Here is a 132,247-nt window from a genome sequence, read left to right on the forward strand (position 1 = left end):
GAATATATTTTGACAGGAAAGAACTTCCCTTTTGAGAAGGTGTGGACCTTCCTCTTACAATTTGACCTGTCTAGTGATGGAAGGGACATTCTGTAGTCGGGCTTCTGGCTCCATCTGTTACAGACCTTGTCTTCATCTTCTGGATGCTTCAGTGCTGGGTATCCCAGGATGTCTTGTTCCAAATACACCCAGTACCTGACTTTCTTTCCACCCACTACTAGTGCCCCTGTCCAAGCTATCACTTTTCACTTGTGTCACTACAAAAGCCTCCTAAATGGTCTCCGATGTGCCCCTTGTTACCACTGAAGGTCCATTTTTCACACAGTAGGTAGAATGAGTTTTCTAAAACAGGCCAGTTGTGTCCCTTCTCTGTCAAAACCCCTACCTCACCTGCAGTAAAATTCGTACCTCCTGCCCACCCTGGCTGCTGGGGTCTCACCTCTTCCTTTTAGCTCTTGCACAGGCCGCTCCAGCCACCCCACCCTAACTGTTCTTTGAACACACCAAGCACATCCCCACCTCTGGGACTCTGTACCCCCCGTCCCCTTTGCTGGAACTGTTCTTCCTCCAAACGGTGCACTTGAACTGCTGTTCCTCCAAACAGTGCCCGGCCTCCTCCTTCACCTCCTGGCCTCTGCACCTGCGCACCTTAGCCCGCTTCTGCACATCCCCTTTCTCCATGGTACCTATGCTGTCTGCTGACTAGAGGTGACTTGGCTTGTTGCCTGTCTCCCCCATTGGAACACGAGCTCCATGAGGAGAGATGTCAGGGATGTTATCCTCACTGCTGTATCCCTGGCGTCTGGAAGAGTGCCAAGCACGCAGTAAGCCTTCAATAAATATTTGTTGAATGAGTGAAGCTTATAGTAGCTCATTCGCTTATTCAAGAGGCATTTGGCACATCACAGGGGCTCGTGAACTTGGATGGGTAAAATGAATGAATGAGTGAACGGAGCCTGATCCCACAGTTGAAAGCTTCTACTGGTATTCCTGGTATATCCCGAAGTAGATCTCCTGTAGCTTTCTCATTATTTTCTGTGAGCAATCTCCTAGCAGGTCTCCAGGGGCTTCTGTTAGCTGGGGTTACCAAAGTTTTATACTGACTGCACATTGTCCCAGGCTTAGTTTTCAGATGTCTCGACACACTGCTCTTTGGCTGGTATTATCTACTTTTCTTTACACCCCTCCCATACTCTGCTTATACAACTGCATTCGTCATTTATTTTTTTTACTATACCTCTTTCACATTCCTGATTAGAAGGCTTCTGTCTGCCGGAAGAGCCAGCTCCAATCTTACCTTGACTAAGAAGTCTTCCCAGCTTCCTGCAAATAAAGTGAATCTCTTCCTTTTCACAGCATATATCAAAATATCCAGAGTGAAGCGTGTCGAGAAAACAAAGTTAGAAAACACAGAGAAGAGAGGAGACAGAGACGATGTTATCAAAAGGTCTAGCATGTGAGTGATTGGAGTCCCGGAAGGAGAGAAGAGAGAATGTTAGAGAAATGTTTGCTGTTGATGAAAGGGATCAGTTGCTGTGAACTCTAAGAAGGGTAAACAGTGGAACTTCAAAGAGCCAAGAAAGGTCATCCTAGAAAGTATCGCAACTTATTATAAAGTGATAGTAATGCAAACAGGGTTGTATTGGCTCAAGGATACTCAAATGCATCTGTCAATCAGGTTGAAGTCAATTTAATTCAGTAAAGAACCACTTGATAGGCAGTGTGGAAGCAGAGGAGAAGAGATTTAATACTTCATAAGAAAATACGAAAAAGCAGCTATCTTTGGGTTAAACATTGGTTTTGTTTTTAATTGAAGTAGAGTTGATTTACAATGTTGTGTTAGTTTCAGGTGTACAGCAGAGTGTTTCAGCCGTAAATATGTGTGTGTGTGCATACATATGTACATATATACATATGTGTGTATATTTACATACAGGGTTTTATATGTATATATATGTGTGTGTGTATATACACACACATATAGATGCGTATATATATATATATATATATATATATATATACACACACATACACACGCACACACACAGCCATGACAAAGCAGTGGGTTGGCAGCACGAACATGTGTCTGCCCTGCTGGTAGCCTCGTTTGACTTAAGCTGAACTTGCCAACCACTAAAACCCAGTCTTTTTCATCTTGACTCAGTTATAGCTCTTTCTCTTTCCTCCAACTCTCTCTCTTTCTCTGTCTGCCTCTTTTCCCACCACCCCCTGCCCCCCACTTGAAGGCAGGGGTTTATATTTGCCCCTCTTCTATTTCCTCTCAAATCTGTTCTTAACGCTGTCCGGTAGTGTGTTCCTCTTCTTTCTGGCGCCATCCCAGTGTTGAGGAAATGTCCTTGCACCTGTTTTTATGTAGCAGGAACATGTGGGTTAAATGGGTCAGGGAGGAGATTGGCGAAGCTGTCAAGAGAAATGACAGCAGCAACCATCACTTGTCAAGGCAAAAAAATGACATCTCAGGAACGTCCCCATTACCCCTCCTCTTTTTAATAAGAAAAGTTAAAAATAATGACTTTTGTCTATAAAGTGCTTTTTTCAAATCTCTGTTTAAGAAGTCAGGGAACTCTGAATAGTAAATTATGGGAGATCTCTCTTCTTCAAACGTTTCTGTATTTTCCAAATACTTTATAATGAACACATATCCCTTTTAGAGTCAGGGAAAAGCATTTTTTAAAGCAAGATGGTGTGTGAAACTGCTTACGATTTTTGTGGCAAATCTGATATACAATGAAATGGAAACCACGTAGAGACTGGACTGCTGAAATCATCACCCCAAGATGCTGATGCTGTTGACAAAGATGAAAGTGTGATTAAAATTACAGTTTTGATGGGAAGAGCGGCGAGGCGTGGAAAGATAGCTCATATTTTTCCTTCTCCATAAAACCACATGACAAGTAGAAAAGCCAGACTCTTGAGGTGATTTGAGTGATTTTGCTGAAGCAAAGAAACCCTTAGGTTGCCTCTGCCAGAAAGATCTAGGCAAAGACCAATGAAAGGGGAGAGAGTGATACATTTGAAACAAAACTGAGGAGAAAGCATTTCAGTTCTATTTTACAACAGTCATATCATTGCAAGATGAGGGTTTGAGTCCATAAATATGAAAGGAGTCAACAGCATTTGGCAGAAGTTAGAAAATATTATTATCACAATAGATATAATTTACTAAATGTAACCATTATGTAGATAGAGAAGAATGGGCTACAGTGAGTTTAAAAAGCAACTTTAAACAACAAGGTCCTAGTGTGTAGCACAGAGAAATGTATTCAGTATCCTATGATAAACCATCATGGAAAACAATATTAAAAAAAGAATGTATATATAAATGTATAACTGAATCACTTTGCTGTACAACAGAAATTAACACAACATTGTAAATCAACAATATTTCAATAAAAAAAGGGAATAAAAAAAGAGAAAAACTTTATTTTTCCTTAGGCCAGCTCCTGTAAACGCTCTCTATCTACTTCTTATCTCCCAGACAAAATTTCTAGTAGGTCTCATAATTTTCATAATTTCTTTCTCATCACTCTTGGATCATCGAAGATCACCTAGTCACATCGGCCATTAAAAATTCTCATTTTAGTAATGAAAGGCCTAGCCTGGACTACTGATAAAATACCCGAAGGTAAGCTTTCTCCCTTCCCCAGTTCAGACCTGCAGTGGTCGGGGGACCCTAGTCAATAACTCTATTCCCCGCTCCAGTGCTTCTCCCCTTTCCTGCCACCCTTGAACCCGACCTGCCTCCCATCCTCCATTCAAATGTTTGCCAAAGGAAAGCCTGTTTCCAGTAGCTGCTTTCCAGGCTGTCATCTGGACTGCTTTTAACATGTTCCTTTTAGGACAACTTGTACACTGAGTATCTTTAGGAATTTTATCTGGGGGGATGAAGTGGGAAGGGGGTTCACGTAGTGTGGGTGATTGTCTTAGTGTCTGGGACTCAGTGTCCCACTTCTAGACCAGGATTTGCAAAGCTCTTGACTGAGAACCCCCCAGCTGTGGTGCAGCGGTGCTTGGGAGCATCTAAGCGGGAGAACCACTGCTTCCGACCCCACCCTGCCCTCCCTTGCTTTCGGTTGTATGCCAATGGTCCCCAAGAGAGGCGTTCTGGTTGTGCTGGTTCACTGCTGCTCAGTGTGGCTCACACCTGGTGGGCATGAGCTGGCCTAAAGCCAGCCTCCTGGGCTCATCATAGAGCAGCCAGTTCACCAACCAGGCAGTGCTGCTGGAGTTAGAGAAATTATGGGGTGAAGAGGCTGAGGGTGGTGGTGGTGAGGTGGGCTGGAAAGGCGAGGACCGTCATGGGGGCAGCTCTTCTCAAAATGCTGTTTCACAGGGGAAGCACTTAGGGACTCAAGAACCCCGTCTCCCTGAGTCATCACTTCATAGCCGACACACCTCAGTGAGATCTGCCAGTGCCCAATCTCTGATACGTCATCCACCTTTACCCTTTGTGTCCACAAACTCATCCAGAAAGCCCGTCGACCTCCCAAGGGAAGAGCACATCTATGCTCAAGAGTAGCTCAGAAGGTCAAGAAACTCAAAGACAAGGTTTAATGCACAGACAACTTTCTTAGAAGAACAGCAACCCAGATTTTCCCAGCACTAGGAATCCTGGAAGCAAATTTAACCATCGTGGGATGAGAGTGCAGCTTTTTCACACATGGTATCCCAGAAGGTGTCAGGAAGTCTAGGACGTCTCATCTCATTTTTAGTATTTTTGCCCAGGGACTCTTCACCATTTTTGTGTTATAGTCCTTTTTGGCAGACAGGTAAGACCTATGACTGCCTTCTCAGTATGTGTTTAGAGCAAAGACTGCCACCATGTCCTGCCCGCTGTCCACCGCACGTGGTGGGGTGTCTCTCCAGGACCCTGCTTCAGACGTGTAAGCTCCCCCATCCATTAAAACATCAACGTCTCTAAAAAAAAAGGAATTTGTTTAAATTGATTAAAAAAATAGGATTACAAAAGACACCAATAATATTAAAATGCACTCATTAAAATATCAAAAAAAATAAAAATAAGAAAAGAAAAGAAAGCCTGTCAAATGCCTTGCTGACTATTCAGATGGTTCATTGTGATTAAAGCACTGGCTCCCATGCTGGGGCCATAGATCCCTGGAAACCACAGATTCCAATTCTCATGTTGCTTTCACAATCCGTGGATACTAAAAGGCCACCTGGTATTCTGTGTAGGTCCTCAAAAAATTGACATTGAAAAGGGATATTCATATTTGAAGTCACTGATTTGGATACAATGGAACAAAAACCACATCTGAGAATGGTGTTTTGTTGGAATCAGCTGGGGAGGTACTTTAAAAATCTCCAACAAGAGTCAAGTTTTGATTTCTAAAAAGATCTACAGCTGATTCTGATGTGCCAAGTTTGGGCACCTTTGAAAAGCATCTCCCAATGGATCACTCTCACAACTCATGGAAAAAGCCAACAAGGAGCGAACATCCGACTCCATCACATGCTGGTATGGCACTCATGGGACGATGAGAGGGCACTCCAAAGTGTGTGATGAAGTTGTGAATGGTGCCCTTTCTTCCTTAAAGGCTTTCCAAGGCCACACACTGCTCTAAACAGGGTGAGGGAAGCTGGTGTGGAATAAGAATGGAGTGAACCTTATAGTGGGGGGAGAGACAAGGAAACGTTAAATATGCTTTAACACATACTTTCTGAGTACCTCCTGTGCCCCGGGACTATGGAGTAAGAAGGTGAATACAGAGGATGGATTGTGAACTCTGCTTGAGGTCACATGGAAAGCTACATAAGAGGGGACCACTTAGGCTGCCTCGTAGAAGACAAACAGAATTCATCTGTTGGACTCAGTTGGACAAGAGGCAAGGAAAGAATATCCAGGGGAGAGGAAGCAACGCTTTGGAAACAAAATGGAGATGAGCAAGAGCATGGCCCAGTGCTCCAGGAATTGAACTTGCCAGCCAGGGGGTGGGGGCGGATGGCAGGAGAGGGGGGGGCAGCACAGTGGCAAGCGGTCTGGCAGAGGTCAGCTCCACAGGAGGCCTGCGTGCTAAGTGCTGCTTGGGAATTTGTTCTATGGAAATGGAAGGCTGCTGAGGAGTTTAATCAAGGAAGTGACATGATCCCCAGCCTCCTGGGGAGATGGTGACTGGGGCACCGGCAGAGGCAGGGAGGGTAGCTGGGGGCTTTTGATGTTGTCCTGGTGGGGAGCTTCTGAAGACTTTAAGCGGCTCAGGGGTGATGAAAGTGGCTGCCATCAGCAGTGGGCTGACTGGATGACATCAGGGAGAGGCGGAGGAGGAGGTGTATGACGTCCCAATTCCTGTCTTGGATGGAGCAGGAGACAGGTCCCGGGACAGTGTCGGTGCGGGAGGATCACACCAGGTGGGGAGCGTGATGCGTCCAGCTTTGAGGTGAACTCTGGAAGCATCGACCAATTTAAGGGAGGCGAAATCTGAGAGGAGCAGCTAGAGAAACGGGAGGAACATCAGGAGAATCAGAGTCACAGAAGCCCAGGGAGGGGAACACTTGCAGGAGGGAGTCGCGAAGGAAACTGTGAGTGGAAAAGCTGCGACTCGCACGTGGCCGCAGGCAGGGCAGAGGCCCCCTCTGCAGAGACCCGGGGGAGGCGGGACTGCAGGGCTGCAGAGGGGGGAGCGAGGAGGCGGGGGAGGCTCTCTGGGCCAGGAGTACAGGTCCTACGGGTGTTCCGGGTTCAGGAGGAAGGGGTCCCAGCTGGCCTCCACTTGCCTGTGTTCGCAGGGTCCTTTGAAGTTATCATTGGGGTTTATTTCTCCGCATAAGCTCTGATGTTAGTGGCGAACAGGGGCGATAAACTGGCCGTAATGTGAAGAGTGCCATAGACAGAGAAGAAGATATCGCCGGGGGCGCTGGCCGAAACTCACCTATTAGGAGGCCAGGGAGAGAAGGTGCGGAGGGGGCGGGGCGGGGGGGACTCGCTTCCCGGGCACCTGCCGGCCTGGCTCCTGCCCCCGCCCCGCCTCCTTCGGGCTCCCCGGGGCCGGAGGGGGCGTGGCCAGCCCCCGCCCCGCCCCGCCGGCCGGGGCCACGTGACCTGTCAGTTCGGGGAGATGGAGGAAAATGGCCGCCGGGTGTGGTGAGGGCGACGCGCCGAAAGCCGGGGTCTCTCCCTTTGCCGTCTGCTGACAGCGCCTGCGACGAAGCGGGCCCTTTCCGCCCGAGCTGTGGGCGCCGTCCCGGGGCCAGGCCGCGAGGCGGTGAGTGCGGCGGTCGGCCGGGAGGGGCCGTGGCGGGGTGTGCGGGGGGCGAGGCCGGTGGGGAACGGGTGCGTGGGGGGCCGGGGCCCGGCGAGCAGGGACTGCGGCCGCGCGGGGCGGCGGCGAAGGCCCGGCGAGGAAGCGTGAGGCCGGGAGGGGCGGAGCGGCCGTGGCCGGCGGAGGAGGGGGCGAGGCCGAGCGCGCGTGGAGGGGTCCGGGCGGCGGCGCGGGTCTGGGACGGGCGGTCGCGGGCGGGCAGCCTCCCTGCGGGCTGGGGCGGGGGGTGTGGGGGAGCAGGTGTTCTCTGGCTGCTGTTGGGAGCGGCCGCAGGCGCACCCGCCGCCTCGAGGCCCCCCCCTTCGCCGGCACCGCTGGCGCGGGCGTCCGGGGGTCGTCTCCCCGGGCTTCCGCGGGCGCGGCGGTGGGATTTCCTGGCCGTGCGGCCGCAGCGGCCTCCAGGACTCCATTGTCCCTGTGACGGGCTCCTGTGTCAGCGCGACACCAGCCGGCCGTCGATCGCGGCGCCTGCGTGATTTATTTCTGGGGGAGCGCTTTCCTTCGCAGCCGGCGACGTTGTGTTGTTTCTGTCTCAGGCTGTTCTGGCGTGTGGAAAGGGTGAGGCCGGTGAAGGATACCTTCTCCTCAGCGCCTGCCTGCGGGGCCATCTTTGCTGGCCGCTGGGGGCACTGGGTGACAGACGTAGCCTGCCCGGCCTCGCCCGCCCGGCGCCCGCTCGCCGGGCCTGGGGTGTGGCTCCGGGCTCGCCCCTTCGCACGGGCGACCCTCATCCGTTTCGTCACCGTCCCCACTTTGACAGCGACCGTGAGGATCAGACATCCACACTTTTTTTTAAAAGCACCTCAGGCGATCTGGTGCAGAGCCGGGGGTGAGAAACGCAGACGAAAAGGCTGTGTTCTTTGTTCTCCGGCTTTGCTAGCGTGGAGACTTTCACCAGAATCCTTTAGGGGTGGTTGCTGACACGTTCCTTTCTGGGCCCCGGACCTGCTGAGTAGGAGTCTCTGGAGGAGAAGCCCAGGGAATCTGTGTATTGACAAGCTTCCTGAGTAGCTTTGATGCACCCACGTTTGAGAATCTTTGTTTTACACTCTGCGTGAGTGATTTCCAGATCTTTTTTTCCAAATGCTGGATGGACTCTCCAACTCGGGTTTTTTGGAGCGCCCCAAATTCAGCCTGGCCTTGTTCACCCAGCAGGCGTGGTGGGGTGGGAGGGGGCAGTAACCAAACAGGAAAGTCCTTCCTCCTGACTTCACCAGTTTGTTTGTTTGTTTGTCTGTTTTTGGGTAATGACACCATCATCTTCCCGTCAACTATGCTTGGTATCTAGTCATCTTTGACCTGTGCTTTCATTTCCCATCACGTCATTTTGAAAGTTTCTGCATCCAGAATCTGGTGGGTCAGAGGGTCCAATATGGGGGATTTTATTCTGTTCAGGCTCGTAGCTCTCATTTCTTCTCCATCCCTAGCGCCTGTCCCCTCTCCGGGGCTGATTTGGTGGTTCCCCGCCTGGCCTCCAGGGTTCTGATTCTGGGCTGAATACACTGCTGGGGGCAGTTTTTCCCGGGATCATGTGAGTGTGCCGTCCCCCTCTTCCTGCCTTTGCTCAAGAACTGTCCGTTTCTTTGCAACTGTGTTAGTCGGGGCTGTTTAGAAGGCAAGGAACAGAGATTTATTTATTCTTTTACCTCAGGGAAAAAGCGATTTACAGGACTGCTGAGACTCAGCAAGAAATCGGGATCTAAGGCAGCTCTACCTTCTGTAGCTTTCTCAGGCGCCACATTTGTTTTCTCACTTATGAGGAGTCCTTTTCTCTGTTCATATCTCTTGGGTCCTCTCTCTGCGGAGTGGCTGTCTCAAAACTGTTATCATTTTGCACCCGTAATGACTGGGTCTCTGGTTTCTCATTTCCAGTTCTAGGGAGAGGACTCTGGCCCAGCTTATCTTTCTGAGCAGTCTGCTCATCGCTGCTTATGGCTGATGGTAGAGAACATGGCTGTTGAGGGTAGCGGGAGCTACGGGCACGTGGAGTAGGGGCAGGCACAGAAGAGGCATCTTTAGGATACCTATGCAGTGATTCAGTTTGACAGTGTCTATGATGTTTCTACTTGCTCTGGACCTGTAATAGGTTCTGGAGACATAAGAACAAAAGAGAGACAGCCCTGATCTTGCAGAGATTACAGATCTAAGCACCCTCCCTTTCCAGTCTTAGCTCTAACCTTTTACTTACATGCCCCATCCATGTGTTCAGTGTTTCCTGGACATACACTACATAGTCAACGCTCTCTCTGTCTGTTTTCATTCTGTTCCTTTTGCCTGGTATGTCCTTCCTTTCCCACCGATGGGCCCATTCCTCAAGGATCCACACAAAGTCATACTTCCATGATATACCAGTGTGTGTAGGAACTTCTCTTCAGAACTCTCAGAGTACTTTGGGTTTCTCCAGCACTGTTCTACCTTAAATTATGACTTGGATTTATCTGGGTGCGACAACATTCGCTTTTTGAATTATGTTGGGCAAGTTACTTGTGTATGAAACCTGTTTTCTCATCTGTAAAATGAGAGATAATACTTAAGATTATTGGAAAGTCAAATGGTCATAGATGTAAAAACATCTCATAGACTATAAGGTAATATGTAAATGCTTTTTTGTGATGCAGATCTCTTAATGTCTCCTGGTGAACAGTAAGCTTATCAAAGGTGTGATAGGAATCCGCTAAAGGCTATCAGGGGCCTTGCACCTGATGGTGCCCAGAAAATATTTTCAGAGATGAGATCTTGCCCCCTGGGCTGCCTTTGTTTGCCTGATGACTGTTGAGCCTGTCCTGTGTTCCTGGAAATGCGTCAGGCATTGGGGAGACAGTGGTGACCAAGCCAGACATGCTCTCTGCCTGGGAACACAGTCACTGCAATTAAGTGCAGTTTATCTTTAAGGAAGACTGCGCTGGAAGAGCAAAGGGGGGTGGGGAGGAAGAGAAAGGAGGGGGGAGAGAGGAGGCCCTAAGCTGGTCTGGGAGGGGAGTGGGCTTCAGGGAAGGCTCACTGGGGGAAGTGACTTTTAAATGGAGACCTCTAGGCTGTCTGTCTGTGGGTTGGGCAGACGCTTCTGAAGGGATGAGGGAGAGAAGATCCTGGTCCTTGTGAGGGAGAAGGGGAGGATGGCTTGAAGCGGACAGGGGATTTCTGAGAGTGATGAGAGCCGAGGTTGGGATTTGGGGGTAAGGGTATTTGTGTTAAGATAGGTGAGACTAGAACCTGTTTAAAGGATTCGTTTAAGAGGGAGAGCAGGGCTAACTGAAAGGGAAGCCTCTGAGGGAGGGGTTGGGAGACCTGGCCTTCGAAAAAGGTAATCTGATTTACTGGGCGCACTTGAGCTCAGACTCTTCATTTATTAGAAGCCTGGCTGATGAGAATACAGTCAGCAGTGGCAGACTGTCTTCTCCTGTTAAATTAATAAATGTGATGTGACTTGATTAAATTCAGTTCAGGAAATATTTATCAGTTCTTTAATATGCACAAGAAACTGTTTTAGGTGCTTCTGAATTTGTGAAGGTAAGGCTTGTGAAGTTCCTCCCACTAAGAAACTTAACAGTAAAGAAAGGATGGGTGGATGAATGCAGAGATTACCAGAATTCCAGGCATGTAATGCTGAACAATCAAAGCCTGCTCTAGTATTTCCCTCCTAAATACACAGAGCAGAGAATCAGCTAATGAACCCTCATGTACCCATCCCCAAGTCCAGCCAACAGTTATCAATATTTTACCAATTTTATTTCAGCCGTTTCTTCCCCTAATCACCCCTTTTCTCCGCCCATATTTTAAAGAGCCCTGAGCCTCTGTAGGGCAGGAATAGTGTGTTATTTAACTTGTCAGGGATAACCCGAAGCACAGTGCGTTGCAAATTACAGACTTCCAACAAACTACTGTTAGAGCAAACTGTTACTCAGTTATAGCTGCGTAGAATTGCATGCATTTTCTCAGAATTATATGAGAGAGATAGATCACCTTTCCTTAATAGATTAAAGAATATCTTTCGGTAATTTTTTTTTTTTTTTTTTACTATTTTGTTACCATTGTAAGTTTTGTGTATCCCAAGGTGTTACACATACAATCCACATAACAGATTGGGGGAGGGAGGTCACAGGATTTGAAAATCTAAGGTTTTCAATTTTTGTTTTTTTTTAAACAACTGAAGTCAATGTGTATAGCTACTTTTCTTTACTATGCACGTTCCAGTCTTGTGTGATACTGTAGTGAGGAAAAATATTTGATCCAAATAAGGGCTTTGCCAGACATTTGGGTGTGTGTTTAAAATTTTTATATTAAAGTAATTGCAAACTTACAAAAGACTTGTAAGAATAGTACAAAGAACTCTCTTTTACGCCTTACCTAACCAGATTCACCGAGTGTAAAATTAAAATTTAGGGTGCACCACAGCCTCTAATTATATTCCTGTTAATTCCATAACAATTTATTGACGGTGTACAAAGCTTTTCCTTAGTGGCTGAGGATGAAGGGTAAGACGTGATCTTGTTTTCAAGGATTTCAAAGTAAGTTAATAATCATGATACGTTATTATAAGCATAATACTGCAGGTATGCATGACATATAGGTGTACTGGGTGAAACTGACCGGGGTGGGGGCAGGACAGAATGAGGGGAAGAAAGCAGGAGGAGGGCCCAGAGGAGGAGCCCCTGAGCTGGATTTTGAAGGAGGGTTTCAGTTTGTTAGGAAGTTAAAGCTGGGTCAGGGATCCCAGGTGGCTCCTGGTAGGCGTGCTCACGCATTCTTAGAGGTTGGGGGTCTGCTGTGTGCCAGGCACTGTCCTGCGTGCTGGAGATTCGGCATCAGACAGAACAGGACTTCTGGTCTCATTGAGCTGCAGTTTTGAGGTGGGGTGGAGAGCGAGGAGGCAGACAAAAACAAAACCCAAAACCCCCAAAATCAAAGGTTTCTTGAGTGGTGCTAAGTGCTGTATGGAAGAGTAAAGCTGGATTACGAAATGGGAATGTTAGTGGGGGTGATGGCTGTTTCATACACAGTGGTCACTGAAGCTCCCATCAGGTGACATTTGAATGGAAACCCTGTGCAGCCTGAACAAAATGAAGGAGAAAGAGAGTGGTGGATAAACTCAGGGACAAGGAGAGGGGGTGGAGTATGTCAAGCAGGGCCTTTTAGGCTACAGTAAGGCTTTGGGATTTTATTTTGAGTGAGAGGACAGCTGTTGGGGAGTTCTAAGCACAGGATGGCCAAGGTGAGACTTCGTGATTTAGGAGGATGACTCTGGCTTCTTTGTAGAGAAGAGACTGTGGGGGTGGCAGGGGCTGCCTCCAGGCCCAGGGGTGTGAACACCAGCGAAGATTCTAGGAGCTGCATGTTGGACCAGTGCTGCTAGAGTTTCAGTGAGAAGTGCAGAGGAGGCTGGAGCTAGGAGGACCATGGGAGAGGCCACATCCTGGAATTTATTGTTTATCTGGAGGATACAGAAATGAGTGCTGGGCAGCACAGTTGCTGTTGTTGCTTTGGTGTAGTTTGTCATGGGAGAAAAGTCCTAGAGTGTATCTATTAACCACTTAGCCTGTTTGTGAAAGCATTTTGAATATATCAAAATTGTGTTAGCCTATTAAATTTGTTTGCAGGTTCTAAAAATGAGCTTACTGCAACACAAAGATTTTTTTTTTCCTAGCCTTGATATTGGCTGTATCTGCCTTTTCCAAAAATAGTGTCAAAACATTTGTTTTCTTATTAATTGTGTGAAAGAATGTACAACCTTATATTCCCATTAGACAAAAAATGCTATGGACAATAGATTGAAATCATACATGTTCGTTCAAGAAATATACTGTCTTCTGTGGGCCAGGAACTATGCTAGGAATTGAGTATTTGGTATAAAACAAAAGACAGTAGTCCTTTCTCTTATAAAACTTATATCCTAGTGGGACAACTATTAAATAGATAAATATGTAAATTATAAGTTTGGAAAAGTACTGTGAAGGAAATAAAAAGGATCCTACGATAGAAAATAATCCAAGTTAGGGGAATCCACTAAAAAGGTGTAGTTATGAAATGTTAATATTGTCGTCTTATGTAAAATAGCTAATAGTTGTTGACTTTGTATGTATTAGGCACTGTCTTAAACCCTTTGCATATAACTATGCAGTTATTTAAAGTGGTGAAACTTAGACTCTGAGTTCAAGAAACTAGGTCAAGGTGATAAAATATTAAGTGGTAAAGTCAGGAGGCAGACCTAGGCAGTCTGGTTCTAGGTCCATCCTTTTAACCACTATACTAAGCTGCACTTTAAGAAGGCCTTTTTGAAGAGATGGCGTTGAAACCGAAAGCTCAGCAATGTTCATGTTTCTGTCTGTATTCAGATATTATTCCCAGTTGGTCGTGTTTTTTCTTGACATCGTGGTCACGGAGTGACATTATCTGATGGTGCTGTTTTGTGCATTTGTTTTATGTTCACGTGAGAACTCCAAGGTCTAGCCATGTGTGCCAGACCAGTTCCTGACAGTCAGGGGCTGCTTTTCTCTTTCTCCGTCCTTATTATGTAGGCATTGTGTTAGAGATAATGTGGGTGCTGCCTCTGTAACGTATAGTTTAGGGGAGATGTGGACAGGGGTAAGGAAGACGGACAGTTGCATGTGGTGTGAAGGGTCCACGTTGAGATGTGTCCACAGGGTGTGGAGGAGTCCCTGGGCAGGGACACTGGCCCCGCTTGGGGTAAGCAGCCAATTAGTGCAGGCTTCCGGGAGGAGATAATGTTAGAGATGTGGCCTCAAGGATGAGTGCCAGCTGTCTAGACGTGTATGTGGAGGATGGGCTTTCTAAGCTGAGGGGCCAGTAAGTGCAAAGGCCTAGAAAGAAGACAGCCTGGGGCAGCCAAGGATCTGCAGGTGGATTAGTCTGGCTGGAGCTGGACGTGTGGATGTGAGTGCGGAAGTGGGTTTGGGTGGAGGATAGGAGAGTCGGGAAGGGAGAAAGAGATGAGGCTGGAGTGGTAAGATGGGGCCAGGTTGTGACGGACCTGCCTGCTCTCACCATCATGATTAAGGGTCGCGTTCATGACTGCTCATCGCTCTGCACAGCGCAAAGCGTTTTGTAGGAATTATAGAATTGAATCTTTACACTGGCTTTAAAAGACTTAAGGGCTTCAGTTCCTTGAATAACTTGTGAGTAATAAAGCCATCATCTTCTGTTCTCCCAGCGAGAATTTTTTGGGAACTAACGGAAGGATTTTAAGAGGAGTGTATTTAAGATCACTTTTGCTTCAGTGTGGCAGCCGTATTGGATGGAAGAAAGGCAGGAGGGAGGAGATACGAGTTGGGACGCTATCACACTGACCCATGGTGTGGGGACAGGTATCTAGACAGCAGTTTCCTTTTTTCTGGAAACAGTGCCAATACTCTGTAACCTTGTGGCCCCATCCCAGTGCTTTGACTATGTATTCCAGGTTGGCACCTGACAGTCTGGGCCGTCAGAACCCGGTACTGGGACTTTTGGATTTGGTAACAAAGAAGAGTCTGCTTTCTCTCATTTTGGAAACTCTCTGATTTGGGGCTAGAGAGCTGGGGGCAACCATAGTCCCAGTTGTGTAGAAGAAGTTGGTCTCTGATGAAAGGAAACTAAGTCCACAGCCTATGAGAATTCTACTGGCGTGTGAGGTCCATTGGCACCCACCTTTCCCACAGTGTGGTTTTGGGAAATAAACTAGTATCCTTAAATTTTGTTTTTAGTTTTTCATAAGCCAATTTAAATTTGTCTCTTGCACCCTTAGGAATCTTGATTAGTATAGATGGTGAAGGCCTGAAACAAAGGCACTGTGAGTGGGGTTGGCTGATCGCAGACATCAGGAGACACACTGGGCAGAAAATGGCAACTGCTGTGCTCCGGGGAGAGCAGTGGCTGCCATGGTGGAGTGGATGTGAGAGTGGTGCTCCAGATGGAGGGAGCAAGGCGGAGCAAAGGCAGGTGTGTGGAGCAGCACAGCAGGTAGGGGCAGCTTTGAGTGATTCAGCTTGGCTGAGCTGTGGGATGGGTGGAGCTGGTAACAGAGAGGAGAGGGGAGGTAAAGCCAGCTCCCGATGCCTTGCTGAGGTAGTATGCTCGATCCTGTAAGAAGTGGGAACAAATTAAGGTGCTGGATGTTGGTGATGACTCTTAATAAGAATCTCTTACTGGTTTCTTTTTTTTTTAGGACTTTATTGAGATATAATTGACATACAATAAACTGCATATATTTAAAGTATACAATTCGATGTTTTTTTTCTTATTAGTAATGTATATATGGCAATCCCAATCTCCCAGTTTATCCCACCCCAACCCCTACCCCCTCGTTTTCCCCCCGTGGTGTCCATATGTTTGTTCTCTACATCTCTGTCTCTATTTCTGCCTTGCAAATCGTTGATCTGTACCATTTTTCTAGATTCCGCATATATGTGTTAATGTATGATATTTCTTTTTCTCTTTCTGACTTATATCACTCTGTGTGACAGTCTCTAGGCTCTTACTGGTTTCTGATGATGAAAGTATCATAGTCTAGAAAATTAGGAAATAAAGGTTCTAAAGAAAATAAAAATTACATCAATACCATACCCATTAGATCTGCTTCATTTCAGTATTTACAAATGTGTATATTTTAAATAGAGACACTTTTTTAAAGTTATTTTTTCCTTTTAGTTCGTTTATTTTTTTGTAATACTATATCACAAGCATTTTTCTGTTGGTTCATTTTTTGGAAACATTTTGATGACTGTGTATTATTCCACTGTGTGAAAATATCCCCTGTTGCCAAATTTTTTGTTCTTCTGAATAAAATTGTGTTGAATTTAAAATCTTTGGCCATGTTTCTTGTGTTTTTAGAATTTTGATTCTAATGTGAAGTTACTGGACCAAATAACATAACTTTTTTGAGGATTTTTAAAAAGCAGAGTATTATTGAGGAACAAAGTACGTATAATGAAATTCACCCTTTTTAGTGTCCAGTTTTGAATTTTGACAAAGGCACGTCAGGGTGTAACTACCATCACAGTCACGGTGTGGAACGGTCCATGAACTCCCAAATTCTCTTGCATCCCAAAGTAGTCACTTCATTGCCCCACCTTAGACTCAGACAGCCTCTGATCTGTTTCCTGTTCATATAGTTTTCCTTTTCTAGAATGTCATATAAATGGAATCATACAGTCTTTTGGTTCCTAAAGATAGGCTTCCATCCCACATGCAAAACACATTCACTCCATCCCAGTGCTTCTCCGCCAATCTCAGTTTATTACATCATCAACTTAAAGTACAAAATCTCATTTGTATCTTGTTAGCTCAAAAGTTCTTAAATCTCATCATCTAAATCAGGTATAAGTGAAACTCTGGGTATAGTACATCCTGAGCCATGATTCCTGTCCATCTGTGAATGTATGAAACTCATGAAAAAAGTTATGTACTATGTGAGGGGACAGGCATGGGATAGCAGTTGTAGACATTCCTGTTCAAGAGTGGGGAGAATGGAAGGGAAAAAAGAGTCACCAATCTCAAGAAATTTTATTCTCTTAACGGAGCAAAAGCTTTAAATTTTAGTGAACTCTTATTTTTTTTTTAAGGACCACATATTTAGTGTTATATCAAAGGAATCTTCGCTTAATCCAAAACAGTCTATATATTTTCTTCAAGGAGTTTTGTGCTTTTGGATAATACGTTTAGGTCAGTTTTGGGTTATGTATGTATTTGGTGCAAGGTATGAGTTGAGCTTTGTTTGCTTATTAATTTGCATTTGGATGTCCAGTTGATTAAAACAAAGTCCCTCTTTTTTGGAACTTACATTCTGGTTGTGTTAGACGGACAATAAACACAATATATTGTATTTTTGACGTTGATAAGTACACAGGAGAACATAAGCAGGACAAGGGGGCGGGAGTGTTGGGACGCTGTGGAGTCTGGGTGAGGTTGTTACTGTTTACATGACATGGTCAGGTTAGACTTTCCTAGTAAGTGAAGGAAGTGAGGGAGAGAGCCATGTGCATGGCTGGTGGAGGAGAAGTTTAGGCGGACAGAAAAGCTAGCCAGAGGCCCGGAGATGGCGCAGTGCTTGGCGTGTTCAAGCAGTGACATGGGTGAGGGAGAGGGGTAGGAGATGAGGTCCGAGCTGTAACGTCATGTCATGTAGAGTCATTTAGGCTTTTGATTTTACCTTGATCGCTTTGGGAAGCCTCTGGAGGACTTTGAGCAAGGAAAGATGAAGTCTGACTCAGTTAGTACTCAAGGTATGCTTCTTTAGTCAGCAGCTGTGGCAGCAGCATCACCTGGGAGCTTGTTAAAGATGCAGATTCAGGGGCTGCACCGGGACCCACTTGAGAATCTCTGAGGGAAGGGGCCAGGCATCTGTGTTCTACAAGCTCTCCAGGTGATTCTGGTGTATGTTATGATTTAAGAAGCTCTGGTCCACCTTAGGTTTTTCAAAAGATCTCCGTGGTTGCCTTGTGGAGGGTAGACTGTGGGGAAGGCAGAATGGAAGTAAGAGAGAGCAGTGGGATCTAGGTGAGAGGTCATGGTGGCTGGACCAGGGTGGTTGTGATGGAGGTAGTGAACAGTAATTAGATGTGAAATACATTTTATAGGTAGAACCACAGGATTCGCTAATAGATTGAATGTAGATGCAAGAGGATGAGATAATTCCAAGGTTTGGGCCTTGAAAGAATGGGGCTGTAGTGGCCATTTACTGAGATGGAGGATGTAGCAGGAGGAGCGATGGAGCATTTTCTTTTGTTTGTGGGTGCTGATGAGGAGGATGGTTTGGCGGATGGATCAGGAGTTTGGGGTTTGGATGAGTTAAGAGTGAGATGAGCTCAATATCAAAGAAAACAACCCAATCAAAAAATGGGCAGAAGACCCAAATAGGCATTTCTCCATAGAAGACATACAGATGGCTAAGAGGCACATGAAAAGCTGCTCAACATCATTAATTATTAGAGAAATGCAAATCGGAACTACAATGAGGTATCACCTCACACCGGTTAGAATGGGCATCATCAGAAAATCTGCAAAGTGTGAATGCTGGAGAGGATGTGGAGAAAAGGGAATGCTCTTGCACTGCTGGTGGGAATGTAAATTGATGCAGCCGCTATGGAGAACAGTATGGAGGTTCCTTGCAAAACTAAAAATAAAACTACCACATGACCCAGCGATCCCACTCCTGGGCATATACCCAGAGAACACCATCATTCAAAAAGACACATGCACTGCAGTGTTCATTGCAGCACTATTTACAATAGCCAGGACATGGAAGCAACCTAAATGTCCATCAGCAGATGAATGGATAAAAAAGATAAGGTGCATATATACAATGGAATATCACTCAGCTGTAAAAAGCAATGAAACTGGGACATTTGTAGAGACATGGATGGACCTAGAGACTGTCCTACAGAGTGAAGTGAGTCAGAAAGAGAAAAACAAATATCGTATATTAACACATATATGTGGACTATAGAAAAATGGTACAAATCAACTGGTTTGCAAGGTGGAAACAGAGACACAGATGTAGAGAACAAACATATGGACACCAAGTGGGGAAAGTGGGGAGGGTGGGGGGGGAGAATGAATTGGGAGATTGGGATACCAAACTGTACACTCTAAATATATGCAGTTTATTGTCTGTTAACTGTATCTCAATAAAAGTTCTTAAAAAGAAAGAGTGAGATGAGTGTGAGTCTTGGAAAGAGAGCATTGGGCATTTGACAGCTGAACTGTGGGGCTTTGTTTTCACTCCTGCCAGTGGAGGTGTATTTGTACCTGCGTACAGTTAAGAAAGATAATATAGTTAGTAGTCACTTTTTTTCCCTAATCCCAAATTATTAATCTGCTTTAACAGGTATTGGAATAAAGATAACTATAGCTTTCTGTGAAAATGTCAGTCCTGATATCACAGAGTGTAATAAATTATGTAGAAGAAGAAAACATTCCTGCTTTGAAAGCTCTTCTTGAAAAATGCAAAGATGTAGATGAGAGAAATGAGGTAAGACCAAGCTTCTAAAGTTTAATTCTTTTGCAAATATGTTAAATATTTTAATTATTGCAAATATTGTAAATATTTTGCAAATGCTTGTTGACTACCCACTGTGTACAGGGCACTGTGCTGAGGATAAAGGTGGTAAGTAAGAAGTACGTAGTTCTCACCGTTAGTGATATTGGTATAATATCTTACAGTTAAAAGTGCTTTGAATTCTGTATTTTTGGAACACATCTGAATTTACGTAAATGATTGAATGTTGAGTTAATGATTTATTATTTAGATTTATGATTTAGATTTATGATTGAGACTTATGATTGACTTTTTTTTCCAGATGATAGAATAATCACTATTCAAGAATTTTAATTACTGAAATCAAAAGTGTTTCTAGGAAGCTTCAGAAGCTTCTAGACCCAATCTTCTTATAAATAGATTAACCAGAAAAAATAGATTAACCAGACACAACTAGAACTTTTGGAAATACTGTCTTTCCTGGAGCCTTGGCTCTCTTCCTGAGTTGTTCATTCTACACACCTTGGGATTTTTGGGACCCTACATCTTTAAGAGATAGTTAGCTAGGTCGTTTGTTCTGTTTACTGAGATGGGGAAGTATATATTTATCATTTTCATTGACTTGTATTAGATATTTCTATTCAACAGTACAAGCAAATAAAATGTTGATGATTTTATCACGAACAGCCAAGCTGCAACATTTTAGGGACTAATAAAATTTCTGTATCAATTTTTTAAGTGGCAAAGTATGTGTGTTTTATAAAAGTTAAAAAAAAATAATGCTTTTTATTAGAACTATATCTTGACTTACAGATAAATGACTTAATCTCTCAGTCTCCTATCCAAGATATTACCTGGTAAAATCCTCTTCTGTGTAACTTCAAACAGGCTATGCTTTGTTTATGCTCTTTTGTCTTTGAGTCTTCAGAATAAATTCGTCTAATGATAATGTCTGCATTTTCAGTGTTTCTATATTGAACAAACTATGTTTTGGTTAGTTGACATCCTTATTCCCTTCTATGATTATGAGTAGTGAACAATTATTATACATAAATGAGATAAAATTTATAATTGGAGATTGTGCATTGTTATAAAGGAGCTGTTTATGGAAGTAGTCATTTTATTAGCATGTTTGGAATAATAAAATGATAGTTTAAAAAGATTAACTTCATAGACTTTTTTTGGGCATATTGAGAAAATAGCTTCACTTGGAAGGAGAAAAACAGCACATAATAAGCATAAAATTATATTAATCTTATTTACATAAAGAATGAAGTGTATTTGGTATAGAGCTTAACTTGGCATCATGCATGCAGTAACATTCAATGGGAATTAATGACATTTGTATCTAGTTTAGTATTATACATCTATACATCTAGTTTAGTATTATACCAATTAAAATTGATGAAATACTTTGAAGCAAGCTGGGATTGTTAAATTATAACTCGATGTGAAGGTTGTAGAGAAAGTAGTTTTCTCAAGGTCTATTTTAACATTTTGCTTCTGCAACTTCTGATACGGTTTAATTTTTATAGAAGTCTAAAAAGTTGCTTAGACTTCCGTCCCTTCTTTCTTGCCTTTAAAAAGTGAAGTACTTAGTTATCTCATTTAATGTGTTTGGTTATCAGTTTTCAGAAGGTTTCTTAAATGTTACATCAATAAAATAAAATAATGTAGGGGAAATTGCCTGATGCTATGCTTAGCGAATAATTGGCTGCAGTTAGTAAATGCTAATTTCTCTTCCTACTTTATTTGTAAACTAGATAAATCTCTTGGCCTTTGAATGTTCTCAATGATGGCAAGTCTTTGCCCTTTGAAGGGCTTTAATTTAATTTGTTTTTGAAAAAAGCAAAAAGTCACTCTCAGCTCTCCTTGGTACAGGGGTATAGTGTTGAGGTTGGACATTATTCTCCTGTCTAAGAAAATGAAACAAGGCTCTATAAATTCAAGAGATGAATTTTGTTATGTGCTTATAAATATAGACCCTGAAGGAAACTTCAAAGGAGAATTTTAAAATGTTCTAGTTTCACTACAATTATTGAAAGAAGTACATATCTTCTGAAGGTGACTGCTTTAAAGGGCAATGGTTATTTAGGTCCAGTACACCTGAATAAATAGAAGTGGGACTACCTAGGAACTTGGAAGAGCAAAAAGATGCTAACTAGGAGATTTTTTGCATTGTAGCTTCTGGGGAGCTGAGATAAAGTATGGTACCTGTTGTGGGGAACCTCAGCTGGTGTGCAGCGTTCTGTTTTGGTGTGTTTTGGTTTGAGGTCATTGTCCGTAGAGTAGGGGTTATGTGAGTTATGTGATGCTGTGTTTTTTGAAAAGAAATGGGCTTGGGCTTTACTGGGATGTGTGTGTGGGGTTAGGTAGGGAATGGGCCTTTAGTGATTCATGTTGAAGTGAAAGAATAAAGTTGTCATAACTTTCTAAGTCACTCTGTATCTCCACAGCTGTAGTTAGTAGGTTGGTTAAGCAAGAACTAGTAAAATATGTTTTGTGATAAGGCACAACTTATAAGGTAATATCCTTCTATCTTTTGGGATTTAATAAAACTTAATGGCAACCTTTCCTGAAAATCACTTATCTGTTTGCATAGTGTAGCTACAGAAGGTTAAGGATTGCTTTGGACTGCATATAACAGCTCCCAAAATAGTGGCCTAATCAAATTAAGGTCTTGTTTTTCTCGTGTAATGGCAAGCTGGAGGAGCAGCCCTTCCCAGGCTGGGATGATGGTGTCAGGATATCTTCCCAGGCTCCTTCTTCCCTTCTGGCTACCCCTCTGTGTGTGCTGGTTGCTTCACACCAGCTGTTTCCATACGACTGCAGCACTGTGTCCACATACCAGGCAAGGAGGAGAAGGGCACAGGCAGCCGAGCTGGTCTAATTACTGAGCCTCCTTGGGAGACCACGCCAGAGCCGTGCGGTGGATTATTTCCCGCTGCAAGTGAGGCTGAACAGTGCAGGTGTTTTTAGCTGAACTTACTGCCACCCCCAGCAAAATCCTGTCACTCTAGGTACTGGGTAGACAACTAAAAATTCCTGCAAGAGAAAGTTATGACTGTTCGAGTCTCTCATTTGGCTTGTTTCTAGTTAATCACATTTATACCTTCTTTCTTATTTGTATTATAGTTTTTAATATATATCTAACTTATTTTTTTCCCTGATACTCTAAAAACACGTCTTTGTGAACTATCTGAAATGTGACTGTGACCCCAGAAAGTAAACAGAAATCTCTTGAGTATTACAGTTTTGCAAACTGATGTATAATTCATATATCCCTAGGGCCATAGATTCAATTAATTGGCTTTAATTTGTGTGTTACACCAATGACTTTGATATTTCATTTTTTATCCTGGTTGATTAGAAGGAATAAACATGCTGTAGAAAGCAAGTCAAAGACAGTAGAGCTGACAGAGGCAAGTCTGGTGTAATAATTGATGCCTGTAGTTATGATTCAGAATCATAAACATATGTTTAAGTTAATCTGTTTAACAAGTAGCAGTGTGTGCATTACTTTTTAGAAAAATGGTTATCATAAAAGTTGTAATCAAAATTAATATTTAAAGGATAAACTTTTTCACCTGGAAAATCTATTTATGCATAATACCTCATTCCCCAATGACCCTGGTTGAATGACATGTGACTACCACATATAATTTAGTATCCATCATTATATGGGTGTCTGTATTTAATTTGACGTACTTTTGTACTTTAACTCAGTATTTATGTTTCTCTTTACTTGTATTATGATAGTAGCATCTGTTGTATTTTGCCTGTTACTATAATTATTTGCTAGTTTGTATGTTGCCATTAGGAGATTTTTAAATTCTTTCAGACTTTGCTCGTTCATTTATCCAACAAATATTTGAGTACCTGTCTGGCAGTCACTGTCCCTCACACTGGGTATACATTGTTAAACAAATGAAACAGACATGTTTCCCACCCTAGGGGCGTTTAGGGCCTTTAGAAGAAACATAATGATCTGTTGTTAAGTACACAAATAAAAGTGTGTAATTACAAACAAGGATTAGTATAATAAATGAAATTAGAGGGGGGGTTAGCAAGGCTTCCCTGAGGGGTTGAAGTTTGACCCAAGAACTGGTTGGTAGTTAATTGGATGGGGTAGAGGGAAGACTCTGCCTGAGGGTCCACAGGTGGGAAAGAGCTTGAGGGCACATTGGTGAGGAGGGAATGGCCTGGCACAGGTTTCAAGGTAGGCCTGCGGTGGTCTCTCCATCATTAGACTGCAGGCCATGTAAGGATTTGCTATCAAAAAAGGCGTAGGAAGCCACTGAGGGTTTTAAGCAGTGGAATGTTGTCAAATTAGCATTTTTAAAAAAATCACTGATGTTTTCCCCGACGCTGATATATACATTCAGTAAGTAGGTGCTTAAATAAATGTTTATCTAATTGAACTTAATTTTGGTGTAATTTTCATATACCTTGGTATGTTTTAGCACCTTTAACCCAGTACTTCTAACCGGTTTGCGATCATGGCATGTACAGAAAATGATAAGTGTGTACTGCACTTGCAATAGATGAGGCTTGCTGGCGGCGGAACCCGCCCCAGGATCCAGCTGCCCAGGTTGTGCCTTGCTGTCACAGGGCTGGGGAGCACTGTGTCTTATGCTGGGAATCATTCTAGGCACAGGCTGGGCAACGCTGATGGAGCTAGAAGGGGCTTTAGTTTAATGAATTAAGGTTATAAGGGAAGGCTTAAAAAAACTACATAATATATACAGTACCTGTATTGTTCTTATTTATTGTTTTACTTTTCTCCCTCTAGATGATAAAACATCTTATACATACAATAAAACTATATTCTACATCACATTCTAACTGTACTGGTAGAGAATTTCGTTACCATAGATATGCAAAGATTTTTATGTACATTGTGGTAATTACTTTCCAGTGCCTAGTATTATTCATGCTTACTTATTTTGAATAAAATTGCAGTGCCAAAAACAGATTGCTAATGCTATCATAAAAAGTCTCATTTTCTCTTTAACTTTTACGTTATTAGTACACTGAAAACTTAAGAGTTCAAAGGTGTTTCTAAACTAATGAAATACTGTACGTAGTGCTTAACATAACATCATGAAAACGTAAGTGTGGTATAATTAACTGGTATTTCAGCTAAAGTCCAGCATCCTGACAAGTTCTCTGTGTCTTTTATATTTCCAGTGTGGCCAGACTCCATTGATGATAGCTGCTGAACAAGGCAATCTGGAAATAGTGAAAGAATTAATTAAGAATGGCGCTAATTGCAATCTGGAAGATTTGGTATATATTGAAATAATTTACTCATTTGTCTTTTCCTTAACTTTGCTGTTTGTTTTTAAGAAGTGATTCAAAAGTAATAGATTACATATTGCACTTCTTCTGTATCTCAACTTTGCCTAGTAATACGCTAACTCAATTTTGTAAAAGGGGTGATACAGGAGAGAAAGTTGTACTTTCAGTGAAAGGTCTCAGCTCTTCGTGTTTTTATGTATAGACAGCTCTGGCGGAATAGGTAGCCCAGATACTTAAAATTAAAAGCCTGCCTAGGAGGTATCCGTGGATGAGTGATAAAGTAACTCCCCATAATGGTGTCTTATTATTGTAAATATCATCACATATGATAAGCTAGAAAGATGTGGTCCCCTCTGATATCATTTGTGAGGGATAAATCACTCTTCCAAAGGCTTACTTTCTCTGTTTCCCAGAAATTAATTTTCAGGGTCACATAGCTACATCTGTTTTTCTGTTTTTTTTTTTTTAAATAAATAAATTTATTTATTTATTGGTTGCATTGGGTCTTCGTTGCTGTGCATGGGCTTTCTCTAGTTACAGAGAGCGGGGGCTACTCCTCCTTGCGATGCATGAGCTTCTCATTGCAGTGGCTTCTCTTGTTGCGGAGCACAGGCTCCAGGAGAGTGGGCTCCAGTAGTTGCAGCACACAGGCTCAGTAGTTGTGGCTCATGGGCTCTAGAGCACAGGCTTAGTAGTTGTGGGGCACAGGCTTTGTTGCTCTGTGGCATGTGGGATCCTTCTGGAACAGGGCTTGAGCCCGTGTCCCCTGCATTGGCAGGCAGATTCTTAACCACTGCGCCACCAGGGAAGCCCTGTCTGTTTGTTTTTATGATTCAAATAGATGATAGTAAGTTGATGATTTTAATGAATGATCATTTGAATTAAATTACACTCATGAATAAAAGGATAGGATACTTGTAGCCTTTATTTAAAAAATAAAGGAGAATAGTTCTTTATCATATAGTTTCTAAACTCATCCTATGGGATTACTTTAGTTTAATAGTTTCGTGAATGTGCTTTTAAATCTGATTGCAGGCCCTTTAATTTCAGCTTGCAGTCACGGTTGCCAACCCCAGGGTTAGCTTTGAGGTTTTGATAGTTATCTTTCCTCCTTTTTAAAAAGCAGAGTATGTGATTAGAAGTCCAGTGAAAAGACTGAACAAGCAGTTGTGAAACCATTTCTCACCGTTGTAGTCATACAGGTAGACAGATAAATTCTTAACAGAGCTTATGCTTCATTGTTATGTGAGAGTAGTTTAGAGTGGGTCAAATCATGTCAATTTGGTATGATCATCTGGTATGTAAATTCAAATTTATTTTCCCTCATTTTGGAATGTTATTTTTGGTTTTGAAATGATAACATTTATGTCTTTGTGTTCAAGGATAACTGGACAGCACTTATATCAGCATCAAAAGAAGGGCACCTGCACATTGTGGAGGAACTGCTTAAATGTGGGGCTAACTTGGAGCACCGCGATATGGTATGGGCATTCTTTATGTGTTGTTAATCAGCTGGCATCTTACTAACAGCAATGGATATGTGTGAGGTGATACTATAATAATGTTTTTAGGATTTGGCATTGGGCATTGAAATGACCCTCAAGAGTGTTTTAAAACCCAGGCGATGTAATGCGCCTCCTTTTAGAGTATTCCTAGTCATCGTCTTCTACTTATTTCAGAATTAAAATTCTGAAATACTGTTAAAACAACTTATTACCCTTTATAATGTATCAGTTTTAGAACTCATGAGAGAACTGTTCCCTTAAGAAGAACTTTAAGAGGGACATAGTACAGCTTTAAAAGTATTTTCAGTTGTTTAAAGTTATAATTTTCAGAATAATTCTTATAAATTTAGTTTCAAAATGTAATTGTGTTCATAATGCCATCTGTACACATTACAAGTTTAACAAGATATGATTCTTAATCATCTTAGCTCTTACTTGATCTTGGCATCTGCTTAAAGCGTAAAGGTGAAGAAAGGGATCATTTCTGGCTTCTTTTTTCTATAGAATGTTCAGCCTTTTCACAGTTAATTTTAACAGAGGAAAAAAAGAAGGAATTGAACTGCCTTGATATATAAAACATGTATTACTTTGCTGATGATGGTTTATGAAGTACAGGTGGTCTGAATTTTTAAGAAACTGCAGCACTCCACCATCTTGCACTTAATATTATACCATACAATGTAATTTACACAGTGTTCTTACTTCTACAGTGTTATATTTAGTCTCAGAATTTAGTGATGTGGTTGGTATACTTATTTTTATAGAAAGATACAGAACCATTTTTATCCTATTTCTGAAAAGAAGTTGAAGTACATTGCTATAAAAGTTTAGGAAGAGAAGGTAGTGATGTCAGTAACCTAGGCGAAGGATTGGTGTGGCAACTGGGAGTGAAATATAGTGTTCTTATCTTACTGGTATATAAAGTAGAAGAGAAATTCATGGTATTACCTAATTCTCGATATTTTATTAAAAACACTATAGCAGCTTATCAGATGAACTAATATTAGGTACCTGTTGTATGCCTGATCTCTTTAGGTTCTTTTCAGCCTCTCTATGATTAATTGACTTCTCAGAAGAATCCTATGGACTAAGGGTTAATTTTGTTCTCAGTGTATATAGTTCAGGAAATCGAGACTGGAAGAAGTACTCTTTGCCCAAAGTCACTCAGCTCGTAAGCAATCAGGCTGAGTTTTGAACCCAGGACCGCTTACTCCAAAGGCTTTCTCCTTTATCATTCTTCCATGTATATCAGCAAGGGAGATAGGAATTATAAAGTATTCATTATGAATATGTACAGACTTGGTAAGATATGTAAAAAGTGGTCTCTTAAACTCTCTTAGTTCTCCATGTTTCTCATTTCCCTAAAGTACTTATCACATCACAACATTTAACATTTAAAGGGTTTCTGTGTTTGGCTTTTAAACACCCCAAATTAAGGAAACTGAGGATTGTGTCTCCCTTAGTTGTAAGTATTGAGAGACCCTAACCTCAAAGAATTGGGCGGGTAGTAGTGGCCACTGAACTGTGAGGGAAAGCAGAGTCCCTGGGACTTGTGTGAGGAGAGGAGAGTGACTACGATTCAGGAATAATTCCAGGATATAATGTCAGCAAGTCTAGTTAGGATCCTTCCTTGAGAGGACCTTTAATGGACACCAAACTACAGCATTGCTATAGCCAGTCAGTTCCAGTCTTTTCATTTTGCAAATTTGGGCATAGGCGTCTCAAGATTAAATTTTTATCTCAGAGATTCTTGCAGCGGGTGATATTATACAAATTAAAATGAGGGAATGATATTAAAACAGTTCTGGGAAAGAATTTTACAGATTAAAGTATTGGTGTCTGTAAGACTTGACTAAATGCCCAGCTCTATAATTTGACCTAAATAAATTATGTTAGCCTTTCTTGGTCTTTGATGACATTGACACTTTTGAAGACTGCTTGTTTGGCATTCTTAGAATGTCTCTCAGTTTGGATTTGTCTGATGTTTCTCATGATTAGGTTGAGGTTGTACTTTATCGGGAAGGAGGTGCTATGCCCTTCTTAGTGTACAACATCTAGGTACATGATATCAGAATGTATCACTGATGTATCTTGGCTCAGGTAGTGTCTGTCAGATTTATCCACTGTGAGACTACTATTTTTTCCTTTGTAATTACTAAGTATTTGGGGGAAGATACTTTGAGACTATACAAATATCTTGTTCTTGATTAAACTTTTCGTTCATTTATTTTAGCATCCATCAATGCAACTTGCATGCACAGTTGTTACTGTGGTGTTATAATGGTGATTTTTCTATTTTCATCATTCCATCTACATTTATTAATTGGGATTCTTCTGTAATGAAGAGTTCTCTCTCTCTGACTCTGTCTTTCTAAATATATATCTATGTATAGATATACGTAGATATATATTTTAGGACTTCCTTACTTCCTGACATTACAGAATGCTTCAGGCTCAGGTTCATCTTATGTTTTCCCTGCCTTATTTCCCTGATTATCAGCCCTGAAATCAACCAGTTTTTCCAAGGAACTCTAGTTCCTGTTTTTCGAAAATGGTATTTAGAAACAAATAATCTAGGTGTTAGGTGTGCTTATTGCTGCTGGGATGTCACTGCTTGTAGTCTTTCTCAGTGGATAGATGTAGGAGATGCATATCTGTATATTAACTCTTGCATCCACATACATCTATTCTATATCTATCTCTGTGCGTGTGTGTGTATATATTTTTTTTAATAAAGAGACTAGCTTGATAACCATAAATGCAATCTACTGTAGCCTTCTCCCTTTTTTTTTATTGGAATATAATTGCTTTACACTCTTGTACCAGTTTTTGAGGTACACCAAAGTCAGTCAGCTGTATTTATACACACATCCCCATATTCCCTCCCTCCCTCGACTCCCCCCCCCCCACGCCGTCCTGAAAAATATGGAATGCTTCATGAATTTGCGTGTCATCCTTGCGCAGGGGACATGCTAATCTTCTCTGTATTGTTCCAATTTTAGTATATGTGCTATTGAAGCGAGCACTCCCTTTTCTTAATTTGTAACTCTCCTCTGTGAGAAATCTGGCTCTCACTGTCTACGCAACTTACTTATTTACTTATTTGTTCAACTCTAGTATACAAATGAAGTAGTTTCAGAATTTCTAATCCATACCCTGGGAGAAACAGATTTGCTGCTAAATACAGTGCTTGTGTACAGTTCTTTTTGTCTTTGGCATTACAAAATTCAGTCAAAATATTGCTTTCCAAAGTTACCTAGATCAGCTTCTGAGTAATTATGTGATTCATTTATAATATAATTAATTCATCCCAGTCTGTATTCTGTCTTTCTTGCCCATATTCTAGTTGACTTTTTAAAATTTTACATACAGTAAAATTCACTGTCTGTGGTGTTCAGGTGTGTGGGTTTTGACAAGTGCATGATGTCGTATGTCCTCCACCACAGTTCTGTACAGAGCATTTCCATCACTTTAGCATATCCACATGCTGCTCCTTTATAATCGGCCCCTCCACCACTGCTGACCTGTGGCTACCAGTGATCTGTTTTTCCTTTCTGTAGTTTTGCCTGTTTCAGATTAGGGCAAGTATTTTTTTTTTAATCTCTTTTTTAGTGATGATGAAACAGAATCAGAAGGATTAAGTGATTTATATTGTTATTTATTTATTTTATTGGCTGCATTGGGTCTTCATTGCTGCACACGAGCTTTCACTAGTTGTGGAGAGCGGGCGCTACTCTTTGTTGTGGTGTGTGGGCTCCTCATTGCCATGGCTTCTCTTGTTGCAGAGCACGGGCTCCAGGTGCGTGGGCTTCCATAGTTGGTGGCACATGGGCTCAGTAGTTGTGGCTCGTGGGCTCTAGAGCACAGGCTCAGTAGTTGTGGCGCACGGGCTTAGTTGCTCCGAGGCATGTGGAATCTTCCTGGGCCAGGGATCGAACCCGTGTCCCCTGCATTGGCAGGCAGATTCTTAACCACAGCGCCACCAGGGAAGTCCCAGTGATTTATATTCTTGAAAGCAAATTTGGATTGGTCCAAATACTGATTTAAAAAAAAAATTCAAACAAAACATTCACTTCTTAGTATAATTTGATTACATTTGTCTCTTTCATTGAATTGCATTATAGCTAAAGAGAACATCGCTAAAACAAGCAAAGAACATTGCTCCTGTAGCTTAGAAAATACAAAGTCTCATGCAGTTCATTCACACATAATGACTTTGCTCACCCCTGGAAATCGTGGTCTGCAGAGCATTGCCTTTGCATCCTCTCTCTTTTAGCAAGAGGTATGATAATGATCTGGAATTTATAGGATGGGTTTAGATGCAGGAGTTGAATAGGATTGCTGGAATTCCTCTCTGGAAAAAGTCTAGACTCATACTAGGAGGAGAATGTCTATGGACATAGAATGTTTACTGAAGGAAAATATTTTAACAGCCAAAATAAATCTTGGAAATTTGGAAAGTGTCCAACATGAATGTTCCCTGTGTCAGTTTCCAAAATATAATACAAACTTTGGAGTAATCATTATGGACTTGACATTTGACTTTTTTCAGATACTGTTGTGTACTTCACTAGGGCACTTGGGTTTTTAAAACTACATAGTAATGATTTCTTAAAACAACAGTTTTATAAAGAATATTCACAAAAGAACTTCATTAATGACATTTTTGTGTGTGGAGACAACCCAGTGTTTTATTTCCTCCCCCCGCCCTTTTCTTTTTCCTTTAGGGTGGGTGGACAGCTCTCATGTGGGCATGTTACAAAGGCCGTGCTGAAGTGGTTGAGCTGCTGCTTTCTCAGGGTGCCAATCCGAGTGTTACTGGTCTGGTAAGCGCTAACAAAAATTGCTCTGATAGGGAAGCAGTCAGTGCTTTTAGGGTATACTTAAGACTGGTTATACTTTGGACTTCATAGTGGATGAGAATGATCTAGATCTTACTAAAGATAATAATGCAGAATGTGATTTCAAAACACAATGAGAATTTTTTTCAAGCTAAGCTTATTTCTCAATTTTTATCAGCAAAAAGACAACCCTTAGTGTTTAAACGTTAATTATAAGTACATAACATTTCAAAAGGAGATTTTGAAATCCTTAAGTCATCTTGCCTGTTTTCTGTGGGTATGCATTCTTAATCTGAACTCTTTTAAAAAAAAAGAGAGATTTATCAAATATCCATACCACTTTTCTGTACATTCTTACAGGTGGTAATACATGTCTTACTACTTTGCCTGAGACTTATTCTCAGATTGCAGGTTAGGAAATTGTTTTGTTGATGAGGGGATTTCTTTCACGATGTATATATATGTCAAATCATCACGTATACTTTAAATATCTTATAATTTTATTTGTCTATTATACCTCAGTAACACTGAAAAAAAAGAAATGGTTTTATTCAAGTTAATGGAAGAATTATAAAGAAAGGTTTTACATTCTTCTTATTAGTCTTACCTGTTGGCTGGATAATTACATTAGTGTGTTCAATCTGTAGAAATAAATGTCTTCATGATATATGTTTATTTAAGGTTGAGTGCATCTCAGCAAGTTGAGTTCCCAGTTACGTATTATGAGTGTGTTTTAAGGTGGAGAATGGTCTGTAACTTGATTTTTTAAAATATTACTTTATATCGCTCCCTTTGTTATTGACTTAGCAAATGTGTGCTGTAAATCTCAACCTGAAAGACTTTTTCTTTCCCTCCCTCCCTCCCTGTCTGCCTACTCCCCCACCTGCCTGTCTCCCAGCAGTACAGTGTTTACCCAATCATTTGGGCAGCAGGGAGAGGCCATGCAGATATAGTGCAGCTCTTACTGCAAAATGGTGCTAAAGTCAACTGCTCCGATAAGGTAGGTCAGCAGGATCTTTCCAGGTTCCAGTTCATATTATGTCCACTCAGCGTGTCTGACTTACAAGTGTTTTCATATGATCTCATGAGGCTGCTCTGATGTATCTTATGTTTGTATTTATTAATATATTTTGGAAAGACATACATCTCATAGATGGATTCCTTATAGGTATTAAATATATACTGAGTGTCCCTTCATTGTCTGTTATGTCACATTCATCATTCTCAGGAAAAAAGATAGGGTTGATTCCCTGCCTTCATTGTTTTCTGTTGTAGCTCTTCTTTCTACCTTGGGTCCTATCTGCCTTCTCTGTGTTGTTGCCAGATGATCTTTTAAAATTCAACTTTTGTTCTCTCTCTCTCATACTTAAAATCCTAAAGACATCAACTCCTGTTATGATGTATAAAGATAGTCCTTGCCTCCCTTCCTACGCTTTCTCCTGCTGTCTATGCCCCAAACTATCTTTGCTTGACTATCAAGTCATGCAGGTTTCTGAGTCTGTCTGTTCTTAACCCTCCACATCTTGTAGGCGCCCCTTCACAGTGTGGGGTGCCCTCTCCTCCTCGTCTGCTTCAGCTTCTGTTCTTCTGCACACTCAACTCATGTGCCATCAGCTACAGAAAGGATCTTGTTCTGTTCATTTTTTAAAATCTTTAATTAGTACCCAAATATTTGATTAGTGTTTGTTTAATTATGTCATTCTTTCTTGCTTTTGGAGAACTTTGATAGCTTCTGTGGTTTCAGGACAAAGCCCAGACTTTTCAGTTTGACCTGTCTTTCTTCCCAGGTTCACTTCTTGCCATTCCTCTCCATGTACACTGAGCTTTTGGATACAGAAAATTGTCTACCATTCTGTGAACTTCTGTGAATTTCTATGAAGTGTGTCTTTGTTTATTCTTTTCCCTCTGCTAGGAATGTTATTACCTCCTCTCTCTGATGAACTCTGATTTATTTTTCAAGGCTCAGTTGAGCTGTTATCTTCTCTGTTAAGTCTCCTTAACTTACCCAGTCAACTCAGATGCCCCTTCTTCTGTACTGTCAGTATTCACTGTCCGTACCTCCATTAGTGCACAAAAGTTCTGTTGGTCAAGGCTGTTATAAAAAGTAGGCATTCATTAAGCGTTCATTTCAATCTGCAGTCTCCCATGTTGTTAAATGTCACTGTGAGTATTCCTATGTCTCTTGATTACCACATGAATCTACCCCAAGATAAAGCATTGCTTTTATGCTTGATTTACATTCTCTGTTGTCTGTTGAACCATGGTCCAGCAGAAGGTGCTTTTGAGCGCAGTTTCTAGGCGGACGTTTGTTTTGTCAAGTACAGAGGCCGATCTGGGGTGGTGTTAAGAGCACAGTCTGAAGCTAGGCTTGTTGGGCTCAAGGGTCTTGCTGTACCTCTTAGTAACTTTGTGACATTGAGCCTGCAGTTAACCTCTCAGGGCCTTGTTTGCTCATCTGTTAAAATGAGATATTGTGATTTGTACTTATTCTACTGATAAGGATTACACGACTTAACCCATGTAAACTAGTTAGAACTCTGCTTGGCACTTGATTGTTACTATTTTTGACTATAGTCACACTGTTGGACTTTAAATTGTATTTCACAACATATGGGAAGCAAAGAAAGCTTGTTGGAAATTAGAGGCTCTATGACTTTATGGTGGAAAAATTGTCACTGATCGTAAAAGTTAAAGTTGGTTAAAATACATTTCATGTAGTGGTTAATCATCTATTCAGGAGAAAAAAATGGGGAAAATATGATTTACTAGGATTAAAATTATGATTGGTGTAAACCATAATGTAAAAAATACGTATGATTTTTATCAAAATTCATGGTGGGAGCTAGTTTCTTTTAATAAATGCCTTCAATAATAATTTTCAGTTTATTGTTTCTTTTAATAGTATGGAACCACCCCTTTGGTTTGGGCTGCGCGGAAGGGCCATTTGGAGTGTGTAAAACATTTACTGGCCGTGGGAGCTGATGTCGATCAAGAAGGAGCTGTAAGTGTCTTTTCTGTTTTAACTGCTGGTAGTAGAGGGATGTTTTTAGTTTTAAGAGAGAGAATGTTTTTTCCTTAGTATATACCTAGAAAAATTTATCTGCAGTTCCTAAACGATAACTTAAGAAAACAGTCTTCCAGTATACTGGTAAATATATTGTATTAATAGATACTGTGTGTTATAGATATGTGCTTTTAAGGATTTATTACTAAACATTTTGGGAGGCTAGAACTCTAAGGAATATCTTTTAGTAATCTTAGTATAAATTAAAGTACTCCCCAAATCAAATAGTTCGAATTACTATTGTGGAAAGAATTTTTGTTCTGTTAAAATACCTTTTCTTTAAAATTTTAAAATTATGTCCTAATTTTTTGATATTTAAAAAAAAACTAATTTATCTATTTATTGGCTGCATTGGGTCTTTGTGGCTGCGCGTGGGCTTTCTCTAGTTGTGGCGAGTGGGGGCTACTCTTCATTGTGGTGCATGGGGCTTCTCATTGCAGTGGCTTCTCTTGTTGTGGAGCACGGGCTCTAGCCAGGTGAGCTTCCATAGTTGAAGCATGTGGGCTCAGTAGTTTTGACTTGCGGGCTCTAGAGCACAGGTTCAATAGTTGTGGTGCACAGGCTTCGTTGCTCCAGGGCATGTGGTATCTTCCCGAACCAGGGATCGAACCCATGTACCCTGCATTGGCAGGCGAATTCTTAACCGTTGTGCCACCAGGGAAGTCCCAATTCTTTTGATGTTTTAAGCTGTGACATATTTTCCTTCTCTAAGAGACAGATTTAAAGATATCAAAAAAAACAGTAGTCAAAACCTAGATAGCTTAAAAATTGGTTCGGTATATCTTGCCAACTGGCGGTTATGAATTCCTTATTGAGTACCTGCTGTGCACCTAGCCCTGTGTCAGCCATGCTGGGGATACTGGAGAAGCCTATCAAATTGCTTTCCTCTTGAGCTTGTAAGAGTATAGTTAAAGGAGATGACATTTTCACACAAGAAACAATACAGCTTCTGTTAGCATAATTATTAGACTATGTGAGATGGATTGTAAAGGATTCTGAGAAGAGTTGCTACCAAATCTCTGGCTGCAGTGTAAGAAAAGTGAATTCTAGATGGGTATGAAACGTAGTCCATAAACCCCTATCTGAAAAAAAAAAAGGTGAATTCTAAATCATTAAAAGTAACTTCTTGGCATAATACCAACCAGCTCCTCCTATTTTCCATGTTAACAGAAGCTACTCATTGCTGACCTTTAAGGGGTGTATAATATTTTAGTGTTGTGTGAGATAGAGCATGATTCTTACCCAGCCATGGAAGTCAGACATTTCACTTGCCTCCTTTCTGGGCATTTTATCAAGTGGATGAGTGGCTTGTCTCTATGATTATTGACTGCTGAAGAATCTGAAAAGGCTATGTTATTTTAATATTGATAGAATTATGACTTAGTTTTGGGGGCTGATGTAATAACTGAAGTATTTCTATAAGGAAATTGCATGGTATCTCAAACTAGATCAAAATCTCAAGAATAGGGCTTCCTAGGTGGCGCAGTGGTTAAGAATCCGCCTGCCAGTGCAGAGGTCACGGGTTCAATCCCAGCTCCAGGAAGATCCCACATGCCACGGAGCAACTAAGCCCGTGTGCCAAAAAAAAAAAAAAAAAAAAAAAAAAAATCTCAAGAATAAATTTTAATATTTCTTTTGCAGTGAGTCAGATTCTTCTTTTAGGTGATTTGTTGTTATAAATTAAATGTTCAGTTTTTAAAAGAATGCTAAAAATAAGAGTTTTGAAAATGTGGTTTCTAGGTCACTGTGAAAGAGAAGAATATGTTATACTTTTATTGAAATATTCTATAGCTTGTTAATTCATTGTTTTACTTCAGTTTTTCGTATAGATTTTATTATAGACAGTTCTTTGAAGTCTGATCAACCTTAATTTGAATTATTTAATTTAGGATGTGTTTAACTTTGAATCATCCTGTGAGCTATTTTGTACGTCAGTGAGAGGGTTTGTTCATTGTAAATGAGTCCAGTTTCAGATTATCATTTAAATAATTGAATGTCGTGACAGTCCTATTGACTGAAGAGAATTAATGTATCTTCAAAAATGGAAAATGTGTTTCCTGGCCACTTTTGGTACGTTTCTGGTTATTTATATTGGCATTTTATTATCAGAAATAACAGTTAATAATTGGCCACCTCTTCGAAAACATCAGTTTTTTGACTATGGCATAAATTATATGTTTTCTAAAATTATTAATTTCTTGGGTTTTTTGTTTTTTAGAATTCAATGACTGCACTTATTGTGGCAGTAAAAGGAGGCTACACGCAGTCAGTAAAAGAAATTTTGAAGAGGAATCCAAATGTAAATTTAACAGATAAGGATGGAAATACAGCTTTGATGATTGCATCAAAGGAGGGACATACAGAAATTGTACAGGATCTACTTGATGCTGGAACATATGTGAACATACCTGATAGGGTAAGTTACCTGTTTAGAATTTGTCTTCAGTGCTGACGTTGATGGAAGGTTATCTTAACTTCTCACCATCTTTCAAGATTCTTCCTGCATGATATACATTTAAAATGTTTTATTTCTACCTCTAGAACTAATAAGTTAAAACCTATTCAATCTTTGTTTTTTTGGAGTTCTTTTAAATTTTTTAAAAATAATATTGTTTTGAAAATGTGATGTTGAATGTGTCCTTACTGTAGGTGTTGTTCATGGCTGGTGTTATCCATTGTTCCAAGGCTTCAAGTACCACCCTTACACTTAGAATTTTCAAATTTGTATGTCTTGCTCTAATCTCTTCTCAGAAGTCTGCACTTGTATGTCCAGCTCCACTTGAACTCTCCCCTTGAATGTCTAATGGGCTTCTTAACTTACAGCAAAGCAGGTGTCTTGTTTGTTTCATCCCAGACCTGCTTCCCCCTCTGTCTTCTCCATCTCAGTAAGTGGTACCACCATCTGTGCTGTTGTTAAAGCCCCAAGTCCTACATGTTAGTCTTGATTTCTCAAGACTACCCAATCCAAAGTAGCTACCCAGTCACTTTCTATCACATCACTGTATTTCATGTACATTACATTTATCTGATTTTTTATTTGTGTTTATTGTATGTTGTCTGTTAGTCTCCACCAGGCTATAAATTCCCAGAGCTGGGACCTTGTCTGTCTTATTTCCTAGTGCCTTAGCACAGTGCATGGCACATAGTAAGCAATGAAATGTTTATAACCTTTTATTAATTTACTAGTCTGAACCCACATTTATGCTAATATTCAACTAAAATGTGTCCGCCATGGGTTTATTTACACTTTTAACATAGTAGTTAAGATACTGCATCGTAGTGCTAGACTTAATAATCCTCAAGGACCTGCATCTTGATGTATAGTCCACTGGGGCCCACTTAGTATTGAGATGACCTGTAGCTCATGGAATCACCCAACCCAAACCTGTGCAACTGATTTGTAATTTAGCAGTTTAAATAAAAGGCCGTTTACAGTATTTGAAGTAGGGGAAGATATAATTAATAATGATTATTACTTGGTGAATATAATTTCAGGGCAGGGATGTCCTTATGAGGTAATGAACTTCATCTAAGCCTTGAATTGGGGAATGAGTCAGTGTTGTGCACTGTTGGCCTGTAATGCCAAATTGATAGAATAGTGATGCTGTTCTGGGAACCAACCTTCTCCCTTAATTAAATGTGGTTATAAACCCGCAGATGGCTCTAGCTTTACAACTCCCTTTTTTAGAATCTGTGGCTTTTGTCATATAGCATTATTCCAAGGGATTTGCATTATATAATTTCCAAATGTTCATCTGGTTCATTGACAGCCATGGTGTCATTTTATTTAATTTACATTTGTAATAGGATGTTACCATCAAATATCAATAGAATGGCTTATTGTTCTGGGGGACTTATCTTTCTAAACTTTTGTCCTGGAATTTCAGGTGTAAATGTCCTCCTTTTGATGTATAAAGTCTTCTGTCCCTTTTACTGAAGGCAGTTAATATCAGATATTAATATTAGTTAACTAAAAACTTTTCTGTTGCTTGCAGAAAGTATCTGAGATACTTTTTTTCGAAGAAATTTTCGGAAAAAATCTATTATATTAATACATGATTAATCTTAACTTCAAAATAGTGTTTTTTGTTCCCATCATCAATTCACCTTGTTTTTTTGTCTTTTTAGAGTGGAGATACTGTGTTAATTGGCGCTGTCAGAGGAGGTCATGTGGAAATTGTCCGAGCACTTCTCCAAAAATATGCTGATATAGACATTAGAGGACAGGTGTGTGTGATTTCAGGGCTGTTAGTATCTTTGAATGTAATTGGTCGTGTATGTTGGCTGATCATAATGTCATTCTTCTAGTTTTCCTATGGAGACAAGTGTATAAACCCTAATATATTTAATGGATGCCTGTGTTATTAAGTTTCACTGCCATTATTATGAAATTTCTATATTAATGTCAAGTTAGATTTAGATAGAAGTAAACCATGAAGAAGCTCATGTTTTTCAAGTGCACCTCCCTTATTAATGTCTAAATATATTCAGTCCTGAAATGAGTAATTTATGATACTGAGACAGTTGATGGCACTTTAAGTGTATGTGACTTATTTTCTTTAGTATGCTCCCTCTGTTTTGCCTTCTTCATCCCTGTATTGTTCTTCTGCTCCTGTTTTATCTTTCTTCTCCTTTCCCCCATTTGCTTGCCTTTCCAAGGACCACTTGGTAGTGTCCGTGGACTGTGTTGGAAGCCATCAAAGGATACAGAACTGAGGCACTGATGACTTCCAACACAGTGCAGGGTTCTGAAACATCGCATTCCAAAAGCGTAGTTTACCTAATCAACTATGTGGGTTTGCTGCTTTCTAAGTCAAGAAATATTGTTTTCCTAGATTTCTTTTGTAAAGAATTTCTCACAAGTTAATGCAAGATACAATAAGGATTAATGCTATTTTCCAGCATGCTGCTTCTTGGTAAGATGTATTAATGCTTTCTGACAGAAATGTTAATAATGATGTCTTATATTTACAAATAGCAGTTTTTACTATTCTGTCTTATATGAAGTGATTGTTGATTTTTTTTTATTATATAGGACAATAAAACTGCTTTGTACTGGGCTGTTGAGAAAGGAAATGCAACAATGGTGAGAGATATCTTACAGTGCAATCCTGACACTGAAATATGCACAAAGGTATAAACAACATTTCTATTCTGTTAGCAATACCTGGTGCTGAATGTTAGTACTACTTTTTTTTTTCTTTCAATTTTTACAGTTGTTTGATATTAGAATTACACTGATTTTACTGGTAATGTTCTGTATTAAATTGAGGAGTAACTTTATATCCTTTCAGGAGTGGTGTATTCACAGCAAAATACAGTATGTAATTTGATATTTTAATTAAATGCTTTCAGAAAGTTCAGTATCAGCTCTTTATAAATTGTGGACAGATTGTTTCCCCAGAATTGTTGTATGCCCCTATTGTATGGAATGTAGAACATGTTTCATTTGAAAAGATCATCGTGTGTGATTATTGGTTCCCCAGACCAACCACTTTAGTCTGTTTTACTCAAATCATGTGAAAAATATAAAACTGTATAAAACTTTAGTGATTATTTGGCCTTATGTAATAATTGTCCATGGGGAAAATATATTTGGATTTCTGGATTGAAATGGCGGGAATTCTTAATGAATAAAGCAAACTTATGGAATCACCCATAAGACAATCCTATTCATCTGTTAGAGATTTGGAGCAGCATTTCCTAAACCAGCGATGGTAACCTCATTGCCCTGGGGCAGAGCTTTTCCTGGGATACCTACTGGTTTGCAGGTGGTGGCTCCTTGGAATCTCTTTTCTTTTTCTTTTGGACCTACGTGTCAGCTACTGTGACTACATATGGCTTCTGACCAAATTTTACTTTTTCCTAATTCAGTGCTGAACTGTGATTGCTTCTTCTTTTTCTTAATTTGATTTTGAAAGCAGTTATAAACTCCTCTGAGGTTTTCCAAAGGCATATTGCTTGTATCAAATTATTTCCCGGTTATACACAGGTTCTTAGGTGCACAGAGGCACTGGTAAAAAACATCTGACAGATCTAGATGCTGGCTTGTTTGGACATTGACAGGCTGGGTGGTGGGTTGCTTGAGGGGAGATGGTTAGAAGGGGAAGCAGCCCCTGGAGGAGCTGCCAGGGATGGCAGTGGTGGTACCTGGGGAAAGGCAGCGGTGAGGGGCAGCAACAGCTGATAAATAGCGGGGCACATCTCTTGCTGAGCTGAGTGATGTAAAGGTATTTTGACACAAGTGATTGGTTGTGAAAGGAAAAGCAGTTTCTTGTTAGTTTTTACAACTATGTTTTCTTGAGAACATTTTCAGTATAGACTGGTCAGATATTTAAATTCTTGACATGTGTTTATGTGACTTTAAACATTTGGGAGTAAAGGTATTAATCTGGCAACCTTTGTTATCTGTGCCCACAGGATGGTGAAACACCTCTTATAAAGGCTACCAAGATGAGAAATATAGAAGTAGTAGAGCTGCTGCTGGATAAAGGGGCTAAAGTATCCGCCATAGATAAGGTAATAAAACATCTGTGCAGAGAGCATTTCTTTAGAGGTCTGTGGGGAGACTGACTGCATATCTGGTGGACTTCATGGGGTCTGATTTTACCTTGTGGAGGGAGAGATGACTTGCTGGGGCTCTCTGTGTGGGGTTTGGGTGCTGTAGGATCTCCTTGGCTGTTCAGAGAGCATGCTGAGGAGTGGGTGGGCTCAGTATGCAGCAAAGCAGCTGCCTCCGAGGCTCCCCCGTGGCACATGTCAGTCGCGGCGAGCTGAGCTGCACTGAGCACCATGCAGGGAGGATGTCATCAGGTGTGGAGCTTGTTGCAGAGAAACAGGAGGAAAGAAGCCAAAGGGGCTGGAGAAGAGACTCTGAAAGGAGACTGGCACTCGTGTTCACCAGCAGGAGGAAGGTGTTTTGCTGTGTGTCCTGGCCTTAATCCTTTTAGAGAAATGTTTGCATTTTCCATATAAGTTTAACTCTAAATTAATTCCTGGTTTTAGTTTGCCTGCATTTTAAGCAGTATTCTTTCTCTACTTCAAATTGATTTCCTCCCAGAAAAGAAGTGAATTGATTTATGTATGAACTAAGAAATATAAATTTTTCCCTCTGAATATATAATAGGATTTGGGCTTTCCTAATCCATAATAGACTGAAGCTTATCTTTTTATTATTCATGAGGCAATTAAACAAAAAACACAGAATTAATATATATTTGCCTTTTATTTGATCAAGATACAGCATTAATTAAAAAACACAGAAATCCCTCCCACCTGTATTTGCAATATTAATATAGTTATGTATGGTATTAATATATAATTAATACCATATTAATGTAGAAGAGAAAATATAAAGAAAAATTTTAATATTAAATATCAGAAAGGGCAAAGTCAAAGAGAAGTTTTTTTGAAATTGAATATATTTAACTTTCTAGAAAACTTCTATATTGCCTGTTTTTCTCATTCTGCTGTTGCCTAATTTCTGGCACTGGTTCCCTAATTTGCAAAAGGGAACCACTGGACTACGTGCCCTTTAAGTTTCCAATGGCCTCCTTAATTCTGTAACATTTATAAATAACTTGTTTCATACTCATTAAGGTTCCTGAAGGAACCCTGTCTTGGAATCCTGCTGTGTGTACTTTGTCCTGAGTCAGCACATACTTGTTGATAAGCACACAGGATACCCGGGATGTTCTTGGGATGAATGTGTGTTCATTCACACATACTTACTAAGGATGCGTGAGGTGCTGTCCTGCTCGAATTTGGAATACAAATTTGTAAAAGTCTTGAACCTGGCTCTTCAGAGAGGATTTCATTTAAAAAAAATTTAAGAATAAAGATTAATATTATTTTTACCTAGCTCATCATGGATCTCTGTTTATCTTCAGCATTTTGTCAGGGTTTATTAATGTCTTCTCTGCATTTTCAGAAACTTTGTGTCTGGCCGAAATGACACCGATGATATTTCTCCCTTCTCACATGTTTGGGGATAAGAAATGGGGTTCAGGTGAAGAAATAAGATGATGAGATTCAGTTTAGATCTGTTTAGTTTGAAGGCTGATAAGACATTCAGGAGGCTGTGACCAACAGGGCTTGAATTTGGGCAAGAAATCAAGGCTGGTGATAGGAATTTTGCAGTTAGTTACCAGGAGATGAGAGCTGCATGGGAGTGACTAAGGTCATCAGTTTGGAAGAAAGGTGAAAGCTGAGGTCAAGCTTCCCTTACTGCTTGTGTCACACTCTAGTGTGTTTTATGCTTGCACATTCATCCAGTCTCCTCCTTGTAACCTACTTGAGGTCATGGACTGTTTTGTCTTTCACCTTCATATCCCCCAAAGCATCCAGCACAATGCCTTCCAAACAGTGAGCTCAGTACACAGCTTTTGTGCTGTATTTAGGTTGTAGGAAGGGAATCTAGAAAAGAAAGAAGCAGGCCTGAGGCAGGAGAGGAAAGTCAAAATCAAGATAAGGTTGTGCCATGGAAGCCACAGGAAGAACATTGTGCGTGGTTTTCATTTAGTGTCTAGAGAGATCAGAGTGGGTGAGGACTGGGAGTTTCACTTGTTAACTTTTGGGTTGTTGTCTTTAAGAGGGATGTTTGTGAAGTAAAAAGTGGAGAGCACTTTGCAGACTGATTTTTTTTTTTTTTTTTAAGTATTAGTTTTCCTGAGTGTCGGGTATGAATACTGACATGACGGAGGTTCTCGTAAGGGCAGGAGGCAGGTGGATGTTAGGAAGAGGTGAAAGCTAAGGAGAGTGGAAGGGGTTGTGGGAGCTGGAGAAGGGCGGCTGCAACAGAGGGGACCCGAGGGAGAGAACGTAGGGGCAAGCACAGTGGTGTCAGAGGGCGCGCAGAAAGGCGAGGTTGCTCGTGGTCGTGGGGTTTCAGCGTGGACCGGGGAGCTTTCTAGACCGAAGGAGACGACGTTGTGAAACAGAGTATAAATTAGTTGAGGGAGGTGGTTGACATTGGTGGACAGTAAGTATCTGGATGATAGATGGTTACTAACCTGTGTTGGAAGTGGACCCAGGGCCTGGGAGGAGCCACAAGGAAGAGCCTGTTGCTTGTCCTCTTTCATTCTAGAGGGCTGCGGGAGAAATAATACCCGAGGAAAGCTAGGGAAGGAACTGGAGAAGGAAATGGCCGGGAAGATAGAGACAAAAATTCATATTATTTATACATTCCATAGGAAAACTATGAAAAGTTCGGATTTTCTGTTACTTTATAGAAACAGGAAAATTGTTACTGTATATACTGTATGTAAGAAATGTGAAAGTTTAAGTTTCATGCCATATTTTACAGAAAGGAGACACTCCTTTGCATATTGCTATTCGTGGGAGGAGTCGGAAACTGGCAGAGCTTCTTTTAAGAAATCCCAAAGATGGACGGTTACTTTATAGGCCCAACAAAGCAGGCGAGACTCCCTACAACATTGACTGTAGCCATCAGAAAAGCATCTTAACTCAGATCTTTGGAGCTAGTAAGTATTGGGTTTTGTACCTGACTGAGCTTTTAAGAAATGAATGTCTGTGAAAAAATTAAGAGACTGATAGCAGTCTGCATTTATCACTTAACTGGAGATTATAAAAGTTGAGAAAGTTATTACTTTACTGTAGAAAAAGAACTCCCTTTCTAAAGCTCTTTTGCATTATATTGTAGCATTCTGAATTAAGTACATGCAGAGTCAGCAATAGCTTTGAAGACCTTTAAAAATCTAACCTACTTTTGTAAAACTCTTTTCCCCATTATTCTCTCAGGTATACTTTGTGCTTTTATCAAAATGTGCTCTGTTTTCAGACTGTGGCTCTTGACCTTTGCTTGCGCTGTGCCCTCTCCACCCCCTTGAATGTTCTTGTTAAAATCATCCCTCTTCAAGGCTGGAGTCTCTTGTCTCCTTATCAGTGACGTTTTAACTGGTCTGACTAACCAGATAAAATTTTTGCCTCATTTGATACTTAAGCACTTGTGTTTATATTTCCTTTTTTTTTTTTTAAATACTTATTGTACATGGCCTTTCATTTTGTATCTTTTAGAATTTTCTCCCTTCCACATTCCAAATTATTTGTGGCAGGGATTGTTTCTTCTTATCTTGTATCCTCCATAACATCTAGCATAATGCCTTGAATGTTGTACTAAAATAGTTTTTGATGAAAAAGGATGCACGTTAGAATGTAATCATTCACGTGGTCTTTTGAAATGGGAACTGTTTTCTACTAGAATTAGAAAAGAGACGTGTTAGTCTCAGAAACCAACAGGAGATAGTAAAATCCTGCCACCTTCCAGTTTAGCTATTTATATATCTTGTTAAGTTTGATTGTATTATGAGTTTCTGTATTCTAAAATATTTTTTCTGATGATAATAATAATGTACACATTAAATTTTAAGGGTGAAAACATGAATATGGTAGAAAGTGCAAATTTCCCATTGTCCCTTATCTGCTAATTTGTAATCGTTTGAATGACTTGCCAGGATTTTTTTATATTTCTAAAAATATTTTATACTATGTAAATAGCCTTAAAAAAAAACTTGAGATACCATAATATAAAAGTTTTAAATAATGAACTATACCACATTTTAATTGTTGCATAATCTTTCATTCTAAGCTCTAATAGTACATTCAGTTCTTTATTGATGGATATTTGGTTTGTTTTGTTGTTAAAAGCTAGTGCTGCAGTGAACAGCTCTGTACATATATCCTTTACCTCATATTTTTAGGATTATTTTCCTGGAATAAACTCCCAGAAATAGAACTGGCAAGTCAGTGGATATTCAGTTTTGACAGACTTTCCAAAATGGTTGTAACAATTTCTCCTTCCTTATGCCGTGCGTCATAGTGTACTTCCCAGCAGCCTCCCTAACACTGGATAGTTCCAGCTTCCTTATTAACCTTTGCTAATCAGATTAATAAGAAAAAAGTTTCATTTAATTTGCATTGTGAAATTATTAGTGAGATTGAGATCTCTTTATATATTCACAGGCTGTTTGCATTTTTGCTATTTTCCTCTTTGTATCCTTTGCCCTCTTCTTTCTGGAGTTTTTAAAATTATTTAAAAATTGACTTTTGTGTCTTTAAGGATATTGATCCTGGATCCAGCCCATATATTGTCTCTCTCTCCCCAGCGTATTCTTTGTTTATGGTGTTGGGTTTTTCTTATTCCCTGTCCAAAAAATTATATAAATTTGTAGTTTATTTGTTGGTCTTTTCCAGCAGTTCTGGCTTAACATTATATTGAGAAAGAAAGGCCTTTTATACACAAGATTTTTTAAGTTTTTTTCTTATATGTTCTTCTAGTACTTTTATAGCTTCACTCTTTACATTTAATTTTTTAATGTTTCAGAAAGTTATCTTTGTTAAAGTTTGAGATGTAGAGTTTTAATTTTATTTAAAAAATGGATGGCTTACTTCTCCCAGCACTACTTACTAATTCATCATTTCCCCACTGATTTGAAATGCCACTTATGTTAATATCCTGTGTGAGTTCTATGATGATGTAATTATTGTAGCTTTAGAATGTATTTTGATTCTTCTCTGAAGACAGCTACTTTTTGGTAGTCTTTACATTTTTTTTCAGAGCTATTCTTACAATGTTCTTCTTGCTTTTTAATTTTTCAAAATATTCTCATGGATTTTTATTGGAATTGCCTTAAAGTGATAGATTAATTTGGGGAGAATTGCTGTTTTTTAATCATTGAACCTTTCTGCCTGGAACTGTAGAATGTCTCTTTTTCTCTGGTTATCTATTATGTTTTTGACTAACATTTTATAGCCTTCTTTATATAGGTATTTCACATATTAAAATGATTCTTATGGACTAGTTACTGTTTTAATCATTTTATTGATTCTAAAATGTACTTTACTCCACGTTTTAGCATCCCTGAAGTTGGAATATGTCTTATAATTGATGGATAAGAAAGCGTTGTGTTGTAATTTGGCAGCATTCTTTCTTTCTTAGTTGTGCATAATAGTGATACATCTTGTAATTAGGGGGAATCTAGAGTTCTGTGAAATGTGGTATTAGTGTAAGCAGCTCTGAACCTATTTTTACATAGGTCTGTTTAAAATAAGTTTTTTTTTCCTCTAAGTAAGCAAACAATAAATGAGAATAGATGCTCCTTTTTAATAGTAATGTCTGTTTTTAATGTAAGGATATGGTGTGTTTATAATTGCAGGACACTTGTCTCCTACTGAAACAGATGGTGACATGCTTGGCTATGACCTGTATAGCAGTGCCCTGGCAGATATTCTCAGTGAGCCTACCATGCAGCCACCCATTTGTGTGGGGCTGTATGCACAGTGGGGAAGTGGGAAATCCTTCTTACTCAAGAAACTAGAAGGTATAAGACATGTTTGGAAAACTGTGTTTGTATATAACAAGAGTTTCTCTTGTGTATTTTTTTTTTAAGTAAGGAAAAGTAGAACTGTATGTATGGGCATGTGGCTGATCCTCCACACAGTCATGTGAGTTGTCTTTCTAAAGCAGAGAGCCAGTTGTGTTACAGCACACTTAAAACCCCTTGGTAGTACCCCCCAAAAAATAATAAATAAATAAATAAAATTAAAAAAAAAAAAAAAAAGAATTGAGGAAGAAGAAAACAAACAAAAAAAACCCCTTGGTAGCAGGTTTCCTGCATGTGCTGTTTATAATCATCATACCCCGGGCCCTTCACAGACTTGTCAGTCTGCGTGATCACACCTGCCAGTTCTGCCTCTTGTGTGTGCTCAGTGCTGTAGTTGCAGAAGGCTGTTTGCTCTTGTAGGGGCAGGCTAGACGCTTTCTGAGTGGCTCCCTCTACTAGGAGCTTCCTGGACAGCTCCCCGCACCTCCCATCTAATACCCACTTCTTTTGTTTGGCAAGATCTTACTCATTCTTCAAGGATTGGTTTCAGTATTGCCTGTAAGACTTTTGCTAAGTTTTGCAGTAGGAATGACTTGTTTAAGGCTCATTTGGACTCAGCACACACCTTTAAGAGCAGTGAGCCTCGAGTACAATTGGTGGGAGAAGGGGTGAGGAGGAGCAGAGAGGAATGGTGGTGCTAGCTATAATAGTTTGAAGACACATGACAAAGTAATACTTTTTAGTCTTATATATGGAAACAATACCTTGTCAGTTGTATAATACAAACCACAAGAATAAATGTCAACAAAATCCTGACAGATGGGGGTGTATGAAAGAGGATTTTGTGCATCTTCAATAGGAAGCAAGAGAGTGGGTAGGACAAGGGTTGAGGGTAGATATGCCCTTAGGGAATGAGATTCTTATAAACAGAGAACATTGGTTAAGATGGTTAAGTAGCAACATTCTATCTAGGGATTTGGTAAGTGTCCAGTAAATGTTTATATTGAAAATGTGACATTTTCAAAATGTTTGAAATTGTATTTTTAAATAAAACAATGTTTTCATATTAATTTCTCTTTCAGATGAAATGAAAACTTTTGCAGGACAACAGATTGAACCTCTTTTTCAGTTTTCATGGCTTATAGTATTTCTGACCCTGCTCCTTTGTGGAGGGCTTGGTTTATTGTTTGCTTTTACAGTTGACCCAAATCTTGGAATAGCAGTGTCATTGAGCTTCTTGGCTGTCTTATATATATTTTTTAGTAAGTCTTCACCTTTTATCTTTTTGAGAAACGTAGAGAATGTCAAAACTCATTGTTTTACTTAAAATTATATCTATATCTATTTCCTAAAGTCTGTAAGTGGTTTGCATAATTAGGTGAGAAATTTTATTTTTTATTATTTTGTAGATTGGCCTAGGGGGACATTGTCCCCAGCGTGGCAGGCATAGCTTTAAAAACTAGTGCACTTCTTGTTAATATTGAAGCAGAACTTTATTATACTTTCCCCTTTATATGTTAATTAATGATTTACATTTTAGTCTGTTTTTGAAAATAAGTCTTGATAGCCGTCATGGCATACTCTTGAGCATTTTGATCATGACTAATTTTTATTTTATTTAAAAGCAATGTAATAAATATATATAATGCCTGTTCTTGGGAGTGTCTTCAGTTGCAAGAAAGGGGATAGACTTACTATTGGAGGAACTGGTAACTTCAACAGTTGCAAGTAGTGATAAAACCAGTCTTTTATGTTTGGCTCTGAACTAAGGGATGTGTTTCCGTTTAAGGCATCATCCTTCTGATTGTGTTTCTTCTATCATGTTTTAGTCAGTTTACATCCCATTTTTCACACACCTGATGTATGCTGAGAGAGGTTAAATAATTGAGGAATTCTTCTGGGAGTAGTTAGGAAATAGCATGGGGCCATGAAAATTACATAAGTCTGCCTGTCACTACTTGATACTCGACTATTTGGAGAAAAGAGACTGCTTGACTAATGATTGTTCCAGATAATTTTTTTTTAAACTGTGCATTTCAGTTGTCATTTACTTTGGTGGACGAAGAGAAGGAGAGAGTTGGAATTGGGCCTGGATCCTCAGTACTAGATTGGCAAGACACATCGGGTATTTGGAGCTCCTCCTCAAATTGATGTTTGTGAATCCACCTGAATTGCCAGAGCAAACCACTAAAGCTTTACCTGTGAGGTGAGTTGGTCCCTTTGATGGAAGTAACTTTTAATAAGGTGAAGCAAATGAAAGTTTATAACACATCATTTCTTGGTGTATATTCAAAAAAACATTAGTCCCTTAAACTTTTTAATGTGGGGAAGAAAACAAACATGTCCTGGTCAGATACGTTTGGGATATTCTGTCTCCCTCTTGGTATATTAAAGGATCAGACATCTTTTCATAAATAAATCAATTTAACTTTGATTTACCAAATTTTATTTGAGCATAAGCCCATGTTTCCCTCTTATGACACCTGTTACCATCCTTGAACAAATTTTGAAGAGTGCTGATCTACTTCAAAAGAGTGAAAGGAGTCCTGACACCTCTTTACATCAGGGTGTAACTTTGGCAACTCAGCTTGTGCTCTGAGCTGCTCTTTCTTCGGCTGTGGAAATATATTTACCCACTCCTCTAAAATTATTATTAACATCACGTAGGAAATGTATGAGAAAACAGTTCAGAAAAGATGAGAAACTTGTAAGTCAAAGAATAAAGGAAAGCTAGAGGGCTGCAGAAGAGAGTAAAATGAAAAAAAAAAAAAAAGAACTGAAAGCAAAAGGAATTTAATAGAAATTAGTAAAATAATTGTGTGCACTAAAAGATTAAGAATTTAAAAATTATTATAAGATAAAGTATGTGTAAGTTAAGCTGAAAGTAAATAGGCCAAACCACACAAGACAAAAAAACAATAATATAAGAGAGGAAGATAAAAATAAAAGCTTACAAGTAATTGGCATATAGGATTAAGTATTAAGAAAAGGATTTAAAATGAGAAGTTAAAATGAAAACTGTAAAAAGAAAACATACAGAGTATAATTAAAGAGTTGGGGAAGATATTTTTATATAAAGTAAAAACATTTAAAATTAATGAGATGGTATTTTTGAAAAAGTTAGAACAATGAAAATGGCATTAATCAAGACATACTACAGTGTGATCCTAGATTGTATTTTGAAAGCAGTGCCTATCTATAGGATTCAGATGAGAGTTTAGTTCAAGGGTAGAAGGGAAGAAAGGAACTGATGCAGAAATAATACCCATTCAGAGACTCAAAATACAAATAATTCACTTATTTCTCAGAACAACTGTGAAGTGAATATTTTATAACTTCTCTCTAAATCCCTGGTAGATGTTTAAGCTATAAATAAAACATTCTAAAGCTTGAGTTTCTAAGAATGGCATTCAATTCTTAATTACTGTAATATTTTCTCAAGGTTCTAATCTTCATTTGGTGCTGAGAAAACTTTCTTTGTGCAGCTCTTTTTGGGGTGTCACCTTTTAACCGGTGTATCATGAGATCTGCTGAGATGTCTGATTCCTTGTCTGAGCTGTCATAATCATCTTCCTTTTCTGCCTTTAGTCAGAATTACTTGGTATAACTCTACTACATTGAACTTTTGTTACTATCTTTTACTAAGAAAAGTATATAAGATGTTAGAAATGGAACATACCTAATTACAAGCTGTTTTCCCTCCTTAGAATTTTGAAAACAATATTTTGAAAGAGACGTGAAGAAAATACAGGCTAAATGATAGAGAGAATGTATGTTGAAATTGTTTCTTTAGAAAGCTAACCTTCTCTTTGCCCTTTTCCCAAGGTTTTTGTTTACAGATTATAGTAGGCTGTCCAGTGTAGGTGGAGAAACATCAATGGCTGAAATGATTGCCACCCTCTCCGATGCTTGTGAAAGAGAGTTTGGCTTTTTGGCAACCAGGCTTTTCCGAGTATTCAAGACTGAAGAGTCACAGGGTAGGACCTCCTTCTCCTTTTCGTGTGTACGTAGGGTTGAGGATGGGATGGATGAAGTGCATGAAGACGTGAGTTGAGCATCAGATCCGTTGTATGCTGTCACCCTAATGAGTGGGGTTTGCTTGACATGTTAAAACCATTTGTTGTATTACAGGTAAAAAGAAATGGAAAAAAACGTGTTGTCTCCCATCTTTTGTCATCTTCCTTTTTATCTTTGGCTGCATCATTGCTGGAATTACTCTTCTGGCTATATTCAGAGTTGACCCAAAGCATCTGACAGTGAATGCTGTCCTCATAGCAATTGCATCCATAGTGGGGTTGGCCTTTGTGCTGAACTGTCGTACGTGGTGGCAGGTGCTGGACTCTCTTCTGAATTCTCAAAGGAAACGCCTCCATAATGCTGCCTCCAAACTGCACAAATTGAAAAGTGAAGGATTCATGAAAGTAAGCATTGTTTATTAGAAAATAGTCCTGGGATTTCCTTGGTGGTCCAGTGACTAGGACTCTTGCACTTTCATTGCCTAGGGCTGGGGTTTAGTCCCTGGTGGGGGAATTAACATCCTATAAGCTGTGCAGTGCGGCCAGGAAGAAAAAAAAGAAAATAAAAGAAAAAGAAAATAATCCTAGTGTGAATATGCTCCCCATGACCATGGGGCTTCAGGGAGTGTATTCTCTCAGTGCTACAGCGTTGCATTTGTTTTTAGTTTTATTCCAGTTTTTTCCTATGAAGATCCATATGTGAAGTGGAAAAAGTTATAACAATAACATATTTTTATAAAATAGACTTTTATAAGATACTCAAAGAGTTAGCAGATTATTCCACAGGTGGTAATTACTACCTAATAACATAGGTTGCTCTAGAGCCTGGTAGAGTAAGCAGATTGAACCACCGAAACATATAAGATAGGAACATACTTTTAGAACAAAAAAGGGCTTTACACAGTTACTTGCAGCCCCTTCCTTTAATCAAGGCCACATGCTACCAGGGAGCCAAATGTAGTGTGTTATCTAGATCATTTGGATTTGCATTCAAATATGACATTCAGAGCACATGATCTTGGCAAGTAAGTCACTCAGCCAAGCTTGTCCTTTTAAAATGGATATGACAGTATCTAGCTCATTTTGATAAATGCTCTAATTTAGGTGTAGTCTAAATTGTGAAGCATGGACTACAGTTTTAAGTGGAAACACAACAGGCAGCGAGGGCTTTGGATTTCTTTTCTTCCATTAGATGACTTTCTATCAGGAATTTTAAGAAATGTGTGCAACTCTCTCATTTCTTTAGTGCTGTGTATCCTTTCTTTTGCACAGGTTCTTAAGTGTGAAGTGGAATTGATGGCTAGGATGGCAAAAACCATTGACAGCTTCACTCAGAATCAGACAAGGCTGGCGGTTATCATCGATGGGTTAGATGCCTGTGAGCAGGACAAAGTACTCCAGATGCTGGACACTGTATGTCTTAACCATCTTGAAACTTGGCATTGTCGCATATGTGGCAGCTGAGAAGAATAACTTCATGAATATCTCAAGTGGAATTTGAATGATACTTCTTTTGTAAAAAAAATCATATTTTATGCAGAAACATAGCAAGAGTAAAAGTTTCATACCAAGCAGATTTAAATAATTCCAGCTTAAAGGCAGTGAGGAAAAAAGTGAAAAGAGGGTCTCCAGAGTCTGTAGTGTGACTCCAGCTTTTCTTTGCAGATAGTTATGGTTAGAATAGAGATAAAAGGTGAGGAAACCACAGAATTTGTAGAGTTTTTGTTACGGTAGGGCACATCAGTGGCTCTCTGTAAGGTATGTTATAAGCAATAGTGTATAACTGTGGTCAGAGAGCAGTGTGTTCAGTGCATCATATATATTCATGAATATTTCTCATGTGTGTTGATCTTACCTCTTATGTAGACCATAAGTGTCTTAAAATAGGACAGGATTAATTGTTTTCTTTGGAGATTTTATCACTGTCAAGTGTTGAAAAGTGGTCAGATGGTGACAGACCAGATTGAGACTTCAGTAAAATTTGTTTTCATATAGAATAATATTTGAATGGAAAGGAAATGTTATTTTAAAAACATAGTCACCAAAGGAGAACACAGATTTTGAAGAGGTGTTTTATTACTTTGGATAATTTAAAATTTTTATCTTATAAATACACATTTCTGCTACCACAGGTCCGAGTTCTTTTTTCAAAAGGCCCATTCATTGCCATTTTTGCAAGTGATCCACATATTATTATAAAGGCAATTAACCAGAACCTCAATAGTGTGCTTCGTGACTCAAACATCAATGGACATGACTACATGCGCAACATAGTTCATCTGCCTGTTTTCCTCAATAGTCGTGGCCTAAGCAGTGCAAGAAAATTTCTTGTAACTTCAGCAACTAATGGGGATATTCCATGCTCAGATAATACAGGTAAAGATCAAGTTCCTCAGGTACTTTGGGTTTGAAGTAGTTTTTTTTTTTTTTTTTAATTCTGTAGTTTTTTATGGTGCATCTCCTTTTACCTTGAAAAATAGTTTGTATTTCACTACTCTTTAAATATCATAGACAACAGAGTTTTAATACAAATGGTGCTTTCTTGATAAATAAGGGATGCAGGAAGATGCTGACAGAAGAGTTTCACAAAACAGCCTTGGAGAGATGACAAAACTCGGTAGCAAGACGGCCCTTAATAGACGGGTAAGATACCCTGTGTTTTGAGCCATTTGTTTGTACTGCTGTTATTTAAGTAAAACCAAGGTGATGCCATGTAATATTTTATAAATATTGCATTGAGCTCATCAAGTAAATTTTATCATTGGATTTCCTTTCAGCTTCAGGTGGTTTTTCAGGGAGTGTCTGAACCTAGAGCGGTAATAACTGTAAATTATATAGAAGTGCCTGTCCTCTCCTATCCTGCTCTCAGCCCAGGTGCTACTCCAGACTCCAGACCAGTGGAATCAGAACCTCTGAGAGTGAGATTTTAAAGCTCCCCAGATGATTTCATCGAGGGGTAGAGAACCACTGGATTCATCCCAGGTCAAGTTGTGTTCATTCCAGGGACCCATTGTCACCACAGCTGTAAGGGAGGGAGAGGTGCATAGTGTGAGAACAGTTCCTTGCTGTTTTCCTATTGGCCTTATGCCTTCCCTCATGTTTGTGAGATGTAGACTCTTTTTTTCTATCCCCACATAGTGATTTTGTGCCCTTCCTAGTCCGTGGTTTTGTCCCGGAGGCACCGTAGTTTCCCTTTCCTACCCTATTTTTAGGAACCTTCTTTTGTAAAGAACCAGGGAGTATTACAAGACAGGAAGATGTCCACTTGCAGGTAAGTTATGGTGATGTGCTGCTGAAGGATGGCTAGGTTGGGCTAGTATTAGTGCCACTTATTTTCCCCTCTAGTTTGCTAACATTAAATTGGGGCATCTTACATTTTAAAAAGTGTGTCTTCAGTGATATGTTGACTTTATGCGTCTACCATGTACAAGTATGGATGTGAAAATAGTATTATGGATGACAACTGACAGCTCTGAATTAAGAGCAGGGTATGATGTACAGTTCTGAATTTCTCTCCTGGAAGTCTGGACTCTCGGTTTCCTGTGATTGTATCCACATTCCCCTCTCATGACCTTAGATGAGAACGCACCTTCGTTGTGCCTGTTCTTCCTCTGATTAGGTGGGATTCCCCACACCGCCCCTCTCAGGAGAGAGCCTTTAATTCTCATGCAGATGTGAGGATAGTTGGAGCAGCTGTGTCACATATTTAAAAATAACCTGAAAAATCGAAATGCTGAATCCTTAAATCTAGACAAGGGGTTATTTGCTTTATTACTTGAGGGTTCCTATAAATAGTGAGCTCCCATAAGAGTTTGAGTTGAATTTTCTGTACACAATTCTGCTATTTATAATCTTCAGCACTCAGCTTTCTCTGACTGTGCAACTATAAATCAAAATGCATCTGAAGCTGAACCATGGCATTTGAAACAGTTGCTGCTTATGTTACTTTATAACTGTTCTGTAAACATTCTGCCTCAGGGAGAATAATAATACTTTTTATTACTATATAATCTTCCTCTTTGACTAAAATTTTGGATTGTTTTTGTTGTTGACATAAACATACATTAACTTCTCAAAAAGCCTTCAGTTCTCACGTTGGAAGTATGGATTCCTTCTCACAGATTATACGCTGTGTTTCAGGACACTTACCGAAGGAGGCAGATGCAGCGCACGATTACGCGGCAGATGTCCTTTGATCTTACAAAACTGCTGGTTACAGAGGACTGGTTCAGTGACATAAGTCCTCAAACCATGAGGAGATTACTTAATATTGTCTCTGTGACAGGTGAATTTTGTTTTCTTACTGTTGTATGGTAGATAATAAGGTTTAACATTAACAGAACAGTTCAGTTTCAGAAACAAAAGGATGTACTAGGTTTATATGTTTACACTGCTAAATACCAGTTTTATTTGCATTAAGTATGTCTAGTAAAACCAATATTAGCTTTGACAGTGAAAATCAACTATCAGTTGTCTACTGTTATTTTAAAACTTGATGATTTAAAAAGTTTTTCACTTCATCTCAGCTGTAATTTTTCTCTTTGTATAAAAATAATTTTATGCTAATTTGTATAACTGAATATAATTAATTTATAATTTAAAATGCTGAAATTCAGATTTTACATGCTGCTATTTTTGTTTTCAAATGATATATATTTTTTCTTTGTTTATTGTGTTAAACGAAATACACATAAAAATTTACCATCGTAACCATTTTTAAGGGTACAGTTCAGTGGTATTAAATACTTTCACATAGTTGTGTAGCCATCACCACTATTCATCTCCATAACTCTTTTCATCTTGTAAAACTGAAACTCTGTACTCCCCACCCCAGCCCCAGCCCCTGGCAACCACCATTATACTTTGTCTCTATGATTTTGGCTGCTGTAAATACCTCATATAGGTGGAATCATACAATATTTGTTTTTTTGTGACTGGCTTATTTCATTTAGCATAATATTATCAAGATTCATCCATGTTGTAGCATATTTCAGAATTTTCTTCCTTTTCAAGGCTAATATTCCACTGTTTCTACATACCAAATTTTGCTTATCCATTCATCTGTCAGTGGACATGTGGGTTGCTTCCATGTTTTTAGCTGTTGTAAATAATGCTTCTATGAACATGGATGTTCAAGTATGTTTTGGAGACAGTGCTTTCAATTCTTTTTTGGTATATACCCAGAAGTGGAATTGCTGGGTGACACAATATTTCTATTTTAAATTTTTGGTGGAACCTCCGTACTGTTTTCCATAGTGGCTTACCATTTTACATTTCCACCAACAGTAAACAAACATTCCAACACTTGTTGTTTTCTGGTTTTTTGATAGTAGCTATCCCAGTGGGTGTGAGGTGGTATCTCATTGTAGTTTTGACTTACATTTCCCTGATGGTTAGTGATGTCGAGCATCTTTTCATGTGCATGTTGGCCATTAATATATCTTCTTTGGAGAAATGTCTGTCCAAGTCATCTGCCAATTTTTGAGTTGGATTTTTTTTTTTATTGTTGAGTTTTAGGAGTTCTTTGTATATTCTGGATATTAATCCCTTTTTGGATACATGATTTTCAAATCTTTTCTCCCATTCCATGGGTTTTCTTTTTATTCTACAGATAATGTCTTTTGATATACAAAATCTCATTTTTTATTAATTTCAGTTTGTCTTTTTTTTTTCTTTTGTTACCTGTGCTTTTGGTGTTATATCAAGAAATCATTGCTAAATCCAATATCGTGAAGTTTTTGTCCTGTGTTTTCTAATGCTTTAAGTCTTAAATTTGGGTGCTTGATCCATTTTGAGTTAATTTTTGAACATGGTGTTGGGTAAGTTCGGCCTCATTGTTTTGCATATGGATATCTAGTTTTCCAGGTGCCATTTATTGAAAAGACTGACCTTTCCCCATTGAACGGTCTTGGCACTTCTGTCAGAAATCATTTGACTGTGTATGTGAGGATTTATTTCTGGGTTCACTGTTCTGTTCTATTGGTTTGTATGTCTGCGTTTTGCCAATATCACACTGTTTTGATTGCTGTAACTTTATAGTAAGTTTTGAAATCAGGGAGTGTGATTCCTCCAGTTTTGTTCTTTTTTTCCAGGGTGGTTTTAGCTATTCAGGGTCCCTTGAGATTCCATGTGAATTTTAGGGTGGATTTTTATATTTCTGCAGAAAATGTCATTGGGACTTTGACAGGGTTGCATTAAATCTGTAGATTGCTTTGGCTAATATTGACATTTTAGCATTATTAAATCTTCCAATCCGTGAACATAGGATGTCTTAACTTATTTTTTTAAAATGTTGAAATTCATATTTTCTATACTTCTATTTTAGTTTTCAAGTGATATTTTAAATAAAAATATTGATAGGAATAGTAAGGATTATTGCCCTGTGACTGAATTCCTTTTATGGAATTCTGCTGTCCATCATGTTAATGCTTACTTATAAATATACATACTCGTAAAATATATGTTTCTTTCTTTGCACGATATTGAATGGTACTTTGTAATACTGAGCAGTGTTAACTCTGTTATGATAGTTGCACTGAAATTTGTTTTTATACTAATGTTGGATGCGTGCTATGGAACTATATTGCAACTGAGGTTGTATCAAATATATTTATACTTTTTTGGCAACTAAATTCCTTTAAGTGAGGTCTCAGACCTCATTATACTTGATTATGTTCTACAGTGGAAATGTTTTAGTATATTATCAGTAATACTTATGTAGTCATTTAACAAGTATATAGTCAGTGTCTAGATATGCTAGGTATTGCTCTAGGCATTGTGGAGATTAGTGGTGAACAAGATAAAACTCTTACCCTATTGGGGAAGACAGAAGGATGTAAAGTCATGTAATGATGAATGCCATAACACCTCATCTTCCCTTACCATTTAGCATTGGAATGCCCTTGGCTCAGTCCTTGGTTCTTCTCTTTTGGTCTAGACCAGATGTACCATCTTTATGCTGAAGACCATCAAATATATATCTTCAGTCTTGTTGCTCTCCAGTTGCCTAATTGATGTCTGATGATGTCTTATGTATGTCTTATACTTAACGTGTCCAAAAATGGACTTTAGATCCTATGACACAAACTTAATCCACCCATAGTTTACCATCTGAGTTAATGCAACTCTTATTCCATTTTCTTGGAAAAAAAAGGTCTTGATATCTTTCTTTCATATACCTCCTCCAGTCTGCATTAAATTCTTCTGCTCTGTCTTCAGACTATATCCAGACTCTGACCACTTCTCCCCATTTCTAGCGTACTACCCTTATTCAGCGCATCATTATGTCTCGTCTATATTAATTGTAGCAATAGCCTTCTGACTGGTCTCCCTGCTCCTGTCCTTCTTCCTTTACAGTCTGTTCTCCATGTGGCAGCCACAGAAATCCTTTAAAAATAGAAGGCAACCATGCTGTTTTTCTGCTAAAAGCTCTACTATGTGCCCCTATTTTACTGAAAATAAAAATCTAATCCCTTACAGTTTCCTGCGAGCCCTTTTGATCTGTCTCTCTCCACCCCTTTCCCTACCTCTAACCTCATCTACTTTCCTTCTTTAGCCCTTACTGACCTCTTTGCTGTTCCCTGAAAACGTCTGGCATGCTCCTGCCTAAGGGCTTTTGCACTTGCTATTTCTTCTGTCTGTAAGGATCTTTCTTTGGAGAGATGCATAATGGCTTTTCTCACCTTCTTTTAAGTCTTTGCTTAGATACCAGCTTTCCAATGAGACCGTCCCTTTGTTACTTATATAAAATTACACCTCCCCATTTCATACTCCTTTCTTCCCTGCTTTATTTTACTCCATAGAGTTGATCACCTTCTAACACATTATCATTTACTTATTTACTTTGTTTTTTGTCTGTCTCCCCGCAGTAGAATGTAAGACCCATGTGGCCAAGATTTTTGTTTGTATTATTTTCTTTTTCATTAGTACCTAGAACAATGTCTGGGATACTGTGGTTGAATGAGTTTGAGACCTGAAGTGGAAACCAAACTTTCCACATAACTTGAGAAAAGCATTCTAAGCAGAAGGAACAGCAAGTGTAAATGCTCTGAGGTGGGATCCCAGCTCTGAGGCCCGTCTGGTTGGAGTTTGGGGAGCAGAAGGGAGAGTAGTGGGAAGTGATGTCAGAGAAGTAGCCAGTGACCATTTCATTTGGGGCCTTACCTGCCCCACATCCATGGTAAGGACTTGGTACTATGTTTATACATCTCAGGCACTCTGAAGATGAGCAGGTTAATATCACTGAATAGTTGATACTTAGATACACATTTAAAAAATAATGATGTTCACACATTTCAGAGTAGAACCAAAGTTTTTTCCTAAAGCCTTAAAGTGTAAGATTTTTTCTAGTATTAGTCTTTGACTGTAAGCAGTCTTTCTAGATTGTTATATCAGAAATATTTGTTTCATCAAATATAGCTCTGCCTGAAATGAAAGATTTCTAGGTAAATTTTTCACTTTATGAAAGCATCTAATGCCATTAGTTTCATTGCTAAATATTAAAGTGTTATGTTGAAAATAACCTACAGATTTAAACCTTTGTATTTTAGTGGATTTTTGATAGTTTTCATGATAAATTTTTCACTTAACTGGGTAACATTAATTAGATGTATTTAGAGAAGTACATTTTATTTATGTAACAGATAAATAATTTATTTAGATAGAATTTGAAGGCAAAAGACTTGAGTTTGAGCCTTGGGCATGTTGATTAACCTCTGGTAGCTCTCATTACCTTATGTGTAAAAATGTATAATATTATCTGTTGAACACTATGCAAATAGTTGCTGTTATTAAGAAAGGTATATAGTGGAACTAATATCAGAAAATAATTTGGGACTTTAGTATATAAATTGTTGGTGAGTATTTAATTAAGCAGTTTCCCATTTTAAAATTGTGCTTTATTTTATCAAATGTGCTTTATTTAAAATTGTTTTATTGGATTATTTTGGAGGATAATATTAAAAAATAACCTTAGACACGTCCATTGGGCAAAATTTTTTCCCCGCTACTTTATTTGTAACTATTATATGCTAGAGCACTTAGAATACGTAATTTTTATTCACTCACACTTTTAAAGTAGTTTTTCAGTTCTCTGTATCTGCTGGTTTCATGAATTCGTGGCTGCACTTGCTGTTCCCTTCCCTTGCCTCAGCCCTTCCTCACCAGGTGGACTTGTACTCACCCTGCACAGCTTAGTTCTCGTGGTGACGTTCTGAAGGAAGCTTCCCTTAACTGCTGCTGCTTGGATTTGCAGTTTTTATTTTCTCACAACAGTGTGTGTGTATCTTCTGTAGAGTCTCATCTCATAGTATTGTAATTGTTTTCTTATCCGTCCATCTCTCGAGTTCTTTCAGGGTGGGGAGTAAGCCTTCCATTATGTCATCAGTAGCCAACATACTGAATGAGTGAGTTTTAAAAACTCAATAAAGCAACTGTAGTTAGATTTGAAGCCTTCACTGCCTTCCCACAAGTTATTATTAAATTAATGTTTGGGGGATCGAGCCTAATTGTTATGGGATGAAAATTAGTTCGTATACTGTTTTAACCTATGTCTGCAATTCAGTTTTAAAAGTTTTTTTTGCCAGTTTTCACCTTTAAAAGTTAAAGAAATATGTTGTCAATGTTGCAAGCACATTTTAATGCCTTGCTTCTAGTTGCCTAGTTTTTTAAACTTTTAGTTCTATGTTAACCTGTTTATACTCTACTGAGAGTAGATCTCCTCCTCTTATCACATTTGTGATTAATTCATTTCATGTTTCTTGTTTGATTTATTTGTCTGCCCCACTGGAGTATAAGCTTCATGAAGGCTGGGACCATATCTACTTTGTTCAGCATATTATCCCCAGCATTAGTATCATATATCCATACAGTGTGATATTCCATTGAGTTTTTGTAGCTCTCAAGTGCACGTGACTGTAGCTCACTTGGATTGAAGATAACGACCTTGTCAAGGGTTTAGCAGGCCAGATCCCACTTTGTAGGGAAAAAAGAATCCAGTGGTGATAATGTGGTTTGCACATAAAAGCAGATATGTGGAGGGAATGAGGGTTTAAGGGTATGGAAAGCATTGAATGGGGGAGTTACATATCTACATCTCTTAGTTGTAAGGAAAGGGATGATTCATATTTGAACCATAACAAGTAGATATGTTAGTCTAGATGTAAAGTAAGTTGATAATGATGAAATGAAACTGACAGTGTTTAAAACTAAAAAGCAATGGTATCAGCGATTCAGAATCCCAGCGAAATCAAGGAAAAATTGATGAGGCAATGAAAGAAATCATCTGTTCTGAGAGTTCTAGGATTGCAGCTGTCCTAATGTAGGCATCGCCAGTGGTAGAACACTGAATTAGAGTCCTAGGAAAAGCCCAGCGATAGACAGGATTTTAAAAATATATGTAAACAAAGGAAGGGAGGGAATACGGGGATATGTGTATAAAAACAGATGATTGAACTTGGTGTACCCCCCAAAAAATAAAATAAAATAAAAAAAAATATATGTAAACAGATTTTAGAAGCATTATTATTCACCTGATAGGTTACTTACATAGGCCACCCTTCGTAGGTAAAAATGAAAGTATGTGGGATTGCACATTTACCCATAAGAAAGCAGGAATGTACTAGCGTATTTGGATTTGTTCAAGGTCCTTAGGAGGAGGGGGCCCATCATGGGCACATCAGCGTTCTGCTGTGTGATTGTGGGCAGCGTCGGGACTGTCTGACACTCCATCCTAAACGAGTTTTGCCTGCGTTAATGTCACCAAAGCAGTGTATAGCACCAGTGACAAATCACAGAAGAATTACTTTAGAATTAAACGGAGTTGGGTTTAAGCCCTAGAAGCTTTCTCGTACAGCTCTTTGGATTATAGAAGCCATGTAAATACTAGGTTTGAATTTGCAGTTTAAATTAAATGGCAGATTTTAAAACAAAGTTGAATTATTTGTGAATATACAGAATGTTTGGCTTAATGTAACATTACATGCCTATTAATTTAAAAATGTTTTTGTGTTCCTTAAAGGGCGATTACTGAGAGCCAATCAGATAAGTTTCAACTGGGACCGGCTTGCTAGCTGGATCAACCTGACGGAGCAGTGGCCATACCGAACTTCATGGCTCATATTGTATTTGGAAGAGACTGAAGGTGTTCCAGATCAAATGACGTTAAAAACCATCTATGAAAGGTACTTATCAGCCCTCTTTATATTTAAATTTATCTTAAATTGAGTTGACTTTTTTGGAAAAAGTTAACGCATATAAAGCTAAATGAATGCAAATTAATATGTATAAAATGTTGAGTTCTGAGTTCACCTAATCATTCTCATTAATTCCATTATAACTTGGAGTTGTATTGGCACAGGTGTATATCGCATTATGTAAAGTTTATGGCTTATTTGGGTATATTCTTCCTTTCTCAGTGTCACCTATATGATAAAAAATGTTTAATTAATAGTCCTATCTGTTAGCTTTATGTATTCATATATACAAAATGCAAACCTTAAAACAATATTATTTCCATTTTATTTTTTTGTAAGTGTCTTTATATAATATTAAGGAGATTACATTTTGCAAATCATTAGTGCAGGTATTTTCACAGCTTTGTATCTGGAGGATTTGGGGAACTGTGTATAGTGGCTGAAAAACATTCTTTGCATTAAACAATAAAGGAATTTATTGTTCTTTTACAGTCAGTCATTTGAGGTACTTTTTAAACTCTACCTCTGGTAAAGAAATTGACTTTTTTCTGGAAAGACATATGGTTAAGGCTTAGTGAAATGTCAACTATGTCAAGTTTTAAGAGTTACCACTTTCTTGTCAAATTCACAAATAAAATTATAATCCTTAAAAAAATTATAGTCCTTTTTGTTTACCAGAATAAAGTTTTCAATTACAACTCTAAATAAAAATATCTCTTAGAAAAAATATAACACAAGGAAACTATACAATTGTATAAAACTTGGTATAATTGAAACGATTATTTTGAACGTGTAAATGAAATATTAAATCTAACAAACCATTCAGTCTAGAGTTTATATATTACAACTTTCAAGATTCCAAATAATTTTTCTTAGTGTATTGTCAAGCATATGGTTTTCATTATTTTCCAGTCTCCATTTTTCATGTGTGTATTTTATCTAATATTTTCTAGGTGAATGACTGATTTTAGAATAATAGAGGATAGTTGTGTTATTTGGCAGACTTGGGCTCTTGTAGGCTTTGCTGTTTAATTTGTGCTGGGTTAAATCTGATTAAACCGTGTGGGCTGTAGTGGGGAGGTGTCCAGTAGATGGCAGCTGTTCACAGCTACTGTGGGCCTGTCATGCAGCGTCACTGACTGCATCTGCTCTTTGATGTGTTAGAAATTGTCTTTTTATTATGAGATACATGATCGGTTTTCCCTCAGGTTGTGTGGTAAAATATTTTTTTCTTTCATGAATCAATGTTTGCAGCATAACACAGGTGCTGTATGATGTTTGCTCGAGGAGCACAGTTTTTGGTTTCGGTACAGAACAGGACTCAGTCTCTTCACCTTCCTTTAATTGAATATGATACTTAGAAATTTCCTGTGTCTCAGGAGCACAGAAACATGAATCAGTTTTTCACATTTGAAGGGCTTAGCGTTCCCAGCACTGGGTCCCCTGCATGTTCTGTGAAGAGGGTGAGAATTGGTGAAAGAACGTGTGTGTCCTCAGGAGATAGAAGCAGGAGAGATGTGAAAAATAAACAAAAGGTTTTTAAAGCTCTCAAAAAAAATTCATAACTCAGTTCAATCAAAAAAAATGTATTAAGAGTCTACTACTTGGGGGCCCTGCTGCTGATGCTGGAGATAGAATGGTGAACAAGTAGATACATGCTTTTCCATCCAACAGTCTCACTGTAGAGATGTACTCTGAACACATACCTTCACAATAGTAAAACAGTGCTTACACAGGGTTGTTTATTGTGACCTTATCTGTCATAGCATAACTTAGGTGCACATTTATAGAAGCAGTGGTTGAGTAAATATGGTACATCTACCATGATAGAGTCTTCTGTAACTGAAGAAAATGAGAAAAACCTATGATTTGATATGAAGGAATTTTCAGGCTATATTAGTAAGTGAAAAATGCAAAGTACAATAGAATATATAACATGCTTCTGTTTGTGTAGGAAAGAAGGGTGAATAAGAACATATAGAGATAAATATGTAGGTATGTGTTATTTTTTGTGAAAACATAAAACAAACCCAGGGGAAGGGTAAACCAGAAACTTATAAAAAAGTTTACCTAAAGAGAATGCTTAGATGGGGAATGAGATGTCTCTGAATGCTCCTTTTTATATAGTTTGCCTTTCATATCATACTCAAAAAATGAAATGAAAAAGGATGGAAAAGAAGCTAACCCTAATATTGAATACAAACAGAAAGAAATGGTCCTAATGGTATATGAAATTGATAATATAACCACACAGAAAAAAAAATGAATTCAAACAGCTTTGAACTTAGTTCCCTGACTCTTTATTCTTAGTTGAATATACTGAGAACAAAATTAACTGCAAAGAAATCTTGAGCTTACTAGGTTTGTTGTTGATAATAGTACTGTTATACTCCTGAAATCCTTTTGAGTGTATCGTAGGATAGAGTAAATGAATGAATAAATAGATCTTTTTGGAAGCCCGTGTTTTCCCTATGGAAGAAGGGTGATGCAAATATTGAATGGAAGAAATTAGAAGAGCACTGTGGTATTAGATTGGATTTGGAGATATTAAATAGTAACTCAGAATTTAAAATGAGGTTTTTCCTAGCGTTGTCCACCAAAAGGGAGCAAAAATACCCCTAAATTGTGAGCACACCTGGCGGCTAGGTCTTGGTTTCTGATCAGGACTTCTTGGAGAAAGGCTAATTCCAGGTTTAAGGCAGGGAAAGCTCAAGGGAAGCCTGCATTGTTGTGCCAGAAATCAGGGAAGGATGTGTTCCAAGACAGTGGGGTCTGCACAGAGGGGCATAGGACTCAGCCTGAAGGAGCACCTTTCAAACTTGGGCCCATTCGAGACTCACAAAGAAAAATGATAGTAATGGATTATAACATATAAACAAGCAAACAGAAACATCCATGGGTCCACAGTACAACTTTGAAGAGAGGAAGAAAAGGAATCATTCTTTGTTTTAGAATGCCAGGTAATGTAGAAGGAATGAGTGAACTAGAAAAATGATCATTTTTTAATCCCCAGTATGATAATTGTTTCAAGCAGGGATCATTGGTGGTTGCAGAAACCACTGGGGGAAAGTTGTTGGGGAACAGGAAGTGCACATGGTCTCAAAATACTACTCCCCAGGTTACGTATAATTACAGAGAAGAAGTGCCCTTACGGTGGAGAGATCTGGCTGTCACCACATTTTAAATCAGAGAGCCAAGCCTGACATCATTAATGGGATGCATAGCGTCACATGCCTCCAGAGAACATGCAGTAGGTGGTGCCACATCACCTCTGTGGTGCTGTTGCCCACAGTGTTCTACTATGATTCTAATTATGAGGTAACAGCCAGATGAATCTGGGATGTGGAACATCCTACAAGGCAACTGGCTGAGATTCCATGTAGGCCACTGGGGGAGACTGAAGCGATCCCACAGCCAAAATGCAGTATGTGAGCTGTGATTGGGGTCTGTATCAGAAGGAGAGCAGAGCTCTGAAGGCTGTTTTGTGGGCAATTGGGGAATAACAGTTTTTTATTAATTTTGAATTAATTTTAATTTCCTTAAGTATGGTAAGAGTGTTTTGGGGAGATTCATGCTGAAGTATTTAGGTGTGAAACATACTTTAAGCTGGTTTGGCAAAAGAGAAGTGTGTACGTGTGTGTAGGTATGTGTATGTATGTGCTACGTGAGTGTGTATACATGTGCCTGTGTATACAGGGGAGGGAGATAGCAGGTGTGCTGAGACATGGTAACAGTTGTGATCTAGGGGAGATGTACTTGGGTGTTGGTTGTTCTATTCTTTCAACTTTTCTGTGAGTTGAGAAGAAATTTTAAAGCAGTAGAAAAGACATAGTAAACAATAATAACATAGGATAATAAATGCTATGATTTGAGCAAATAAAAAGAGAGGGTTACAAATAAGAAGTGCCTGGTTCTTACTGAAATTGTTTCCTCTCCCCCATTCCTTTTGTTCTCCACAGTAAATGTTGCTTTGTTAATGTCTTTTTTTTTTTTTTTGAGGCGCTAAGACTTTTTTTTTTTAATGTTAACATCTTTAGTTAAGGACATAGTTTACATTAAATGAATCTAAGAGCTGTACTCCTTAGTGTACTTGTGTGATTTAGCAATCTTTGCACACATGCCACATGTAATCAAAAATCATTATGTAAATACACGTAGCTGTGTTGAAAGCTTTTAAAAAAAACCTGCCATTTTGTTTCATGGTGGCAGGATGACTCACAAACCACATTTGATTGATTGATTGATTCTAATGTCAGAATCAGCCAGTCCCTCTGAAAGGCATGGAGCAAATGGGTGCGGAAGGTGCAGTGTTCATTCGTGTTTTAAAAACCACAGTCTACAAATGCCAAGAAGTCAAGTTAGCTGGTTCAGATCCTGTAGGAGGGGCAGCCCATCAATGAGCTCAAGTATGAGTAGAATCCGCAACTCCTGGGTTATGATTTATTCAGGTGAAATCATATATATTTTTTAAAAATTAAAATCCACGTCTAATTTCTTGGCAGAAAATTTATCTTATTCCTTCTGCATGGTGTTAAACTAATAGAAACATCTTCGCAGTACTTTAAATTAGAAAGTAATGGTTTTGAAGTTTTCTTGTTAATTTTTTTGCTGGGATGGAGGCAGGAAGACAAAAGATATAAAAAGGGTGAGGAGTAACTCAGTCTCATTTTAGATATTATCATTAGAATATAACCTATCTTCCTGAAATCTTGCCTCTTTTCTTAAAGAAACCAAAATAAGTTAGGTGTCAGAGACCTAATGGCTTCCCTTGCTTTTTGTGTACCCATTCTAGTTAATTTTCTTCATTTAATGTGTATTTAGTGTGAGTTTTTACTATGGATCAGGGCTTAGACTGCTGTCCTTTGTGCTTATACGTGTTCCGGGGCCGGCCGAGGAGGTGGGGTACGCAGAGGGACAAATGTGCAAAGCATCTTGTGCCCTTGAGGAACTTACATGTACATAGCCAAGCACACATACATACGCTTTTCCTTTGCCAAACCATCTGAAAGTGTATCTCACACCTGACTACTTCAGCGTGAACCTCCCAGAACTCCATTCACTCACACACACACACCCCCACCCATCCACACCCACACACACACACCCACCCACGCACTGGTTTTTTTTTTGACTGGTAGAGGATATATTACATACAGCATATATTTTGTCCCTAAATACTCAAGTGTTGAGGAACTTATGTTCTGATTGAAGGTAAAACATATACATTTGAAACAACTAGAGAAAAGTAAAAATGTGGTGGCTCAAACAATTAGCAAAATAACAAATTTTTATCAATATCAGGCTAAAACATTGCTTTCTGGACGAAAGCAAACTTTTCAGGCTAGAACTACTGTTCTTTGCTAATAGACAATTACTTGACCTTTTAAAACTTTCACCTTAATTTCCAGCATTTGAGCCTCAAGTTTATATGACTTCTTAATGTTCAAGGAAACTTTCAAAAATTTACATTTTTAGTTGATTAAAATATATCTTACAGACAAAACATATATCATCTATAGTTTAAAGATAAGAGTAGTTTTTCACCCTGTTCATTCATGTATCAGTAGATCAAAGAAATGCTTTTTGAGGGGATATTTTTGATCATGTAATAACAGTAGAATGGAGTGAATTTTTGTGGGGGGGAATATTTTATTTTGTTCAAATAAATATAGACTGTTATCAGTATATATTAGAGGTATAATGAGGTAATGAGAACTTTGTTTTGCCATTAAGTTAATCTTTTATTTTAGACTTCAGCTCTTGGTAGGCATGCCATCCATGAATGGGTTGGATTCAGGGTGATTTTGAGGTGCTTTTTTTTTTTTTTTTAAAGAAATAATTATGTCCTATATGCCTGCAGATACTTAGAAAGACTGTTTTGTAGCTAGTCTAAGGAAGAGAAGAAGACAATGTAGTAAGAATCTTTGAGAATTCATCAAGGAATTGGCTTAAAATAATTTAAGATGATTTCGAATGAAAAACTATAGGGAGACAATTTGATCAACATATTGAAAAATCATGTATTGGAGTATGTTATAACAACTTAGATGACTGTTTGTAGTTAAGCAGAGTTGAGTCCTTTGATGCTGTTGCTTGTCATTTGAATAATAAAAAGTTGTATTTACAGCTGACAAAAAGCAGCAGTATATAATTGATATTCATTTATTTTATTAAAGAAATCTGATTTGGTGAAAACAATCAGAAAATAGTATTTTTAACACTAGTAGTAAAATTTTTTTAATCCATAAAAAGCCTCATTTATTTTTATAGCAATTTGATGACACATCTGCTTGCTTTATTCAGCTGAAAAAGAAAATGTTGGTTCTTGGTGTTTGGTAAAATTGCTTTGTTAAATTATTTTCTAAATTGTTCAACTTTTAACAAATGACATTTGATACTAACACTGGAAAGCAATTTCAGCTAATTAAGTAGATCCCTCTATAAACCATTGGAACATTAAGATGACATACTGTTCATTCAAGATTATTTTAATTGGTACAATTATTGTAATTTTCTTGCAATTATGTGTTGAGCTAAAAGCTTTTGTCTAGATCATTTGAGGGTTTTTTTGGTTAACATACATTTAGTAAGAAGAAAGGGAGTAAAATAAAAACTGTAGATAAAGATTTTCTGTCTACTTTTATTACAGAGTTTTAGGCACCACTGAGATATTTTAGTATAAAACTTTATTTCTGGTATTTTTCAGTAAGCACTTTAAGCAGTGTTAAAGGTTTTTTAAAGATCAGTTTAAATAGTTTTCATGAAGATAAGGTTTCAAATTTGTGTTTTGACACCGCTCAGCCAGTCTTTTACTCAGGACGATGTGGTCAGAATTAGTTCTGTGATGAGGAGAAAGCCATACTTTGTTTTGGTACTTGAAGAAGTTTTGAGAGAGCCTCAGAACGGTAGCCATTTCCATTTCACTGAAATAGCTGTTTGCTGACTAGACACTATAGACATCTAGTTTGTAACATTTATCCTAAATTCAGTATCTGTAAATTACTCAAGTATATAGTATTTCTGTACATAAGACATTTTTCATAATAAATCATCATATTGTCTGATATTCCTTCCTGATATTCAGCCAGAGCTTTTCATAAGCTTAGTTTAATCACATCTAGTTATCTCAGGCCTCTCTTGGCTCTCACTAACTGCCTTCCTCTTTCCTTCAAGTCGGGGTCATGACTGGCACCCCTCACGTGGCCCAGATTATGCACAGGCTTGTTTCTTCTGCGTGTGGACTTCAGTCATGAATTTATTCTGAATAGCGTAAAAAATCGGACACTAGTTAGTTTAGATGTGCAAAGAAATTGTCTTATCTCCTTTGTAGGACGAAGTACATTCTTTGTACTGATGATTTTTTTCTTAATTTAGGTTTTGAGATACTATAAATACTTACTCCCAGTACTGTTTCATGTGTGCTCTTTTAGTGTTTGTTAATACATAGTTGAGAATCTTAATGGAATTCTATCTTCTTGATATGATATGACTTCTCTGTAGGTGTTGGTATTGTCATCATTCAGCCATTATTAAATTACTTCCTGTGTATAATTATTATGTGCATTTTTCCCCCCAGAACACTCTTGCCCTTAATGTATATATAATGTAAATACTGTATTCAGGGGTTCAATACTTTATCAATATCTTTATCTTTTTAAAAGAAAACTTGATTGAATTCTTTACAAAATCATGAAGTAATTCTCCATATAGGAAAGGAAACTAAGCCGGTTTGTGTTGAAAAAAAGAAAATATAGTCTAAAACAGAAATCACATTTTAACTGGATAAAATAAATAACAGTATATTTGCCAGGTTTAATGTGAAGATTGAGTCTTCAAACCATGAACAAAGATGCCGTAAACAGGTGTAATGTTGACAGTTAAACATGCATTTCTGATTGTGTGTTATTTTCTTAAATTTATTTTTATTTTTTAAATTTATTTTATTTTTGGCTTCATTGGGTCTTCATTGGTGTTTATTTTTATTCATTGTCTATGTGGAAATTAATTGGAAAATTCAGGTTCCTAAAGGTAAATAAAGGTGAAGGGCAGAATTTTTTAGTTTATTTCGATACACCTGCAAATCATGCCTACTTTTGTTGTTTGGAGAAAAAAAAAATGAAACATGAAAACTAGACATGTTTGACTGGTTTTTGAGTTTATCTGTGTATTTTGCTACTTCTTTATTGTTGCTACCAGACTCATAGAAACATCCAAAGGTGTGAGAGAAATTAATGGGAGAGAGCTTAGAATTCGTTCATTTATTCAGGATATGGTTATTGAGCCCCCATTGTGGACCAGGCGCCACTGTAGGAGTGTGGATGTGTCCTTGACCAAAGCAGACACAGATCCCTACGCTGAGGAGCTTATCACTCTAGCAGGGACGTGTGGTGACAGACAGTCTCTGTAATACATACCCTACAGCATGTTGAAATGTGACAAGTGCTATGGAAAAAATTAAGAAGCAGAGCAGAGTTAGGGAGAGGAGGAGTGGTACAGGGTCCACACTGCTCAAGAGGCTCAGGTCAGGCCTCGTGGAGGAGGGAAGTGCTGAGCAAAGGCTTGAAGGAGGGGAGCGAATTAGCCAAGGAGGGATCTAGGGAAGTGTTTTCAGGCAGAGGGAACAGTTTGGACGAAGGGCCTAAGGCCGGAGAGTGCCTGGGATGTTTGGGGAACAGCAACAACAAGGGATCTTGTCTCGCTAGAGGGAATTCTGTTGGGGGGAGATGAGGTCGGGGGTGTGGGTCACAGAGAGCTTTAGGAGGACCATTTTGAGGACTTCGGTTTTTACCCTGAGTAAAACGGGGATCCACTGCAGGGTCCTGAAAAAATTGCACACATACCTTGAATGCTCTAAGGGACCTATGATATCATATCAGTGTAACTTGGAACAGTGTTAGGGATTCCTGTTGGCCTAAGGGAGTGTGATTTCAGAATCCTGTGCTGGGAAGAAGTGAACAGTGAAACTGGGTAGAAAAATTAGTGTAAATGAAAAGTTGTGGAGAAAGTAGGTGGCCATCACACAGTAAAGACGAAATGAGGGGTAGAGAATGGTTCATGGTGGCACCCGGTGAATGTGGAAGGCTGAGGAGGGGATAGCGACATCTGTGGTCTCGTTGCAGCGTCCTGATGGGAAACTCCTTAGTTACTCCAGACATCTGCAAGAACTTACATGACTTCCCGGCATGTCTCTCCTGTTGTAATAGGTTCGTGTTTCTTAAGATCATTTTGTTCTTTATTTTCTAATAAAACAATGGATTTATAAGTCTACTTTTTGGATCATTTTTTTCAGTTGCCCTTTTTCCTTTGGACTTGCCAACTGCATGTCCTGCCCCTGCTCCCCCACATTTAAACCCCTGCTTGAGAGTGAGTGAAAGGTGGTTCCCATAGCATCAAAAACGGATAGGTGTACAGAGCAACTCTGCTTGCTTGTAGAGTAATATTGAATTTGATGTATGGGTAGTGTGAGATGGAAACGATGGTCACTGCAGATCAAGTTGGGTTCTAAGGATCATGAGAAATAGTTGGTCAACATTCTAAATACAGAAGTCATGTTTATCTGGAGCTCTGAACCATCTTCGCGTGGCTTTCCAGCCCCGTCTCATGCCTTCCTCCTCTTGCCTTGTACCTTTCCACCTGTATTTCTCTCTGGCCCATCTTCCCCTCTCCCACCTTATTCTGGTCTCACCTTAAATGTCACTACCTCAGGAAGCCTTTTGTAACCAGGCATATCCCAGTCTCCAAGATTTCATTAGATGTGTTGATTATAGACTTCATAATACTTACCATAGTTACCTTTTATAAATGTTTACAGTGCTATTTCTTTAATATCTGTTTCCTGAACTAGACTATTAACTCCATGAAATGTAACTTCCTTAAACCTTGCTGAATGCCGTGTTTCTAGACATTCTTGGCATAGAGTAGGCAGTAGTGGCTATTCTTGAAAGAATAAAGAAATATGATGATGACATTTGCATTGAAGAAAGCATGGATTGGGGAGAGGTGGTAAATGAGAAACCACATTTTATCTTGAAAAGAATACTGTCCATACAGACGCATCCTTCTTTGGTTCTAAACATGGGTTAACATTTTCCTTTGTCATTAATACCAGTAGACCCCTGGGTAAGGCACATAGAAAGTTCTCAGTACACAAAGATTGAATGGTGATTACATATTTCAGCCAACACCTAGAAGGTTTTGCCTTTTGTCGGGTGGTGGTAAAATCAAAGCAGTGTTTTCATAGGCATTTCCCTATAACGGTGAGTTCAGCTGCATTTCTAAGGTTTCTTACATTCGTAATCATTTTATGAATGCTGCAATTTGGAGTTGCTTCACATCGGCACACTTTTAGACAGGTTCCCCCCCACTTCAGTGTTTATATACAGGCTCTTTCAGTATTGCTTAAAAAGGTGCTTTGACTTAGCTGGACTCTGTTTTTGTTGTGCTAAACATTTTGATTGTGTTCATTCATTAAATAAATAATTATAGTTTATTACGTGCTGGGCACATGCTAATAAAAGCACTAGCTAGTATTACTTCAGCCCTCAATATATGCCACACATTGGATTTACCTAGATTATTTCATTTAATACTCATAACTCTGGGAGGCAAAGCGTGGGAGTTACCTAAGATCACACAGCTGTAGCTGCTGGAGCTTCCCCAGGCCTGTTTCTGGAAGCCAGGAGGCTGTCTGTGACTACAGAGCTAGACAGTGGGTCTGAGATATTAGAGATGCAGAACGAGGCTAATTTTACTTTTCTTTCCGTATATAATTTATTCATTTTCAAATGAATACTTAGAATCATCCACTGTGCATCAGTGGGAATGTTATAGCAGATAGACATTTTTTTAGACGATGGAATTTATCTTCTCCGTTAAAAAACACAAACTTCTTACCAACTTATGTAAAACCCCAAATCAGTGCTTTTACTTAGTTCTGTTTGTGACTACTAACTGCAGTAGGGTTTGTATGGAAAACTTAAAAAAAATCCGTTGTGATACTTAGCACTTAAACAGCTGGTACATCTGTGTGTTTTAGCTTTTATACGATTTTTATGTACACTAAGTGGTATAATTTTTTTCTTGGTAGCTTTTTCAGTAGCTTTTCTTTTGCTTTCAATAGGATAAAATTGGTTTTTAAAATATTTTCTCATTTAAACTCATAATGCTGTTTTCAGTATTTTATGCTAATATGGAACAAAGAAGGAATTTTAAATGTTTCAGAGTTGTGTGTTTCTAGCTGTAACATGAAAAACTGAAATATGTTAACTAAGGCTATTTGAAAACAGTATTATATTAAAAAAATCAGTTTTTCTAAAATATGTTTTAATATGTAAAAAAATATCATTACCTGTGCAGGTTTATAGTTTATTTTATAGCAAAGTAAGAATATTATGCATTAAAAAAAACATGTTTTTTTAATGCATAAAAAACATAAGAAAACAAATATGATTATTGAAGGATTTAAATTTGTCAAAAAATTAAATATACCATTAGAGATCAATTTTTTCCTGAAAATATTTTTTCAGCAGAGGTTTGTGATTTCAGAATTTCAAATCAAAATACTTTTAAGACTCTTCAGAATATGAGAATAAACAAAAGTAACGTATAATAAAAGTGCCAGCTAATTGAAATGCTAACATAATGGTGAGATGCTGCTGTAAAACGATGAGGCATGGGGCCCCTGTTTGCAATGTCCAAAAAGTCCACGAGGGGGGAGTATTTCACCAGAAACATTGTTAGCATGGATGGCCAAGAAATAAGAGCGAATGCATTTTGCTTTCCCTTTTCCATGGCAGAAAAACAAGAAAAAGTGTGTTTAATGAATACTTTAAACTCTAAAGTTGAACTTTCATTCCCATTATGTAAAGAGTGGCGTCACAGGACATTTGTAAGGACTGAGACTCATGATCGTAAACAAATGAATGGTTATCTGCTTGTATGGTAGGATTTTTATTGTTTATTGGGAAAAGGATAGATATGAAGAACGATGAGTGGTTTAAATTGATCTGCTTACAAATATATGTTTGTATATTAAAGTACTAAATCCTAAACATTGTAGATCTTGGGTTCATGCTGATTAAACTTTAAACTTTTGAGATTATAATAAAAGTTTTTCTTTAATCTTAGGCATATTTGTAGGCAGACTTTGAGTTCAGAGCCTCCATTTTCTGCTTGTGATTCAGGATTTTATTGCAAAACGTTTGCTTCCTGTATATGATTAGTAATACTTTTTAAGATTTCTTAAAGGCAGCAATAACATGAACATCTCTTATTGCTTGCTAGCACCTCACGGTGTTATTAGTGTTCCTCAAACAGCTATGAAAATTGGATCTTACTTGCTTCTGTCAGAATATTTTAAAATATCACATCAGGGGCTTCCTAGGTGGCGCAGTGGTTAAGAATCCGCCTGCCAATGCAGAGGTCACGGGTTCGATCCCAGCTCCAGGAAGATCCCACATGCCACGGAGCAACTAAGCCCGTGTGCCAACAAAAAAAAAAAAAAAAAAATCACATCATCATATAAATTTTATGAAAGATACTATTTCCATATTGAGTCTGTTGTAAAATGTTTTGCTTCTCTTAACCTCTTCACTGGAGTTTTCTCTGTTACTTTAGCTTGAAGTTACTGTTTTGTCATCTGAATTGCTACCATCTGATCACTCGCATGGGAGTAACAGGGTAGGCATCATGCTATAGTTCATGGTTTTTCAGGCTTTTCCTTCCTAGTGGAAAACCTTTTATTGAATTCAATCTTAGGCAGAATCCCAGTAAATACAGCAGAATGAATATAAATTAATTGATTCAAACTATAACATTTCCTGATAAATTCAGTTAGGAAAATGTGCTGTTCTGAAGAATATTAAAATTGAAATGTGTGGATGATTGTTGCAGTTCTAGATTGGTTTAAACATCTATTTGCACTTAGTTTTGGTAATGTAATATCAAGAGAATTCTAAATCATTAGTGGAGCAAATGTTACCAATTTTTAAACTTGCTTTGTAATGGCAGGATATTTTCAATGAGTCTGATACAGGAACTTGAAAGTTTAATTGGGAATTTTGTTCTTAGGTGAATCACTAATATAATCTTACAGTTTATAGTATATATATTTTTTATAATAGTTGAAGTGTTGGGTGCTACTTCTCTGACTAGGTCCTGTTACCTGGGTCATGTCATGAATTATCGAGATTTTCAACTGGCTTTTGCACTCTGCGCTCAGACAAGCAGGGTGGAGTAGTGTACTTGCTTGCATAATTTTGTGAACAGAAAAGTGATGGTCTGGATTTTAAAGCAGTGAAGGAATTTAAATATATACCAGAAGATGGAGGAGAAACTTTATTTAAAAGTCTGCAAAAACTGAAACAAAAAACCAGGATAACCTGCTAACACAGGTTGGTCTTCTTCAGTGTATTAAAATTTAATGTGTAACAGCATTCTATTTTATTACAATTTTAAGCAATTAAAAACACGTAAATCATTAATTTAAGGATCGTGAGCCGTGTCTGTGGCACTCGGTTTGAACCAGTACCGGGAGCAGAGTACAGGGTTGGACTCTGGCAGACACAGGCTGCAGCTCTGCCTCTCACAGCCAGGCCATATCAGGCCAGTTGCTTAACCTCTCTGAGCCTCAGGATCTTCATTTTAAAAACTGAAATAACACCTCTTGGAATGTAGGGAAGTTAGATAAACTAGATAAAACATCTGGCTCAGAGAATGGCAAGCAGTAGGTATTCAACAAATATTGGTTTTTTTAAAAATTTTCCTTTCAATTCTTTATAACATTTAAATATCTTTTCTATTAGATTTTATATAAGAAAGGGATACCTTACTTAGAACATTTTACGTAATACACGTGAATGAAGGCAGTGCTTTATCAGTATTGTAGTTGAGCCTAAGCAGATACTTTCTTAGTTACTTAGTTACTTCTTTGGGCTTTCATGTTTTACCTTCTGTGTTGATCCTTTCTTATCCCTGTAGCTACCAAAATTATAACCTTACAGCCAGTAAAGTTATGCTTAAGTGTCTCATTTTTACACCACAGATCAAGGGAGCTTGGACACGGAGGGGACATCTCTGGGTAGGCTAGTGCTTTCCTTCATCACTTTGAGAGAAAGAGCATCTCCCCACATGGCAGGGTCATGGGAAGCATCTAGAGGGCAGTAGATAGGATCTTAGAAATCTACCTCAGCCCCTTTGAAGTAAGCTGGGGTGTAGAGATTTAAATGACTTGTCCCAGATCACACACAGTTAACAAGTGACCCAGCCTCTGAGTACATTTTTATGCCTTAAAAAAGTCTCATTGCTTTTAATTTTAATTGTCAAACATTGTAGCCTTATTCTAAGGAATCCAGGATCATCAAGTCTGGAAAGTCATTGCAGTAAACACTCTGCTTTTTGTTTCAGAATGCAGCCAAGTTGCATTTCATGAAGGCATTGTATTCCTAGAAATCACTGCCTTTATTAAAACTACATTTAATGGGAAGCATCTAATATGTAAATATGTAGTAAGTTTATATAACAGCTTCAAAGGGGGATCTTTTCCCCCTCACACTTTGATTATACTACATTTGTTTCCTAGTCAATTGAACAACCTCATTTCTCTTTGAATGTAAATGCCTTTGTGTCAAAATGATTCAGTCCTTTTTTGTTTTTTAACAAGAATGAGATTTTTGTGGTCATAAAAATTTCCTCCTGTTACTTCTGCCACCAGAGCCACATCTTGTGCTGCCCCAGTGAAGCTCAGCTGAAGCCCAGCTGCAGATATGCAAATTGTGTGTCTAATAGTAGTCTACTGAGTTTGCATATGGAACACTTTTTTATCCATTCAATTACAGGCCTACGTGTTTCCTCCATTAGTATAAAAAAAAGTTATCATGGGCCCTAATGCTTTGGCCAAATAAGATCATCTTGGAAGTGTACACCCTCAATGGGAAATAATTTTTTTTTTTAAATGTAGAGTAAGGTCTTCTAGTATGTGAAAGAATAATATTGTTTAGCTCTGCCAATGATTCCTGTGGCAACCTAGAAAAGTATTTTTATGGTTCACAGTAGTTAACCCTAATCAGATCATCCTTGAACAGGTAAGTCAAACACATTAAGTGCTAGAAATCAGAAACTAACGAACAAGCCTGAAGGTCATGATTCTGTATCCAGTGTGCTGCATGTACAAGTGCTTTGTTGTTTCCTAGTGTGGTTACTGAATAGGATGCCTATAAAATGCAGCATTACTTTTGTGACTTTAAAGAGTGAACACACCTGACACCGTGTGTACTGTTGTCTCGATAACCAGCTCTGACCACCACATGGAGATGCCTCTTTGTTTTCTCTGTAACAAGTTCTTTGCTCCATTGAGTGTTGCTTTGTGCTCAGCACAACCTTCTGCATATGGACAGTTTTAGCTTTTAATTATTTTGTTACTTTTGTTACTTTAGCTATAGCAAGGAAAGTGTCTATTTTTCTGACCCCCTAGGCTAAAGTTCTCTCCAACATAATAGGAAACGTGACTCATGAATCATTTTCAAGGTACTTTTTATTTTTTGGCTTCGCTGCACAACTTGTGGGATCTTAGTTCCCCCAACCAGGGATTGAACCCATGCTCTAAGCAGTGAATACGCAGTCTTAACCACTGGACCGCCAGGGAATTCCCTCAAGGTACTTTTTATAAGAATTTTAGGGGTGATTAAAACTTACGGGATGCAGAAAAGGCAGCACTCAGGAAAATTTATAGCTATAAATACTTACATTTAAAAAAGAGAAAAACCTTATATTAATAGCCTAACTTTATACCTTGAGAACCTAGAAAAAGAGCAAATTTTAAAAATTTCAAAGCTAGCAAAAGGAAGGAAATAATGATTAGAGTGGAAATAGAGAATAAAATAAGAGTAATGAGAATTGAAACCAAAAGTTCTTTGCAAAGATCAACAAAATTGACAAACTTTTCACTAGATTAACAGGAAAAAAAGAGAAGACAGAATTAACTCAAATCAGAAAATGTGGATGTTACCAACCATCTTACAAAAATGAAAAGGATTGCAGAATACTCAATGAATACACAAAAGGAATCTGACAAAATGCAACACCCTTTCGTCATAAAAACAGTCAGAAAACTAGGAGTAGAAAGGAATTTAAACCTACTGCTAACATTCTTGATGGTGAAAGATTGCAAGTTTTCCCCCTAAAGACAGGAACAAGATAAGGGTGCCTAATGCTATGGGCTGAATGTGTCCCCTGCAAAATTCATATGTTGAAACCCTACCCCCACAATGTGATGGTACTCAGAGGTTCCGGAGCTAAGTAGGTTTAGGTGAGGTCATGAGGGAGGGTCGAGTCCTTTTGATGGGATTGGTGTCTTTATAAAAAGAATCAGAGAGCTAGCTGCACATCAGAGAGAGGATTCTCATCAGAACCAACCTTGCTGGCACCCTGATCTCAGACTTCCAGACTCCAAGAGCTGTGAGAAATAAATGTTGTTTAAGCCACCAGTTCTGTTATAGCAGAGTTAACGAAGTCACCTGCTTTCACCACTGCTGTTCAACAGTATACTGGAAGTTCTAGCCAGCACAGATGAGAAATAGAAATAAGTGCATCCATTGGGAAATGAGGAAGTAAAACTGTCTCCAATTGCAAATGACATGATGGTGAAAATCCCAAAGAATTTCACAAAACTGCTAGAGCTGATAAAGTCAGCAACCTTTCAGGGTACAAATCAACACAAAAATCAGTAGATTTTCTATACACCTGCAATGAACAATCTGAAAGGAAATTAAGAAAGCAATTCTATTTTCTATAATACCTAAAAGAATAAAGTATACAGGAGTAACTTTAACCAATGAGGTAAAGGCTTGTACACTGAAAACTACAAAATGTTGGTAAATTAAATAAGTTATAAATAATGGAAAGACATCCCTTGTTCATGGGTAGGAAGACTAAATATTGTCAGTATTACCCAGAGTGATCTACAGATTCAGTGCAGTCCTTTTCAGAATCCCAGTAGCCTTTTTTTGCAGAAACAGAAAACTGATCCTCAAATTCATATGAAATTGCAAGGGACCCCAAATAGCCAAAACAGTCTTGAAAAAGAATAAAGTTGGAGAACTCTTTCTTAATTTTAAAACTTACTACAAAGCTGTAATAATCAAAACACTGTGGCACTGGTGTGAGGACAGACATATAAACCAGTGGAATAGAATTGAGAGTCCAGAAATAAACCCATACATCTATGGCCAGTTAAGCTTTAATAAGGGTGCCAAGTCCATTCAGTGGGGGAAAGAATAGCCTCTGCAAGAAATGGTGCAGGAAGAACTAGATTTTTATTTATTTATTTATTTTTTAATTAATTAATTAATTTTTTAATTGGCTGTGTTGGGTCTTTGTTGCTGCACGTGAGCTTTCTCTAGTTGTGGCGAACGGGGGCTACCCTTCATTGTGGTGCGCAGGCTTCTCATTGCGGTGGCCTCTCCTGCTGCAGAGCACGGGCTCTAGGCCCAGTAGTTGGGCTTCAGTAGTTGGGCTTCAGTAGTTGGGCACATGGGCTCAATAGGTGTGGCTCACGGGCTCTAAAGCGCAGGTTCAATAGTTATGGCGCACAGGCTTAGTTGCTCCACGGCATGTGGCATCTTCCCGGGGCAGGGATCGAACCTGTGTCCCCTGCATTGGCAGGCAGATTCTTACCCACTGCGCCACCTAGGAAGCCCTGGAACAACTAGATTTCCACATGCAATAGAATGAAGCTGGACTCGTATTTCACACCGTGTACAAAAAGTAACGGAAGTGGATCAATGTCCTCTTTCCCAAGCACAAGGTTTTTTTCAGTATCATCAGGGATAATTAAGTGAAAATTATTTTAAAAGAATAGAGTTGTTCGGGGATAATACTTTTTTGTGTAGCATATTCACTCTACAAATATTTATTAAGCAAAAGTGATATGACAGCATTCTTCGCTAAGCCCTGGAGGTACAGTGGTGAACAAAACCAAACTTGTTCTTAACTTTAATGGAATTTACCGCCTAGTGGGGGACATAGACAATAAAATAATTCCACTAATGAATAATACAACATTCTAATTGTGATATGTGTATGCAAAAGCATACGTGCTATGAGGGTTTGTAATAGAGGAATGCAGTGTGGTTTCACAGAGGACTTCTCTGAAGAGGAGGGGCTGAGCTGAGAGACAAAGGATGAGTAGGAATTAACCTGATTAAGACGGAAGGGAAGAGTGTGGTTAGCTCTCAAGTTGTCCGGGGTTTTTGTCCGCAGATAGTAATGGACTTAACAATGGATTTCATTTTGTCTTTTGTTTCTGACTCTTTGGCTACAGTGCTGAGAGGCTGCTTTCCGTCTGTGTGTTCCATCTGTCTTCCAGAATCTCCAAAGTGCTCTGTGCATAGAGAGTCTTTAACAAATGGGCACTCACTGATAGAAAGTATTTGAGAGTCTACTGCAAGTTGAATTGTTTCAAAGTAATAAAATTCTGAGGCAGTTAAAGAGTTTTCCCTTTTTAAATTTTTAAAGAAAACTTATCTTAATTTTTAACCTCTTGTGATTAAATAATGACATTATTAGGCAGCTACTTTTAGACAAAGTATGGTAAATAATGCCTTCTTCATAAATTATGCTCTTAGAACCTTTTTATATTTTGATTTAAAATAGCATTTTTTCTATGTAATTTAAAACCTTATTTTGAATGGAAGTGAAATGAATGGCTTATATAATTTCTGCCAAGGAATTAATATGGACTTTCTATAAACCACTGTCATTTATAATCAAAATGCTTTTAACTTACATTGAGGTTGGCATTAACAAGTACTACTAGATTGGTAGCATAGAAAGAAATTGCATTTAAACTTACTGGGAGATCATTGATGCCTGAGGTGTTATAATGCTTTCTGTGGGCCATTTAACTGCTGGCAACTTTAATTCACATGATTCATAATACTGGAAATTTAAATTCACTCTTAATTGAAAAGTGAAGTTACTTAAATTCTTTAAATACTAACCTTTGGAAAAATATCTAAAAAATAAAGGCACATATGATATTGGTGGCCTACTGCCAAAAGATTATCATTTACATAAATATCTCTTTCAGTGGAAGAGTTTAATGTATTGAGCTCTAAAGGTTAGAATAGAGACTTCAATCTGGAAACCAGCAGTAGACTGCTGGCTTGTGAACAGCAGTATTGTTCGTCGTGTTGAGAACACTGTTCACATTCAAGCTTAAGCAGAGCTGGCATTAAAATTCAGTTAATTTGTTTCATGTGACTTGTCAGCTGTGTGTTTTTATCTAAATCTTTCTAGCTTCTTTTCTTAGTATTTTATGTTAAACTCCTGAAATAGATGAACTACCTTTTTAACTGTTTAAGCTCTGATATTTTGGCCACTTCTGCTGATGATTCTGTGAAACCACTCTTCAGGTTTTCCATTTCACTTTAAATATACTTAATAATCAGTTTGAAAGCCAGTTTAATTTATTAAGAAATAATCCCATTTCAGAGGGCTTTTCTGTTTTGTGTATGTATGCGTGAGTCCGTAAGAAGGACTTCCTGAAATTCATTAAAACAAAGTTGCTATGCTTATTTTCTCACCAGCACCGTATTCTTTCCTTGCTTGCTAATTTTGTTCTCTGAATTTCCCCGTAGACGGCTTTTGATAACTGACTGCTAGCCAAGTAGTGGGCCCGAGTAGTAAAGTGCTAGTCCCAGAGAAATAACATAACTCGTATTAGAGTAAGATCCCATTTCACTTTTTTGAAGGACATGAAAATCTTCTGCTTCTCTGAAACTAGACTCAGTATAATCTTACAGTTAATATTCTTGACTAATTGGGAATTGAGTGTTTTGAAGATGTCTGCAAATTTACGGTGATTTTAAGACAGTTTTATGAGATATTGACATATAATAAACTGCCATATTTAAATTGTACAATTCCTGAAGTGTGTGTGTATACACACACACACACACACCCCACACACCAAATCATCACCATCAGGAGAGCAGACATACCACTTCCAGAAGTCTCCTATTCCTTTGAAGTCTCTCCCTGTCATTTTTCTCCCCCGCATCCCTGATTTCACAGGGAACCTTTATGCGTTTTCTGTCACTATAGATTGGTTTACATTTTCTAGTTCATATAAATGAAAAAAATACAACTATGTGTTCTTTATTTGCTCTATTCTTTCACTCAGCATAATTTACTATGAGATTTATCCATGTTGCATATATAAATAAGGTCCATTCCTTTTTATTGCTAAGTTGTATTCCATTATATGGATATATACCAGAAGTTATTTATTTCTTCATTGTTAGTAGACTTTTGGGTTATATCCAGATTTGTCATCTACCTCCTTGTCTTTTAAGCTCCTTCATATTTTTTATTCCTTTATCTCTCTGTGATGTATTTGTACTCACTGCCTCAGATTGGCACATGGCCTGGCATGTAGTAGGTTGAACCCTCTGGAATTGTTAATATTTGACTGTTTTGACCTATAAAAATGGCAGTTTTTAAAAACGGAACTGGGCTTCCCTGATGGCGCCGTGGTTGAGAATCCGCCTGCCAGTGCAGGGGACATGGGTTCGATCTGTGATCCGGGAAGATCCCACGTGCAGTGGAGCAACTAATAAGCACATGCACCACAACTACTGAGCCTGCGCTCTAGAGCCCGCGAGCCCACGACTATTGAGCCCGTGTGCCAAAACTACTGAAGCCCTCGTGCTCCACAACAAGAGACGCCACCACAGTGAGAAGCCCGCGTGCTGCAGCGAAGAGTAGCCCCTGCTTGCCACAACTAGAGAAAGCCCGTGCACAGTAACAAAGACCCAGTGCAGCCAGTAAATAAATAAATAAATAAAAATAAATAAAATAAAAACAGAGCTACCATATGACCCGGCAATCCCACTACTGGGCATATACCCTGAGAAAACTATAATTCAAAAAGATACATGTACCACAGTGTTCATTGCAGCACTATTTACAATAGCCAGGACATGGAAGCAACCTGTCCATCGACAGATGAATGGATAAAGAAGATGTGGCACATATATACAATGGAATATTACTCAGCCATAAAAAGGAATGAAATTGAGTTATTTGTAATGAGGTGGATGGACCTAGAGACTGTCATACAGAGTGAAGTAAGTCAGAAAGAGGAAAACAAATATGCTAGTGTATATATATGGAATCTAGAAAAATGGTACTGATGAACCTAGTGGCAGGGCAGGAATAGAGACGCAGGCATAGAGAATGGACTTGAGGATGCAGTGGGGGAATGGGAGGCTGGGACGTAGTGAGAGAGTAGCATTGACACATATACACTACCAAATGCAAAATAGATAGCTAGTGGGAAGCTGCTGCATAACACAGGGAGATCAGCTCCTTGCTTTGTGACAACCTAGAGGGGTGGGAATAGGGAGGGTAGGAGGGAGGCTCAAGAGGGAGGGGATATGGGGATATGTGTATACATATAGCTGATTGTTGTACAGCAGAAACTAACAACATTGTGAAGCAATTATACTCCAATAAAGATATATTTAAAAAAAGTTTCTAAGCACACACAAAAATGTCAATTTCATACAGTTCAACATGAGTGTTTACTAAGTATTTTTTTAATAAATGTCGCTTGTTTCAACATTTAAGACCTCTGCCTGATACAAAATTATTTACATATATAAATTCAACTATGTAAAAAGTTATGCATAATGAAAAATAGTCTAAGTGACACTGTATTGGTAGTTATTGTGTCTGCTTGGTAAAATTGTGTTTTTTTTTCCCCTTCTGTTTTTCTGTATTTCTTTGTCTTATATATATGCTTATAGAGTAAGCTTAGATTACTTTTATAATAGAAAATAAAACCTTTTTTAAAAAAGGAAAAAATCTGTGTTTTTTTTCTAGTTTGTGTAATTTATTTAGAAATTATTCTTCATTTTTTCTATTCTTTGCAAAGGCAAGAACCATGGTATTTTATAATAAACATGGATTTTAGAGCCAGTCAGATTCTCTTTCTTAGTCGTGTGACTCATGCAGGCTGTTTAATTTGTCTGAGGCTACTGTTCACATGTGTAAAATGGTAACTCATTTAATCGTCACTGAGAGGTAATGATTGACATGTGACATACCTGGAAATATGTTACTTCCCTTTCTCTTTTCTCAGCCCAAATCCTGCCTTTGGTTAGGGCAGTATAATTCTGACCTCACACTTGTCACCTTAGTAATTTTGTAACTATACCACTAATTTTGTTCTTTTTCTTTTCTTTAAAAAAGTTGTGAGAGCAAGGTGTGTAACGTTATTTTCCTAAATAACGAATTTTAAGTTACATGCAGCATTTGCCTATCTAATAGTGATATTAATGACCATTTTCATTTGTTTCTTATTTGAAGAATATCAAAGAATATTCCAACAACTAAAGATGTCGAGCCACTGCTTGAAATAGATGGAGATATAAGAAATTTTGAAGTGTTTTTGTCTTCAAGGACCCCAGTTCTTGTGGCTCGTGATGTGAAAACCTTTTTGCCATGCACTGTAAATCTAGACCCCAAACTGAGGGAAATTATTGCAGGTGGGTGTTAGTAGTGAATTTAATTTTTCCTCTCTGAAGTACTAAAAAAGTTTCCTGCTTCTCACTTAGCTGTATAAGTTTCTTCAGCTCTGTGAAAAACCAAGAAATATTGAACCAAGCACTCCACAGGAGAATTAATGAAAATGAGGCTTGGCAGTACTGACATCCTTTGGGAATGCTACGAAAATGCTGTTTGTTAAATTGACCGTGTTATGTTTCCCAGGCTACACACCTGAACCTTCTTTGGAGTCAGATTCCTTTTAACCTATCGTCAACTACTTTAAGATGTCAGCCCATTGTAATTTTTCTGTCACCAGTCGTCTGTCTTTAATAGGGATCTCTATCTAGAGGAATAAGAAAATTTATCTTACTTTTAAAATTTTAACTTGTAGAACTTCTAGAACTTGAGGGCAGTGACATGATGATTTTGGAATAATTTACATTGCTCTTGAGGCACCACTTTGTGCACATGAACACACACAAAACCTTTGCTGAAACATACTGTCTTACTGTCTTTTGTGTGATAACAGTGCTCTAGACCCACCTGTGCATTTTCCAGGAATTCTGAGAAGAGAGCCTTATACCCCTTAGATACCTGGTATAAGGCCGTTGTCAGAGGTGTCTTTTGTGACTATGGAGTTGCTTATCGTTGTTGGTCAGAGGTGGATGAGTCATAGAGTTTGCAAACCCACCATCTTAGCTAACATTCTATTTACTACACAAGTGTGAATTATTAATAATTAGCAAAACTATATGAGTCATAAAAATTGTTAGACTAGCACAAATACCTTGAAAAGTCAGGAAAAAAAATATATAGTTCTGGTAACTGAAGAGAAGAATCCAGATGTTGGTGACTTTTCAAATGGTGAAAACAACCTTTTATGCAAAGTAGTTGAGTTTCTCTTACTAGAATGTCTATGGATATTCAAAATTTCCTGTCTACTTCTGTAACCCAGTTGGAACGCCTGGCGAGAGTGATAAAATCATGTTTCTATCTGGTAACTAAAGGAGGAAGTGGTAATTGGACTAATTGCTAATGTTCTGTTTTCTTTTGCCGTCTGGGATATTGTTTAATCTTTTAGATGTTCGTGCTGCAAGAGACCAGATTAATATCGGAGGACTTGGGTATCCCCCACTACCTCTGCATGAAGCTCCCCCGAGACCCCCGTCAGGCTACAGTCAGCCTGCATCCGTCTGCTCTTCTTCCACCTCCTTCAATGGACCATTTGGAGGCGGGGTTGTGTCACCACAGCCTCACAGCAGCTATTACAGTGGTATGACAGGGCCCCAGCATCCTTTCTACAATAGGGTAAGCAAGTGCTAGGAATCTTAAATTTTAAGAATGTCTTCCAGGGAAGTATTAGCAAGTTTCTGCTAATTGAGTCTGTTATTTTTTGAAACTGTACTTTAGCTTTAAAGACAAAAGGTGTTAAGTTTGAATGTAATGTGATTTTTTTTTTTAATTAGAAGAATTTTGAGTTTTAACAGGTTCTAGATCTCAATCAAGTCTGACTATTAGAGATACTTTTTGCTTTTATTTATTATCTTGATGAGAAAGTGAGCTCTAGGGGGCCAGCAGTGACTATCCTGTGCTTCAGAGGGATCTGTTTTTCTATGTGTTTATAAACAAATATTCCACTTGTTATATCTTGTATAATTATATTGGCATTTAAAACGATAATTTTTATAGTAGTTCAGTAAACCTGCATTTAACATGTGTTATCGCTTCTAGATGTAAGATGATAGTGGGAAGTACTGCTTGTAGGACTCGGGTGCTGGTGCCGAGTAACAGCACTGTAGCCCATTTCCAGAGTTTTATTTCAGGTTATCGTCAGTCATGTTCAGTTATTTGCTTAGTATAAGTATGATAATTTTCTACTTCAAAAGATGAGAGCACAATTAATTATCAGCAGGTTTCAGACCCTAACAAGTTTAGTAGGTCCACACTGTCCTCGTTTTAATGGTCTTAAACACTGGTATTCCCTATAGGAAAACGGAGTATCAACCCCAGTGTTCTGCTCTCTGGAACTGGACTCTAAGATCCCTTGCAGTTTCTTTATTTTTGTTGTCTCCTTCTTTCGTCTAATTTGAGAAAACATAGGGGCTAGTGTTCACAGAAGCCAACCTGATGCCTAAATAAATTTCATATAAGCTAGGAAGATAGAGAAATTTGAATAAATGTGGCAAAGAAGGAAATGTAGAATTTAAATTTTCCAGTTTTTGAGAAATGTTGGCCATATAAGTAATTAGGTATACCATTTATAGAGGTCCTGTGAATGTTATTCCATTCTTTTACTCACATGAGGAGGAAAAGGTGGAACAAAAGCATTTTATGTGTATTTCATCCTTATAAACTTTAACTGAGTGGTAGGCAGTGTGAAATGCAGGTTTTTATCTCCCAGTCTTAAAATCTGCTGTAATTTTACATAAGATGGCTCAATTGATAATTAGGTGACAGTTGAAGTTTTGAGACCAAGAAGTTTTTTTTTTTAAGTTACATACCATCTAGGTGGAGACCTGTGTTCACTAATTTCATATGAATAACGATGATGTGATGCTTTAATATTGTTTATTATTTTTAAAACATTAAAAAATTTCTCATGTTTTTAGATCTAGTTATTTTTTTCTCTGGTTATTTGAGGTGTTTAGTCTGAAAGTTAAAAGCAGAACAACTTTCTTAAAATGGCAGGAGTGAAGAAGGTAAGGGAAGATGTTACATCAGTGTAAATGAAGTTTAATATGTTTTAATCTTTATTTTTAGCTTATATAAGCTGATAGCTCCTGTCTAGATGAAGCTGGGTACAAATAAATGCTGTAGTTATAGATCTCATCTAAACAATGGATTTCCCATTTAAAATATATCCTTGCTTATTCAGGAGATAGAATAAACTCCAGGGTGTAGAATATAAAGTAAACTCTAGGAACTTAGAGTAACAATATTCCTGGAATCCATGCTTAGGAGGTTCTCATATAATTCAGATATTTTTTGGTCTTACTTTAGGCAGATCTTTTTTTGGCAAAGAATAGTTTTCTATTGAGATTCTATTCTGCTCTTTTTTAAAAATGAGATTGTGAGTTAATATTTGTAAATCACTTAGAACCCGATACATAGTAAACCCATAAAAATGTTAAATGTAAAGAGAAACTGGTATAAGTTGTAAGTACAAAAATTTAGTTGCTTTTTAAAAACCTTGTATTAAATCAACAATATAAAAATTTTAAAAATTTGTCTTAAGTTTGGGTTTGATATCTTATAGAATATGAGTGAGGCATTTTTTCTTTTGTTTTGTCACTTGCATTAAAAACTTAGAGTTGTATTTTATTGGTTAGTTTCATTTGATACATCTCATTATGCTTTGATTTCGGTAATTGTTTTGTTACATGTTTTCTCCATAGCCATTCTTTGCCCCTTACCTTTACACGCCAAGGTACTACCCTGGCGGCTCCCAACATCTCATCTCACGTCCATCAGTAAAAACGAATTTGCCCAGAGATCAGAGCAATGGCCTAGTAAGTATAAAAAAGGGTAATTAAAGTATTACTCTAATAAGAAACATAGTCAGCATTAGAAGTTTGCTTATTTCCTTTCTGTAGTAAAAGCACAACTTATTTTATAAATAGTTTTAAGAAACATAAGCTATTACTAACACAGAATGTATTTTGTTTTCATTTCTGGTATATATCTATAGAAGGAAAATGCCTGGCAGCCTCAGGGAATGAATGATGAGTTCCAGAGTTGCTGGCCTATAATGTTTGTTATCCAACTTTTAAAACTAAACCTTCACATCTGCTAATTTCTAATTTCTTTTTAATGGACATACATATATGGTATCTGTATCTATCTTATGCTAGCCCTATGGTATAGAAATTAGAGGACACATTGAAAGAACCTTTTGATTGAATAGCAGAAGTTAAATAGGGTAAGGGAATTATTCAAATGTACTATTAACTAATCCAAAACAAAATACATTTGTGCCTGAAATTTTAGGTGTTCCTGATGATAAACTTAGTTTAACAATTAAAAAAAAGAAATTCCCTGTTAACATATTTTTTAAAATCAGAGGCAAAAGCTATAGAAGTTACACTGTTAACTTAAATTTAAAAATACTATCATTGACGGAAAAAACTCTAACCACATCTAGGCTTCAGTGTTATGTATTATTTTAACATCATGTTCATTCATCTTCCTTGTTTGGCTCACCCCTTCACCTTTTACCCACACTCTCGTTTTGTGTTGTTAGGAGGTTATCAAGGAGGATGCTGCTGAGGGGCTTTCTTCACCCACAGGCTCCTCGAGGGTAATGGAGTAGTCTTGTGGTGTGGAACGCGAGCGTCTCCCGCTTCTGCAGCAGTAACGACTGTCTTAATCGTGGTGACAGCAGTTCACTAACTCTGCATCTGCAGTGTGACGGGCAGCTGGTATAGAGTAGCTGAATACTAATAATTATAGTTTGCAGATTAATTAAAAAGCTAATGTTTAACTTTACCCTTCATTTCCTCCCGCTTTTCCCCTTTTTCAATGATGGGATGGGGTTTTTTGTCATCCAGTAAGGAAGGGGTTTTTCCAGCAGCCATCAGGAGCGTTCAGTTGGTGGTATTTGTTTCTTAACGTTGGGCTTTATTTTCACATTTGCCTCTTTTTCTTAAGCCTGCAGTTGGTACCACACATGTAGAATAGTTTTGAAAATATCCCCAATCAACCTTGAGACTACAAAAAGACGTTATGAGCTAGATGGTGTAGACCAAGAGTGGATCCTTAGTGACTCATGCTTAATCTAGGTGCCCACACTTAGTGTAAATACAGTACTAATGCAGTGCTGCTTCTCTTTATCTCTATACAGTGCAGGGGTTAGGGCACCTAACAGACTAAAATAGAGACTGTGACTTATAGTCAGCCCTCCTGTGTAAGTAGTTCCTCCTTATTCGTGGCTCTGCACCGCATTCAACCAACCGCAGCTCACGTAGTACTGTTGTATTTACCATTGAAAACATCTGCGTATAAGTGGACCCACACAGTTCAAACCTGTGTTGTTCAAGGGTCAACTGTATTTATTAAAATAAAATTTCCAGATAAACAGAGCTAGTACAGCATGTAAAGGGAATTACTTAAAACTTTTTTTCCCCCAACACTTTAGGATGGGTGTCTTTAAAAAAATCAAGTTTTGTAGAAAGTCACTTTGTATATTTATTATTCAAGGCTTTGTACTTAATAAGAAATACATTTAATGTGATGAGCCTTAAAATCTTCATTCATTCCATCAGTGTGGAATTTAAGAACCCAGTTTGTGTTTTAAGTTCTGTCGATTTACTTGCAGAATGTTATGCCCATGTAACCATGATCAGTTTAATCTAAAGAAATGTAGCATAGCAGTTAGAATTACTTTGGTGAAATATTGCATCTTGAATTTATGCATAATTTTTAACTTAAAACATGCATTTCAATGGGCAATAGTTTTTTTAACTTTAATTTTCTTTGAGTTAATATTAGTGAGATAGAAAGAGAACCATTTTGGTGTTTTCATTATGGGGCTGATGATTCTTTTTAAGTCATTAACATTTTAGCTGAAGTGTTTGAGAGACTTCAATTATCCACGAATGGTAGCCACAATAAGCCGCAGTAATTCTGTTTGGGTGTTGGGGGAATATTTCATCCGTGGATCATTGCCAGTATATGCAAGAATGACTGTTAGTTTAGTGAGAGAGCCTTTCATACGTAGATTCATGCATGCAGTGCAATTCTCTGAGCTAAAATTCTTCAGCAAACTTTTGATGAAAGTTAGATCCTGTGAAGAATTTGATGGTCTTAATGACAGGCATGCTGAAATAGTAGCTATTCCCATGCTTAAGGACAAACACTTGTGAGTAAAAGGTGTCTGTAATTTCAGGGACCAGTGAAGGAACATTAGGCAAATTTTAAAATGAGTTTTTGGGGAAGGGGAAATAATGCAGTTCTTAAGAAGTGTTTACAAGCCCAGTAACAAAAAGTAAAAATGCTCTGAGTGTATTAGTGCCTTTGTTTAGTAAAATAACCCTACCGTTTGCTGTTCTTTTAATATTAAAAGGTAGTTTTGTAATCTGCTTAGTGAATAATAGTTGCTTCCCAAGCCTTCTTTGCTTTTAAGAAATTAACAATGACAATAGCATGTAGAATTTATTTTGTAGTAGACTAGTTCAAGTAGACAGTGAAAAGCCTGTTAAAAACAGTGGTGGAAATGTGGAGAAGTATCGGTACATGGGGACATTGTGTGGGATCTTTATAGCTGAACCAGCACAGAAGTAGTTAATAGAAACATTTTTTAGCCCTTCATGGCTCCTGTGGGCTTTCCAGTCCTGTAGTAGAAAATTGTAGGATTTCTGAGATAAGAAGACTGCAGGTTGAGTTCATCTCTGCTTGTTCAGCTGTCCCCTGTATGCAACACTGGATGACAAGGGCTGTTTATAGATAAGTCAGGAGCTATGCAAACATTTTTGGACAAATTGTCTTGTCGATATGGACACAGAATAATGAATTAAAAGAAAGCCACCAAAAAAGCAGATCATAGAGAGTTAATCAGCTCTCTGTGGTCTTTTCAATATAGATGGTCCCATCTTTTTTTACCTCAAGGAATTTCTCATAAACCTTTATAAAGCAGATCCTTATGAAAATAATTGGGTTTTCTCACATTAAGGAACTCTGTAATGATTGTGACTTGTGAAGGCCAGCCACGGCCTTATCAGGTAAATTATAGAGATGTCCAAGTGTTTCACTAAGGTGAAGATGTAAAATATAAGCCTCTGTGCTGGCGTTTTTTCCACTATGATTTTATAATAGAGAAAATATATGCCGAATCTTGTAAAGCTGAAAAAAATATGTTAACATTGGGCCCAAGATGTGATCCCCAGGATATTAGCGCTAGAAAGGACTAGTGTTTTTCAAACTTTCAAAGCAGAGGAGTCTTTTTTAAAAGTGGAATCTTAATTAGAATTCTGGTTTATAAAACCAGTTAAAAAAAGAACTCCAGCCCCCACCTTGGACTTGCCTTCCCTCTGGGGGATCCTCAGAGAATGCTAGTACCCATGGTCTAGTCCAGTGGCATGGTGCCACTTACCTGAGGCTCACAGGAGGGGAGTGCCAGGTGCAGAACTGGAATCTGCATGGCCGTTACCTGGAAGCATTCCTCACCACTGTGCTGCCCCCTTTGCCCCTGTTAATACTAAACATGACTTGGTCACGTACTTGGTCATTCAAGTTAACTAGGTCCTGGTGATTAGCTCTTTGTCTTGGAGAAATTACTTAACCTCTCTGATACTCAACTTTCTCATCTGGAAAAAGCAGACCTACGTCATAGGTCTGATTTAAGGATTACTCAGCCTTAGCATACTTTCAATCTTTAATAATTATCATTACTGCTACCCCGAAGGCCAAATTCCTTTGGAACTTAGAGCTTTAAAGACTCAGAAACTGAAACTGCTTTGTGTTATATAACCTCTTCTCAGTGGTAGGAGTAATGTACAAACACTCCGGTCAGTTTAGATTAACTCGGCCTTTTATCTGTTGATTCTTCTCTGGCCCAAAAGGTGGTTTGATTTCCTAGAATCGGCTTGTTTTCCTAGAATTTAGAAGGATTTCCAGGTTATCTGAATGCTCTAAATACTTTACAGTTTTGAAAGCTTCCCAGGAGAAGTTTACTTGGCGCCTTTACCTTCTCTCAGCCCAGGTCGCACTAGAAAGTAGTGGCATTCAGGTCATTCTGTGACCATGAAGGGAGGACCCTGTCTCCAGCCAGGTCTCCTCTGTGGCATTTTGTTGTGGTCTTTCAAAGAGGTGCTCTTATGAGTGTTGTATTCAGTCTGTTTTTATTTAAGGTATGCTGCTCATGGTGGTAACTGTGTTTCCTTGAAAGGGATTTTTTTTCGAAGGAAGGAGTGATAGAGCATTTCTTTACTCTTTCCTTGAATTATTTAGCATCGAGTCCTTCAGATGCCTGTGTGATCATCCACTGGTTCACTTACAGTGGGATGTAGCAGTGCACAAAACTGATGGAAATCCTGCCTTCATGGAGCTGATGTGTTTGAGGGCTGCCAGGCGGAAATGATCAATACTACCAAGTCATTCTTTCTTGACCTTCTGTGCCACAGGGTTTACTCAGTACCTCTAGATGCTTCATTTAGATCAGCTACCTCACTGAAAAGGCAGGAAAATTCACAATGTTGAATTGTAAAGAACTTCAGAGTTGTAGAGGCAGTGTTAATAACAGTATCCTCCTTCCAGTGTGCTGTTTAGAGATTGCTGAAATTTACTGAATTAATAAAAGTCTTAAAAATGAAGGTCTTGGTTTTCATGAAACTGGATCCAGTTGGTGGAGTGACCAAGTGAAAAGTGAAAAAAAGATGGGACTCAACTGTAGGTCATTTTTATTTCCACCACTGGTTTAGAACTCATAACCCATTTTCAAACAAACATATGTCCAAATCAAGCTGTCTCTCACCGCTCAGGAGCAGACTTGGATGAGAAAGCAAAAGACGCCTTGGGTAAGGCAGGACACGATTCAGGCTTCGTTTAGGTGCAGGCTTAGGGCGGGTGCTCCCTGCTAGCAGTCAGTACCTTCTCTCGGGAGGTTCACTCACACTTGCTACAGCATTTTAGGAGTGCATTTTTATTGATCTGTTTCAATTTGGAGAAATATAAACATATTTTTTCTTTAATAATGTAGTGAAAAATTATATTCACTTCCAACTTCAAAGTCTTTGTGCCAGACTTCAGCTCAAGAAAGCTTTTTTCCCCTAAACAATAAACTATGACTAAATTGATTGAGGTATTACCGAAGAAATAGGATACTGCAGTAATGATATCATTGAAATCCTGGAGTACAGTTAAAAGTTAAAAAATAACAAAATCATGTCTTGAACTTGTGTTTTTTAAAAGATTGCCCTTTACATGTGGTGTTAAACCTTATCTGTCAACTTTGACCTAATTATTATTTCTCATGTAGTTTGAAGAGAGAGTTACATTTTCCCACTTGGTAACAATAGCTTTCTTTTGTGTTTTGGTTATCTTGTAGTAAGCTGTAATTTCATTAGCACTCCTTTTTGATATTTTTTCCAGTCTGCACAGATATACATAGTAACTTTCTAAAAAACCTACTTATAACAAGGCTGATATGTAAACTGGAAAAGAAGGTTCCCATGAGGTACTCCAGATAATGATGTGTTAAAAGAAAAACCCTGTAAATTAACTTTCACTCAGTATTGTCAGTTATCGATACATTATTTTAACTATTTTAAGAATATTTACCACCAACCTGATTTGTACAGAAGAATAATTAGTAGCAGCAGCGTGTCTGCTTTGAATTAGTTTTAAAGAACTACATCAGTAAAATAGTTACCCATAGTGTGCATTTACGATTTCTTGAGCTGAAAGGCCTTTGTTTTCAAATGGTATTTTAGTGCATCTATACGTGCCGCAAGCTCAGTGAAACAGAACCCAAATTTGAAAAGTATATTTCTGAACATTAACTGTAGTGTGCCTAGATAACATTTTATCTTACGAAGTGGTCATGTGAATTCCAAGTATTTAAACCTTATTATTAAATTGGTCTGCAATTAATAGTTGCAGTTTTTTATCAGAATATTTAAAAATTAATTTTAAACTTGTATGTAGTAGGAATACTTTGACTTTTCATAGCCAATTTTATTTAGCTGGTTTTCTTGTTGAATGTATGGCCCATGATTTATTCTTTTAAGAGAAAGAATATAAAATTTGAGAGTACAGTTTTAAAATTAGCAAGCACATGTTAATGAAATTAAACTGTGTGTGTGTGTGAGTGTTCTTTGTGTTGCTGTAGAGGTGGTGTGTTCAGAGTCATGGGTGAATAAGAGGCTTGACAAAAGTGCTGCCTGTTTTTATCATGTATATGTATTTGATGTTTTACTTTAAGCTCGTGTTCTTCATTCTGTTTTATTCCTTCCTTAAAGCCGTGTGACTCTGGGTTTAACAAACAGAGACAGGTACAGAAACTTTCAGTGAACTCTTACTCACTTTCCTTATTTTAGACTATTAGAAGCAATCATTGGCAACCTCATGCTGGGCTGTTTATAAATCTGTGCTTATTTTGGTGCCTTGGGTTTATTTTAATAGCTGCTTTCAGCCTTTGCATGGCTCTCATTTCTGGCTAATCATTTCTGAGCTTGTTTAATAAATTTACCAAAGATGATAACATTTCACATTGTAGTTTTAATCTACTTACAATATAAAATCATATAGTTAGATCAAAGTAATTTAAATCTGTCCTGTTAGCTTTACTTTGACCTGGAGGAATTCTGATTTGTGTGTATTTTGGAGTTTATATTTAACAGTTTAAACAAACTAACATCTTCTGCATTCAGTTTTCTATATTAGAAAAAAATTTTTAAATAAATTGTGATATATACTGAAATGATCTTTTCTTGACTCGTAACAGGTAAATTTCAAGTGAGAATGCATGATAAACTTTAAAGTATTACCATTCTTTGTATTGCCAAAGTAATGTAATTAGTTTCCTATTAAGAATTTATGTATTGAATTATTGAATATGCTTTTTCCTAATCACTTTTGTACTCTTTCTCCTTTTTATGAGACTTCCATCTAAAGATCATTATTTTGGCTACTAAGATTTATTTGGTTTCAAAATAATTTTACTATATATGATTATTTTAGAAAAGTCCTGGCAAGTAATCACTATTTCTCTTATTCAAAGAAGCATATTGTAATGTATTTTAATTTAGTGATGATTTACCCCTTATCTTGATAAAACCCAACTCACAAATAATCAGTAGTCAGACTATAGCTCTGATGGAGTTACAGGGATATCCATTGTGTGTGTCTTTTCTTATAAAGCTTCTCAAAGTCATTCAGAGATAATATATTTTTTCTACATAATCTCCAGTGAGGGACAAAATATGTTTTCAAGTGATAAAATGTAAAAGTTTTGAAGGAGCATGAAAGTAAAATAATGTGGAGTTTTTTGTTTTAAAGGAAAAGAGTAGTATCTTTATTAATGTGTCTCTATTGCTGCACTCTCAGGTTCCTTTAAGATACTCTAACATTTTACATGCCCCCCGCCCCCAGGCAGACAGAGTTAATCTGTTCCATGTCTGTTGTACTTGTCTTTTTTCAGCACAATGAGAAATAGAATTTTTTGTGATTAAAAATTTTTTTTACTTTTAAGTAATTTTAGACTTCAAAGGTACAAAAATAGTATTCCTTTAATGTTAACATCTTTCCTAATTGTAGTATATTTCTCAAGAGCAGAAGTGAAAATTTGTACAATACTCCTAATACAGACTTTATTTGAATCTTACCAGTTTTTCCACTAATGTCATTTTTCTAGTCCGGGATCCAATCCAGTTGTGTTATTTCTTAGAGTTCCCTAATCTGACAATTCCTCAGTCTTTCCCTGTCTCTTATGACCTTAAAACTTTTGAAGAATACTGATCAGATATTTTGTAGACTGTCCTTCTGCTTGGGTTTGTTTGCTATTTCCTAATGTTTAGAAGGAGATTATACATCCTTGGCAAGAGACCCACAGAAGTGACGTCATGTCCTTCTCAGCACATCATATCCGAGCGTCTGTGAGGGCCTCAATCTTCCCACTGGTTGTGCTAACCTCAGTCACATGGTTAAGGTGGCATCTGCCAGATTTCAACACTGTGAAGTTTTATTTTTCCCTGTGTAATGAATAAGTATTTAGGAGATACTCTGCAACTCTGCAAATATCCTGTTTCTCCTTATACTTTTGCCTGTTAATTTTAATGTCCACCAATGCATCTTGTATACAGGCACTATTGTGTTTTCCTGATGGTAATTTTCTGCTCCCTCCTTCTACATTTATTAATTGGAATTCTATAAGTAAAAGCTGTCTCTTCTTCCTCATTTATTTACTTATTCAACTTTTAATTTATATCAGTATCGATTCATGGATATTTTATTCTGTGAATTGTAATCTAGTATGACCATTATTTATTTTGGTGATCAGACTGTTCATTTGTGCTTTTTCTAATCAAGGCCATGTAAACAAGTGTAAATGTACCCAGAAAGAAGAGATGGATTGAGGAATAAAAACATTTGAAAGGCAGTATTAAAGATCACTTAAAAGATAAATACTGTTCAGCGGAAAAAAGGAATGAAGTACTCATCCATGCTATAATGTGGAGGAACCTTGAAAACATGCTAAGTGAAAGAAGCTGGTTAGAAAAGGTCACATATTGTGTGGTTCCACTTATATGAAATGTCCAAAATAGGCAAATCCATAGAGACAGAAAGTAGATTAGGTTGCTAGGGACTGGAACTGGGTGTTGGAAGGGATATGAAAATGTCCTGAAGTTGATTGTGGTGATGGTTTCACGACTATGTGACTATGATAAAAAATCATTGAATTGTACATTTTAAATGGGAGAATTGTGTGTGAATTATATCTCAAACCTGTTTAAAAAGAAAAAAAAACGAATATGGTTATTAAAAATTCATAGAAAGCATTTTAAATTTCCATATTCGATAGTGGATAATTAACACTTTGAATATTGGCTGTACTCATCCAGGCAGAAAATAGAACTTTGTATAGAAATATGAAAACTAAGTTATGGAAATACTAGTGTTTTGCTGTTAGTACAGACCATATAATATATGGCATAGTTTAAATTTATATTTAATTAAAAACAAACTGTAAATAAATGTGTTTGGTGCAGTATATTCCAAGTCATTAATTTACAAATTTTTATGGGACTGTCTTACACTTGTAAACTTGCTAAGACTCCCTCTCATAAAACTACTGCCTCACTGTCCTTTCAGTATGGTCTCGTCCCCTAGCTATATTTATATTTATATGTAATATAGCTATATTTTGTTTATATATTGCGTGTATATTTATCAATTCATAACAGAGTATTATGTTATGCTTTCATGTTACAAGTAATATCTAACAAGTAGCTAACAGTCAGTTTTGGCTGTCGTAGTCTACTTTTGTCCTGAGAATGATAAAAGAGGCAGTAGAAAATGTAAATTTACACATCCTTGAAGATAAGGTAAATCGTATTTATCATTTTAAGACTAGATTGACTGGTAAACAAGACAGACCATTTGGGACATTATCCTCTATACTAGTTGGTTTGTCTTCTTTTTATTTTGGTTATAGTTTCTGTAAACTCTTTAAAAATAGTTGCAGCAAAGAAAATAGGAATTTGCAAGATGTGATAAGTTAGGGTTCCCATCCAAATCTGCCACTAGCTAGCTAGCTATTCTGTGACTTTGAAGCCAAAACTTACCTCTCTGGACCCCAGTGTCCACATCTGTGATTGAGGAGATTCATATATAATTGGCCACAGGCAAATGCTTCCTTAGTATGTCACTGTACTCAGAAAATGGTTTTCTAATACTAGATTTATGATTGCAACTTCTCTTTTAAATGAGACCTAATTTTAATGGATTGTATTTACTTCCACATGAGTTAAGAAGTAATACTGTTATTTTATATTTACATGATTATTGATAGATTCTTAAGGGGAAGTTTTAGATCCCTTGGATATAAAATATGATCAGCTGTTGTAGACTATTTAGGTGGTCTGTAAAGACATCTAAAGCTGTTTAGTATAGGCAGTTTTAAAATTATTTCATAGATTTACCTTCTGTATTTTTGTAATATAAGCATCAGAAATCCACCCCCCCCCCATTACTTTTCTTTTTTAACCTCCTGTCCTTCTGTTATTAAGGGCTATACCCTTCTCTTTTGAGGTTTGAAGTTAGGCTCTCTTGAAGTTGGCCTGGCTTGGCTCATGGAATGTTCTGTCTTCTTAGAAAACTGGTTTTGATCAGGCTGTATCTGCTAGAATAAAAGATACTCCTTAAGGTATAACAGTAGCTAAATCTGTTCCCTGACGGCATTTCCCCATACTGTGCACATTTGCTGTTCTTACTTCACGTTGAACATGTATCGTTAATCAGAGTACTAATAGTGTAACTTCATGAGTTTCTCTGTCACATGACTGCGTATATCTGACATTAAATGCTATTCATACATGTATTTTCCCACGACTCATCTAGGGATCAGGCCCAGCCGCAGGAACAATGTCACTGAATTCAATGAATGTGGATGCGGTTTGTGAGAAACTGAAGCAAATAGAAGGGCTGGACCAGAGCATGCTGCCTCAGTATTGTGCGACCATCAAGAAGGTGACCAGCACGTTTACCTGCTGACTCTAGGCAGGGCTGAGGGTGCGAGAGGCGGGCTCTGTGCATGGCAAGCACTCTGTGTTTAGCTTCTCAAAGAGGAGTTCTCTGTTGAAACCGGAAAGCTCTAGGTGGAAACAGGCTTCTTACTATTTGTATCCTAACATTGCCCCTTTATCCTTTAGTTTAGAAATGGATACAAGAAAATAAAGTGCTGTATTATAATGTTACTTTAAAATGGTCTAATGTGAAGGGGGAGTTAGTTCCCCAGTCATCCATTGAAGCAAGTGTGGTTTATTTGGAGAAGGGGCTGGCGCTTTCGCTGCTGGGGCCTGGGTTCCATCCCTGGTCAGGGAACTAACATCCCATAAGCCGTGAGGCACGGCCTACCCCCGCAGAGAAAAAGATCTGATTTAAGTAAAAAATGCTTTGATGAGAAATACAAAGCTCTAAAGGATTTCACATTAAGATTAACCATAACTTGTATTTCCAGTATGCAACATAGAACATTTGAAAGCCTTTTCTTTTATGTTACATTTTCTTTGTCATATTTATTTGTGATTTAATAATTTATTGAAGTAAACACACACACTTGCTTCATTTTCCTCAGATTCCCACTTTGATGTCTTAGAGGACCTCTGATTATGTCCCATTTGATCATTTGATAATAGTTTGGGTTTGCAAGGCTAACATATTTGAGGAAGTTTATTTCTTCCTAGATCTTTTCTTGCAATTCCAGTAATTACCACAAACGTTGGATTTTGAGGAAGGCTTCCCATATACAAGGCTGACTGAGCCCCAGGTTTTTTTTGTTTTTGTTTTAGACTTTTTTTTGATGTGGACCATTTTTCAAGTCTTTATTGAATTTGTTACAATATTGCTTCTGTTTTATGGTTAGGTTTTTGGCCATGAGGCATGTGGGATCTTAGCTCCCTGACAAGGAATTGAATGAACCTGCACCCCCTGCATTGGGAGGTGAAGTCTTAACCACTGGACTGCCAGGGAAGTCCCGAGTCTCAATTTTCATAGATATTTCCACTGAATTATACTTCTTCTATCAGAGATACAGTGAAGTAGAGCCTTAACAACAAGCCTCTAGTGTTGACACACTTTAATGAGTGGCATCTAAAAGCTTTCAAAGAATTATGAACATATGTACCATTTCACTAATCTTCACCTGTGTTTGGTCAGAAAGGCTCAGATAATGTGTTTTCTCACAGATCTAGTTAGTGTTAATCCTTGTTTGTGGAAGTGTCCAGTGCTGCCTTTCCAAGGTACAAGCCTGACTCTTCCTCTAGGCAGCCTGATTAGGGTCAGGAAAGAGTGTCTGCACACGAATCCTTTGTGGGGGTTTTGTTTCCCTCGGGGCCATGGTTTTCTCCCCTGTCCTCAGCTCTTTGCCACCAGACCTTGGCTGTTTGAAGCCCCTCATAGCAACTGCTTTCTTACGTGCCGCCAGGCTCCTGGCATTTCTACAGCAGGACCTCTGCCATAGGCTTGCTCCGTGTATTGTTTTCTTCAGAATTAACCTGGAAACTGAGCACTCTGTCAGTTTTAAACACAGGAATTCCATAATTTTACCACAGTTAATAAAGTCAGGCTTTGTATTTTGTAAAATAAGTAAGCTACCTGTTATTAGTAAAGAAAATTTCATCCCTTCTTACTTGGAAGGGACCAGAATCACAGAGACCCAGAAGTGATAAGATCATTTTCTGTGGATTTAGTAGATGGGGAAATCTGTGGGTGGACATTCCTGGTGGCTGAAGTTATCTAGTATAGTGGATAAACAAGTTTGTCAGTGCTTTCTTCATTTAGGACTTCATCAGCGACCAACATGCTGTCAGACGTATTTGTCCCCTCCCAGCAGCTTGCCTTCGTGTTCGTATTTTATAAGATTAGAGGAAAAAAGCAAACAGTTTTGTTCTTACTCATGGCAGGGCAGGTAGTTTTGGAAATAGTCAAGGATTGGTCCCTGAAGAATGATTTATTAATATTTTACTTGAGCACCTAAGACACTTGGAAAAGTATGGAGTGGCTTGTGTTGTTCATATTCTGCTTGTTTATTAATAATTATTACGTGGGATGATAACCTTCCTTAGGTCAGTATTTTCTAGTCCCTAATATAAATGTACTTTTTAATCACTAGAAATTCAGAATTTCTTACATTTTGTTTATCTTTATACTTGTATTTGTTTTCATTCAGGCGAACATAAACGGCCGTGTGTTAGCGCAGTGTAACATTGACGAACTGAAGAAGGAAATGAGTATGAATTTTGGGGACTGGCATCTTTTTAGAAGCACAGTAAGATATTTTTAATATTTGTAGAATTATTTACAACATTTTATAAAACGAGTGCCAGTAAGTACTGGTCTTAACTGATTTTTAGCTATATTTTTAAACATGTAAAAATTACATTTTACATTTATGTGTACAGCTCTTGTATATCCTGTTATGTAGAATATACACAGCAGCACTTAGCAACATTCGCCTTTTGGACGTTTCACTTGGAAATTTGGGAGAGAGGCCACCTGCCAATTATCCGTGCTTTCACTGACCGAGACGCTCTCCTTGACCTCATTCAGTCAGGCTTCCCGAATCCTCTGGGCCTTGACCTTGGTATCTGTCCTTGTTGGGCCTGCATTGCCCAGTTGTAGCAAGAATCCTGTGAAGTCAGTTCAGAAAGAACATCACCCTCCATGTCTGATCACCCTCCATGTCTGATTGCCCTCAATACTTGATCAGATTCCTCGTTACGCACCCCTGCCCCCCACCCCCAGGTGATGTCCTAGACCCCAGCCCTGCCTCCAGCAGGAATCCTGTCAAGTCAGTTCGGCCAGAATACCACCCCCCCCATCCTGATGTTTCCTCCTAGCAGCTTTCCATCCTCTGACCTCCACCTCGTTCCTGGGCTGTAAATGCCCACGTGGCCACGCCGCTGTTGGAATTGAGCCCAGTTCTATCCTGAGGTCCGTTTCCCCATTGCAGTAGTTCCTGGTTAAAATCTGCTTTTACTGTTCTAGCTACTGTCCAGTTCTGGTTCTCTTTGACACGCTCCAGTTGCATTTTGTTTTGTTCTTAAATTTCAAATGTGACATAATGGTCACATTAGAGTGTAATATATACGTGAGGATTGTCATTTCAGTCACCCTTCAGTGTCTGCAGGGCTGGTTCCAGGACCCCATGAATACCAGAATCTTTGGGTGCCTAAGTCCCCTATGTAAAATAGCATATGGTATTTGCATATGAGCTACGCACATCCTCTCGGGTACTTCAGATCATCTCTAGATTACTTATAATACCTCATACAATGTAAATGCTATGTAAATAGCTGCCAGCGTGTGGCAAATTCAAGTGTTGATTTTTGGATCTTTCTGGAATTTCTTTTCCAAATATTTTCAATCTGTGATTGGTTGAATCTGCAGATGCAAAACCACTGGATTCCAAGGGCCGACTGTAATTCTTTTAGTACAGATGATCCTTGAACAACTCGGAGGTTAATCCGTTGATAACTTGGAGTCAGCCCTCCGTATCTAAGGTTCCTCTGCATCTGCAGGTTCAACCAACCCCAGACCGTGCAGTAAATATTTCCGTCTCCACTATAGAAAAACATCTGCGTGTGAGCAGACCTGCGCAGTTCACACCTGTGTTGTTCAGCGGTCAGTTGTATTAATTAAAATGAAAGATAAGCTGATATAGGACAAAGTTATTTGAAATTCACTTATAGGAAGTATGCTTCCTCATTTCCATTATAGTAACTGTTTAATTTTACAATAATTTCTAAAGCTTCTGAAATGTGATTTATCAGTGTGGATATGGAGGACTTTTTTTTCCCTGTTAAGATACTAGAAATGAGAAATGCAGAAAACCAGGTGGTTCCTGAAGACCCACGTTTACTGAGTGAAAACAGCAGCTCAGTTCCTCACGGCGAGTCTGCCCGCCGCTCCTCACACAACGAGCTGCCTCACACTGAGCTCTCCAGTCAGACCCCCTACACCCTGAACTTCAGCTTCGAAGAGCTGAATACGCTCGGCCTGGATGAAGGGGCTCCACGTCACAGTAACCTGAGTTGGCAGGTACTTATCAAATGCCATTTTTCATACCCCTGAAGAAGAGGATGGTATTTAATTTGCCGAGATTATGTTGGTGCGTTTATATAGTCATTCAGAAAATCTTTAATGAGTCCCTAAGTGAACAGGGTGGAGGGAGGAGTGCCTGTTCTCCAGGAGCTGTGTTGTCTGGAGAGGACAGTGAGTAAAACAAAGAGAAAATAACATTATTTCAGAGATGGATGAGAATTGCTAAAACAGTAAAATAGAGTCATGGCTTCGAGGGTAAACAGGCACTGGGCTACTTAGGTGGTTAGCTGAGTTCATCTTTCACTTGCAGTTTTCGTGGTAAAGTCAGTAATCATTGGCTAAAATACATCTTTGTTGGAAAACTTGCCCATGTTAACCCTTTGAGGACCGTAACCTGGTTTTTCAGTACATTTGCACACCGTTCATGGATACGCGTTTTATTATCTGATGTCAGATACGGGTGAGTTCCTTCCTTAGATGTTCTTAGAAGAAGGAGGACAGGTGAGGATCGGAAATAAAAACAAAAGTGAGAGAACATGAAAAGGAGTAAAGGGAGCACAAGAAGAAAAATAAACTAGGAGAAACCAGAGCAGGGCACAGAACAGAGAGAAGACCAGCAAGGGAGGGAAACAGTGAGTAGCTTCAAAGACCTCTACTGAAAGGGAGCCGTGTTTAGAGAAAGCAGCACCTGTTAGGGCTACCATTTTTAAGAGTGTCGTGTTTGGTTTAGTAGTAAAAATATTTTTTTGTTGTTATCTTTTTCTACATACTATCAATTTTATTTAAGTTGGGAAGCAGTTTTATTATTGTGGATTAACTAAGATAAAAGTTTTCCTTATTTTACAGTAAGTTAAGTCTACACTTGACCCTTTTATCTCTCTGTTTCAACAACAGTAATTCCTTACTTTTCCTTGGAATTTCTTTTAACATTTCTTAAGAAATCCTCATCCTCTGCTTTTCCATGCTTGGTATTTACCACCATGACCTGGAAACTCTCACAGCCTTCCTATCAATGCAGCAATTCTTAAACTTTTTTTAAGTCTCAGGATCCTCTTACACTCTTAAAAATTATTGAAGACTCCCAAAGAACCTTTGTTTATAAAAGTTTTACCTGTCAGTATTTACTATATTAGAAATAAAAACTGAGAGACTTAAAAATCAACCAATTATATGTTAACATAAATAACATTTTTATGAAAAATGACCATTTTCCAAAACGAAACGTATTTACTGAAAATGATATTGTGTTACAAACCTCTTTAATGCCTGGCTTAATAGAAGACAGCTAGATTCCCACATCTGCTTCTGCATTAAATCTCCTGGGAGATCACATGTGACGGAACCTCTGGAGCCTCCACTGTACACTGCTGTGCGAATGAGAGTGGAAAGGCACAGGTCACCTTCCTGTTCCTAGGGTGCACGTACCGCATTGGGGAGTGAGCGCAGTGCTGTGCAAGGGAGATTCTGCCTTACTTCTGCTTTGTTTCAGCCTTTGCTCTTGTTCTTTCTGAAACTTCCTTGATTTTCTCTCTTCCATGTCCTTCCTCTTTTTCCTAATCTTTTCTTTTTATTCCTCATGTTATTAACCTTTCCTGGGATCTAAAGCAATTTTCATCCTAAAACTTCTCATTGGAAATCAAAACTTTTAAAAATGTTTTATTTCCCTGTTTACTTGGACCTGACTGTTGACCTCATGGCTTCCAGTTTTGTTCATCTGGATCCTGTATTTATCTTTCTGTCTTTTCTGTTGCACTCTCTACTTTTCCTATTAAAATCTTTCTTTTTTTTTGAGTACATTTTCTTTCTCTGAAGTTGGAATTTGACAGAAACTTCACGGTATGCAAGTTGAGACAGTTTCTTTTTAACATACATTAAAGACGAGTATATTGTTTTTGAGATATATCTTAATTCTCATCTTTTTCTTTTCTGAAAGGAATTTTTATATTTTATCAATGAAGGTGACTTTTGCCATAAATAAATTTAAAAGTTTGAAATTATAAAAACAAGTCCTAAGGTTATTTGTTAATACAACCCTAAATTATAGTTTTAAATATGAATGATAAACTAATTGTATTAAAATTTGTATAAAGCTTTCTAATAACAGTAAATTATTCATAAATCCACAGCTTTTGTTAAGCTGTGTTATGTAGAATTCTTCTAAAAGAATTTGGTATTTTAAGGACTTTAAAAATTCTTATTGTCCATATATGTATATAACTCCTAAGCTAATGTTTATTATGCCTTTTTTTGGGTTCATTTGAATTCTTAAATTATTATTTTTTTGTCTTCACAGTCACAAACTCGCAGAACCCCAAGTCTTTCGAGTCTCACTTCCCAGGATTCCAGTATTGAAATTTCAAAGCTGACAGATAAGGTGCAGGCTGAGTATAGAGACGCCTATAGAGAGTATATTGCTCAGATGTCTCAGCTAGAGGGGGGCACGGGGTCCACAGCAATGAGTGGCAGGTCTTCCCCACATAGCACGTGTTACATGGGTCAGAGTTCATCCGGGGGCTCCATTCACTCTCACCTAGAGCCAGAGAAAGGCAAGGATAGTGAGCCAAAGCAGGACGAGGCCAGGAAGTCGTTTCTGATGAAGAGGGGAGATGTGCTCGATTACTCCTCATCAGGAGTTTCCACTAACGATGCCTCCCCCCTGGACCCGATCACCGAGGAAGATGAAAAGTCTGATCAGTCAGGCAGTAAGCTTCTCCCGGGCAAGAGGTCCTCAGAAAGGTCAGGTCTCTTCCAGACGGATTTGAAGCTGAAGGGAGGTGGACTGCGCTATCAGAAGCTGCCAAGTGATGAAGATGAGTCTGGGACGGAGGAATCAGATAACACCCCACTGCTCAAAGATGGCAAAGACAGGAAGGCTGAAGGCAGAGCAGAGAGAGCGTTGAAGTCTCCAGAACACAGCGCGGAGCCCATTAGAACCTTCATCAAGGCAAAAGAGTACTTATCAGACGCCCTCCTTGACAAAAAGGACTCTTCTGATTCCGGAGTGAGATCCAGTGAGAGCTCTCCCAACCACTCCCTTCACAATGAAGCCGCTGATGACTCCCAGCTCGAAAAGGCCAATCTCATCGAGCTCGAAGATGACAGCCACAGTGGGAAGCGGGGAGTACCACATAGCCTGAGTGGCCTGCAAGATCCTCTTGTGGCTCGGATGTCCATTTGTTCAGAAGACAAGAAAAGCCCTTCTGAGTGCAGCTTGATAGCCAGCAGCCCTGAGGAAAACTGGCCGGCATGCCACAAAGCCTACAACCTGAATCGCACCCCCAGCACCGTGACTCTGAACAACAACAGCGCTCCGGCTAACAGAGCCAACCAGAATCCTGATGAGATGGAGGGCGTGAGGGAGACGCCCCAGGTCATCCTGAGGTCTGGCTCCAGTTCCCACTCGACGGCTGTTCAGAATGAAAATCTAAAAAGCATGACGCATAAGCGAAGCCAGCGTTCAAGCTACACGAGGCTCTCGAAAGATTCTTCAGAGCTCCACGCCGTAGCCCCTCCCGATAGTACAGGCTTTGGAGAAGAAAGAGAAAGCATTCTTTAAGAAAAACAAGCAGAAGTAGAATATTGTTACTGCACCCCTGTGACAGGACTGACAGTTTTATGGTGACTCCGTCCGCGCACGTCATCTTTGTACCTTGCACTCACAAGTAACTAATGGAGGAGAAGGTCTTTGGCAAAAGAGACATGCACTGTACAACAGAGGGAAGTGTAAGAAAGCCTGCTTCATCTGTCAGCCCCAATTGTCTTTGTAATTAGAAGCTTAAAACCCCAATGTTGTTATTACACCTTCCATTGGCATATGTCTGCAAGAGAAGATCTGAGGATAAAGATCGGTCAGAAATAGTTAATTAAATATAAAGGGCTTAATTCGCCAACAAAAATCAAAAGCTAGAGACCCCTTTCATAGAATATTTGTTAATTAAAGATTTGAGGGAAGACACATTAAATGAACCAGAAGCACATTTTGCTCTTAAGGGGAAAAAGGTAAGAATTTACAGGTCATGGAATGGCCGAGAGACTAAAGGTTAATGCTTTGTAAGTTGGGAACCCATGTTCTATATAATAGACAAAGTGCTTATCAAAGCATTTTAAAATTTTAAGTAGAAAATATAAACAGGGCTTTAAAAATAAGAAGGTGAGTCAACAGTGCCCAAGCAGAGCCCCGGGAACTGGGCCATTCTGAGCTGCTAGGAGAGTGGCCCGTGGGGGGCGGGGAGGCGGGGAGGCGATCACCTCCCCACGACCTGGACGCTCTTCTCTCCAGATCCCAGGCCTGGCTTCAGGCTCCATCCACCTGCCCGAGAAGCCACCGTGCTCTACTCTGTAACTCCTGTCAATTGTGTGCTCAGTTTTCCTTAGTGAGCCGAGCAGTGAGAGGGAAAGCAGTGAATTCTTTCTCTGGGAGAGTCAGGCAGACGTGGATGGTAACAGGCACTAAAGTGTCTGGAGTGGGAGGGTGAGGGAATCATTACATCAGCAGCGTAGTGACAGTTGACAGGTGACAGGGAGATATTTCATTAGGGAAAAACGAGATCACTGCCTTCTGTACCAGGGCAGAGTTGATCTGCTTGGTCTCTTCCTAAATCAGCATGTTAATTCTGGGAGAGTATCGTAAGAAATACTTGGAGAAAAAGCTTGAAAAACATGTAACAAAGCAAGGCTAAAAGGAAGATAAATCTGGTGTGACTTTTCCTTCACTCTTAGCAGAGTTAAGAGAATGGTCACATTTAAGTATTGTGTGGATTAGAGGTGCACCCTGTCATCGTGCATCCACATTTCTTTGGTCATTTTAAATAGCTTATTTATGTAGAATAATTTTGGCAGTATATCTTCAGTCACAGATAAGATTGTAGATGGTGAGATTGTAGATGAGCAGTTACCTAAATTTAGTGTTACATTTTTGCCGTTTTTCACTTACTGTCTTTTTATTAATATGCTGAATAGTTTATTTACTTGATCAGTCTTTGCATTAAAGAGTTGCTCTTTTGGGTTTCACTGCCCCGATGTTTGAGTGTAATCTGACATTTTCATAAAGTACTTATTTTGCATGACCTTAACAAATGTTTTAACTAATTGAAAAAGAAGGCAGGATGTTGTTGACATTGTATGTTGAAATGTTAACGTTTTTAGTATTTATAGTGTTTATTAGTTTGCAGTATTGTGTAATTAGTAATTATTTCAGGGGCAATATTTTGCTCCTTTTCAGGTGAGTAGATGCAGCTTAATATCATTGTAGTGTATGCTTTACTCTGTTTGTGAAGTTAGTGCCAGAGTGTTAAGTGTACAAATAGATTTAGAAAACAATAAAAAAAGTTGCATGCTATTCTGAGTCATGAATTTTTATTCACTATAGTGATGATGATTGACATTTTGGTTAAAAATAAAAAAAGTGTGTGTGTGTGTTTTGTCAAAGGTGTGTAAAAGTTCGTTAAAGACGTTCAGGTTCATGTAGCAGTCATGCAGCTGGCAGGAGTGTTCTGAGCTGCTCTCACTAGTCTTTTTGAGAGAGTGTGGCTCTTAGGTCCAGTGCCTGAATGGTGCTTTTGTGAAGCCTTAGTGTCCACAGCACAGCTCTGTACCGTGCATTTCTGTAATAACAAGCAATAGGTTTTCCAGATCTTGGGAGGGTATCAATTTAATTGTTGTATGAACATTCTGGAAAAGTTTGCTTTTTCTTAGTGTTTTAGAAATTGACAAACCAGATGGGTTATTGAGTCACACCATCAGCTCTGAATCTGCGTGTCTGTGTGTATGTATCTGTATCTATTTATAATCTGTAGCTCAGCCTCTCTCACATATGCAAAACTCTGCTTTAAGCTGGGTGAAAAATGATAAAAAAGAAAGTCAGTGCTCTAAATTTGCTAGTCCTTTAGGTTCTGCCTCAGTTGGAGTCTTGCCATGTTTTATAAACCATTTTACCTTCACTTTAAGCCACAGATAGTTCTGTCCATGCAGCTAATGTTAAGGCAGATTCATTCACCGTGGACGCATGGAGTGGTACCTGTGAGGACAGCCTTCCTGCAGGAGAGACTCGAAAAGAAGCTCTTGTTCTCTCTCAATTGATACAACTTTCATGATGCTGAGTGTTTAAGGATCAGCTCTCAAATTTGAGGAAATTTAAAATTCAAAACCAACATTTTCAGTATTAACAGGAAAACTTGTTTTTGTGTTATATTTATGTGAGTTTTACATAGTATCAGAATAATTTTAATTGTGTAGCCAAATTCAGAAACTTATTTGCTAAAATTATTAATCTTAAGAACTCTTGCATGTTATAGTTCTGAGTGCAGTATATTTGTAATCATGATTTTTTTCCTTACAAACACTAACCATTAGAAAATATTTTCGAATGAGATTAAATCCTTTATCCTTCTGACTAAAATACTAACTTTAAGAGGTTTTAAGACTACATAGTTTTTGGCTATACCAGGAATTCTCAGCCTATTTAGAAGTACCCTAGAGTTTAAAAATCCCTGAATTCCTGGTTAACTCTTGAGTAAATCCACATAACTACCAGGAAAAGAGAACTGAAGGCTACCATTCCCTCTACTTTGTGAACGGGTGATGTTGAGGGAATTAGGAGGTAAAAAGGGAAGGAGCAATCAGATTAACTTCATTGACAAACACTTGAGACTGAATATCTAGGCTCCTTCACCGCCCACCCTTCTAGAATTGTGCTGACACTTGGCGGAAGGGAAGAAGCAGCAGCGGAGGCTTCTTTGCTTGGGGGCGGGGTGGGGGCTGACCAGCCTGGGTGGGCTGTCTGAAATGATTGCATTTTAAATTTCCAGGTTATGGTGCCCCTTACCCTTCCCGACCTCAGAATCCTGAGCATAGGCCCTAATCATGCAGATGAATTGAAAATTAGAAACTGATCTGTGACCCGGAGCCTGTGCTCGGATGGTCTTTTCATGGCCCAGCACTTCGGAAAGGTTGAGAATCCTTGGTTGAGACTTATTAACTAGAAAGAGAATTTAAAATCTTACATATTTTAAACCCTTTCATGCCTAGGAAGAAAATGCTGCCCTTGAGATAGATAGATCTTCAGAGGGATCCAGTGTAAGCTAAGGTATGTAAACCATTAGTTTTCAAAGTAACTAGTTTTAAGCCACCATTGAAACAGTTCTCACCAATTAGAGAATTTACATTCTCACCACTTTAAGAAGTAGGGCTAAGTAAGAAATATGTAAATCAGTTGCTAGAAGTCAACCACTGTCACATACATGGTCAAAGCTTTTTAAGTAAAATTACTAGTAAAGCATGGTCTTGGTTAAGACCAAGCCTGCTGTGCCCAGGTCTGTGGGTGAGAGGTTTCCTAAAAGGGCTTCCCAGCACTTGGAGAAGAAAACTCTTTGAGTAGGCCTGGCTGGCTCTGTGGTGAATTATAGTGAGGCAGTAAGAAAATAAAGACTTTATAAGAATAAAAGGATCAGTCAAAAAGGAAGAGCGATGATTTCCAGACTATTAGTAGGATGACTTCTTAAAAGTCAATAAAAATGCCAGTGATTTGACCTAACTGGAGTGAGGACCAACCAAAATTGGCCAAAAACGTGAATTACAGTAATATTGTACAAGGAAGGCAGTGTGACTGTTTTAATATTCTGACAGTGTCTGTACAGGATGGTTAGCCATCATTTGTCTACCGAGAATATGCTTCTTAGGTCCTTAATTTCCTGAGGTTAATGACCTTCTTGTAGTTGTTATTTATACCAGTGATGTATATTGCGAGCCCTTTTTAGTTTTGCCAGGATTTAACAAAGCATGAAACAATCTATCAAACAATTACTAGAACCTGAATAAATAAGATTTTACTTTAAGAAAGAGGATACAACTACATGCTCTGTATTATGCAAATTAAGGAGTTGTTTGAAATAGTACAGGTTGTCTTGAGTACCCACTGTCATTTTCTAATGTTAACGTATATTTAATACTTATTTACCTCATTTTCTTTCAAGGCAAGAAGGGCTCTAGGTCTTAATACCCTGCCCATAGACCATTCCTCCTGACAATTCGGTTACCTTCTCACAGTTGTTGGCTTCCTCACCAAACACAAGGGGGTAAAGAAGATCTACCTGCCACTCAGTAATGCTGCTGTCCAGTCGAGTGAAGAAGAGAGATTTGTTCACCTCTGCCAATTTTCTTTGTTCCAAGTAGTTGTAAGATTTGAATTCGTTCTAATGAAGTGTTCCTTTTATAAAATTTCAGATAAAAGCCCAAATGTATAGCAAAATGCATGTAAGTAAACTCTATGTAACCTGACATTTCATATCTTATAGTGTCTTCTTGTTCAAATGTCTAATAAAAAATTAGATTGTTACTTTCAAAATTACCATAGTTCCTGACACTTGCACATTTTAGCTGTGTTTCTGAGCATTTATAGACTTGTATATTGTTATACTCAATGCAAATTAAACTCTTTATTTTTAAAGAATTTTTTTGCTTTTTGAGTTCTTTGTGTTTTTTTCCCTCTTTTACCTGAGTTCTTTTCTCTCTTTTTGTCTTAAGGTTTTTTTTTGGTTTTCACTTATTCATCCATTTTACCGTAAAACATTACTTAGAGCATTAGAATGGGAAAGAACCTCAAGAAAGGTTTTAGGCCAAATCCTGGATTTCAGATAGCGAGTGGACATTCAGTCAATACTTGATGAGTGAGTGAATAAGGCGTACCTAAACTAGGAGAGTCCGCCCCCAAATCCTAGAAGTATTGCATTTGAATGCCTTCACACTGTGTGTGTGCTGTCGTTCCTGCAGGCCTCACCCTTCCCTGTCACTTCATACCCACCTGCTACCTGTCTGGCCCTATAAGCTTTTCTGTTTATGGCTCTGGGGCACATAATATCATGCTTTGTTAAAAAGTCTCAGGGAAGAATATACACAGCCCGTATTGATAAGTGCTGTCATTTTAAAGTGCTAGGCTATCGGTTCTATGTGGGTGTATTTTAAAATCCCGTGTGCCTTAAGCCCTTTGTTTAGTCCTTTGTGAAGATGCCTGTTTTATAAATTGATATGATTATAGAATCAGAATGGTTCAATTCTACATCTTACTTCAGGATATTGAGAGTATTCTTCTGTGTAACTTAGCTATGGTGAGCATGTTTTGTCTGAGCCCAAATCGGGAGACATCACTATGGTGATGTTTAACACCAGGGCCATCCCCAAGAACCTGGTGTGTAGCTGTACCCTTTCCCTGGCTCAGCTTTTCACCACCCCCGCCCCACCTTTTTTTTCAGTAGCGTTAGTTATTTTCATTGACTGCCTCTCATTGCTGTCTCTGATTCCTCATCTCAGGAAGTGTCACAACTTCTCTAGAATCCTTTTTTTAATCCAAAGACTCAGCCCATCCAGAATTAAGATTGATTTGATTGTAAATACAGACTTTCGGTCGCTGTCTGCTCTCTCAACTTTCTTCCTCCAGGGACGGCAGCAGCAGGGACTCCTGGTTGTTGCTCCTCATGCCCGGAAGCCGCGCCAGGACATGGTCCTGGGAGGCTTCTGCTCCCAGTACGGGGATTGGTAGCTCAGGAGAAGCCAAACTAATGTTCGTTGGCGTCTCCCATCCAGGAAATCAAGCTCCCACCCTTAGAAGGCAGTGGGAAAATTAGACTTTCTGTCTACCGTTTTGTTTGTAAACAAAATCATCTGCAATCTAACTATTGACCACTTTCCAGTTTTTTCTATTGATATTTCATCAATTTCAGGGTGCACATTTCTTCACACTTCACTTTTTCTGAATTATCTTATAATCCATAGCATCAGTGGCAGTATTTTCCCTCTGTGTCTCCTAAAGTAATGACACACCCTACTGTTGATGGAGTCTTGCTTGAGTTGATGAAACGTGATACTACTTTAATATTGGGTTGACCAAAAAGTTTGTTTGGGTTTTTCCATAAGACATTACAGAAAAACCCGAATGAACTTACTGGCCAGCCCAATATATGCCATGGTCACGTTGAGTTGTATCTTTAGCAGTAGCAATGGACTAGTGACGATTTACATTCAACTGACCCCCCAAATTCAATATTTTATGTTGAATATTTGTTTTATCGGTTATTACTCTGTATTCATTTTGGATATTTAAAGTATTGCTATGCATTTATTATAATTAAAAAGTTTACATTTCTTGAACACATTATGTGCCTGACACTTTTTAAGATCTCTACGTGTATTAACTAATTTAATCTTCACAACGGCCTCGTGAATGAATTACTATTATCCTCAATTTACACATGAGAAACTGAGAGACAGAGAGGTTAAATAATTTCCCAAGGTCACACGGTTACTGAGTGGCGGGGTCAGGATTTAAGCCCAGGCAGTGGGCCCCAGGATGCCCACTCTTCATGCTAGGTATCCTCGTTGTCCTTTAGCTGATTGGGGATGAGTCAGTTCTTACATATTTTCCCGAGATACACTTTAATTATAGCTTTGTTTGTTGTACCATCACCATCGTCTACTTGTTTTAAAATAGGGTTTGAGGTTTAAGAAAAGTCTTTTAAAAATCTATATCCATGTAAATTGTATTTAGAGGGAAAAAATCATTTTTGAAACATCAAACATCTTTGTTCCTACCAGTTATTTTGGAACAATGTTCAATTTTTGGTTAAAAATCCTCCTTGTAAACATCTTTTATCCCATTATTATTCATGGATTACATTAAAGTCTGTACATAGTGTTGGATATATTCATTTTATTTGCAGTCTTGTTGTATGGCTTTCATATACAGTACTTGCCCTTCTATATGCCTCTTGTCAGTATTGTGTTAGATTACAATCTTAAATACCACTATATTTTTCTCTATATTCTATTATTAAATAGTATTAATGATTAATAAATGTTAAGAGATAATATATGTCTTTAAAAAATTATCACTGCAGTAGTTTTTTGGCTTTTTTTTGTTTGTTTTTTAATGATTCTGGTCACTGTCTCCTAAGAAGAAAAGAAAATAGACAAAATGGAACTCTTTGTCTTTCATAATAACCAGTCACTAAAGGTACGAAACCAATAGACACATCTGTAACAGTGGATAGAAGTGGATCGAGATGGTGGTGAGTGACAGTTTAGGTTTATATAATCATCTGCCTAGTAATTTGCATGCTTACTTGAGCCAGACACCGTTACAAGCATGGATTTCACATGGATTAACTCGTTAAATCCTAACAAGCCTATAAAGTAAATGCTATCATTATCTCTAGTTTACAGGTAAGGAGACTGAGATGCAGAGACGTTTAACTTTTCGTAACAACAGTGCATGAGACGTGCATAGCTGTTCCCTAAACTATCGGCCTTATTACCATTTGTTATCTTAATTTTGAGAAAATGGAAGATTTGGGAGTTTGAGACCCCTCCTTCCCCCTGCCCCCAACGTCACTCAGCTAGTAAACAGAACAAAGACCCCAACCCTGGTTTTCTGACTCGAAATCTGATGATTTTTTTCCACACGGTGCCTACTTCACTTCCACCAGTACCCATCACTCTCGGTCTTACGTGGGTCTGTGGTGCTTCTGTTTTCCATATTCCATTGTTGTAGAAAATGTTAGTGGAGAGTATTAGACACATCTGAGTCTTCAGGCTCTGCTGAAGGCGTCCTGGGTTTCTCCACGGAAACTCCATTTCCTTCCTCCATCCCCTCCTCCTGAACCTGGCAGCCACAGTGCCAGGCAGTAAAGGAGTCCAGATCTGCAGGCCATCTGGGCCTTTAAATGCTTCTATATCGTGAAACGAACCCTCTGCTGGCTACGCTGTCCTCACTGACTGGATCGCCTGAACTGAGCTCTGTCCTTTTGGCATAAACATAACTAATGCCAAGTATTTAAACTGGTGCTGGGGGTGGAGGGAGTGTGTGCGTGTGTGCCCGCACGTGTGTATATTTAAATGTGACTTTGCCAGATAGATGGTTTGATTAAGCCCATCGCTGAAATGGTGGGTTGGTTCATCAGTACGTTACAGGTAAAAGAACACAGAACTGAGGGACTTCCCTAGTGGCCCAGTGGTTAAGACTCTGCACTTCCACCACAGGGGCCACGGGTTTGGTCCCTGGTCGAGGAGCTAAGATCTCACGTGCCATGTGGCACAGCCAAAATGTAAAAAAAAGAAAGCAGACACAGAACTGAGTCACAAGGGTGGAGTTATGCTTCTTATCCTATGGCCGTTTACTCGTCAGCTGTAGTTTCTTCATTTATTAAAGATACAAGGGATGGAGGAAAGAGGATGTCCTCTCTTGATAGTTGGTGCCACTTCCCCACTACTTACTATATGTTAGTCACTTGCAAATGCTAGCTCCCTACTCTGTGCAATAATATTGCGAGGTGGATATTTTTCCTGTCTTACAAATGGGGAACTAAAGCTGAGAGAAGTGAAAACCTGCCCCGTGTCTCAGCTGTAATGGCTTAGAGCAGAAACTTGAACCCAGGTCAACACCAAAGCCAATTAATGTCTCCCCAGCTGTGCCTCTCTGCCACTCTGCTGATGTACGTGAACTCAGTTTGCAGCCACTTAGGTGGTACTAAAGGAATGAGCGTGAGCTGTGTAGAGTGAGAGAGAACCTTGGGGTCGTTTAGTCCAGCCCCTCAAGTTCATAGGTGAGGAAATTGTAAAGTGGTTGTATCATTACAAGTATTTTTGTGCTACATGGAATGGTTTCCTATCACCCCACTTTTAGCTTCATTTTTTCTTTGTCTTAGCTCAGCTGTTATGACAAAGTATCATAGACTTACCGTAGGCTTACAAATAGCAGAAACGCACGTCTCATGGTTCCGGAGCTTGGAAGCCCAAGACCAGGATGCCAGCACGGCTGGGTTCTGGTGGGAGCCCTCTTCATGTGACAGAGCGCCGACTGCTCCTCGTATCCTGTGTAGCAGGGAGCAGGGGTGGAAGTGAGCTCTCCCGTGACTTGTACGAGGGCACTAATCCCATGAAGCCCCCAGGACTTCATCTTAAAGTCTCTTGCGTGTGTCTCTTCTGGGAGTACCTCCCAAGTACCACTCTCTTGCCTTGTGATTATCATTTCCTTGCTTACCTTTATGCTTTTATCACTTATGTATGTATCCTTGAACAATTTTACCTGGCTTTGAGCTTGTATGAATAAAATCATACTGTTAGTGTTTATCTTTGACTGGCTTCTTTCATTAAACCCTGTCTGTGAGCTTTATCCTTGGTGATGTACATAGTTGTAAGTCGTTACTTTTCACTGCAGAACAGTAGTCTATTACATAAATATGTGTAATGTATCTATTTACCTTATTGGATATTGGGCTGTTTCCAATTTTTATTGCAAGGTTTGCATGAATAACGTGTTACATGTCTCCTGTTGTACACGTGCAAGAGTTTGGACTTTTTCTATCACCAATTTCTGGATTTGAGTTATTCTGTATTTTTGCTACCAGAAGAAAATTGCAGAAAGAAAAGCCTCTTTTGGTTTATCACATCTCTCAACCTGCCCGGGGGTGCTATGTCTGGTACTATGTCTGTGTCTGGGCTGCTGTGACAATCATGAAACCTTAACCAGGGTATCAGGAGCTGGGAGTGAGTGAACACACGAGACTGCCATTTGGAAACAGACGAAAATCGGGACCTTTTATTTTGGGATGATGCAAGGAGAAAACAGCTGTGACCGAGGCCCCGGCGCCCTGTGGGTGTGGCGGGGAGAACGTGCACGTGCCCAGCAAGCCCTAGAATTCCAACCTCCCTTCCCTCCGGCACCAGCTGAATCTTTCCACCCAGATGTCGGCCATCACCTCACGTACAGCTTGTCTAAATCAGAGCTCAAAACCATCCCCCAAGCCAACTCTCCCCACTGTGTTTTCCTCCTTGTCACTGGTGCCATAATTATCTCGGTTACTCAGGCTCAGAAATTGAGTTATCTTTGCTTCCTCTCTCTCCCATCCCCTCATCCCATCAGTCACCAGGCTCTTAGCTCCTCTCTGTAGTGTCTCTCCAGACCATCCCCTAGGGTCCCTCCACCTTGAATCTAGCGGCCACCATCATCTGCCTCTCACCTCACCCCTCCTCCCTCCAGTCTGCACACAAATGCAAATGGAGCCTCTGAAAGCGCAGAGTTCATTTCTTGCTCATTAGTGGTGACAACTCCCCCATCACTCAAAGTATCCAATTCTAGTAATCTTGGATGGACGTCTAAGGCCTTTCAAAGTATAGTCCTAATTTATTCCTGTGCAAACTGATTTCTAAGCTAAAGTTGTCTGTTAACCTAGTTTTTCCTGAATATTACAAAGATGTTCAGGAAACTAAATTCACAGATGGTCCTTATTTTTGTGAGTTTGTCCTCACTTCCTCCCATGCCCAGGTGCGTACTCTTCTCTTCCTCACATGCTATAATTTCTTGGCACAGTGTCTTCTATTGAAATATAATTGTCTGGGGTATCCTTTAAAGCTTACGATGACCCAAGGGAGTGTCCACTTGTACCTCCGTGCATGCAGCCACTGCCATATACAAGGCACTGGGCCAAAGATCAAACTTGAACTTGGTGTGGAGCAGGTTAATGGAATTTATTACTGAAAGAACTGCAATAAGTTGAAAAACAATTGAATCTCAAAAGTTTTAGAAAAATGTAATGAATGAGAAGAGATTAAGAAGGTTATTGTATAACTTATGGAAGCACAAGAGTCTTGAGCTTAGCAACAGACAGAAGCATAAAGGTCTCCAAAGAGACCTTAAAAGATTTAAGTCTAACACCCTTAATTTGTAAATTAAAAGTGGGGCTCAGAGTGTTTTCCAGCACGTTGCAGCTTGTTTTGACTTGCAGCAGCGTTAATCTCAACACTGTCTAAATTAATCTTGTTCTAGCAGCCTTGAAAAATAGAAGAATGTATTATTATGCATTGGCTTAAAAGCAATGACCATTATTTGGAGCAAAGAATACCAAAGATTATGTGAAATCAAATTTTCATATAAAATTTAAATATATAACGAGGGATTTGATGGGAATGAAATGACATCAAAAGTAAGAGTGTGGCCTTGAAAATTAAACAAGGTATAGAAGATACTGATGACTATCTAAGGAAGCATTAGTCACTTACACAATCATGAAAAAGGTAAGCGCTGTGACTCTGGCAGTGTGACAAGCACTGGGAAGAGGGCTCATTAACTTTTGGGAGCAAATCACATATCCTGAAGGACAATTTGAACACAAGGTAAGACTTTCAAATCTGTACGGTGAATTTGAATGACAAGTGGAGAAATCAAAGGCCTAGCATTTGTTCTGGTCTTTCAAAGGAAACTGGACAAAAATAGCATGGATTTGAGGAAAACAGTAATTGATGATGAAAGGTGGTGTTTTCTCTCTGACCCAGAAACAAAGTGTCAAAGTTTGCACTGGGAAATTAATTACAACATTCCCAATATCCCCAAAAGCGCACATGTCAAAATCACAAATAAAAAGCCAGTTGCTTTGTCCCTCTGCCATCTGCGGAACGTTCAAACCCAGAGGTCAAGAGTCCATGCAGCTCGTCCCGCACACGTGCTGATGGTCCACAGCATGCTCGCAGAGCAGAGTCGCACAGGGCCTGCGGTCTCTCCGCATCCAGGACCCAGGTGAAAGGGGGCTTTCTGGGAAACGGTTTCCAGATTCATCACATAGCTCAGCCATTCCCTTGGGATGTTGGTGGAAGTCTGGTTCGGTGAGGCCGTCAGCAGGTATTACACGAAAAACTGGATCTGTGGTCCGGTAAGTTTAGAAAGTCCAATCAAATAGGTTTTTTGTTACATAATTTCTTAGACCTTTCAAATGTATATTTTGAAACTCCAAGAAGAGAAAATGATGCCCAATCTCTTCCAAATATATCTCACCCCGAATCCTCTCCCCGCCGAGCAATGTGCGGAACAGCATTCCACAGACATCCCGTAAAGGGCCTTACTTAATTAAGGCCTTTCCTCCAAAGGACTTCCTGAGATATCCATAAAGCAAATCCACCATGGAGCACATTCAAAAAACGATGGGGCTCCTGTTTGCATGATTCCAGAGGAGGGGGGCCACCCGAGGCTGGTCTTCGGAGTGAAGACACTCATCTGGGTGAGTCTCAGTACTCGCGCTCTCTGTGTACTAGTTACTTCACCACCAGTCAGGAACGGGAGAACGAACACAGACGTCTCTTTCTTCTCCATCCTGACGGGTCAACCTGCAAGGTCAGAGAGCTCAGGAAGGGTGGTGGCAGCAGGGGCGAGGTCTCCACAATCACTGTCATCTAGAAAGGCCAGGGAGGCGTGAAGAGACTTAGCAGAGAAAAAGCGGTATCCTGGGTGCCTGCCAACGGGCCCCTGAAGAGACCAGGCTCGATGTGTGGGGCCCTTAAACGCCCTCAAAGGCTCCCAGGGCCCAAGGACGCCCTCTAGAGGCAGAGGTGAAAGTGGGAAGGAAAATGAAATGTTGGCTGAAAGTCTTCCAAGGCCACCTCAACCCCTCTCCTTTTTGTTCCCTAGACATCTTCTGGGGAAATGTTCAAGCCCGGTGATTACCAGTTCTTTGCTACCAATAAAATGGAAGCTGGATGTAATCGGGTTGTCATGGGATAGAATACTAAAAATAAAGTTTGATACTGAATTGCTGCGTAGTTTCTAGCATATGACTTGGAAGAGTTGAAAGAATCAATGATGCTATTCTATCCGAACAGCTTCCAATTCCATCCACTTCTTTATGTGAGTGAGGTTTCTTGGCAGTCAAATCTATTCAAATAAAAATACTGGGATTAGAATTCATGCTGAACTCCGGCTCATTCCATACAAAAGTGACATTCATCCATGGATACGTGAAATAATTGAAAATACCATTAAGAAATGTATTTCCTGTAAAATAGTATCTTGATGTTTGTAAAAATGTTCAAATGTTGAAGAAAGATTTGTGATAACTGGAAACAAAAATGTTTATACTTTCAATAAGTGTGTGTGTGTAAACATATTCTTTTGCAGAAAGGCATAATAGGATAATAAATAAGGATTTTTAAATGCCAGCGTACATTACATTAGAATAAAATTTTGTGGGAGAAGTAGAATAGAAACACTAGCTCAGGAAGAAAAAGAAACAATGTGAAATTTTTGACTTCTAAAGAAGAAATGGTTCTTGTGTTTTAAATGTGGGTGTTCACAGCCATCAAATTGCACTGATGCTCCAGGAGATGCACTGAAGAGCACAGTGTAATGAATTTATGTGAAAATTTATTTTGCAAACTTATAACAAAAATTTTAGATGGCAACTGAAAACTGTGTGAGCAGATAGACGGTTTTTCAAAATCCTTTAAGGAGGTTATACCATAAAAATTTGGAGATGATAATTCTTAAACTATGTGATGTTTTACCTTTTCAGATCATGTTCAGGTTATCAGTTGCTAGGTAAGGAATCACCCCAAACAGATTGGCAAAAACTACAACAATTATATATATATATAATGTATGTATATATTATAAATATGTTTATTTATAATATGGGATGGACTTTCACATGCAGTGGTGGTCAGATGGTGGCAGGGGTTGGGGGCCTCTCAGAGGCTATTTTGCTCACAGGTCTGACGGGTGACGTGGTGGCAGCTGGGGTGGCCGCTGTAGGTGCAACCCCCACGTATGTTCTCTCTCTGCAGCTTGGGCTTTCTCACAAAAAGGCAGCTACATACTCAGGGTGAATGTCCTGAGATTGAGAGAGAACCAGAAGTTCTCTCTGAAGTTATAGCACCACTTATGACCTAGCCCTGGAATTCACAGAGCACCTCCTCTGTTGCATTCACAAAATCCAGCCCAGATGCAAGGCCACGAGACAGACTCCACCTCTTGTTGCCAGTGACAAGGTTCTAGAAAAGCACGTGGGACCAGAAATATCTTTGCAATCATTTTTGGAAAATACAGACTGTCACAGATCACTACAGGGATACAAAAGACAAATAAATACCCTCCTATGATTCCATCATGGCAGAAAAAAGATGGAAAAACAAACAGCTCTGCTACATGCTGGGTGCATCCAGCCTGATGTTAGAGAGCCGTTCACCTCCCAGGGCAGGAGAATTACAGGCAGCACCATGGAGCTTGAAAGGCTCTCTCGCTTTGCCTGTGTGAGACTGAGAGCTAGTCACTGCACGTGCTGACCCACACCCCCTGGGGGCGGCAGGGGTGGGGGTCGGGGGGGTGGCAGCACCCAGGGTCAAGTGCTCACAACCTCACTCCTCTTCCTCGGGCTGCACAGAAGCTCTGTGTTCCACGCAGCGCCCGTGAGGATGATCTGGGGCAAGAAACTGTCTTGGTAGAAAATATTTGAAATCAAGTAGATATTTTCCCTCAACATTGAAGCCTTCAACATACTTTTGGTATGTAATTGCCTCCATTTCTCCCCCCAGAATGATTTTCTTCGTTGGGAAATGTCAGTTAAAATTTACACCCTTACTGTAGTGAAAAAGATGTAAAAAATAGAAATGGCTTTCTTTTCAGACACTGTCACTATCGCTCTCTTGCATATGGTTTCCAGTAAGAGCTGTTTTTTTTTTTTTCCCCCTCCTATTTCACTGATGGTTTGGCTATGGAATCTCAGAAAACTTGGGCTCTTGCCTATAACTAAGAATGTAAAGGCCTTACACAGAAAATGTTGAAGTGTCTAAAAATCAATATATACTATTTTGAGATTGCATATCAACGTAAGACTTAGAATTCAAGTCCCTCGACTTTATCTAGGAGCCACGCAAAAGCTGCCCCCTTCCTGTGTATAAAGGTGTGGAAACGGCCCGAGGGTCACTTTCAGCATTTCCAGTTGGTCCTTATATCTACGTCAACCAGTCACTTGGACTTGAAGGGTGTCACTTTCAATGGTGAGACTGAAGAACAATATCAATTGTGTATAATATGTTTCCAGTAATTAAAATACTTCCCCCTGGACAAAGTGCGTCACATGGTAGCTGGGCGGTGGGAAGGAAGAACTGAATTTTGTCCTTGGCTATTCTATCTTGCCATTCCATTTATCAATACAACAATCATCTCAAGTCCAGAATATTTAATAGTATGGTTCGTTCGTTCTTTATTTTCTTTTTCTTTTTCTTTTTCTTTCTTTCTCTCTCTTTCTTTCTCTCTCTCTCTCTCTCTCTCTCTCTCTTTCTTTCTTTCTTTCTTTCTTTCTTTCTTTTTCTTTCTTTCTTTCTTTCTTTCTTATCTGTCTATCTATCATCTATCTATCTGGTGTTTTAGATATGCCAAAATGATCCTTCCTGTTGTAGAAGTGAAAGTATTTTACCTATCTCACTTCAAGGTTCTGCTTATAGCCAGGTATTGAATCAGGTGGGAATAATATTTGGGAAAAGTGAAATGACTGAATGAGTTATGATGTGTGGTTACTTAATATGCTATTTTTTTTTTTCTTGAGTTCAAAAAACCAAGTTAATTGTGGTCTTGTTAATAAGTTTAAAATGTATTGGCTACAGCTAAAACAGACACATGTAAACCATTGACATCTAGATATCTTATCAGCTGGAGGAAATGCCAGCATAGTTCCTAAACTGAGAGTTTTAGTGACACAGCACGACATGCCTGGAGGAGTCACACAGCCAAAATTATCGCTGCCGTTTCCACCAAATGTTTCCAAAGAGCTTCTAAAATGGTGCCTGCGGTAGGAAGCTGGCCATTTCTGCCGTTTGGGACCTCTGGATTCCAGCTCTTGTTCAGATGGTGGGGTCTCTCGATCGTCACCAGCAGCAAAGGAATCAGGCCCCCCAGGCTGGCCCGGATCCTACCCCACCCCCGCAGCCTACGTTCTTCATAAAAAGACAAATATCATGTGATATCGCTTATATGTGGAATCTTTAAAAAATGATACAAATGAACTTATTAACAAAACAGAAACACATTCATAGGCTTAGAGAATGCACACATGGTTACCGGGCAGATGGGTTGGGGGGAGTTGATTGGCAGTTTGGGATTCATATGTACACACGACTGTATATAAGAGAGAGAACCAACAAGGGCCTACTGTATATAGCACAGGGAACTCGACTCAATATTCTGTAATAACTTAAATGGGAAAAGAATTTGAAAAAGAATAGATACGTGTATATGTGTAACGGAGTCACTTTTCTGTACACCTGAAATTAACACATTGTTAACCAACGATGCTACCATATGAAATACAAATTTAAAAATAAATAAAATAGAATTTTCATGATATATTGGTCCTATATTGCTGCATAAGTAAGCACCCCAAAACCTAGCAGCATAAGACAGCAAGAGTTTCTTACCTTGCACGGTTTCTGAGGGTCGGGAGTCGGGAGTGGCTTTGTTGGGTGGCCCTGGATCAAGGCTGACAACGCTGGAGACTCAGCTTCCAGACCGCTTGTGTGGTCGCCTCTGTTCCTCACCAGCTGTCAGCCGGACACCCCCGGCCTCTCCATAGAGCGGCTCACAACAGGGGAGCTGGTGTCCCCCAGAGCGAGGAAGGGAGAGAACGTCCAAGACAGGAGCTGCAGCCTTGACTCACCAAACCTCGGAAGTGACAGACCACCCGGGTGCAAGGAGGGGGAACCACCAGGGTGTAGGGTGTGAGCAGCAGGAGGCAGGGTCCCTGGGGCCATCTTGGAAGATGGCTACAAGGTCTTTTTATGAAGAACGTAGGCTGCGGGGGTGGGGTAGGATCAGGGCCAGCCTGGGGGGCCTGATTCCTTTGCTGCTGGTGACGATCGAGAGACCCCACCATCTGAGCAGGAGCTGGAATCCAGAGGTCCCAAACGGCAGAAATGGCCAGCTTCCTACCGCAGGCACCATTTTAGAAGCTCTTTGGAAACATTTGGTGGAAACGGCAGCGATAATTTTGGCTGTGTGACTCCTCCAGGCATGTCGTGCTGTGTCACTAAAACTCTCAGTTTAGGAACTATGCTGGCATTTCCTCCAGCTGATAAGACGTCTAGATGTCAGCGGTTTACATGTGTCTTTTTCAGTTGTAGCCAATACATTGTAAAGAAGATTGTATATATACACACACATATACATCTTCTTTTTCCACTCATCTGTTGATGGACACTTTGGTTTGGCTATTGTAAACAGTACTGCAGTGAACAATGGGGTGCATGTATCCTTTTGAATCAAGACTCAGTGAACCACTGGAGTTTCTCCTCTGAGCAGTACAGGGAAGTTGAGGGGTTGGGCCTAGTGGACCAGCCAGAGTCCAGCCAGAAACTTTCACAGAGAGAATACAATTGTCAGCTAGCTTTCAAGTGTTAACTAGGTAACCAAAAAAGCAAAAAAAGGACTCTAAGGAAGTATTAGGGAGGTAGGGATGGCAGGAAGCATGTGTCCCCCTCCCCGCCGGGGCTGCGGGCACAGGGGAGAAAGTCTGGAATTGTTGGAATGGTTAAGACCCAGCTGCCTGGAGGAGGGGGTGCTACTCACTGGTGCAGGGGAGAGTCCCTGGGGTCCTACTGGCTGTGCTGGGGTCCCAGGGAGGGGAGCCCTTGGAAATCTGCATGCTGGATCCAGGTATGGCCGCAGGAAGCCCAGGGTATCGGGGTGGGCTCTCCAGGAGACCCCGAGGCCCTGTGGAAGCAGCAGCCCCTGCCGGTGGGTGTCCTCTCTCAGCCCCTGCTGCCCATCCCTCATCCTGAGCCAGAGCCCCCACCGCCAAGAGGGTGGAGCAGAGAGACCCCGAGTCAACACCCGGCTCTCCTCCCAGCTTTACTTGTCTCCAGAGCACTGGCCACCCTCACACATCACGTGGTTTACTTGCTTACACCGGGCTCTCAGTGCTGGAACTCAAGCTCAGGGCAGGGATCCTGGCGTCTGCAGCACCTGGAACAACAGCGTTTGGGTTGTTTCCAACCACTTACTATCAAAAATAATGCCAAATCTGTTAACTTGGAGCACCTAGAATTTCATATTTTTGCATAGTGATTTTGGGGTAGATTCCTAGGAGTGGGATGGCTGGGTGACAGAGTAAATGCATACAAAATTTTGCTATGCGTCTAATTCCTCTGCACTGGGGCCGCACCATTTTATTACCAACAACGCACAAGGTTTGTCAACACAGTACGTGGCCACTTATGGACTTCTGTCCATCTGCTGGGTGAGAACTGGTATCTCACGCTTCCATTTGCACTTATTATGAATGAAGTTGACTACCTTTGTCTGTTTAAAGGCCACTGTATGTGAACTTGGTCTTGTGTTGTTGAACTTTTTCTTTTGAAGTTTTAGGAAGTATGCACGTGTGGCCTGTCAGCTTGACTAAAGGCTCGGCTACTCTGTCGCCATGTCAAATATTCCAGTTCAAATTGCTTGCTCACTGTGGTGCACACCCCTCCACTCCCATGACCTTCAGTAAAATCTGTCCTGTGTCAGATCTTCTCATTCGATCCGCTGTGTCTCTGGCCTTGACTTCATATTTGTGATATCTTTATCTCTTTGTTCTACGTTCTGGGTTATTTCCTCAGCTCTATCTCCCAGTTCATTCATTCTCTCTAGTAGCTTAAATTTTTTTGTGTGTGGTAAAATACACACAACAAAAAATTTACCATCTTAACCACACTGAATTGTACAGTTCAGTGGTACTAAGTACATTCATACTGTTGTGCAACCATCACCACCATCCATCTTCAGAGCTCTTTTCGTCTTGCAAAATGGAAACTTTATACCCGGTAAACAATAACGCCCTCTTTTCCCCTCCCCAAGCCCCTGGCACCCACCCTCCTACCTTATGTTTCTATGATTTTGACTACTCTTAAGTACTGCATGTAAATGGAATCATATAGCATTTGTCTTTCTGTGATTGGCTTATTTCACTTAGCGTGATGTCCTCGAGTCACCCATGTTGTAGCATGTGCTAGAACTTCCTTCCTTCTTAAGGCAGGATAACATTCCATTGTACGTACAGACCACATTTTGCCTTCTGCTCATCTGTTGATGGACACGTGGGTTGCTTCCACGTTTTGGCTATAGTGAATAATGCTGCTTATGAACATGGGCATGCGATGTCTCTTTGAGACCCTGCTTCAATTCTTTTGGGTGTATACCCAGAAGTGGAATTGCTGGAATGTATGGCAATTCTATTGTTTAATTTTTGGAGAAGCTGTCATACTGTTTTTCACAGCAGCTGTATCATTTTACATTCCCACTAACAGTGCACAAAAATTCCAACTTCTCTACATCTTCCCCAACACTTGCTATTTTCTGTTTTTTGTTTGTTTTTGATAGCAGCCATCCTAATGGATGTGAAGTGATATTGTGATTTTGAGTTATGTTTCCCTAATGATTAGTGACATTGATCATCTTTTCAAGTTTTATTGGCCATTTGTATATTTTCTTTGGACAAATGTCCATTCAAGTCCTTTGCCCATTTTTGAATTGGGCTGTAATTTGCTTTTGCTTTTGTTTTTGTTGCTGTTGTTGAGTTTCAGAGTCCTTTATACATTTTGGATATTAATCCCTTATCAGATATATAACTTGCAAATATTTTCTCCCATTCTGTAGGATACTTTTTCTCTGTTGATAGTGTCCGTTGATGTACAAAGTTTTAAAATTTCATGAAGCCCAATTTGTCTATTTTTACTTTTTTTTTTTTTTTGCTGTGCCTTTGGTGTCATGTCCAACAAATCATTGTTACACTCAATGTTGTGAATCTTATGCCATGTCCCTTCTTCTAAGAGTTTTATAGTTTTAGCTCTTATGTCTTTAATGCATTTTGAGTTAATTTTTCTATATGGTGTTAGGTGAGGGTCCAATTTCATTCTTTTCCATGTGAATATCTAATTTCTTCAGCACTTTTTGTTGTAAAGTCTGTCCTTTCCCTATTGAATGGTCTTGGCATCCTTGTTGATCATTTGGCCACACATGTGAGGGTTTATTTCAGGGTTCCCTAGTCTATTCCATTGATCATTATGCCTGCACTCATGCCAGTGCCACACTGTTTTGATGACTGGAGCTTTATAGTAAGCTTTGAAATCAGGAGCTGTAAGTTCTACAACTTTGTTCTTCTTTCTCAAGATTGTTTTAGCTTAAGGGTCCCTTAAGATTCCATATGAATTTTAGGATGGGTTTTTCTATTTCTGCAAAAAACAGCATTGTGATTTGACAGGGATTGCCTTGAATTTGTAGATTGTTTTAGGTGGTGTTGTCATTTTTTTAAAGATTTATTTTATTATTTTATTTTTGGCTGCATTGGGTCTTTGTTGCTGTGCACAGGCTTTCTTTAGCTGTGGTGAGCAGGTGCTTCTCTTCCTTGCGGTGCGTGGGTTTCTTTTTGCAGTGGCTTCTCTTGTTGTGGAGCCTGGGCTCTAGGCATGTGGACTTCCGTAGTTGCAGTGAGTGGGCTCAGTAGTTGTGGCTTGTGGACTCTAGAGCGCAGGCTCAGTAGTGGTGGCACACAGGCTTAGTTGCTCCACGGCATGTGGGATCTTCCCAGCCCAGGGCTCAAAGCCGTGTCCCCTGCATTGGCAGGCAGATTCTTTTTTTCCTTTCTTTTAAGAACTTTTATTGAGATACAGTTAACAGACAATAAAATGCATACATTTAGAGTGTACAATTTGGTATCCCAATCTCCCAATTCATTGCCCCCCAACCCTCCCCACTTTCCCCACTTGGTGTCCATATGTTTGTTCTCTACATCTGTGTCTCTATTTCCACCTTGCAAACCAGTTGATTTGTACCATTTTTCTATATTATTCCACATATGTGTGTAAATATACATTTGTTTTTCTCTTTCTGACTCACTTCACTCTGTATGACAGTCTCTAGGTCTATCCATGTCTCTAAGAATGTCCCAGTTTCATTGCTTTTTACAGCTGAGTAATATTCCATTGTATATATGTACCACATATTTTTATCCATTCATCTGCTGGTGGACATTAAGATTGCTTCCATATCCTGGCTATTGTAAATAGTGCTGCAATGAACATTGGAGTGCATGTGTCTTTTTGAATTACGGTGTTCTCTGGATATACATCCAGCAGTGGGATTGCAGGGTCATACGGTAACTCTATTTTTAGTTTTTCGAGGAACGTCCATACTGTTCTTCATAGTGGCTGTATCAATTTACATTCCCACCAACAGTACAAGAGCATTCCCTTTTCTCCACACCCTCTCCAGCATTTACTGTTTGTAGATTTTCTGATGATGCCCATTCTAACCGGGGTGAGGTGATACCTCATTGTAGTTTTGATTTGCATTTCTCTAATAATTAGTGATGTTGAGCAGGTTTTCATGTGCCTCTTGGCCATTTGTATGTCGTCTTTGGAGAAATGCCTATTTAGGTCTTCTGTCCATTTTTTGATTGGGTTGTTTGTTTTTTTGATATTGAGTTGGACAAACTGTTTATATATTTTGGAGATTAATCCTTTGTCTGTTGATTCGTTTGCAAATATTTTCTCCCATTCTGAGGGTTGTCTTTTCGTCTTGCTTATAGTTTCCTTTGCTGTGCAGAAGCTTTGAAGTGTCATTAGGTCCCACTTATTTATTTTTGTTTTTATTTCCATTACTCTAGGAGGTGGATCAAAAAAGATCTTGCTGTGATTTACGTTGAAGAGTGTTCTTCCTATGTTTTCTTCTAGGAGTTTTATAGTGACTGGCCTTACATTTAGGTCTTTAATCCATTTTGAGTTTATTTTTGTGTATGGTGTTAAGCAGTGTTCTGATTTCATTCTTTTGCATGTAGCTGTCCAGTTTTCCCAGCACCACTTATTGAAGAGGCTGCCTTCTCTCCATTGAATATCCTTGGCTCCTTTGTCATAGATTAGTTGACCATAGTTTATCTCTGGGCTTTCTATCCTGTTCCATTGATCTATATTTCTGTTTTTGTGCCAGTACCATACTGTCTTGATCACTGTAACCTTGTAGTATAGCCTGAAGTCAGGAAGCCTGATTCCTCCAAATCCATCCTTCCTTCTAGAGATTGCTTTGGCTATTCAGGGTCTTTTGCATTTCCATACAAATTGTAAAATTTCTTGTTCTAGTTCTGTGAAAAATACCATTGGTAATTTGATAGGGATTGCATTGAATCTGTAAATTGCTTTGGGTAGTACATTCATTTTCACAATGTTGATTCTGCCAATCCAAGAACATGGTATGTCCCTCCATCTGTTTGTGTCATCTTTGATTTCTTTCATTAGTGTCTTATAGTTTTCTGAGTACAGGTCTTTTACCTCCTTGGTTAGGTTTATTCCTAGGTATTTTATTCTTTTTGTTGCAATGGTGAATGGGATTGTTTTCTTAATTTCTCTTTCTGATCTTTCATTGTTAGTGTGTAGAAATGCAAGAGATTTCTGTGTGTTCATTTTGTATCCTGCAACTTTACCAAATTCATTGATTAGCTCAGGTAGTTTTCTGGTGGCATCTTTAGGATTTTCTATGTATAGTGTCATGTCATCTGTGAACAGTGACAGTTTTACTTCTTTTCCAATTTGGATTCCTTTTATTTCTTTTTCTTCTCTGATTGCTGTGGCAAGGACTTCCAAACTATGTTGAATAGTAGTGGTGAAAGTGGACATCCTTTTCTTGTTCCTGATCTTAGAGGGAATGCTTTCAGTTTTTCACCATTGAGAATGATGTTTGCTGTGGGTTTGTCGTATATGGCCTTTATTATGTTGAGGTAGGTTCCCTCTATGCCCACCTTCTGGAGAGTTTTTATCGTAAATGGGTGTTGAATTTTGTCAAAAGCTTTTTCTGCATCTATTGAGATGATCATGTGGTTTTTGTCCTTCAATTTGTTAATATGGTGTATCATATTGGTTGATTTGCATATATTGAAGAATCCTTGCATTCCAGGGGTAAACCCCACTTAATCATGGTGTATGATCCTTTGAACGTGTTGTTGGATTTTGTTGGCTAGTATTTTGTTGAGGATTTTTGCATCTAAATTCATCAGTGATATTGGTCTGTAATTTTCTTTTGTTGTAATATCTTTGTCTGGTTTTGGTGTCAGGGTGATGGTGGCCTCATAGAATGAGTTTGGGAGTGTTCCTTCCTCTGCAAATTTTTGGAAGAGCTTGAGAAGGATGGGTGCTAGCTCTTCTCTAAATGTTTGATAGAATTCACCTGTGAATCCATCTGGTCCTGGACTTTTGTTTGTTGGGAGATTTTTAATCACAGTTTCAATTTCATTACTTGTGATTGGTCTGTTCACATTTTCTATGTCTTCCTGATTCAGTCTTGGAAGGTTAACCCTTTCTAAGAATCTGTCCATTTCTTCCAGGTTGTCCATTTTATTGGCATGTAGTTGCTTGTAGTATTCTCTTCTGCTTTTTATTTCTGCAGTGTCTGTTGTAGCTTCTCCTGTTTCCTTCCTAATTTTATAGATTTGAATCCTCTCCCTCTGTTTCTTGATGAGTCTTGCTAGATGTTTATCAATTTTATTTATCTTCTCAGAGAACCAGCTTTTAGTTTTATTGATTTTTGCTATTGTTTTCTTTGTTTCTATTTCATTTATTTCTGCTCTGATCTTTATGATTTCTCTGCATCTACTAACTTTGGGTTTTGTTTGCTCTTCTTGCTCTAGTTTCTTTAGGTGTAAGGTTAGAGTGTTTATTTGGGATTTTTCCTGTTTCTTGAGGTCGGATTGTATTGCTATCAACTTCCTTCTTAGAACTGCCTTTGCTGCATCCCATAGGTTTTGGATCGTTGTGTTTTCATTGTCATTTGTCTCTAGGTATTTTCTGATTTCCTTTTTGATTTCTTCAGTGATCTCTTGGTTATTTAGTAGCATATTGTTTAGCCTCCATGTGTTTGTGTTTTTTACAGTTTTTTTCCTGTAATTGATTTCTAATCTCATAGCGTTGTGGTCAGAAAAGATGCTTGATATAATTTCAATTTTCTTGAATTTACCAAGGTTTGATTTATGACCCAAAGTGTGACCTATCCTGGAGAATGTTCCATGTGCACTTGAGAAGAATGCGTAATCTGCTGTTTTTGGATGTAATGTCCTATAGATATCTATTAAATCAAGCTGATTTATTGTGTCATTTAAAGCTTGTGTTTCCTTATTAATTTTCTGTGTGGATGATCTGTCCATTGGTGTAAGTGGGGTGTTAAAGTCCCCCACTATTATTGTGTTACTGTCGATTTCCTCTTTCATAGTTGTTAGCATTTGCCTTATGTATTGAGGTGCTCCTATGTTGGGTGCATATATATTTATCATTGTTATCTCTTCTTCTTGGATTGATCCCTCAATCTTTATGTAGTGTCCTTTCTTGTCTCTCGTAACATTTTTTATTTTAAAGTCTATTTCATCTGATATGAGTATTGCTACTCCAGCTTTCTTTTGATTTCCATTTGCATGGAATATCTTTTTCCATCCCCTCACTTTCAGTCTGTATGTGTCCCTAGGTCTGAAGTGGATCTCTTGTAGACAGCATATATATGGGTCTTGTTTCTGTATCCATTCAGCCAGTCTGTGTCCTTTGGTTGGTGCATTTAGTCCATTTACATTCAAGGTAATTATCCATATGTATGTTCCTATTAGCATTTTCTTAATTGTTTTGTTTTTGTTTTTGTAGGTCCTTTTCTTCTCTTATGTTTCCCGCTCAGAGAAGTTCCTTTAGCATTTGTTGTATGGCTGGTTTGGTGGTGCTGAATTCTCTTAGCTGTTGCTTGTCTGTAAAGCTGTTGATTTCTCTGTTGAATCTGAATGAGATCCTTGCTGGGTAGAGTATTCTTGGTTGTAGGTTCTTCCCTTTCATCACTTTAAATATATCTTGCCACTCCCTTCTGGCTTGCAGAGTTTCTGCTGAGAAATCAGCTGTTAACCTGATGGGAGTTCCCTTGTATGTTATTTGTCATTTTTCCCTTGTTGCTTTATTTATTTATTTATTTACTTTATTGGCTGTGTTGGGTCTTTTTTGCTGTGCGCGGGCTTTCTTTTAGTTGCGGTGAGTTGGGGGGGGGCTACTCTTCATTGTGGTGCACGGGCTCCTTATTGCCGTGGCTTCTCTTGTTGTGGAGCATGGGCTCTAGGCACGTGGGCTTCAGTAGTTGCAGCACATGGGCTCAATCATTGTGGCTCATGGGCTCCAAAGTGCAGGCTCAATAGTTGTGGTTCATGGGCTTAGTTGCTCTGTTGCATGTGGGATCTTCCTGGAGCAGGGATCGAACCTGTGTCCCCTGCATTGGCAGGTAGATTCTTAACCACTGCACCACCTAGGATGACCCCCTCGTTGCTTTTAATAGCTTTTCTCTGTCTTTAATTTTTGTCAATTTGACTACTATATGTCTTGGCATGTTTCTCCCTGGGTTTATCCTGCCTGGGACTCTCTGCACTTCCTGGACTTGGGTAGCTATTTCCTTTCCCATGTTAGGGAAGTTTTCAACTATAATCTCTTCCAACATTTTCTCGGGTCCTTTCTCTCTTCTCCTTCTTGGACCCTTATAATGCGAATGTTGGTGTGTTTAACATTGTCCCAGAGGTCTCTTAGGCTGTCTTCAATTCCTTCCATTCTTTTTTCTTTATTCTTTTCCACATCAGTGATTATCACCTTTCTGTCTTCCAGGTCACTTATTTGCCTTTCTGCCTCAGTTAATCTGCTATTTGTTCCTTCTAGTGTATTTTTCATTTCAGTTATTGTGTTGCATATCTCTGTTTGTTTGCTCTTTAATTCTTCTAGGTCTTTGGTAAACTTTTCAATCTTTGCATCCAGTCATTTTTCAAAGTCCTGAATCATCTTCACCATCATTATTCTGAATTCTTTTCCTGGAAGGGTGCCATCTCCTCTTCATTTAGTTGTTTTTCTGGGGTTTTAGCTTGTCCCTTCATCTGGTACAAAGTCTTCTGACTTTTCATTTTCTCTGTCTTTCTGTGGCTGTGGTTTTCAGTTCCACAAGACGAAATACTGCTGATACTGCTTGATACTGCTGTCTGCCCTCTTGTGGAGGAAGCTATCTAGGAGGCTCATGCATGCTTCCTGATGGGAGGGACTGATGGTGGGTAGGGCTGGGTGGGTGGAGCTCAGTGACACTTTAATCT

At 38.9% G+C, this 132,247-nt stretch overlaps 1 protein-coding gene and 1 non-coding gene across 5 annotated transcripts; one reads left to right on the top strand and one right to left on the bottom strand.

Annotated features, from left to right (window-relative positions):
• Positions 1-7,093: 7,093 nt before the first annotated feature.
• Positions 7,094-109,346, top strand: KIDINS220 (kinase D interacting substrate 220). 4 transcript variants are annotated; one of them, XM_057740596.1, is made up of 32 exons: positions 7,094-7,241; positions 15,037-15,251; positions 19,117-19,260; positions 24,457-24,555; positions 25,950-26,048; positions 30,800-30,898; positions 31,812-31,913; positions 33,816-33,914; positions 36,196-36,393; positions 38,106-38,204; positions 39,013-39,111; positions 40,398-40,496; positions 43,282-43,459; positions 46,151-46,315; positions 47,401-47,580; positions 48,359-48,524; positions 50,144-50,295; positions 50,450-50,739; positions 51,607-51,747; positions 52,467-52,710; positions 52,889-52,977; positions 54,475-54,619; positions 61,352-61,514; positions 83,895-84,073; positions 85,156-85,382; positions 87,470-87,583; positions 88,315-88,371; positions 94,028-94,060; positions 98,127-98,255; positions 100,456-100,554; positions 102,093-102,326; positions 104,623-109,346. In XM_057740596.1, exons 3-32 carry the CDS (start codon positions 19,153-19,155, stop codon positions 105,883-105,885), a joined length of 5,349 nt encoding a protein of 1,782 aa, XP_057596579.1. In that variant the 5' UTR covers positions 7,094-7,241; positions 15,037-15,251; positions 19,117-19,152; the 3' UTR covers positions 105,886-109,346. The 4 variants fall into 4 exon arrangements, with proteins under 4 accessions (XP_057596579.1, XP_057596581.1, XP_057596582.1 ...); XM_057740598.1 differs by lacking the exons at positions 15,037-15,251; positions 88,315-88,371; XM_057740599.1 differs by lacking the exons at positions 15,037-15,251; positions 88,315-88,371; positions 94,028-94,060.
• On the bottom strand, positions 28,992-29,098 carry LOC130857963 (U6 spliceosomal RNA). Its single transcript, XR_009054947.1, has one exon. It is a non-coding gene; the product is annotated as a U6 spliceosomal RNA (small nuclear RNA).
• Positions 109,347-132,247: the final 22,901 nt, after the last annotated feature.

This window comes from Hippopotamus amphibius, chromosome 7 (genome assembly GCF_030028045.1).
Source record: "Hippopotamus amphibius kiboko isolate mHipAmp2 chromosome 7, mHipAmp2.hap2, whole genome shotgun sequence".
In the NCBI taxonomy this organism is placed as follows: domain Eukaryota; kingdom Metazoa; phylum Chordata; class Mammalia; order Artiodactyla; family Hippopotamidae; genus Hippopotamus; species Hippopotamus amphibius.

What these genes read in the sequence shown, in the direction of transcription:
- KIDINS220 (XM_057740596.1), top strand. Translation starts at nt 19,153, where the DNA reads ATGTCAGTCCTGATATCACAGAGTGTAATAAATTATGTAGAAGAAGAA. An exon ending in ATGTCGATCAAGAAGGAGCT is followed by an intron (nt 33,915 to 36,195) that starts GTAAGTGTCTTT and finishes TTTGTTTTTTAG; the next exon opens with AATTCAATGACTGCACTTAT. An exon ending in ACTGAGGGAAATTATTGCAG is followed by an intron (nt 84,074 to 85,155) that starts GTGGGTGTTAGT and finishes TTAATCTTTTAG; the next exon opens with ATGTTCGTGCTGCAAGAGAC.